The following is a 103,521-nucleotide window of genomic DNA, read 5'->3' as shown; positions in this document are numbered from 1 at the left end:
GGAAATGCAGATTCTGGGGCCCAGACCTGCTGACCCAGAAACTCAAGTGCAGGGCCCAGGAAGCCCCCCACCGCTCCGAGAGCAGTCTGAGAACCGCTGCCCTACTGGCCTTGAGCCATCCGGGGCAGAATGCAGCCTTGAACCTAGACACGCCCATTCCCTTAAGCCTGGTCTTCCTTCCCAACGCTCTGATAATTGGCACTGATAATTGGGCGTCTGAAATTCCTGCTAGCGGTTCACAGGGATCATTCCGGAACCAGCAGGAATTCCCAAGCGCTCTGCCAATGGCCAACTTCCCCTTCCCCATGCAGACAGCTATTAACCTTAAAAATAAAGGTTATTTTACCACCAAAAGATGGGTTTATTTGGGAACAGTAGAGAATTGCACATTGGGACAAGCAAGCTGTGGCAAAAACATACGCAAGTCATTTTACGGAGAAGTTGGAGGAAGTTGGGACGTTTGGGGTTTTTTCAATGTTCATTTCTTTACTTTAAGTTTATTTGGAGACAGAGAAAGGGAGAGCGCAGAGGAGGAGCAGAGAGGGGGAGAGAGAGAATCTGAAGCAGACTCTGCTGCTGTCGGCGCCGAGCCCAACGTGGGGCTTGAATCATGAACCGTGAGATCATGACCTGAGCTGAGATCGAGTGCTGATGCTCAACCCACTGAGACATCCACGCGCCCGGGGAGGAGTTGTTTTGACGCAAGACTGTTGGAAAAGAGCAGGCATTGGGGTGATGGCAGTTTCTCCTTGGCTGAGCTGCAGGGGCGGGGCTTTCCAGTAGGAGATGCGGTGCACACGTGTCTCCCCGCTAGGCGCCCTCCCCCAACTGATGGCTCGGTCCTCTGGGGAGTCTTCCGCTGGGTCTGTGATTGATGACTCTTCCTGTCACTGACCCGGAGTGATGGCCCCCCCTCCTAACCTCCCCAGCTAGCAGCCAAGTCCGCTTTCGTGAGTTTCCCTTTATTCATTTTCGCCGGACCCACACCAACTTCCTCCTTGTCCTCCTGGAGCCCTCTCTGGAGCTGGGCTCACCTGATTTCTCCAGGATAGAAATGGGTGGAAAGTGGAGGCTGAGGTCAAGCAGGCTCCAGAGTGGCCCTCTGTAGATGGAGAGTGACATATCCTTTTGGAAGGGGCTGGCCACCTATCTCCATTCTCCTTAGCTCAGCTCAGAGTCCCAGACAACAAGCTCCCCAAAACTGTGATTAGGAAGGGTCGCCCCCACTCCATCCAAAGACCCAGAACCCACCCCAGCTCCAAGTCCTGGGGTCGGGCAAGCCTAGATGGAAACAAATTCAGTGTGGCTCACCCCGAGAAGGGGAGGAGGCCCCACAATACAACTCTCTGGCTGAAGTCCCCTTGTTCTGCAGGGTCCATTGCTGGGTCCCGGCAGCGCCATCCAGGGTGGCCTGCTGGGAGACGCATACTGTCCCCATAATTAGCGAGGAACGTTTGTGCAGCCACTCATCACCTCTGGGCCTCAGTGCCTTTCTCACTAGGAGGAAGAGTGACACCCTTTCCTGATGGGCTGTGAGCGGGATGGAGGAGGGAATGTGCCATCCGCACACGGAAAAGCGAGAGCAGCCAGGCAGAGACACAAGACTTCACTGCGAGGAGGGATGTGACTTTTTCAAACCACAGGAGGCTCTCCCCAGCCCCCCTTGTTGAGGAATAAAATCAGAAAGCGCCATGGGCGAAAGCGAAAACCAAGTGGAAGCAGCCAACGCCAGGGCCAGGGCCAGGCGAAGGTGCGTGGCGTGTCTGGTGTGCCAAATTTAAGGAGCCGCTCGCGCGCTCGCTCTCAGTGGTGCAAGCGGCTACTTACACTGGCGCCCGGACGCTCCAGGAGCCTCCCTCTCATGACTCCAGTGACTCCTGGTCTGAGATGTTGGTACCTCGCTGTTTCTAATTGGCTCCTTATATGAACTTCCCTGAAGAGCCCAGGGGCTTGTTAGGGGTGAAATTCGGAAATAATAAAATAATAACTCATGTGCACCGTGGAAGTATGTGCTACGTGTCAGCCTGTGAGAATAAGTCACCTTCACAACCATCCTACGAGAGGAGTACGGTTATCACTCCCATGTGACACATGAGAAGACAGAGACCAAGGAATTGGGCCGCCGTTGGGTCCCCTAACTAGGAAGCAGCCAGGAAGTGGGAGAGCTAAGATCACAGTCTAAGGTTTCACTCCCTGTGCTCTAGAATCTTCCCCCACCATCCTAAAATCAACAAGATCCAGCTCCTGTCCTCCAGAAGCTCACAGCCTTCCCCCTGAATTGCTGACGATTCCTTCTCTACCAAAGAAACACTGATTACATTCTCTGAAGTAAGTGTCAAACCCTGAGCCTTTGAGAATTCGCCTTCAGGATCAGAACCTTACTCAGACGTCCCTAAACGCGGCCGGCAATTCTGGTGGCCTGTCCTTCCCCCTAGGCTCCCGGAGACATTCTCCTGCCCTGCCAAGTCCCAACTGTGATGTTCTCTGTCTATGCAGCTGCCCCTGGGAGCTCCTTTCAAGCCTGGGTCGCCCTCAGCTCCTGGGGCTCCCACCATGGCACAGCTGGCCCTGCCCTCTTACTATTGTCTCCTGTGCCCCAAAATAACCTGGCAAAAACACAGCATCCACAAGGAAGCACAGTAGTAGGCAAACAGTCACACTGACCCCACCCCCTGCTGCCAGCACAGCCCAGGGTGCCCAGCGAGCTCCGGATCCCTCTGGTCCTTGTCCAGCCCTCTCTCCAGCTGCCAGCCTGGCCCCGGGCCTGCGGAGGAGAGCTGGTGCTCATGGAAAGCCGTGACGGGCAAGCTTCCACGCCATCACCCCCTACCTCCAATCCAGTGCGTGTCCTCGACTCCCTGCGGGGAGCGGACAGCACCCTGCTTCAGTGCTGCGGGGTCGCCCACCGCAGGGGTGGGGTGGGTGGGGTAGTCCCAACTGCTCAGCTTGGTGTGCCAGACCTGGCCTCACCTGGCTCAGCCCCACCCCCACTGCTTCTTGTAACACCTTGCTCACTACACAGAACTCCTGCGGCTCAGGGGTGCTCCTCCTCCTACCCCTGCACACTGGGCTGCTTTCCAGGTCACAGCCTCCGGCCATCCTTCCCCAGACCCGGTGGACTTGCTTCCCGGGCGCCCCCCTGTTCCCTCCCACCCGCACCCACCCACCTAGCATAGTGTCAGCACACTGCCTTGACCTCTGTGAACGCCCATTTCTGCCCCCAGGTTGTCCACAGGGCAGCTCCGGGCCCGAAGTGTTGCTGTTGTCCTTGGGACCTAGCAGAGTTCGTGGCACATAGCATTTCAACGGATGTTTCTAGAATGAACTAATAAACGAATGAATGGTGAGTCTGAGAACCGGCTCTGATCTTGCAGACCCGGTCCTCAGACGACCTCTGGCGAATTACCCTGAGCATCTCCTCCCTGATCTTCCGTTTCCCAGTCAACTCAGGTTCGGTTTCAGTTTCTTTTCCCCTTCTTGGTTCCCAGAAAAGGAAGTGAAGAGGGAGACTCTAAGATTCTAGGAACTAGAAAGAGAGAGACAGAGAGAGAGGCGGGGGTGGGCGGTGCCGGAGGCGGAGGGGCGGTGCCTGGGGGGCGGAGCTGGAGTCGCGGTGCCGGAGGCGAAGGGGCGGAGTCTGAGGCGGAGGGGCGGTGCCGGAGGCGGAGGGGCGGTGCCAGGGGAGGAAAGCAGGGACCAGGAGGGAGCGGAAACCCAGGCGGTGAGGGCGGTGAGGGAGGCGGAGGGAACCGAGCCGGAGGCGGGGCGGACGGGCGGACGGGCGGACGGGCGGACGGGGTGGGACCGGTGGAGGCTCTGCGGCTGGGATGCCTCGGGGTGCCTCTCGAAGGCCCAGCGCAGCCTGGACACGGTTCTGGCGGTGCCGGGGGAGGGAGATGGGGAGGGGACGGTGACGGAGAGGAGGTTGGGGTTGGGGCGGCGCACGTGAGGCGGCCCCCGAACCGCAGAGGTCGCTGCGCCCACCTCTGACGCCGTCCTTGCCCGGGGGCAGAGCAGTGCGCTCCCGAGCGGCGTCCCTTCTGTGCGGCCCCGGAGCGCAGAGTCCAGGGTACGTTGTCCCTGGCCCCGTTTTTGTTTTCTCCTCCATCGACCCTTGCCATGGATCGGTGCTTCTCAAAGGAGGGCCCAGCAACACTGGTTTCACCTGGAAGCTTGTCAGACCTGCAGGGTCGAGGGCCACCTCAAGATCACTGAATCCATCTGAGTTTCAAGAGGGTTCTCCAGATGATTCGTTTGCAGTTAAAGCGTGAGAACCCGGAGCCTGCAAGGTTGCTATTTATTTGGTCCTTAAGGCCAGGGTCCGATTTTGCCTTCTCCGCGGCCCTCTGCGAGCCAGAGGAGATAGAAACTGAAAAGTCTGGCGAAGCTGAGCTGGTTGGTGGCCCTGGGCCCCGGCTTGGTGTCGTGCGGCCCACCCAGCCTGCAGCCACGGGAAGGCTGGTGGCCTAGCCTTTTCCTGGGATACGGCCAGCTGTCTTCTCTGGCATTCGCCTGGTGATCAGCGCTCTGTGAAAGCTTATCTTTCAGATAAAGGAGGAAACAGCGCCGTGACCTGCCCTCCCAGGACCTTTCCCAGGGAGCTTATGGGAATTGGCACAACCGCTGGAGAATTCCCCCTAATTCTCAAATTCCACCCCAGGCCGCCTCCTTCCTCCTCTGCCTGCAACCAGGCTCAGTGTTTCATAATCTAGAAAGTGGGGTGCTTGCTTCGGCGGCCCGTATATGGTGTAGGAAGTGGAGAGACCCCCAACACAATACCTCTGTTAAAAATGCCACCTTGTGGCTGTGGAGCATTCCCCGGATATTGACCTCCCGCCCCGTAAGATAGCGAGCCAATTTCTTTACACACATGGTCTATAGAAAAAAATCAGTCAGCTAGGAAATGGGGGCTCAGAGAGGTGGGCTCTTGGCCCAAATCACACAGCTAGTGAGAAATGGAAATCCCTTTCCACGCTTTCATGAGCCCTCCTGTTCTTTCTGTTGTCACTGCAGTCACCCGCCAGCCATCACTCATTGCCTCAAAACAGCATCCGCCGCGTGCCAGGTGCCCCAGGTGCCATGATGGAAACAGGCGCGTGCACTGAAGAGTCGTTGCCACACTACCTGTCTTCACACTCACTTGGGCAACCTTAAAAAAAAAGCCATTCAATTCTATTTACAAAATGCCATCCTGATCCTGATAATCCTATAGACCTTCCATGTGGGTTGCCCTGTTGTGGTAAAGTCCCAGCAGGCGACGCGGCAAAGAACTGATGTCTTTGGCCAAAGGCCACCCAGGGCCTGAGGCCTGTCCACAGACAGGAGAGTGAGCTTGGAGCCCGTATCAGTTTCCTGCAGTTGCTATAACAAATTGCCACAAACACAGTGGCTTACAACAACAGAAACTCTCTTACAATTCTGAGGCCACAAGTCCAAGGCCAGTTTCACGGGGCTAAGGTCATGGTGTTGACGGGGTCATGCTCCCTCAAGAGACTCTGGACAGAATCCTTCTGCTCGCCTTGTCCAGCTTCGAGAGCTGCGTTCCTTGCTCTCTTTAGCTCGTGGCCCCTTCCTCCACCTCCAGAGCTGGCAGGGTGGTCCCTTCCGATCTGCTCCTTCTTTGCTTTGCCTCCCTCTCTTGAGGACACCTGTGATGGCGTCTGGGGCCCACGGGGACAACCCAGGGTCACCTTCCAGTCTCAGTCTGTAGTGTCCCCAGACCTACAAAGACCCCTTTCTCCATTTAAAGAACCTGACACCAGAGGAAGGAGGGTGACACTAAGAGAAAACAAGAGCCTTATCTGGGGTCTCAGAATGACACCTGCGAGAGCACCGATCCCAGAGTGACCAGAAAAAGTGTCCCGCTTGGGTAGGGAAAGCAAGGGGGGTTTTGTGAGAAAGAAGAAGAATCACCTATTTAGATAAACCAGAGAAGAGAGAAAACCTGTTAATTCCGTGCTAACCAGCTGAGCAGTTTTCAATCACCGTCTAATCGATTCTTCTCTGCCTGCAACCAGGCTCGGTGTTTCATAGTCTAGAAAGTGGGGTGCTGTCAACACAAACTGTTCCTGGTCTGCATTAGTTAACTCTTTGCTCTTCCTAAAGTTCTATCAGCAGTTTTGTGGTCGAAGGCCAGTCGTTCTACAGGATATGATGAACGGCTGCTTGTGAAACAATTACAGATGCTGGCCTGGTTTGAGAGCTCATTGGTTAGAAAGTGAAAGGGAGCCTCATCATGGAGCCTCTCGTGGGCAGAGATTTTGTACGGGCCCACGTCGCTTTCGCCGGCACCAGGGATTAGAGCCTGGCTATTTGGGGGGCCGTTATGCAGCCCACCATAGAAGCTGGACCAACTCTGTGAGACCTCCCTTCATCCCCCCCCCCCACACACACACACACACGCACAGCCAGAGGCACCTGCCAGGGCCCATGTGAATTCCTGACCCGAAGAAACCGAGAGAGGAAATTTCGGTGGTAAAACTTGGGATAATTTGTTAGGTAACAATAGATAACCCACACACCATGTCACTGAGCATGACCAAAGGGGCATTGGAGGCCCTCCCCCCAACCAGGGGTAGAAACAAGATGGGGAATCCGGATTTGTTTATCCCACCGGGTTGATACCTTTTCATGAATACCCTTCGGCCTCATCACTGCGGCGCTGATGGAAGGGAACACCACCCCCCTCACTGCCGCCCCTGTGAGGAGCATCAGGGGGGGTGTAAAGACGGGGTTGTGGATCCGTGCACCGTCAGCCCAGACTGGGGTTACAGCACGTGTCACCTGCCGGGGCTGTCCTGCAGCACCAGGGCCAGAGAAGGGAAAAGTCTGAGAGATGGACTATACTCACACGGCGGCCAGACCATCCTTCAAAACAGAGCTCTTGCAACAATCTGTTCTCTGCCGTAACCGGCCCCGGGGGCCAGCCTGCTGGAAGTCAGACTTGCGGAAGGCAGACTGTTTCCTACCCACGATCTCGAAAGTGAAGCAATAACCTCTACAGCGACTCGCCCCCAGGTGACCAGGGTTTGCTGAATAACTGACAGCTTCTCTCAAATTGTGTCCCTATTTCTGATTTAGGACCCACCAGAGAAAGCCGAATATATACGCCTAACCGGCCACAGGGGACGTCTGCTTCTAGCTCGCTGCCCTCAGCCCCCACCCAGGGCTCACACGGAGCCTTCTCCCTGCCCGTGAGGCTTTGCCCAAACCCCCCGAGCGACGAGCGACGGTGGCTGACCTCCTCCTCCTCCTCGTCGTCATCAGCTCTCGCTAAATACCTTTGCTCCTTCCCCCTTGGGTGGTCTTCCTCTATATCCGCACTTGTTAGGAACAAAACGCCAGCCCACAGGCGCATTGCAGGAGGAAACGTACGTGTGTGCATATGTGTGCCTGTGTGTGTGAGTGAGTGAGTGACCCCGGGATAAGAAGGAAGAGCAGAGAACATGCCTGTTCCTTTACTCCCGTGTTTTGTGCAACGATGGTTCCCCACGGATGTAGGGGCGGGTGTGGCAACAGGCAAAGCCGGTCTCCGCTGGCTTCTGTCGGCTCAGCTGGACCACATTTCCCAGTCTGCCTTGCAGTCCGGCGAGGCCCTTAGGCCTGAGGCCTGCCTCTGGAATGTGGGAGGAAGCGAGGCACACAGCTCCCGAGCCTGGCTCCTGGAAACTTCCAGAAATCCTCTACACTCTCCCGTTCCTCACCTGCTGGTCAGATGCAGAGGGTCTGGTGGAGACTCGAAGGAGCCGGCGACGGTGGGGCCATGACGTAGAAGGATGCCGGTGGCCCAGGGACAGTGTGGCTCAGAACCCTGCCAGTCGGCCTAGGACATCCCTGATGTGAGCGAGGGGCACGGCCGGGTCGTGGTAAGCTGCGGAGGTCTTGAGGTGCTTGTGGTAGCCGTGAGCTTATTCCGATGGGAACGTGGGCCCCGCACTCAGCCCCACGCTCCGACCTGCTGGGAAGCCAGGTGTGGTGGGCTACCTCTTCAGAAGCCACGTTCAAGGGCTAACCCCCAGAGCCTCTACGGACCTAGAGAGTGCAGAAGAGAGGTGTTTGATGAGCGGGAAGAGTCGCTGGATTTGGGGGACAGGTAGCTCGTAGAAATGGCTTCACTTAATGTTCCTAAAATCCCCCTGAAATTAACTATTGCTTAGCGTGACGAAGAAAATAAAATTAGCCGTAATCCTCCAATCTAGAGATGACCACTGGTAGGAAGCTCGACATTTTTTTAAAACGTGTATTTTTCTGCGCGCCTGGGGGGCTCAGACGGTTGAACGTCCGACTTGGGCTCAGGTCACGATCTCGCGGTTCGTGGGTTCGAGCCCCCGCGTCGGGCTCTGTGCTGACAGCTCAGAGCCTGGAGCCTGCTTCGGAGTCCGTGTCTCCCTCTCTCTCTGCCCCTCCCCTGCTCACCCTCTGTCTCTCTCAAAAGTAAGTAAACATTAAAAAAAATATTTTTTTCCTTATAAAACTTCTCTTCAGGGCTTCACATAGCAATGGGAGCTCATCGCGGCCAGAGAAACAGGACAGATGACAATCAGTATCACGCCAGCTCGTTTCTCCTGGGGGTTGTAAACACGACCGTGGTCAACAGTGGGGAGCAGGTGGCACAGCCAGATTCCTCTGAGAGTGACCAGCTCAGGGACACCGTCTCCAACGACCAAAGTCTGGAGCTAAGCCATAGCAGCTGGTCACCCTCATCATGCATTTGTTCAATAAGATGTCATTCATTGGGGCGCCTGGGTGGCGCAGTCGGTTAAGCGTCCAACTTCAGCCAGGTCACGATCTCGCGGTCCGGGAGTTCGAGCCCCGCGTCGGGCTCTGGGCTGACGGCTCGGAGCCTGGAGCCTGTTTCCGATTCTGTGTCTCCCTCTCTCTCTGCCCCTCCCCCGTTCCTGCTCTGTCTCTCTCTGTCCCAAAAATAAATAAACGTTGAAAAAAAAAAATTAAAAAAAAAAAAAAAGATGTCATTCATTAAGCAGCTACTAGGTAACGAGTGCCGTGTAAGATCCCGGAAATACCAAAGAAGAATATGATACGGACCTCCCCGCTCTGGGGTCTTATAATCTGATGGTGGGGAAGATGAATTAACAAAGAAAGAGAGCAGTATTTGAGAACCCCGTAACTGGGGGGCTGTGGGGCCCAAGGCCCGGAGAGCCATCTCTCCCGACAGAGGGGACCGCCCCGGGCGTGTGTGCCTGTCAGACCCAAACTCTGGTGCTGCGTGCAATCCAGCGAAGGTGGACACGGAAGGCGACAGAGTGCGGCCCCAGATGCGGAGCCACTTCGTGGGCCATCTCACGGTGAATGCACGGCGGGAAACACCCCGAAGCATTGCTGCCCTTTTGTGCATCTGCCCCCTTTAACTGGATGATTTCCAGAGAGCCTGAGCCGGTCAGTTTTCTCCTTAAGGAATCTCCTCTCGGTGGAGGCGTCGCTGGGTTCCTGAAGCAGCCGGGAATAGTGGTCTGTCTCCTGTAGTATCTGCATCGTGGCTTTCTGTAAGGGAGTGCCCGTTCGCTGCAGCATGAAATATTGAATTACGAATGGGATCTGCTTGGCCAGACGTTTGCTGGTTTCCTGGAAGAGGGAGGAAGAAGGGTCAGCCGGAGGGGTCTCGGCCTGTGCTTGCAGGGAAGCCTCGGGATTCTCGGATGAGTGGATGGTTGCCTCGAGAGGTCCCGGTGGTCCCGTCCACCCCACTCCAGTGGTCAGCATCCAACCACGGCAAGGCGCTCTCTGTGCTGCCCCGAACTCTAGGATCAGGCATTCCCTCTGGCACTAAGAACCCACCCTGTAAGCTGGCAAACCCATAGCACGTTCTGGACATCCCAGCCTTCACAGGAGCTCCTCCCCCTCCTCCACCCCCACACCGGCTCCACCTCCCAGAGAGACCTCTGGGCCCCTGGATCCCCTGGCCCCTCCTGGGAGCTGGTCAGGATGTGCTTCAAGGCTCGCCTCGTTCCCTCTCTTCACAGGGATGCCCAGTTTGCCTGGCAGCTGGGCCCCACATCTGGATAACTGCTTTCTATTCTGATGAAGAAAAGGCTTCCAGAGTTGGGCTTCTTTGCGGGTTAAAAGCCACCTTCCGTTCTCTGCACCCCGCGCGGGCGGAGGGTTGGAAACCTTGGAGGTGACTGGGCTACGGGACCTAGGGAAAGGGTTTTTCCTTCCTGTCTTGTGGACTCAGTGAGTTCGAGGCTGCTCCAGACCTGAGTGCCTTCTGAACCTCAAGGAAAACCAAATTATAACGAGTCAAGTTAGTGCTGGTTGTATTTTGCTGAATTCCAATAATAGTGGCTTGGTAATAGATGCATAGCATGAAATATAAAGAACTCTGCGGTTGGAACTGGTTTTGAGTACATGCTTTGCCGCATCAAAAACCTGATTCCGGGGCACCTGGGGGGGCTCAGTCAGTTAAGCTTCAGACTTCAGCTCAGGCCATGATCTCACAGTTCGTGAGTTCAAGCCCCTGTGTGGGGCTCTGTGCTGACCGCTCAGAGCCTGCTTGCGAATCTCTCTCCCTTTCCCTCTCTCTCTGCCCCTCCCCTGCTCTCTCTCATTCTCGCTCTCTCTCTCAAATATAAATAAACTTAAAAAAATTTTTAATAAAGAAAATAAAAACCTGATTCCCGAATTAATTAAAAGTCCCTTGACAGGGTTACCGGTAAACTATAACTGAGATAATATGTGAGTATTTATCACTGCAGAAGGGACTTGATACACAGTAGTGGCCCCTCCCACCTTCTCTCAGTGACACAACTGTCAATCAGAGTGCCCGGCATCTGCTGGGCAAATACCCGTGGCACTGACCTACACTCTTACCAAGAAATACGCACTCGAGCACAACTCGATCTCAGTGATGGGCGAAGTCAAAGACCGATCATTTGAGAAAGACCGTTTCTACTCAAGGTCCCGCACAGGATTGCCCACTGGGTTAAAAACCTCTTCCCGGACTCTGTTCAGAACCACGAGGTAAATCTGGTCTTGACAAAACCAGCTGTTCCATATTCCAAACTGAAGTCGGACTCGATTTTCTGCTGCCTCTGCTTGTTTCGTTTTCATGTCTTCAACTTTGTCCTGGTTGGATAAGAAAAAAAAAACATGTTCCTTCTTTTCTCACCCTTGTTTAAACATCGTAGGAGGCACTATTGTGTTGAGATGGAATTAAACACAATTTAAGTCAGAGAAGGCCTGGGATTTTACATGGTGACTTTAAGAAGGCCCTCGGCAGCCCGTGCTGCTGTCCTCATCCGTCGTGTCCTCTGTCCCTTGCAGGTCCTGCCCTCTCCACGGCCGTGGGGCCTCCTCTCCAGCCTGGAGAAATGATGATCCAGGACCAGGCCTGTCCCCCCACCCCTGGTGAGGCACCCGGGGGCTCAGACACAGCCCCTAGGAACGGTGGAGCGGTCATAAGTCAGGTATCATTTTTACCAACTGGCCAAAGAGGTAAAAGACAGTCAGTTGTTGTGGGAAAATGGCAGAAATCCTTTTTCCTGCTCACCTGAGTTGTGGAATGAGATTCAGACCCACCGACCCAGGCCTGGGCAGAAGAGGGTTTTTATCTAGAGCGCAGAAGGAAGCTGGACATCCCTGGCACCCCATTACTGAGAGGGGGATCAGAGTTGTTGAAGGGGGAACCCACACGGCTGTGGCAGTATAAGTCCAACTTATAAAGATTTTGGAATAGGACTAGTGGACAATTCTGTCTTTGTAGTAAAGATTCAAAGAACGGGTCAGACAGCAGGCACAGTCATGTATTCAGAGGATCAGCACCAAGCCTACGTCATCCTGTGCTGCAGAAGATAATGCAGAAATGACAACTCGGCCGGGTGCTTCCTTCCATCTCTCCCGGGGAGCACGAACTAAGTCCTGAGCAGGTGCAAAACGGCAGGTGCTCCTGGAGCGGCCGGCCCAGCAAGCCCGCAGCTATAACCTTGGCCTCAAGTTTAAAACAATGTTTTTTTAATATTTATTTATTTTTGAGAGATAGAGATACAGAGTGTGAGCAGGTAAGGGGCAGAGAGAGAGACATACACACAGCCTCTGAAGCAGGCTCCAGGCCCCGAGCTGTCAGCCCAGAGCCTGATGCGGGGCTCGAACTCACGAACCGGGAGATCATGACCTGAGCCGAAGTCGGACGCTCAACTGACTGAGCCACCCAGGCGCCCCCGTGGATGATATTTCTAACTGCAATACCAAACAAACCACCGTGGTGAATTCTATAAATTCCCCAGACATTTTAAAGATAGGAACTTTTTTAAATTTAAGTCTGGCTTACCCACTGTACCCTAAGGCAATGTTTCTAAATGGAGATTTTTTTCTTTTCTTTCTTTAAAAAAATTTTTAATGTTTATTTATTTTTGAGAGAGAGAGAGAGAGAGAGCATGAGCAGGGGAGGGACAGAGAGAGAGGGAGACACAGAATCCAAAGCAGGCTCCAGGCTCTGAGCTGTCAACACACGGGGCTCGAACCCACAAACCATGAGATCATGACCTGAGCTGAAGTCGGACACTTAACGGACTGAGCCACCCAGGTGCCCCGAACGGAGGTTTTTTTCATAATGAGAAAAAATTTATGATCTGATAATGCTAATTTAAAGAAAACTGACTTTTTTTTTTTTTTTAATTTTCAAGTAGATTGCGTGCCCAGCGTGGAGCCCGATGTGGGGCTTGAACTCACGACCCTGAGATCAAGACCTGAGCTGAGATCAAGAGTTGGATGCCTAACTGACCGAGCCACCCAGACGCCCCGAGGAAAACTGACGTTTAGGAAACCAAATTGTTATTCTATGAAAATACATCTCAGTTGAGGGTATTCACCCTGAGAGAGAAGCTGAGTGTTTGTAACTCGTAGAAAGCACTGGATTCGTTCAATGGAAACAGAAACCTATTATTACAGCACTTGCAGATCTCCCGAGAACACATCCAGACACGAAGAGTGCTGGTTTTATTACGTGCTAAAACAAAGATACAATGCACGCGTGTGCGCGCGCGCACACACACACACACACACACACACACACACGAACACCCTCCTGGCATCAGGGCTATAGCAGAATGAAAGTTGGAACTTCCCCAGGCAAAGCAAGGACACTCTTATCAAACCACTGACCCGTGTGCTCGCTTCGGCAGCACACACGAAACCACTGACCTCTTTGGTCGGTCGTGCACTAGGGGTGAAGACAAGAAGGGAAGAGAAGTCAGTCGAACTGTCCAGCCTCAAAACGAAGAAGCCGGAGAAAGTTGGAGGCGGTGGAATTGTCTCCTGGTGCGGGCGGGGCTCCACGTTGGTGGCTGGGAAGCAGTCGGAGTCTCTTGCGTGGGCATGTTCATCTGTCTGCACGCTTCGTACGTGCCAGAAGTAAACATGACACCGTGTTTAGGCGGAGCCTCGTCCTAGGACTTGCCGTTTGGGGTACTGGCTGTAAGTGTGAGAACCCAGTTTTTAAACTCCTCCCTGATTTTGTTGTCTAAGCAGGTCTCGTTCTGCCTTATGACTTCTTCTCCTAACTTTCCGAGGTCCTGATTAAACACCTTACTTTTCCGAAAATGAGAGAGAGTCATCGATCTGAGTGTAACCGCATTAAAGAGCTGGGACCCGCCTGGGGCAGCAGCGTGTGGTGTTGGGCTGGGGGCCGCGAGAGGATCCCATCGGCCACCCAACCGTCCCATCTCTCAGGCAAGACAAATGGAGGGGAGCTCCTGCGTAACGGGGCGGCCAGCACGCCACAGGCAGGGACGCGAGGAGGGCCATCTCAGGATGCGCTGGGCCACCAGGAAGGATGCGGCCGTCTAAAGGGAGCGGGTGACAGAGAAGCCAGTTTCTGTGCCTGTCACCTGGAGTCCCCGGGAATCCTCATGGATCAGAAAGAACACTTTATCCGCTTCATTGCTGGGGATGCCGCCTCCACACAGGTGCGGCCTCTCTGTCGCCCTCCGGTGGCTCTCCCTTATTTGCTTTTCTAACGACGGGAGTGATTTCTGAACAAAACAATAGCGAACGATGACACTCCGCAGCTTGATGGAATTGGCCGACAGATTTCTTCGATACGTGGGCCGAATCCCCTGTGACAGCATTCGAGGGGGTCCGGAATTTCCATTTTTGTGCGAAGTTCGCTAAGACGGGCCCCTGTTGTGGCGCCTGGGTGGCTCAGCTGGTTAAGTGTCCAATGCTTGACATGGGCTCAGGTTATGATCTCGCGGATTCGTGAGATCGAGCCCCGTGTTGGCCTCTGCACTGACAGTGTGGAGCCTGCTTGGGATTCTCTTTCTCCCTCTCTCTCTCTCTCTCCCTCGTCTCCACCTTCTCTCTGTCTCAAAATAAACATTTGTTTGGGGCGCCTGGGTGGCGCAGTCGGTTAAGCGTCCGACTTCAGCCAGGTCACGATCTCGCGGTCCGTGAGTTTGAGCCCCGCGTCGGGCTCTGGGCTGACGGCTCGGAGCCCGGAGCCTGTTTCCGATTCTGTGCCTCCCTCTCTCTCTCTGCCCCTCCCCCGTTCATGCTCTGTCTCTCTCTGTCCCAAAAATAAATAAAAAATGTTGAAAGAAAAATTAAAAAAAAAAAGTAAACATTTGTAAAAAATGTTTAAGTTTAAGATGGACACCTGTTAAAGAGCCCAAGGATGGCTTTGCATGCAATACAGCTCGAATGACCCTGTGTGCAGTTTTGTTATGTCACTGGAGTGGGGAAGTGCCAAGAAGCGGCCGGGCTTGGGTTTGGCTTCGCGCTTTGTATTTAGAGAACAAGTACACTTGAAAATAACGTAAGCTTTCTTTACGAAAATGCTCTGTCAGTGATAATTTGAGTGTTATAAACTGATAAATGGCGCTTTGGTAGGAGACGTGACCTGGATATTGGTGGCAGGCGGGGTACAGTCCTAACCAATCAACGATGGCGATGATAATGAAGGGGAGGAGAAGGAAGGACACAGAGAGGCACCACAGAGGGTTGTCTTTGGGCCAAGCACCCTCCACATCTCAGTTAAGCGCCCCCCCCCTCCAACTGCAGGACAAAGTACATGGCTTGGTTGCTTCTCTGTTTTACAAGAGAGGAATCTAAGGCTCAGAGAGGCTAATTGCCAGATACCGTCACGGAGCGAGTCAGTGGTGGAGGGTCCCAGGGCACACCCAGCTCACCGCCTCCGCAGCCCGTGCAGGTAGACACGGATGCCTGAGTGCCCAGCGGGCCCAGCCTCTGCCTCGGCGAATGAGGTCCCCGAGCCAGGCGGGAGGAGTGTGTTGGGGTCTAGAGGCAGTTTGTGGATTAGCGTACGGAGGCCTCGTAAAATGCGGACGACGTTGGATGACACCGGGAAGTCATAAGGTCTCACAGGTGCTTTGGGGGGGGAGGGGCAGTTTGAATCTGTAGTCGGAAATGTATGAGATTGTTTCCTGATCCTTCAAATCATCATTATCATAATCGTTATGAATTTTTAAAAATTAACTTAAAATATCACAAATGTAAAATGAAAGTTTGAACGTAGACGATTTAAATATTGAGAAATGTACTATCAAAAACGGCTATCAAAATGCAACGTCTTTTTGCAAAACACCAAGGTTTTTGTCAGTTCGACAAGGTTGTGTCTTTTAGACAGGGATACGTCTTTCGAAGCCCTCTTCTGTGAACTGAGGGGCATCCCACTAGAGTTGGGGTTCCTCAAGGTATGTTCCCTGAATCACCTGGGAAGTTAGAAGGGCAAACTCATTGCCCCCTCATCCCCCCGATTTATTGACCCAGAAACTTGGATTGGGACCCAGGAATCTGAATTTAAATAAACTTTCCAGGTGATTCTTTTTTTTTAATTTTTTCAGTGTTTACTAATTTTTGAGTGACAGAGACAGAGCATGAGCAGGGGAGGAGCAGAGAGAGAGGGAGACACAGAATCCGAAACAGGCTCCAGGCTCCGAGCCGTCAGCACAGAGCCTGACGCGGGGCTCGAACTCAGATCAACTGGTGCTTAACTGACTGAGCCGCCCAGTCACCCCCAGGTGATTCTTGTGCACATTGCAGTTGGAGAACCACTGGCTTCTTTCTTCCAACTCAATGTTCTTGGGAGTACATGTTTCCTGGCTCAGAAGAATTCGTTGCTTTTGTCTGACAGGCTGGGAAAATAACTGGCTGTTTCACTGTCAAGGTCGACAAAGTGTGAACCTGTTGCAAAAGGATACATTTGCTGAGTCAGTGTTCATTCCTTTTGCCCTCCTAAATGGTTTATAGTTTTCTTCCTTCCCTTCTTGATTCCCAGATTGATCGGCTCTTCGTTTCGACATTAGGCAGTTGTTACTTCCAGTTTCGGAAGCTCCCCTGTGAGCCCCTGGCCACGAGCGATTTGGTTTTCAGAACGTGCTTGTTTCTTGGCTTGTGTGGGCAGCTCAGTGGGGTGTCTCAACCACCTCAGGACGGAGTGCCTTGGGTAGGCTGTAACTTTTGTAACTTGCAGCTCAACCCGTTGAAACTCAACCCGTTGACTCACACTGACAAGGCAACGTGAGCCCATGGGTAAGTCTTCCTGCCAGACGGGGCACCGTGGCCTTTCCTTCCTCCCAGGAGAGCTCGGAAACAAGAAACAAGACGGAGCACAAGGGCATTCACGAGGGACCCTGGTGTTAATGCTCAGGGAAACCTTGCTGCAAGGGAGTCGGGAAGCCAGAAGGGGGAGCTCTCCCGCCATACCACTGTCCAAGAAGTGTCCCTTACAGACCCGGCAGAAGACTCCTCAACAGGAATCATCAACTGTAGGCCCCAACAGGAAGAGACGTGCACGGCATCCCCTACAAGCGACCAACCACCCCTGCAGCTCAGCCAGGGAAAAGCCGTCAGCACCCTGAACGCGTGCTTTTCTCCAATGGACTGAGTTCAAAACAACCCAACTTTCTCCTTCTTCTGTATAAAATAAAATTCTTCTGCTTTGTTCGTGGGACTTGCCTATGGTTTTGCCATGGCTTTTTACCTCCCAAATTGCAATTCTCTGTCATTCCCAAATAAATCCATTTTTGCTGAGAAATAACTATTTTATTTCTAAGGCCAACAACCTATATGAGTGATCATTTTGCCAATTCTGGGCTTTATAAGGGGGTCGGTAAGCTCACCTCCCCAGGATGACACATGCCTTCAGAAAAGCCAGGTAGTGCATTAGGGCGACAGTTGCTAATTACAGAGTGGGCCCAAACAATGGATCAGAACAGTGAGCCCAGAAATAAACCCACACACGTGCAGTTAGCTGGTTTTTGATGGCGGGGCGGGGGCGGGGGGGGGTGTCCAAGAATACACCACGGGGAAAGGACAGTCTCTTCACCAAATGATGATGGAAAACTGGAGATCTACATGCAAAAGAATGCAACTTACACTATACACAAAAGTCAGCTGAAAATTGATCAAAGGCTTGAATGTAAGACCTGAGATGGTAAAACTCCTACAAGAAAACATAGGCCGAAATCTTCACGATATTGGTCTTAGAAATTATTTCATGAATATGATACCAAAAGCACTGGCCACCAAAGCAAAAACAGATAAGCTGGACTACAGCTTAGTGGAAGTGGAAAAGCTTCTCCACAGCACTGGAGACAACGAACAAAGGCAAAAGCAACCTACGGAATGGGAGAAGATATGTGCAAACCATATAACTGATAAGGGGCTAGTTTCCAAAATACTTAAAGAGCTCCCACAATTTAACAACGATGACAACAATAGAATCCCAAAAACCCAATCAAAACTGGGCCCAATACTTGAATAGAGATTTCTTCAAAGAAGACATACGAATGGCCGATGGGCCATGATCTCGTGGTTCGTGGGATCGAGCCCTACGCTGGGGTCTGTGCTGACGGTGTGGAGCCAGCCTGGGATTCTCCCTCGCCCCTGACCCTCTCTCAAAAATAAATAAATAACAACATTTAAAACAAACCACACAAGTGTGAGCAAGGACGTGGGAAAATCAGAACCCTCGTACACCGTTGGTGGCAATGCAAAATAACGCAGCTACCGTGGAAAGCCGTAGAGATGTTCCTCAAAAAATTGAAATATGGAGCTACCATAGGACCCAGCGATCCCACTTCTGGGTATTTATCCAAAGTAGTTTAAATCAGGATCCCAACGAGATATTAGCACTCCTTTGAGGACGCTGGCCCCATCACAAGATGTGGAAACAACCTAAGTGCCCATAGGTGGATGAATGGATAAAGAAAATACACACAAAGGAATAGGATTTGGCTTTTACAAAGAAGGAGATTCTGCAGCATGTGACAGCATAGATGGACCTTGAGGACGTCGGGCTGAGTGAAATAAGCCAGCTACAGAAGGACGAAGACTGGACGATCCCACTTCCGCGAGCCATTTAAACAAGCCAGACTCAGCGAACCAGGGGGTAGAATGAGGGTTGCCAGATGTTGGGGGAGGGGAAACAGGCAGTTGCTAATCAACAGGTGTGACGTTTCAGTTATGCAAGATGAATAGGTCTAGACGTTGCCATACACCATCGTGCCCGTAGTTAACAAGACTGTATTGCGCACTTAAAAATTTGTTAAGGGGCGCCTGGGTGGCCCAGTCGGTTAAGCGTCTGACTTCAGCCCGGGTCACGATCCTGCGCTTTGTGGGTTCGAGCCCCGCGTCAGGCTCTGTGACTGCCTCAGATTCTGTATCTCTGTCTCTCTCTGCCCCTTCCCTGCTTGCACTCTGTCTCCCCAAAATAAATAAATATTAAACAACTTTTGTTAAGAGGGTAGACCCCATGTTAAGTGTTCTTACCCCAATAAAATTAAATTTTAAAAAATGTACATGCTGTTTTCTAAGTGACGGGCACGATTCTAAGGGCTTTACAAATGTGAATGTATTTCATCAGAAAACGACTGATGGTAAAGGCCCAGAGAGGTTACGTGGCTCGCCCAGGGCCACACACCAGGCAGTCTGGCTGCAGAGTATTTGTTATTTACGCGAACTCAGGGAGGACCGCTGGGGCTCATTTTTCCGACACCGCTCTGAATGCTTCTCACGTCAGCAGTGAGTCCCCAGCACCTGGGCCCTCAGGATTTACACCTGGACGCACGATGATCGACCACTTCAATGCATTTGCTCATCCAAGACTTGACTTTCCCAAAGACCTTGAGTGGTGGTTTTCAAAGTGTGGTCCCTGCACCAGTAACATTGGCCTCATCTGGGAACTTGATAGAAACATAAATTCTTGGGCCCCACCCCAGACCTGGCGTGACTATAAAACTTGTATAATTTTATGTCTATCACTTGGTAACCTTACCTTGGCCGGTTCCGGAAGGCAGGGCTGGCTCCCACGGAGTTCTGTTCTAGGACCGTCCTGAAGAATGTCACCTGAAATACCGATGTGTCTGGAAGAACATTTCTTCCTTCGTTGCCTCTGCCAACGTCAGCTTGTTCGTGATCTGATCTCCTGCCGGCTCCGCACGTCGCTATCCTGTAACCCTTCTCGAGACGGGACGTGATATTTCGCACCACACTCACGACAACTTTTTCGGTGCCTTGCCCGCTACATCTGCTTTGGTCGGGATTCCTGTGAGATGGTTAGCGAAAGGCAGTGGAATGTTCCGTTTTCTCCTCAAATATACTTGAAGGCTGCGAGGCTCTGGGATCCTTCTTTGGCCAGGACCAGCGAAGCCTTCTGTTGCGATGGCCCTGTGCCTGACACCCTCTCGGTGCGTTCCATCGCCACCCCTCTTATCTGCGTGTTTATTTGTTCTTTTGCTATGCAATTCATTAATTGCCTTGTGGGATTTATCGAACAAATGTTCCCGGGCGCCTGCTGGGTTCCAGACACCAGGCAGCGCGCATCATCATTACCGACCGACGCCCACCGGATTGCCCGCAAGGGCTCAGTCCCTGCTGTGCAGAAGGTCGGTGCCCCTCTCAGGTGTCTCCTGTGACAGACTCACGCTGCCCTCCTCCTGTGGGTGCCTCCGTTGACATTGTCCTCCCGGCCTCCCTGTCTCCCCGCTGCCCCCACATACCCTCCCACTTGGGTTGGATAGAAAGCTTTGAATTCTGAGTATTTCTTTCGATTCCTGGGGCATCAAATGGCCACTGCATGTTTCTGTTTGTTTGTTTGTTTATGTTGGGAACCGAACGTCATCTTCTGCTATTTTCGTCCTTGTTTTTAATTTGTGGTTAAGTCTGGCCATCTGGCCTATCATTTCCTGAAACCTTCCTGGCCTCCAAGCAGCTGAATGTCTGTCTCTCTGTTTTACCTTCCTATTGGCAGAAGTTGTCCTTCCTGTTACTAACAGAGCCGACACATCTCTGAATGTACGCCCGCACTTCCCAAAGGAAAGGAGAGGACCCTCCAGTGGGAGAGGAGGCAGAAAACCTGGGCAAGCCCCTCCTGGGAGCCAGCAATCATTCAGGAATGCCTACATCCCTGTCCTTTATCCTGAGAAAAAGTGGGAAGATAATAAAGAGTGAGACTTGCTATCAGAATTCACGCTAGGGGGTGCCTGGGTGGCTCGGTTGGTGGCTCAGGTCAGGATCTCACCCTTTGGGAGTTCGAGCCCTGCAGTGGGCTCTAAGCATCATCTAATATCCCAACTATTGCACCACAGAGAAGGGAACGGTCACCTGTTTTTAGATGCTTTAGGGTTTTTTTTTCTCTTTTTAAATTAACTCCTTCCTGCATACCTTGGAACCATATGCACATTCATATGGAATTGAAAGATGCTTATTAAGCACGCTACTTTAGTTGAGGAAGTGGCAGTGAACCAGACTGCAGAGTCCCTGTTGTGTGACTACCCCGTCACCTTCCAGCGGGTAAAAGCCAGATACGTTAGTCTCGTGATTTGCGAGAAATAAAGAAACGTACCTTGATAGTAACACTATTGAGAAGCGTTACGCAGAGAAGTGACATCCGGTCATGTGCCAGCAAATAAGTGCAGGTGGGGGTGGGGGGTGCGGTGCTGGGCTGAGTGGACAGAAGGCCTCTGGGAGGGTAGCGTTCGGGCTGAGATCTGCACACCCAGCCCTGTGAGGAAGGAGAAAGAACATCCCAGGCCCTCCGGCTCACAGCTACACTGAAGGGTGGTGGGAAAGGCAGAGTGGAAGGGAACCATGCGCACAGAGGCGGATGGAGCCAGGTCACAGGAGGGTTTGTCGTCCAGGAAAGGAGCCCAGGGTTCGTGTACGTGGCGTGGACGCATTAGGGTAGAAGCAGAGGAAGGGCGTGACTTCATTTACCTGTTCAAAGGTCAGTGGAGGGTGTACTTAGGGCAAGGTGAGAGCCAGGAGGCCAGCAGGAGGATGCTTGAGTAGTCCAGGCAAGAGAGGAAGGGGGCCTGGCCTACGTGGTGATGGAGCGTGGTGGACAGATGTGGTCTTGGTTTTGGGGACAGAGTCATCTGGACTCTAGGTGAATTAGAAATGGAAGCAGGGGAAGGAGGAATCAAGTGTGACTTTTAGATTTAGTTCTAGAACTGGGCAGGCAGATGTGGTGCTGGGAATAGGGGGAGAAGCCTTGGGAGGGAGGAGGACTGAGGCAGGGTGGGGTATCAGGAGCTATGTTTTGGTCGCACTAGATTGGAGACCTTTGACAGACATCCAACTGGAAATGTCAAGTCTAGGGAAAGGGAAGGGTCACAAATTTAGATCTGGGAGTTGCCGGCTGATAGAGAGGAGCTCACCTGATAAGCTTGCCTAAAGAGCGAGTGTTGACGGAGGGAGGATCTCAGAGCCAAGTTTTGGCTTTCCGACTTTAGGGATCAGAGAACTGAAGAAGCAACCAGACCAGGAGACTAAGAATGTGACCTCCAGTGGCCAGTGAAGGAGGAGACCGAGGGAGAATGGTGAGCTGGAAACCAGCAGGCTGTGTGTTACAGCAAAGGAAGGAAAGATTTCAGGAAGGAGGGAATACGGTCAGCCATGTTGGCTGAGGTCGAGAAAGATGGGGACAGAGAAGTGACCACATGTTTGTCAGCATGGAGGGCACTGGTGACCCTAACAAGTGCCATCGCTGTGCCGTGGTGGCGACAGGAGTCGAGCTGGAGCTGGCTGTGTAGACAGTGTGCAGTTAGCAATGGACAGGTGGGGAACCAGTCTGGTGGAGAGTTTGCAAATATACTGACTCACAGCTCTTTTTGTAACTTGGCATTATATAAACCACCACTCTATTAGTCACCAAATTTGTTCGTTTTCACCCTTTTGGAAGTACTGTATAGATAATCCATTTAGCTTCCTATTAAAAAAATTGTGGTAAAACAGGCATCACATACACGTTACCGCCGTAGCCACTTTAAATTGTACTCTCATTGCTGTGTGACCATCCCACCAGAATTTTTTTCATCTTGCAGACCTAAAACCCTGTACTCGTCCATTAAGTCCCAAGTGCCCCACCCCACCCCGCTTCTACAAAGATTTTGATATCCAGATAGATCTCCCTCCCAGACCGATGATACTACCTACTGTGGCCATCAGTAAAACACCCTTCACGACTTAGGATTGAGAGGGGAGAAAGAAGGTTGACCTACGATGACTGATGACCCAAAGCCTGAGTGTTCTCTCTGGCTCAGTGCGTTTGCGATGCTTGGAGAAGTCAACAGCTAACAGGGCGCAAGCGTGGTCCAGCGCGTGGTGAAACGTTATACTTGAGGGGTTTGCCCCTACTGTTTATTTCTGTCCTTACTGGAAAACCAGGCATCTATGTGGGAAGAAACGGGAAAGGCGGTTATATGACGAGTGTGCGTTCAGTCAAGGGAAATGACCTGCAAAGTTCCAGGCAGGTCAACTCGACGGGTAGGTGGGATGGTTGGTGGAGAAGGGATGTTGAATGGTAATATTGCAAATTAAAAAACATAGCAGCAACCGTTTGTTGAGAAAATACTATGTGCACAGACCTAAGTACCATCGTGTACAGTATTTCTTCATGGAATCCTTCCAACAAGCCAGCACATAGGTACTTACTGTGAGTACCATTTCATGGATGAGGAGACCGAGGCCAGGAGAGGGTCAATATATTACCCAAGGATATGTAGCCAGAAAGCGGTAGAACAAGGCCTCAAACGAGACTGTGTGCTCTTAAACCAAGTTCCCTGCAATGCCTTCCAAGGCCACTATTTTTTTTTCTTTTAAGAAATTTAGGAGACCCCAGCTGCCTACGAATTCTGCTTGAATATACATTCTGCAGACCCTCATATTCCAACATCGGCCCAGTAGAATGTTCGCTGAGACCTTATAAAGGTGCTTTCCATGCACCAATGGGTCCCAAGAACTTTACCTGTAGCAAGGCAGATCTGAAGGGCCAGTCACTTTCTCCTTTCCAGACCATTGTGGGATAGCAGATAAGGTAGTTCTCGCCCCCACCCCATCCAGGATGGTTTGTGAATGCAAATGAGGGGCAGAGGAAGAAGGGTGAGGAACCCCCAAATTCTGGCCACACCTCTAACCCTGTGAGCGGAAATACCCATCCACAGGGTGTGAATGCGTCCTGAGCCCATGGAGCTTCTCCTGGGAAGAGCTCTTGTCTCTAACGGTGCTGCATTAAGGGACCTTCTAAATATATAAGAAGTCTCCCCCCTTCTTTCCCGTCTTCTGGAAGTTAGGTTCTTTCTTCTTACCTCTGGCCCTGTCTCCATCAGGGTCCACCTCCCGAGCCACACTCACTGCCTCTGTGCTGGCAACGTCCACATTACAGGGGACCACCACCAAGTTGATGGTCTGTTGCCCCTGGATGTATGAGTGACTTGATCTGATGACCAAAAAAAAAAAGAAAAAAGGCACACAAAGGAAGAGTACATCTCTGGGCATCCAACAATACGGCCAGACAGGTGTGATGGTGGAAAACTGGTAACTGAGACCATGACCTGGTTTTCACGCTCCTGGACGTTGGCTTGGCCAATCCCTTCCACAGGAAGGCCTGCCCATCTGCCTTTACTATGTTCTCTGTTGATTTCCTACTTTTCTTCAAAACCCACCACTGGTAGGGTACCTGGTGACTCAGTCGGTCAAGCCTCTGACTCTTGATTTCGGCTCAGGTCATGATCTCACGGTTCTTGAGTTTGAGCATCGGGAAGTCCCTGCACCGAAACTGCTTTAGATTCTCTGTCTCCCTCTTTCTGGCTCGCTCTCTCTCTCTCTCTCTCTCTCTCTCAAAAATAAATAAATGTTAAACTTTTTTTTTTTAACCCACCACTGGTATTTCTTCTTTCCTGAGGACTCTGCCTCCTGTAGCCAGACGAGACCTCTCCTTTTCTAAATCTCTCCTGTGATGCTTCTGAGATTATGCCTTCTAGGACAGTGTTTGTGTACGTGTTGTATTTGCCCCAAAAGCCCAGGGGTGCCTTTGTGACATGTCACATGCCATCTGTGTCCCCATGCAGTCCCGCAGAGGTCCCCAAGCCACAGGTGCTCTGTGCCTGCTGTGATAGGATCTGATGCCAATAAATGTCTCTACATGTGCTCATTCCTAATATTAAATACTTTTTCTGGAGTCTGTTCTTGGAAGGGGTCACTCAAATTAGAGAAATCCAATAAAATTTCTTAGAATCTGCAGAGAGAGAGAGATATGAGCAGATAAGCCTTACACACCAAATTTCAATAATGTTTTTGCCCACAGACAATACAAACAAACAAGGAAAGGCTGACATCTAGGGACATATTTTTAAAAATAGTTTGCTATAGGGGTGCCCGGGGGGGTCTCAGTCAGTGAAGCGTCTGACTTCGGCTCAGGTCATGATCTCACGGCTCATGAGTTCGAGCCCCGCGTTGGTCTCTGTGCTGACAGCTCGGAGCCTGGAGCCTGCTTCTGATTCTGTGTCTCCCTCTCTCTCTGGCCCTCCCCCACTTGTGCTCTCTCTTTCTCAAATAAAAATAAACATTAAAAAATTAAAAAAAAATAATGAAATAAAATAGTTGCTCCAATTGACATGTGCTTTAGCTCTCATAATGTCCCATAAAATTATGTTAAGCTGCACACAGAAGATAATACCGCATAGCCACAAGTAGGAAATTTGCATCACATAAGCACAAGCTAGCATCATATAAGTAATTAAGTGCCGGGGTCAGATTAAGACGACAAATATAAACAGGCCAAATTAAGTCCTAACCATGGGAAAACTTCACCGAGGAAAGTTATAGTCGACTTCGGGAAGTGAGTTTTAACGCGAACCGTCCTTCAGTTAAAAGGCATCTTCTCGTTGGTCTTTATTCCCCCTGCTATCCCCATGCGTAGCACGCGGTCTGATGTCTGTGAGTGAACAGACCATCCAGTGTTCTCCACCTCAGCACCATGGACAATTTGGGATGGATGGTTCTTTGTGGCAGGGGCCCTCGGGTGCATTATAGAAAATCTAGCTCCATTTCTGGTCTCCACCCACAGGATGCCAGTAGCAAACCTTCTTTCCCAGGTTGTAACGACCATAAATGTCTCAGACGTTGCCATTGCCGACGTCCCTGGGGGTGAAGTAGGCTTGGGGTAGAGACCACTGTGTGAAACACATATCTTCCCGTGCATTTTGACAGGGTCTTGGGGAGTGGTAACTGCTCCCCAGAATGTCCGCCGGCAGAGAGAGACCCCATAAAGATCACCTTCTAGTCATGCATCAGTTACGGGCACTCATGGGCATTAGGTCCATTCCAGGGTCTGGAGATTCACTATTACGCACACAGGCACTATCCCTCAGGGGTTTGTGCCCCAGGAGGTAATGTAGACAACAGACACAAGGACCAGGTCCAGGGTATCGGGCATCCCGGAGAAGGTGGCATTTGTCAGAACTTCGAGGGAAATAGAGAACGTGCCACGTCAAAGCTGGGCAGGGAGAACGTTTCAGAGAGAGGGAAGAGAAGGTACAAGGACCTTCTGGTAGGTTCGAGGACCACTGAGGATTCAGGTGTGGCTGGAGTGGATGAGGGGTGGGGCACAGTGATGGGTGTGGCCAATGAGCGAGTGGGGCCAGAGCACATCAGACGCTGGATGCTTTTATTTGTAAGTTAATTTCTTTATTTTGAGGAGGAGAGCACAAGTGGGGGAGGGGCAGAGAGAAAGAGGGAGAGAGAGAATCTCAAGCAGGCTCTTGCTGTCAGCGCAGAGCCCGACACAGGGCTTGAACTCACCAACCGCAAGATCATGACCTGAGCCAAAATCAAGAGTCAGACGCTTAACTGACTGAGCCACCCAGGCGTCCTGGCCATTGGAAGCTTTAATGATGATGGGCATGGAACCACACTGGAGAGTGTTGGGGAGTGATAGCCTCTAACCTGTGCCCTGATAGCTCTGCCCCGTGCCCTGGGCACTGCTACCCCAGTCTCCTCCCCAACCACTCAGTGCAAGGGCAGGGGAGGCACACCAGAAGCCCTGCTGCTGCCCGCAGAGACCTAGAAGTCTCCCAAACTTCAGCTTGGCCCATTCCCAAGTTCTAGAAAGACTTGCCTGCAGTCCGATGTCCTGGGGCTGGTTTCCCACGGCCACGCTGGTGATGCTGGGAAGATCAATGAGGGTCAGATCCAGAACCTCAGGGAGGTGATCTCCAGCCTGATGAGCTCATGGCTGATGCTAACTCCAAGGCCAGCTATGGTGTTCTGGGCTGTGGAGGCCCAGAGACGGGAAAGCCAGCCTTCAGATTAATGACCCATCCGAGGAAAAGCAGTGGTAGGAGGCTCCAAATGTCTCTGGTGCTTAGAAAACACTTCACAGAAGCCTGGGGAGTGGTCTCTGAGGCCACTAGTGTGGCCATCAAACACAGAGGTAGCATAGACATTCACCTTCCGAAAGCCTGGAGGAAAACATACCGATACGTTCATGGTGGGGTCACAGAGGGATTCTGTTCTCTTTCTTTACCCTTCTTGATATTTGCCAGTGACCGTGGCAGTGGCTTAAAATACACCCACAAATTCTTCCACACTCTTCCCTCCGAAAGGTGAAACGTTGAGCACGAACCGGACATAGGGACTTCTGCCTAAAGATAGATATGGTGGAAGTGACCGTGTGGGACGAGCAGTAAATGTGTCATGACTGCCTCTTGCCTTCTCTTGCATGGCTCGCTCTGGGGGAGGCTGGCAGTGCCGTCCTGAGGACACCAGGGACCGACGGAGATGTCCACAAAGTAAGGCACTGAGGCCTTCCGCTCACGGCCACGTGAAGAGCGGCTCGCCAGCCACAGTCGAGCCTTCAGCCGATGCAGACCCAGCCAATACCTCAACCATGGCTCCCCAGGGACCCTGAGCCACAGCCCCCCAGCCGAGACCCTGCAGTTGCTGACTCTCACACTGTGGGAGAGAACAAATTCTGTCTTTGAAGTCACCAGGTTCGGGATAATTTGTTATGCAGCAAACAGATAACGCACACAGGTATATACTACTTTTATGAGAAGATAAACACAGACACGCACACGCTAACACGTACACAAAAGCGCGTACCAACACACACACATAAACGCACACTACGAACACACACAGTCAATTGTGTGTTTAGCACAGCGTGTTTCTGGGCGGCGTAGACACCCCTCTACTTCCCGATACTTAAGAAAAAGCCCATCTGTCTGCTTCCTGTCTGTTGGAAAGGGGGGGCCGATCGGAAGGCCGGTGGTCAGTCTGGAGCTAGGCAGACCCCTGAGAAGAGGGGACCTCCCAGGGTCAACCGCCGGCCACCCCAGGGTCTGCCGGAGGGAGGGCAGAGGAACTCAGGGAGCAGGACCCCTCGGCCGAACAAGATCACGTAAGCAGACACACCATGTCCGTAGTACCCGTGTCCCTGTTTAACACCACCTGCCACTTCTCTTAGGTCCTGGAATGTTTTGCAGGAATCCCCCTGCGCTGTCTCTTGGGGGGTAAGAGGTATGGAAGGAAGGGATGGAGAAAAGGAAGCAGAAGGAAAGCAAGATTATTTCTTCCCTTACGTTCATTTTTGCAAGTAGATTATTTCTGTAGAGTCTTCACTGGGGGTTCAAAGGACGTTTTGAGAACGGTATCTAATTTAGGGGATACCGAATATGTATCCCAGCCTACACGTAAATCATATACAGTGATGGGCATCTGAGCGGCTCAGTTGGTTAGGTGGCCCAGTCTTGATTTCAGCTCAGGTCATGATCCCGTGGTTTGTGGGTTCGAGCCCTGCGTCAAGCTCTGTGCTGACAGCCCGAAGCCCTCCCTCTCCTCAGCTCTCTCCCAAAACAGGCAAATAAACTTAAAAAATACTCAGTGATTCCATCCTGTGTCTCAGATTCCTCCTTACTGTGGAACCAATGGCGACCTTTAACCTGCGTGGGCAGGAAAGTCTACTTGTGTCCGGGTTCTATAAGCCGCCCATTGTCCTAAAAGTTTTAAAAAACAGCTATGTCATAGATAGGACAGAAACAATCTATAATAGTGCTCAAAAACTGAAAAAAAAATTTATCCTTGAGCTGGACTTGAGCCTTGTCCGTGGGCAGGACAGTTCCTGTTCTAGAGGATGGCCAAAGGACAGGGTCCCTGGGCCACAAGTCCGACGGCGTGCACACTTGGTAACAGAGACCCAAGTGTCAATAAAGTTGGCCCCTCAGTGCCGTCGGCAGGGACCTCCCGTCACATCTGCAAGCCAAGTCTCGGTGCAGGGGCGAAGGACAGACGTGGTAGTGGAGAAGTGACATGCAGATTTGGGCCCCGGGGTTCTCCACGAGAGCTTTGCAAAGCAAATCTCAAGGCCGGAGGGAGGAGACATAGACAGAGCTGAGAAAGTCCCCCCACCCGCCTCACTTCTGTCACCCCCTCCCAGCTGCCCGGCTCTGCACGCGCTTGGCTCGGCTGCTACTCACAGTGATGTCCAAGTGGCCTCAGGCCCAAGGGGGCACCAGACATGCCATGACGTGCTCTTGGGAGCAAGCCCCATAGGTGAGCTGGAAAAAACGGGAGTCTTCCCCCGGGTTGTTTTTCAAAACCAGAAAAGGGACCAACGAGGATATTTTGTGCGCGCACACTCAGAACCAGGACTAATCCCGTGGAGCCCCGTGTTCGGAAGGGTCCCCTCCCGGTTTGCTGTCTGCTGTCACTATCTTGAGAGTCTAAGTCGTTTCGAACGAGGGGTCTTGCTGTTTTATTTTGCTCTGAGCCCCTAAGTCGTGTAGCTGGCTCTGCTCTGAGCCTGGTTTCTCAAACTCTGAGCACACACGACCCATTTTGGAGCTCGGTTCAAGTCCAGATTCTGACTCAGCAGGTCTGGGGTGTTTTTTCCCAGCCATTTCTGCAAGTCTCCAGCAGAGGAGGTCACACTGAGGGGCCAGGGGCTAGGGGACACTCTTGAAACGAGATGATGTCCAGGATGGTCTAGGTGAGGGGAGGGCATCGATGGCAGAAATCAGATACGTGGGGACAAGACAAGGACAGAGGTCATTGGTTACCAGCTCAGGCGTGGAGACATAAGGACGATGCTCCCCAGTCACCTCGTCTCGTCCCCGTGGGTGTCCTCAGTCCTCAACACCTCCCGGCGTCCCTCTTCCTTCTCCTCTTGGAATTAGCCGCCGATCCGCCCAGGAACAGGAAGTGAGTCCTGGGAAATCTGGCCGGGAAGATCCTTCTCTGCCCAGCAGCCTTGTGGGGTGGTCATCCGTATTTGGGGGTGACCAAAGGACTGGGGGCAGGACTTCTCCATTCCGGAGGGGGTCTCTCTGCTGAGCCGTTCGAGGCCTGCAGACACGGATTCTCAGGGAGCTGAGCGCGGGAAGCCACGGAAAGGCCTGGACCCCAGACGCTGTGTTACCGGTCACGTGGAGCCCCGCGTCCCACAGGGCCTGCTTTCATCATCTCCAGAGCAGTGCCCCAGGACAGCGGTGACCAGGACAGCCGGGAGTCCCGCGGGGGCCTTTCTCAGAGGAGGACCAGCACATGGAAAAGCCTGGAAGGAAGAGGCAGCGGGCTCCCCGGTGGGGACCAAGCAGCAGAGGAGGAGCCAGGACAGTGAGGGAGCGGCCATCAGAGCCTCACCTGCAGAAACCCCGTGCCTCCCACCTTCAAGGATCTCCTTCCTACCTGGGAGGGGTCCTGAGGACGGACTGTCCTGAGGACCGGCCTGAGGAAGCCGAGTCTCTCAGCACCAGGTCACAGGTCCTGAGCAGTGTTCCAAACACTCCAAGGTCACAGGTGCCTTGTCCTCTCACCCCCCAAGGGAGCTGCCCCAGTGTCCCCAGAGTCCTGGACTAAAATTTCTGTCCCTGTCCAGGGCTGGGAGGTGATGGGGGCCTCCTGGACTGGGCGGGCACAAAGGAGCACAGGCCCGGGGACAGAGGCATCGGCAGGGGAGTGTCTCCAGGCCGACCGTGGCCACGTCCCCACGGTGCTGCTCTGTCCGCCACACGAGCCGGAGTCGCAGCTCAGTGTCTGAAGGCCCCCAGGACTCCCGGGCTGGAGTCAGGCCTCGGGCTTTGGCCACAGGACCTGCATTTGTCCAGGTGGCGGTTGAAGAAAGGGGACAGATGGAAATGTGGGGAGCAGGGGGATCCGTGCGTCTCCAAGCCCCTCACAGTTGCAGACGGTGGGTGCGGGGAGAAGGCAGCAAGAGCCAGGGCAAGAGTCTGGACGTCCGAAGGAGGGGGTTCAAGGGAATTCTCAGTGGGCAGTTTGCACAGCCGGAGCTCAGAAAGGCTGGAACCGCCCTGGGCTTCTTGGGGCCGGGCGTTCCTGTCGCCGAGTCCTGAGCACTGATGTATCCTTTGTATTGCTGGCCCTATAGGGGCGTTTATCATCTCCTCCAGCCTGGGGACATGCCAGGGGTCACATGCCTGCCACCGGCATCCAGACCCTCCATCATGTTGCCCCTCTCCCCAAAATGCCGACCCCGCGGCAGAGCAGAGGGACGACTGCCCCGGATCCTTCCTCTCTGGTGCATCAGGTGTTCCGCCGGGCTGACCGGGATCTCACAGGACCCCCTGGGATCAAGGACTGGGCTGCCAGTGACCTGGAGGGAGCCCAGGCCGGGGCATCTGGCGAGGCAGCTGCTGTTGGGGGCTGTGCAGGATCTGGGCAGCCCACTGGGGTCCCCACACCCTCCTCTGTGCCCAGGGCAGGGGACGGGCCGGGCAGGACGGCGTCGGTGGTGCCCAAACCCTGGGTTCTGGTGGGGTCTGGCCTCTGACAGCACTGGCAGGAGATGGGACCAAGGGAAGGGACCAGGACGGAGCCTCCCCCAACCCACGAGGAGGCTACTATCTCTTTCCTCCCTTTTTTCTTTTATTTATTAAATCGTAGACATACAAAATCACTTTTTTTTTTTTTTAAGGAAAACATCGTGTCTTATCACGCTATGACCCTGGCTAATCGCTTTTTCCAAACACTGAGAAAATTCTTCGGAACGACTTCACACGGCACCTGAGACTTACAAGCTCGGTGTCATCAAAGACATGCCTGCCACAGACCACTGGACAAGGTCTGGAGTCAGGAGTGGGCCATCAGGTTCCGGGCCCCGACGGAAACCGGCCGAGCGATGGCTAAGGATGCGAAAGGGGGTCAGAGACCTGGGGGCAGCCCAGGCCATGCCCGTAGACCCAAGCCTCCCGGGGCCAATGTCTGAAACGCCTGGTACCCCCGGGATGCTTCGTGGCCCGCGGGGAGAGCAGAGCTGGCCCAACTCTGCCTACCACTGCCTCTGGGGAGGGCGACCCCGACAGAGTGTCCAGCAGGAGCTCCTGCCCCAGCTCTGGTCCCCGATGACAGCGATGGTGGCCGGGGCCAGGTCCCGCTCCACACCCAGGGTCCGCAGGGAGCCGATGAGGTCAGGGCAGGGGCTCACCTTCTGCTCGTACTGGCTGTATAGGCCGCTCTCGGGCCCCGGAAGAGGCAGACCGGACTTCACGGCCTTGGCCTGTGATCAGAGTCCCATCATCATCCTTGGGAATTTGGGGCAGAATTTGTGCCTCTCCTGATGCTGGGCTGCAGACGGGAGGTGCATGTGTCTCTGGGAGGTCCCTGTGTTCTTGTCCCGCACAGGCTTTGCTTCTGCTGATGTGGGATGTCTGGCGGGGGAGGAGGCGTCTCACTGAGCAGGGAGAACGTACCCAGGGTGGGAGCTCCTGGCCAGAGGGAGGACAGGAGCCAGGCCCTGGGCTGCTGAGCAGGGGTGGGGTGGGGGGTGGGGTGGGGAGTGGGGTGGGTCAGCAACGGTCACAGTGATAATAGTTGCGGGGAGAGCTCCCAGGAGGGAGACCCCAGCACCTGGAAAAGAAGCCCCCATACTTGCTGCCCCAGAGACCGGGCACCCCTGCTGCATGTCAGAGGTGCCTGGGGGACTGTGGGGCACCAGCCGTACTGTTGGGGTTAGACCACGCTTGCAGGTTTATGGCCGCGGTTGGGGTGCTCGCCTCTGGCCGGCGCCTGGAACGCACCCTTCCTGAAGGTCCCTCTACGTGACTTACCTTTGCCTTCCGTTGGCCCCTGCTTCCTCCTGGCTGCTGAAGGTTCAGTGTCGGCAAGTTGAACTTCTTGGTGAGCTAAACTGGGTCCTGCCATCCCACCTGCCAGTCTGGGGGATACATCATGTGCCCTGCTGCTGTGCCGGATGGCGGTGGCTGTCGCTGGACGAGATTCATTTCTTTTTTTGCACATCGTCAGGAAAAGAAAAAAAAGGAAACAGACTGCGCCTCGGGCACGGCCAAGAACCGTGGGCCTTAGGCATTAGCTGTCATTCAGTCCGAGCTGGGGGGTGGGTTCCCCGCTGCTCAGCACCTCCCGCCTCCTTCACGAGCTCTGCAAAGACACAAGTTGGCAGAGTGGCCCATTGTCCCCAGGCGGTCCCCTCCCAGGCTGGACCTTTGCCAGCCCCCCCTCGCCGGAGCCCACACAACCCACACACAGGGGAGACTGGCAGCCCAGCAAGGCCCCAGTCCGCAGGAGAGGCCGCCGCAGTAAACAGGTGCAGCTCACAGCTGGGGTCTCCGCGGCCCCCGGGGCGTGGGGACAGGGGCAGAGAACTTCCTGTCATGTATTGGTTTATCATGCTTTTAAATCCACCTGTTTACGAGTTACGGGAAGCTGTTTAGATCTAAGGGTGCGTTTACTTACATAGAGGAAGCTGTGTTAGGACGTCATCCTTGACATCTGTTGTCACTAAGCAGTCGCTCAGCAGCTGGCGGGCGCCACTGGGGACTTACGGATATAAGAATATATGGACAGGTGTGCAGAACGCAGCGGACATTGAAACTTCAAATGGCGAGAGTTTGTGAGGACCCACTGAGAGTGTTCCGTCTGGGCAAGGCTACCCTTTGCTGAGCTCGAAAGCTCTCTGCAGACCTGGGGGCACTGGCTTCTGGAGCAGCAAGGCCCCTCTTTGCTGGCAGGGGTGAAGGCCGTGCAGTGGCCCCTCCAAGGGAGCCGTCTTGCCCGCCCCCCCCCCCCCCCCCCCCGCAGCTCTGCTCCCCAGCGCCATGCTCTGGAATCAGGGGACTTCTGCTCTGTGCCGGTGGCCGGACATCAGCTCCTGGTGGGCTAACCGAATCGACTCTTCTAAGAACCAACTTGTAGAAAGCAACCTCAACTAAATTTGGACTTTGTTTCTGTCCCCTTTGCTTGGACCGGTAGGGTAATCAATCTATCACTGGTTTGGAGTATGTCATTTCTTCATTGGCCTATTAAGAGATACCGTCCTGGGGCTCCTGGGTGGCTCCGTCGGTTAAGCAGCCAGCTTCGGCTCAGGCCATGATCTCATGGTTCGTGGGTTCGAGCCCCGCGTCGGGCTCTGTGCTGACAGCTCGGAGCCTGGAGCCCGCTTCGGATTCTGTGTCTCCCTCTCTTTCTTCCCCTCCCCTGCTCACGCTCTGTTTCTCTCTCTCTCAAAAATAAATAATAAACATTACAAATTTTTAAAAAAGAGAGAGAGATTGTCCTGTATACTGTAGGCTCGTCCCCTGCAAAATATTTCTATAAATTGTAAGTCCTGAGTTACTGGCAAAGACAATGTGAGCCTCTGGGCATAACTCCGCATTTCCACAGAGGGGGTCGAACGTTCCTCTAGAGAGAGGTGGGCTCCGTGTCACTTGTGGCTGAGGACCAGACAGGAGACCATCAGGCAGGAAGAGATGGGAGGTGGTATCTCTCAGGCCCTCTGGAAGCTAATCTCTGCCCGGCCCTCACTGGTTCTCGCCCAGACTCGTCTGGGAGAGGTGGGTGTTTGGTCTCTCGCCCTTGAACGTCCATGGCCGATGATCACGTAAAGTCAGCACTGTTAGAAATAGTCTGACTGCCGGCCTCCCCAATGCTGCTCCCAGGCTCTTGTCTCCCTTGTACAGCAGCCTTGTGTGCTAGGTCCCTGTTGCACCTTCCAGGCCAAGAAATTAAGTGCAGGGGCCCCTGGCTGGCCCAGTCAATAGAGCGCTTGACTTTTGATCTTGGGATCGTGAGTTCAAGCCCCACTTTGGGCAGAGAGCTTACTGAAAGAAAAAAAAAAGAAGAAAACAGATTGAAGTGCGGGGGGGGGTCAGCTACTGGTCTAAGTCAGGACTCAGACCCACCCCGGGCCACTCCCCGTCACAAACCCTTCCCCGCTATGACCTACACAGCCCATCCTTCCGGGAACAAAGTGGCTGCAGTAGGTTGAGCGGTGTCCTTGGAAGAGCGAACGTGACCTTATTTGGAGAAAGAGTATTTGTAAGACCTGGACGTGGGCCTGAACCCAGCCGCAGGTCAGAGGAGGCAGAGGGAGATTGGAGACACAGATCCGGGGAGAAGGGAGAGACCAGTGTAGACGGAGGTGGGTCTAGACTGATGTGGCCCCAAGCCGAGCATGCCAAGGACCTCAAGGAGCCATCAGGAGCCGGGAGAGGCCTAGGTCCCTCCTCAGAATGTCCAGAGGCACCAGCCCCACCGATGCCTCTATCTGGACCTTCCGGCCTCCAGGCTGTGAGAGGGCACATCTCGGTGGTTTTAAGCTGCTGAATGTGGGTAATTTGCGAAGACAGACTGAGGAAGGTCACAGAGTGGGGACGGCCTGGGGTCTCCAGGCGAACCGGCTGGGCTTTGGGAAGTCCGCTCACGTGCCTCGCCCAGCTGGACTCCTTCCGCTCAGCCCAGCCCCTCCGTCCTCGAGACACTGGGCACAAGTGTGTTTATTTACCTCACCTGCCTTCTTCCTAAACCCCCGGCCTCGTCCCATCTGTCTGTGGGGTGACCTGATGGATGTTTACACAGGCAGGGAGAGCAGGCGGCGTGGACAGAAGGAAGGACATGAGGAGGCACGGTCGTCCGTCAAAGCCAGAGTCCCAGGTTCGGGACTGACGGCCACCAGGCCCGGGACCCAGAACCCTCTCACTTCCGGCGTTCCGTCTGGTCTGCGTGCCCTGCAGGCTAAGGCACGGATTTTCACCGCCACCCTGTGCCTGCGGGGTTCGTGATTCACAGACCAGGATGCAGAACTGCAGGGAAGTGAGGTGCTCAACCAGAGGCCACCAGCTGCTAAGTGGTGGGGTTCAAACCCAGGCAAAACCAGGAGTTGGAGGATGGCACCCAGTCCCAGGTAGGAAGACACGGGTGCGAGCGGAAGACACGGGAGCCGCGTCCCACCACCTGCGCTGCCTGGGCTTAGCTCGCCCTCCAGCCGCATGAGGGGTCTCTCTGAAGCTGCAGCGGGGCCTCCAGCCTGCACCCGCCCGCACCCACCCTGCTCCCAGGTATGCACCTGCCTGCACCCACCTGCACCTGTCCTGCTCCACAACCTGGGGGGGGGGGGGAAGCACAGAGTTAAGCCCCTTGAGGCAACCTGTGACGCGTGCCGGCTGTGACAACTTTGCTCTTCTCTCACCTCTCCGATGTGCACGTTCTTGCCCAGCTCCCTAGGGAGCCCAGTGGCCCACGTGGGGTTGGCTGCACCCACCCAGACCCTACACCTGCTCCCTGGGAACCCCTCCCTGCAAATCTCCGCACAAGGTCCTGTCTTAGGCTCTACTTCCGGGAGGCGGCGACTGAGTCAAAGCAAGGAGAATCAGAGAAAAGCAAGCGGCAGTGCTCTCTCTTGAAGATGAACTTCATGGTCAGATTTCGGGATACATCATTAGAAACCAGGATTAGTTCTGGTGTCGCTCAGCATGGAGGAGGCGTCCGGCACCGGGACCTGGGGGCCGGACTAGCTGTGTGGGTGAGCTGGCCACATCCCTTCATCGTGACACCCCGTGAGGGTGTTAGAGGGCTGAGGGTTTATGCAAAGGCGCAGCACCGGGCCAGGCGCAACGTGACTCCAAGAGTGAAAGCCGGTGCCGGCCTTGTCATTCTCTCCTTCTTGCCACCCCCTTCCGGGGCGCCAGACCCCAGGGCGGGAAGGGCTGCTCCGGCCGAGGAGAAGGCCCTGGGCTCAGTGCCGGCAGACAGAGGGTTCTCCCCACACTTCCTTCCCAGCTGCCAGGGACCCCCGGGGAGGAGGCCCCCCCCCCGTTTCTGTCTTGCTTTCTGTTCTTTTTCATTTTTGTTTTAAACTTCAGAGTTCAGAGAAGCAAGGTGTGACGGGAGGCTCGGGCCAGGCTTTCTCTGTCTCTGAAGCTCCCCCCTCCCCCTTTCTCATGGAGGGGGTGCTCAGAAAGCCAAGCCTGGGGGCAGCTCCTTTAGGGGGCGAGGGGGGCCTGGCCCCCGGGTGCACCTACTGAACTTGGGCCGGAAAGAGGCAGGGAAGGCCCTCCTATGAGGGGTCGGTCAGTCCCACTGACCTGGAGACCTCACGTGAGGAGGGATCCCCAGGGAGGGGCACCTACAAAGTCGCTCTCTCTCTGTTTACTTGTCACCCGTCACCTCATGACAGCAGGTACTGTGCCTTCTGCACTGCTGAGTCCCCCGCCCCAGGCTGGCACCGGGCACATGGCAGGTGCCCCCTAGACTTTGGCTGCACGAACGAATGGGCGGGGGGACCGATACTCCCCTGCGGGGGCTGCGAAGGCCGTTGTTCTAGGGGAGGATTTAGGGGTTCCTCATCCCCTCTCAGAAATAAAACTGGTATCACGCTCCTCCCCGCCCACCTTCCCATCCCGGTTCAGGCCACTTCCGACCTTCCCGCAGCCCTGGCCAAACGCCTCCCCAGCCGCTCTGCCCATCAGCCCCACAGCCCCCTCTCGGCAAACACGTGGACTCTGCCTTCGACACGTCCAGCATCTGACCTCTCACCACCTTGACCCAAGCCACTGTGGATCACATGATCAAGCCATCTCAATCACATGCTGACCTGGCCACCCAGCCTGGTGGCTTTTTACCAGACACGAACCTGCCTGCACCCCACAATCCCGGAAGGGACCCCGCTCCCGGGGGCCCCCGTGAGTGCAAAGCCCCCGCCTCAGCCGTGCTCCCCCGCCCCCCGGCCATTCCTCCCCACCAAGCCTACTCGCAGTGTACTCCTGAGGCCTCACGGACGCCTGCTAACTCACAGAGCCGTGCCCCACCCCCCGGTGGCCCGCTGCCTGTCACAGCCTGTCCCCTGAGCCCCAGCCAAGCCGTGCCCTCCGCCTATAGGCAAAGGCAGAAGCAGCAGAAGTGACGAGAGTCTCCCCACCTGGAGCTCAGTAGCTTCTGTGCACCGTGCGGTCCTGCCAGCCTCGTGCTTTCCTGTTTGCTTTGCATCCCACGCGGCTCGCAGCCTGCCCACCTCCCTTCCCCCCTACAGAGGAAAGGCACCCGTGAGGTTGTTCAGCAGGGACTCAGGTACTCATCACGCCCAGGTCCCTTCCCACGGCCGGTGCGTCCTGGGCTGGAAACCCCTGGCCGTGCACCTGTCAGAGGAGTCGCTGTCATCCCATGTCCATCTGACACCAGCTCCGGGCGGGTTCCCGGACCCAGTCGCAGCATGGGGGTCCCCACACAGGACCAAGCAGTTCTCGGGCACCAGCAGGGGTTCAGCTCTGACACCGGCTGGGAGGAGACAGCAGGGGACCGCCCCGGGCTGTCCTCTGTCCTTGTGACAACCAGGCTGCAGACTGGAGGCTCCAACGGCCTCCTCCTCGGAGGCTTCTACATCACCAGTGCTGCGAAAGGAACTCTGGGAAACCCTCACTGTTTCCGGTTTAGTAAAGGATGTGATAAGGGGCACCTGGGTGGCTCAGTCATTCAGCGTCTGACTCTTGATTTCAGCTCAGGTCGTGATCTCACCACGCTGAGCATGAAGCCTGCTTGAGATTCTCTCTCCCTCTCTCTCCCTCCCCCCTCCCCCCCACTCTCTGTCTCTCAAAGAAAAAAAAAAGGGATGTGATAAATGATATGAATGAACAGCCAGATGAAAGATGTGAAGGGTGAGGTCCCCGGAGAGGGCCTGGAGCTTCCCCGCCCCCCCCAACCCAGACACCACTCAGCCGCCCCTCCACCTGTTCACTAGCCCAGATGCTCCCTATTCAGTCCTCTCGGGGGTTTTATGGAGTCTTCATTACTCAGGCATGACTGACTGAGTCCTCGGCTATTGGTTGACCCAACCTCCAGCCCTCCTCCCCTCCCCGGAAGTGGGGGTGGGGTGGGGGTGGGACCGGAAGTGCCAACCCTCTCCCCTCTGGGCCTCCCTACACCAGCACCTGCCCCAGGGTGGGGTCCAGAGGTCACCTCCATCAATAAATAGAAGATACCTTTATCACTAGGTAGAAGATACCTTCCTCAATGCTTAGGAAATTCCAATGGCTTTTGGAGCCGTGAGCCATGAACTGTGGACAAAGACCAAATATATATGAAAAATACATTCCGGTCATCAGAATGGCCAAATATATGTTTCTTATGAATCATAATATCATACACCTAAAAGATCAAGAATCAGACACCCAACCGACTGAGCCACCTAGGCACCCCTGCTTTTTTTTTGTTTAAGTAAAACTCCCATCAAGAACAAATCCATCGACTTATTTAACCTCCTTAAATAAGGAAATCATGTAAGGTATATTAACCTCTATGAGACAAAAATACAGTAAATTACTTTGCAGAGGGCCAGACTGGAGACGTTCTCCCTCCCGGTGAATCGAGTGCCCCCTTACTCCAGAGAGCAGGGCACACCCATCTGTGCAGCCTGGCCCTTGACGGCAAGGAGGCTCACAAGCAAATCACCGGCGGTCGTAGGGTCGTGGGCCTTGCCGTGCTCCGTGGCTTTGTCCCCAGAGTCTTACCAGGTTTCATTCTTGTTTTATGGTTTTGCGAGCAGGAGTTAGGGGTCCCCAGGAAAAGAAAGATGAGACGTCGCTTTCTTGACATAAGAAAAGTCGTTTTGGGCCCCGGACATCCTGCGATCCTGACCGGCGCTATTTGCCCAAAGCACATTTTTGCAGAGCCTCCTGGGATATGTTGGAACTCCAGAACAGTCCCCAGCAGGTAACCATTTCCAGGGAAGAAAAGAAGGCAAGACCGAGCAGCCACCATCAGGCCAGGAGGTTGCCTTAATGGCATCAGGGACGATCCATCAGCCCCCGCGCTGGTTCCAACGTGCAGACTGGCCCCACACGTTCTTGAGTTATCAGTGCAGGATCTAAACCCCTGTGAGTCTCACTAACACTCCCTGCTTTATGCCTAATCTGTTCCCCACAAAGGCCACTCTTTGCCGGGAAGTCTTGGCATCAGGGTGTAAGTAACACTGTGAAGGCGCCACGCCGCACTACGTGCCATGATACAGAGTAGCAAATGCTAGAAGGCAGGTGCCCTCTCCTCTCGGGGGGGCCAGTTTCCCAGCACCCCACTCAGGTGGCCCTGCGCCACCAGGGTCACAAGCAAGCAGGCACCTGAAGTCCCAACACCAGGCTTTGGGGCTCGAAGTCTGACACCAATTCCAATACATGAGTTTTTTTTACTGTTTATTTATTTTTGAGAGAGAGAGAAACAGAGCATGAGTGGAGGAGGTCAGGGGGAGGGACTGGAAGTTCTAACACTAATCACAGGCCAGCCCCACCCTTAGATGCTTTCCAAAGTGACCTTATTAGCATAACAAAAGACCACACTATCTCCTTGTTGGAAATTCCCAGGGTTTTAGGAGCTCTGTGCCAGGAAGGAAGACTAAATCTTGTGTGTGTGTGTGTGTGTGTGTGTGTGTGTGTTTTCCTAGGGGCATGTGGGTGGCTCAGATGGTTGAGCATCTGACTCTTGATTTCTGCTCAAATTATGATCCAAGGGTAGTTGGATGGATCCCTGTGTCGATTCCCCCCCCCCTGCAGTGTGGAGCCTGCTTAAGATTCTCCCTCTGTCCCTCTCCCTGGTTCATGCTTTCTCTCTCTCTCTCTCTCTCTCTCTTGCAAATTAATTATTTTTTTCTGATATTTGTATATATGGCAAAATGATCACTGCAATAAATGTAGTTACATCTGTCTCCATACATAGCTTCGTTTTTCTTACCATGAGGACTTTTAAGATCTACTCCCTAAGCAACTTGCAAAGACGCAATGCAGTGTTATTAGCCACCCTATTACAAACTCTGGGGAGGTAATATATAGCAGCGTGACTAGTGTTAATATACCTTATAATCACAATATCACAGGGGCACAAGCTCCCGCCCCACCTCCAGACGCGTGTCCACCATCGACGCCGAGCAAAGCGTCCCAGAAGCCACCCCTTTGTGGCCACGGGGCTTTTGGTCAGATTCAGGGTGGGGGACTGCCCTGGGCCCCCAGGCCAGCCACCTCTTCTCTAGAACGCACTCTCTCTGCATCGGCGGGCACCAGCACAGGCCTTTCCAAATCTCACGTGGGGCAGCCTGGGAAACTTGCCTTTTTGTCCCCTGCCTGCCAGCACAAGCCACCGTTCCTGGGAAGTCCTTTGAAAAGGCCAATTGCTGCATGAGGATGTCGTGAATTCCTCCCCCCCCCCCCCCCCCCCCCGCCCCAACCCCACGACCCACGACCCAGCCCTGCTGTCACCTGTGTGCCTTCAGGACAGAGACCAGGTGAGTCACCCGCCCTTCTTCCCTTCGCTCCCACGTGGCGTGTGGACCCCTCCTCCTGAGCGGCAGTGAGAGAAATGACCGGACACCAGGCCCCAGAAATGAGACTGTAGAAACAGCACCCTCCCCGGTGGCTCAGGCGGAGGCCCTCAGCCTCCAGCTGCACATCGGGGTCTCCCGCAGGGCTTGGGGACACAGGATCTGCTGCCCAGGGGAGTCGGATGCCTGAGAATCTGCATGGCTGATGAGTTCTCAGGGGAGGCTGGTGTCGGGCCACAGTCAGGGACCCAGCGACTTAGAGCAGCCGTGTCCTACAGGACATCCCGCGACGGTGGGAACGTTCTGTTCTTTGCTCTCTGATACAGACGGGCGCCACTCCGGCTGCTGAGCCTGAGGACCTGAGCGTCTTACTCTGTTTCATTCTAATTCACTTAAAGAGCCACTGAGCGTGTGGCTCCCATCCTGGACCGTGCCCGGCAGGCCTCTGATCTAAAAGTTCTGAGCTGCCCCGTGGCAGCACGCCTGAGCCACCCAGACAGTTGTCACCCTCTCCCCGTGTTAAGGGCTGCAAACCCAAAGAAGGGAAGTGCATAACCCATTCGTGCAACAACCCATCTGCGCAGTGCACACTCTAGAACCCCTGGCGGGTCGCCCGCTTGGAGAGCTCTCCGCGGGGACGGGAAGACAGCCGGGTCCAGACTAAAGGCGGCTGCCGCCCAGGAGCTCAGCTTTGAGCCGAGCCGGTTGACCTTCTGGTCCTAGGTTGTGTCACCTGCAAAAGCGCAGGCGTGTGCCCCAGCGGTCCTGAAGGCTCCCCGTTCTGTGACGGAGTGGAAGTGAGTGGGGACTTCCCATCCCTAGAGCACGGCTGTCAGGGAACCCCAGGAGCCCTCGGGATGCCGGCGCTGTGCAAGAAACGGGGTGCAGGCCTCAGTCTCTGATCCTCCCCCCAAAATGAAACATTAGAAACCACGGGGGAAAAAAATCCCAAGCACTTCTTGGTTCGTTCATTTTACTTACTGCCTCTGTGGGCAAGTTTTCCTTTAAAGAAGGAATTTAAAGGCTTAACAAATGTTTTCAGCACGCTGGCACTGGGAGCCTTCGAGATCTGTATGCCGTAGGCTCCGAGGCTGAGCTAACTCCAGAGCCCCCCGGGGGAGGGGGGGACCGGGCCGCCGATTCGCAGCGGGTGCTTTCCTGTTTCCCCGCTGACGCCTTGTAGACAGCTGGGGGCGCGTCTGCAGCTCCAGGAAAGGCACAATGAGGGCACCGCTCGGAGAAGCTGGACAGAGCGACTCCAGCTTCTGCAGGGGCAGCGGGGAACCCCTGTCGGCGTCCAAAGAGAACCCCCTCCTGCCGGCTCCTAATCCCAGTGGCCGCTCCAAGAGGACGCAGGGGCGCCCGAGTGTTCAAAGTGCCGGGCGGGGGTCCTTGCAGCCGGTGGATGGGGACGTGCCCAGCTCACGGGGGGTGACAATGGAGCCCCCACCCCAGGGTGGGCGGGCGCGAGGAGTGGAGGGTCCACAAGCAAGCAGGCTGGGCACATGGGACAGCCTGTCGGCCCTCACGCAGGGTGCCGTCCGTGGTGGACTGGCCCGGGCCGGCAGTGGCAATGTGTGGGCCAGATGCGACAAAGGTCCACTAAGCGGCTGGTGCATCCCAGCTGGAGACGCCCTTTTCTCCAGGAAAGGCTTGTTCGGGAGTAAGCTCCCTTCTCAGTTTTGTGGTGTTCGGATCAGACGCATCTTTTTTACAAAATTTCTTTATGTTTACTTTTGAGAGAGCGAGAGACAGAGAGCACGACCGGGGGAGGGGCAGAGAGAGGGAGACACAGAATCGGAAGCAGGCTCCAGGCTCTGAGCCGTCAGCACAGAGCCCGACGCGGGGCTCGAACCCCCGGACCGCGAGATCGTGACCTGAGCGGAAGTCAGATGCCTAACTGACTGAGCACCCAGGCACCCCAAAGTCCAAGGCATCTTGAAAATGGAGATGCTGAGGTTGGTGGGGGTAGGGGGGCAGAGGCTTGAGGCCCTGGTAGCCTCTCTGGAAGGGGCAGCTGCTTCCAGACTCCCCTGCTGCTGGGCTTGAGCCTGCCATAGGGAAGGGCAGGGTCTGCGCTCCTCCGGGGAGGGTTCACCCCTGCTCTGCCCCGGAGAGGGGTGCTTCGACCTACCCCGGCATGCCCATCTCTGGCTGGCTGGCACGTTTTTCTTTTCTTTTTTTTTTTTAATCGACTATTTTTAAAGCAGTTACAGGCTCAAAGCAAAAGGGACAGGAAGGCGCAGTTTTCGCCCACCTCCCGGCGCCCCCACTGTGGACATCCCCACCAGAGTGGGGCCGTGGTCCCGGTGGAGGAACCCGCCCCGACACAGCGCCACCCGGAGTCCACGGTTTGCATCAAGCTCGCTCTCGGTGGTGGGCCTTCTGTGGCTTTGACGTTGACAGGTCGTCTGAGCCCCGCCCGGCCACCCCACCCCCACCCCGAGGCCTGCCCGCGGCCCCCACTCTGCCACCCCCTCAGTGACCACCTCACTGTCTCCAGCTACCTCTGGTCCAGAGCCCCTGACTCCTCCTGCAGAGGGGGCCAAAGGGGCTTCCGGGAGGTGGTTGGTGAGGACACTGGGCTCTGCGGGGAGGAAGCACTCAGGGGACACCGTCAGCACAGCCGTCCCACGGCTGACACTGTTCCTGGGCCGTGAGCCGCCCCGTGCAGACAGGGAACAGATGCTTTCAGGAAAGTTCCGCGAGACCTGCCGGAAGAAAACCCTGTGGCGGGGGCCTAGCCCGCAGCAGTGCCCCAGGCCTAAAGTGTCACACGCGCTAATGTGGAGCCATCGCACCGGCCATGTTATGTAACGGAATACAATGAAAGCTCAGGTAGAAAACATAAACCTGATGAGGAGGACATTTTCAGGAAGCTTTGTGTTTGGCCGGCAGTCAGCTTGGCCAGCGAGCGTCAGCAGGTGGCACGGTGAGAAGGGACATGGGGACCTCCCCAGCGCTGGCGCCCGGGGGGGCCATGACCACGTCCACACTCAGTGCCCTTGTAAGCAGGAGACAGGACAGGGACGGTTCAGGGTCCTGTGCCCCTGGTGGGGACGCGCCAGTGAAGGCCACCGCAGGTGCCCGAAGAGACCGAGGGGCCCCAGTGCTGTGTCAGGGTGGGGGTGTCACGGGAGCCTCGCATCCCGGGGCAGGACTGTGGGATGTGCTAGGCCAGGAGGCCCCGAGGCCTCATCAAGTTCACGGTGCTATGCAAATGTAGTGATCCCCGTCAGAATAAAATATGCTCCCTCCTCGCCTTTAGTACAGAAAGGTCTATGGGCACGAGAGTTTAGAACCACAAGGCAACTGTATCCGTGTCCCTCGGGCCGCATACAGCCTGGGTGACTCAAACAGCAGACGCTGACTCTCAGTCTGGAGGCCAGAAGTCCGAGGGGTTGCCCTGACCCCGTGCCCTCCACGGGCTCCCGGGGAGCGTCTGCTCCAGGCCTCGCCCCAGGCTTCTAGGGGTTTGCTGGTGTCTTCGGGGTTCCTTGGCTGGTGGAGGCATCACCCAGATCTCTGCGTCCATCCTTACAGGGCACTCTCCCTGTGTGCGCGTCCGCGTCCACATTCCCCCTTTCCACAGGGACACAGTCACGCTGGCTCACGGCCCACCCCACTCCATCTAACCCACTGCATCTGCAATGACCTGATTTCCAAAAAGGGTCACGTTCGGAGGCACCAGGGGTTAGGATTTCAACGTATGAATTTTGCGTGTGACTTCCTTACCCCCAAGCCCCGTATCTCATGATACGTCCTCCGGTAAGTGGGGGGTATACAGTTGTCCTCCTGACAGCAGACCCTGCTCACCCTGCCCGGGCTCCTCCCTCCAATCCCCGCCCGCAGAGAGACACCCCCACGTTCACGGGAGAGACTGGGTCTCCCTCACTTCCATGATGCTGGTGCCAGAAGGCAGGTGAGGCCAGATTGCTGGGGCGAATGAGTAAGTTCACGGACCCCCAGGAAGAGTTTAAGGGCTTAGCTGGAGTGGACCAAGGCAGCTCTGGTAAGCCCTCTGTGCGCAGTCTCCTGGGAGAGCCAGGTCCGAAACGAGGGTGTGCCTGGTGCTAACACAATAAAGGTTTTGTCTATGCAGGGCAGTCTACGTGAAGCTCGCTTCCCCCAGAAGCTCCTTGCCAGGCCAGACCCTCCCTCCCCTCACAATTCCTACCCATGTCAGCCTTCCTGCTCATTAGTGCCCTCACTAGATAAATCCCGGCGTAAAAACACCGTGTGCCAAGGTTGTATCCAGCTAGCAAATACTGCTCGGTTGAAGACAGACTCCAAATACTCATCAGATATCGACCGTTGGTTAAGATGCTCGGGTCATTCCACACGGTGTTGGTCTATACATAACCTATTTATTAAGGTCGCGCAACGTTAGCTTGTTTTTTTCGGTATGCAGCCTTCTATCTGTACCTCTGCAGGCCAGCCAGAGTATCTGTTCCTTGCACTGTCAGAGTGGTTGATCTGTGTAAAAAAAGAAAAAGAATTTTCTGTATCCACCAATCTAATTAACAAATATTTAATGTGTCAGCGATGAGCAAAGTCATAAAAACAGAATCACTTCCTAAAATGGGATTCGCTCCAAACTACTCTGGGTACTTGATTTTTTTTTTTCCCAACATGTTTCTTAATAATAATGGAGAAAAAATAATAATATTGGAGCCAGGGGGGCGCCTGGGTGGCTCAGTTGGTTAAGCGTCCAACTTTGGCTCAGGTCATGATCTCGCGGTCTGTGAGTTTGAGCCTGCTTCGGATTCCGTGTCTCCCTTTCTCTCTCTGTTCCTCCCCTGCTCGCGCTCCCTGTCTCTCTCAAAAACAAACAGACATTAAAAAAAGTCTGTTTAATAATATTGGAACTAGGTGTTAATGCAGCTCTAGAACTTTCTTCAATGATGTAGATATCTAACCAGGAGTCTATGCTATCCCGTAGAGTCACATTTGGGTTAGTGAGTACTGAAAATGTGGCTACTATGACTAAGGAACTCATTTTTTTTTTTTTACTTTTTCAAAAATGTTTATTTGGGGAGAGAAAGAGAGAGTACGCACATGTGTGTGCGAGTGGGGGAGGGGCAGAGAAACACAAGGAGAGAGAGAGGAGCCCAAGCAGGCTCTGGGCCATCAGTGCAGAGCCCGGTGTGGGGCTCGACCTCGTGAACCGCGAGAAATCAAGAGTCCAATGCTTAACACGCTGAGCCACCCGGGCACCCCTAAACTCTATTTAATTTAAATAAATTTAAATGTAAATGCAAATTTGGCCAGGAGCTGCCTTATTGGACCGCATAGCTCGAACACCTACTTTCCAATTCTCTGGGAGTAGGACTGTATGTTTTTCAGGGAAACTGTACAGTCCCTTGCTCAGCAAATGTGTGCTCATCCTGACTGGGCTTTAGTTTTTCACGTCTTTGATCCTTTCACAGATAACGGAACGCCTTAATCTAAAGCACAGGAGGGATCACACGCATCGTTATGGGACTGTAGTTTCCGTAACTTGCCAGGAGTTTCATTCCGGTTTTACATTCCTTTTTTTATAGAACAGATTTACTAAGATAAAATTCACATTGAAAGTGTAGAATCAGGGGCGCCCGGGTGGCTCCGTCGGTTAAGCGTCCGACTTTGGCTCAGGTCATGATCTCACAGCTTGTGAGTTCGAGCCCCGCGTCGGGCTCTGTGCTGACGGCTCGGAGCCTGGGGCCTGCTTCGGATTCTGTGTCTCCCTCCCTCTCTGCCCCTCCCCTACTCATGCTCTATCTCTCTCTGTCTCTCAAAAATCAATACACATTAAAAAAATTTTTTTCATAAGAAAAAATAAAGTATAGAATCAGGGGTCATTCCTAGCCATTCAGTGGCCCGAGCAGGAGAAGCTGTGGACCAGTCCTCAGCGACAGGCTGACTGCTCAGTCTCCAGTGGTAAAGTGCCAAACAGGCAGAGAGGGCACCTGCCCGCCTCAGGCCAGCGTGACCTCAGGAGCCGGAGCAGCCCGTTCACCCGGAAATTCCTCTTTGGTCCCAGCCTCTCCAGGAGCAACCTGTTCTTCCCTTACAATGTCTTCAGGCCTCCGTAGAAGCGGAAATCAGTTCCCACAGCCACCCACGCGCAGAACCTTCCAGGCCGGCGTCCCCCCGAGTGAGCTCCCTTGGCGTTGCACGGGATGGTGACCGGTCCACGCAGCGCAGAGGAGAGTTGGGGCCGCACAGAGCGACGGGAAGCAGGTTAACATGAGACGCCTCCCTGGGAGGCTGGTGGTCAGTCCTGGGGTCCGCAACCGCCACCCGTAACCGCCTGGATCTGCTTCCGGAGGGTTCCAGGAGCGAAGCGGCCAGCTGCAGCCCAGCTCGCTGGCCAGGGATTCCTGGGTGAGAGGGACACTGGCATCAGCTGGGTTTTCGATGGCCACAGTGGCACGAGCTGCCGGCAGAAGCTTCTCCCGGTTCTCCTCAGGTTCATGACGTAGACGCCACCACTCCTCCTTCTGTGGAGGTGCTGTTCCACCTGGAAGTCAAGGTTGGTGCCGCCTAGGTGGGTTCCCGCTGCAAGGAATTCAAGGACATCCTCCTCCTCTGCCTGCAGGACGTCAAGGTCCCGGACGCCGCGAGTCTCCCCGTAAGATACCACAGGCACGCGGAACGATGACGGACGGATCCCTCCCTGGGTAGCTCGGAAGAAAGCAAGCGTCTTACGTTTTAAGATTCAGTCTGGTGTGTAGAGGGCTGGTGGAGGCTTCCGAACGCGAGGATGACCCACGGGCTGTGTCCTGGAAACAGCAGGGGGCTGGATGCGACAGTGGCTGGGGGCCACCCAGGGCTCCGGAGGCCCATCCCACACAGCCAGACGTCACCCTCGGGGAAGTCCACGCAGCAAGTCCGCATATCCAAATCAGGAAGACATGTGAATCCCCCGACAGTACCCGACTCGAGCTCTGGGTGAGATGAGGCCCCCAGCTCGGGCCTCACCGGCATCTGAGCAAACCCCCTTGAGTGTCCCCAAGCCGCGGCTCTAACAGCCCTCACGAGACCCGCTCACGGGTTCAGGTCTCATCCGGATACTCTTGTAGCCCCTGCAGCAAAAATCTTCAACCCTCCCATGCAGGGAAGACACGCGTTTTCCCAAAATTCCCTTCGAGCCCCCCCTCCCACCCCCTGCCCCCCACCCACCGTTTCAAAACACATGGGTTCTCTGAACTCAGGACCGCGTTTGGAAACCCACTCTTTCCTTGATTCCTCCTCTTCCAGAAACTTTTTCTCGCAGAGAAGCCTGGAGAGCAAGGGCCACTGCTACTTTGCAATTCAAATGAGGTTTTATTTTAAGTGTCTTAGCTGAACATTAGTAGGGAACCTGTTTGTTGAGATGTTAACGTTGAGTTAGAAGGGATTCAAGCCTCACGCCTGGCTTTTCTGATACTGAGGACCCACTCAGGCACCAGAGGGCGGGGTGGTGAGGGCAGTGCGCCCCTAGGCGGCCCGGCTTGGGCTCTGGCTGGGGTCCCTGACCTGAGGCAGGTGGCGTGGGGGTGGAGCCAGGCACCCAGACAGGGTGAGGGAGCTGGTGGAGAAGGGTGGGGTGGGGCGGGCAGATAGGGAGGACACAGGGTAAGAGAGCTGGGGCAAGGGCCTCCACCCCGCTGTGCAAATCAGGGCAACGGGTCCAACCCTTCCTGTGCGTCAGAATCACCAGCCAGCTCCCACCCTGAGACTCCAGTCCGGCTGGCCTGCATACGGCCTGGGCATCAGTGTTTTACAGAGACTCAGGTTGGGGACGGCAGGTTGGGGGTGGACGAGTGCGACGTGGCGGGGCAGGGGAAGCTCCGGGAAGTTGCTCTCTGCTCATCGTTCCCACTCAATCCCCAGGGACCCTTATGTGGCTGCGCCTGGCCCCTGGCTCAGCTCACCTCGCGGAGCAGAGTGGGTCCAGGCGGCCCTGGCCCAGACAAGCGCTACCACGCGGAGCCCAGGGAACGCCCTTCTCATTAGGACAGGTCGCTGAGGTCCCTGCTGGGCACTGGGTGTCCGGACCCAGTCATTAGTAACAAGAAGTCTACGCTAGGGCGCCGGGTAAACACTCCTAACGTGTTGTGCGAGGCTGGCTTCCTGTCGGTAAAAGAACCTGAGAGTTACAAGGGGAAACGTGCTTTTTTAGAGGCGTGCTAAAATAACCCCGGCTGCCCAGCCTCCAGAGTGCTACGGCGGAGGGCATCAGAGAAGCCGAGGGCCTTCCCTTGGGAGCTGGTCGCGACGTTACCTGGTTGTGCGGCCACACTGAAGCCCCACCTCTCCCAGCCCCCGTCTCCAGCCAGGGTGGTCCTTCGAACGAGGAGAGACCCCCCCCCTGCTGTCTCTGCACGTCTCCCTTCCCAGACGCGTCACCACACCAGAGGGCGCCAGGAGGGCACCTGGCCTGAAGTCGGAAGCAGCCTCTTACAACGGCCTCCAGACGCCCACTGCCTCCTTGCGAGTCTCCGGCTCCTCGAAAGGAGGCGCCTCTCCTGCGCAGGAGCAGCTGGGGCCCTCACTCCGATGCCGCTAACCCCTCCTGTCCAGGAGCTGTCGTGTGTCCCAGCGAGCGGCGACTCTGCAAGGGGCTGTGTGACGGTCCCCAGGGGCGCCCGCTTGTGACCCCCAGGACAGGTGCCGATGCTCCGTTGGAAGTTTCACAGGCGACCGACTTCCTGCATTAGAAACCTTACTCTCTCGGTCTTTGCTCTCCCTCCACGAAGAGGACACGGTGGCGGGGACTCGATGACGCGTGGACTTCTGGCAACAACACCGATGAAGGCTGCATTCATCCCGCGTGTGTCTGGCACCCGCTGCCTTAAGCGCATCACGTGCACAGGCCGGGTGAGTCCCCAAACCGGCGCGGCTACGGGCCTCACGGCCAAGGGGAAGGACAGAGAGGCTTGTCCCGGACTGCGGAGTCTCAAGCGTCCTCGGCTTTTAAACAGGCTTGGGCAGTGTGAACTTGAGTCGAGCGCCTTTTCACGGTGTAACGTGAAAAGGGTTACCCACACCGTGCGATGGGCTCTTTCACCTAGAAGGGCATCTCGAACACCTCCCCGTGATTCTTCCCGGACTTGGGAATGCAGAGGCCCAGGCCACGAGCCCACGCGGCCGGCCTGGCGCAGGAATGTCTCGGAGGTAGGCGGCCGTACCCAACCCACAGCCTTTCAAATCACAGAGCGCGCTCTACGGACCGTTTGTGGGAAAGGACCTTTGAAAAACACTTACACTTTCTCTCTGAATTTCTTCGGGAAGTTGAAGGCCTTTGGCTGTGACAAATACCCAGCTCGACCTGAACTGTATGTTCCTGATGTGTTTACTTCCAAGTCCTTCTATGACCTTCTTGGCGTCCTCCTTCAACCTGGGGGGAGAAGGGAGGGCGTGTGAAGGTCGCATGTGGAGACACCAGAGGGTCACCCCTCTTTGTCCTGGGAAAGGGGCTTCTAAAGCAATCTACCTCCTCCTGGCGTAAACAGTGGGAGGATATCGGATTTCTAAACACGTGACAACATCAGGGACCCCTTAAGACCAGTGTGGGACGCACAGTTTTAACTCTCGATTCTCAAAAGCCCTGTGTCTTGGGGTGCAGTCACGTCCTCGCATCCAGCCAACGTAACCACTGGGCTCTGCTGTCCCTCCTGTTTCCTGACCACAAAATAAGCAGACAGAAGTTGCTGAAAGATGACAGCAAAGGTCAGAACGGTCCCTTTCATTTTCACAAAGGTCAGTATCAAAAAAGAAAACAAAAAATGGAAAACAAGGCCAACCATCGTAAAAGCGTGCAATTTCGAGTAAGCAGAGGAAGGAAGGCAGCAAGGAAAGGAAAAAAACAAAAACAAAACAATGAGCTCAGAGTTTCCCCCGAGGGAGCGAAGTCGGAATTTTTCCAAGTGTGCACCAGATAGCTTCAGTCTGGTAAGATCCTCTATTAAAAACAAGGGCTGGGGTCACATAAAGCTGGGAATGCTGGGTTCGGGAACCACCTTGGAAACGCAGTGCACAGAAGCACTTGGAGGTCCTTGGAAGTCTGGCAGCGAAGGTGCACGCGTTTACCCAGAATTGCGAGAAACGCGGAGCCAGATGGACCTCTCCCTACGGAAAGTACTGTGCGTGTGTGGGCGTGTCTTTTTCATTCTATTGGTGCTCCTGCAGAGAATTTTCTCAACTCCCTTTCCTATTTCTGTAAGTCCAGCCCTGGGTTTAAGCTTTTTTGGGCCAAGGGTTAGCCTTCCTGCGCTAGTTGTGGTCAGTGATGGCTCCGTCTTGCTACCTGGAAAGATTCTTTAGCTTCTAGTACTGACTTACCCCTGGCTACTCATGGGTTTTTTAGGAACACAGGCTGCTTTGTCAGAGGCTCCCATTCTTTCTCCTTAAGAAAGCATCCTGCCCTTTGGATTTGTGTTCTTTCCTACAGGATGCTCTTGAGGGGCCCTGTTGCTGGCCTGGCGCTCTCTGCCAGCTGGCCTCCCCCCCGCCGCTGCGACAAATCTGTACACGCTCACCTGCTGGCGCCGTCATCGTGGGTCACCATGAAAAGCAACGACTTTGACGGTGCGCTCTGAATAAAGTTTATCATCTGTCCGGAGTTATCTGTTGGGTCAAGGCAAATCAATCAGTTTTAGGGTCTTCCCAGTCCACTGGGAAGCTGAGCCTCCTCTGCTCTTAGCTGCTGTGTTTGCTCGGAATCTTCCAGTTCCTGGAGCTCCTCCCACGACCACGTGAATGGTACTCCTGGTCCACGAGTGAGTGGGCCGCTGGGCTCCACGGAGCAACCAGCAGAGGGGTGAGGGGCACGGGCGGCTCCTTAAGATTCTATGACTCGACCTTGAGACCGCAGCACACGTGGCCCGTTCTCTGCAATGACTAATGAAGCCCTGACCCGAGAGGAACCATCTGACAGCAGAGTGGCCCCAGGACACTCATGTGCAGAATGGGGGTGAGAAATCAGACGTGCTGACCAGACCGAGCATGGTAGGTCTTGTGGAAAGAACAGGAAGGGCTAATCTCAAGCCCCCATGGTTTTACCACGGGGGCTTGTCATTTACAGTGACGCTTCTGTTACTTACAGAGTAAAAATGCGTAGTGCCCAACAGGCGCATCCAGCCATCTCTTAATTTCTCTGTTGTCCTTATAAAGACTTGTTTTTTTTTTTAAAAAAATTTTTTTTCAACGTTTATTTATTTTTGGGACAGAGAGAGACAGAGCATGAACGGGGGAGGGGCAGAGAGAGAGGGAGACACAGAATCGGAAACAGGCTCCAGGCTCCGAGCCGTCAGCCCAGAGCCCGACGCGGGGCTCGAACTCACGGACCGTGAGATGGTGACCTGAGCCAAAGTCAGACGCTTAACCGACTGAGCCACCCAGGCGCCCCTATCTGTGTTTTCTTTTTAATCTTAATGTTTAGAATTCATTTTAATTTTCATAGGAAAAGAGTTTTCTTACCTCCTTCAAACATATCAAAATACTGTGTTGCCGTCACTTTCCCAGTCATATCTAAAAATAAAAAGAAATAGTTTTTAAAAGAAAGTTCACTGGACCCCGGGATGCATTTGTGGCACCACGGTGCTCAAAACGACACATTCCTCTTTCCAGGAAGCGTGGCTGCTGTGGGCAGGTCAGGTCATGGCTGAACAGCTGTTCTAGAACTTTCCTCCTGTCTGCTTTCAGTTAGGTGGACCCTACCCTTTCCTGCCACACCCACCTCTCCCACAGAAACACTGGGGTGCCCACCTCAGCCCTCTCCGCTTCATGTTTTAATTTCCCAGCCGGATTCCCAGAGCAGGAACATTTTCTCTGGTTCCCACAGCCCCGCGATCAGGGGACCACGTGCTCAGCCTGCTGTCAGGCACAGGACACACACAAAACCCATTCCCCGGGGCGCCTGGGTGGCACAGTCGGTTAAGCGTCCGACTTCAGCCAGGTCACGATCTCGCGGTCCGTGAGTTCGAGCCCCGCGTCGGGCTCTGGGCTGATGGCTCCGAGCCTGGAGCCTGTTTCTGATTCTGTGTCTCCCTCTCTCTCTGCCCCTCCCCCGTTCATGCTCTGTCTCTCTCTGTCCCAAAAATAAATAAACGTTGAAAAACCCATTCCCCAAGCCTGCAACAGTTCTCACGGTCATGGGCCCCCGGTGGCAATCGTGACAGGATGTCTTTCCCAGGTCTACGAGGATGCCAAGCTTGGCTTCCCCTGAGGCCCAAGTGGCATTTTCTCACAGAGGTGGGGACTGGCTGCTGGTGCCACCCTCTGCAGGGCTCGTAGGAATCCAAGAGCAATGCCAGACCAGTCTGTGCCCCCATAGCATGCTTAGCTGGTTTTAACCCTGCCTTCTGTGGGCCCTTTTTATTTTTGGGGGGTTTTTAAAAGCCTATTTATATTTGGCTTTTTAAAAAAGTTTATTTATTTTTAGCAAACTCTACACCCAACATGGAGCTCGAACTCACGACCCTGAGGTCAAGAGTTGCACACTCCTCTGACTGACCCAGCTAGGAGCCCCCCACCCCATTTTTTTTGTAGAAACCACAAATAATCTGGACAGTGAGGCATTATAAAAATAACCCAAAAATTTAAAAACACATTCAGATACAAGCCTAGACTAGATCGTGTGCAAAAATAATAAAAAACCCAAGGTATCTTTGAAAACCCAATCATGGGAGCTTTTAGAGAAGTTTGAAAGAAAACATTTAATAACTCACAGTTGACAATGGCAATATTTATTCCTCTTCCAACATTTCCAGTCTTTTCTCCTATAAGCCTGAAATATAAATAAGGGTCAGTCAAAGAGTCCGTTTCTTATTAAGCAATGAGTAGCCCTCCCCATTCCATAAAATCTTCTCTCGACAGAGACACTGCCATTGGTGCTTACCATCCCGTCACAGGTCCGCACCGGCCTTGGCCCAGCGCCCTTGAAAGTCACCCCCATACTTGCTCCGCACATACCCAAATGGCCAGGAAAAGGAAAATCAAGTATTTGTGTAGCGCAGGCTCTTGACAAATATTGTTTCACTGAATCCTCGACCATCTCACCACCATTCATTTTTCCAACTTACAGCTATGAAGTCCTCAGAGGTGGGTCAGTTGGAAATAGACCTAACTCAAGGCTGGTACCCACATATACACCCTCTGTCCTCGTACTGACGGAGGCTTTGCTTGACTCTTGATGATCCTTTTATCCAGCCACAAAGCGGAACCCAGCTTACCTCCTCAAAGAAATGCCTTATATCATGTCACTTAATTTTCACTTTTAAATTGGAGAATAGGAAATGTCAACTTCAAACGAATTGTGCCCTAAAACCAGTAAGAAGACTGACCTTCCGGAAGATGGTATCTATTACTGAAGATCCTGGAAGTGTGTGTGTGTGTGTGTGTGTGTGTGTGTGTGTGCATGTACCCTCTGTCAAGTTTTATAATCAGCGATACAGTCACAACAAGAAGCTGGAAGTTTCCCTCCTTTTCCCATGCTTGGGAGCAGTGAATATGGCACTATATAATATGTTGCTCTTGACATGTTTACCAAAATTCTCCTGGGGGCTTTCCAGGCTAAGTCCTTTTTGGAGGCATAGCTTTTTGACAATTTTTGAGAATATTCTATAGTATCTTGAAAAAGAAAAAGAAACTTACATTTGTGATCATGGCAAGTGGGGTCACCTGAACCTAACGTCTCAGAGAGAAAAATTTAAAAACGGGACTTGAAGAGTGTATCTACTTGACTGTACTGGAGACCTAACAAGGAAGTGAAGAGTTCCAAAGCCAGGATGTGGGAGAACACTAAGTTTCAAGCAGGTGAGCTCAGCATGTAAATCTACTTTGCCTCAGGAGCATTTGCTAATTCCAGAAAAAGTGTCAAAAAAGAAGAGTAGCACTTTTGACAACCATGTGAGGCTAGTGGGACAGAAGTTGGAAGCTGGGCCCACCAAACGGAAGGCCACGTCAAATCCTCCAATCTCTTTGGGTTGGGATCAAAAACAGATGAATCTTAAAAACAAGAATGAACCAGAAATAGATCAGAACTTGAATAGCTGCCTCCAAATTTTAAGTCAACTGGATGACCCCCGCCCCCGCCAAATCTCAATCCTTAGCATTTATTCAGATCGTTCTATTCTGCTAATGGTTCCAAGTCCTTGGTATAAGCAAACAAAAATCCCCAGAAGAATATATCATCTAATGCCTTAAGAAAAAATCACCACAACTTCTCAAACGCATGGTCTGTCACACTATCAAATGTCACCTGGCACATAAGGAGAGATGCCAACGTAAACAAGTGTCGATGAGACAGGAGAAAATAATAGAGAATAGTGACGATGTGTGAGGGTTCCAAATAGATTGCCCAACAGACTTTACGATAAAGAAGATAATAAATGAAACAATATAGATATTATAGATAATATAGATATAATATAGATATAGATAATACGATATAGATGTAATATAGACAATAAATGAAAATTTTTGAACTGGAAACTACAAAAACTGACATGAAGATTAGAAGAAGAGTAAAATGAAGCTCTAAAACTAAAATCGTTTAACAATCGGTAGTTAACAGAGGGGTTTAACAGCAGATTAGGCACAGAAGAACCGGTGAACTGAACGACAGTTCAGAGGAAAAGAGCTCTGTCTACAAGGAAAACCAGAGAGATACAAGGATGGAAAATACAAAATAGAATGAAGGCTATAGAGAATATAATAAATAATAAGATCTGACATATGTTTCGTTAGGAGTCTCATAGGAACAGAAGGTTAATGGAGAAGAAGATGCAACGTCAGAGAATTTGTTAGATGTATGAAAGCCTTCAATTCACACATATTTAAGAAGTACAATGAGGGGCTCCTTGGTGGCTCAGTCGGTTGACCATCCAACTTCGGCTCAGGTCATGATCTCGCAGTCTGAGTTCCAGCCCACGCCGGGCTCTGTACTGATGGCTCAGAGCCTGGAGCCTGTTTCAGATTCTGTGTCTCCCTCTCTCTCTGCCCCTTCCCCGCTCATGCGCTGTCTCTCTCTGTCTCAAAAATAAATAAACGTTAAAAAAAATTTTTTTTAAAAGAAGCACAATGAACACCAAAGAGAATACAGCAATAACAACAGACACAGCAGGGTATAAGTGCTGAAAACCAAAGACAAGGAAAAATCATACAGATAATAGGAGAGGGAAAAGAAGGCTGTTACTTTCACAGGATTAGCAATTCAGTTGTTAGCTGACTCTCATGAGAAACAATGGAAGCCAGAAGACAATGAAATGGTATCTGGATGGGTTGAAACACAACCTTGGAACAAACATCTTTCAACAATGAAGATGAAATAAAGATACTTCAACATACACTGAGACAGTTCCCCACCACCAGACAACACAGAAGCTTTTGTTCTGTATCTTTTGTTGTAATAAACCTTATCTATAAGTATTAGCTGTTACTGAGTCTTACCAGTCCCCCTAGAATATCACTGAAGTTGAGGGTAGCTGTGCGACCCCCCAAAACAATATCCAACTGAAGTATATGCACATGTCCACAAGGAGATGTGTAATTATACTACACATTTGATGTCCAAGTGGACCTATTTCAGCCTGTTTTCAATTCTAGAATTTCTTTTGTTTTTCTTTGGATTGTATTTCATTTTTGAATATGCAATACATTTATGCGGTTCAAAAATCACCCTTATGTGCACAAAATAAAATTATACCCAAAGAAATCTTCCCTATATCCTCCATTTGTTCTCCTCATCCCCTGTTCTCATTTCCATTAATTTTTCTTAGTTTCTGATTTACTCCTCCAGTGTGTGTTTTTATGTCAAAAATAAGCAAATTGCATGTGTATGATTAATATATGTTTACGCCTGTGTTTTACATATAGGTATATATACATGTGTGAGTACACTTATGTGTGAGTGTATCTACGTAGATGTGTGTATTCCTTATCATATTCTTTTATAACCAACTAGTAAATGTGTTGCTCTGAGTTCTGTGAGCCGTTCTAGCAAATAACGAAACCCAAGGAGGAGGTCATGGGAACTCGGATTTATAGCCAGTCAGAAGCATAGGAACAATCTGGGACTTGTGATTGCATCTGAAGTGTGGGGGGAGAGAGTCTTGTGAGACTAAGCCCTTAACCTGTGGAGTCTGAGGCCATCTTCAAGTAGGGTCAGAATCGAGTTGAATTATAGACCACCCAGCTGGTGTGGCAGATAATTGCTTGATGTTGGGAAAAACCTACCACACACTGGGTACGATGCACTCAGAGTATCGTGTGTAGTGTAAGGAAAACAATGGGGTTTTTCTTTATGCACCCAAAATAATGGGGCTCACTTGAGAAGAAACAGATAACTTGAGTAGCTCTGTATTTATTAAAGAAATTGAAGTGTGCAGTTAGAAATCTTCTCACAAAGAACACTCCAGGCCAGAAGGCTTCACTGGGGAACTGCACCAAATCCTTAAAGAAATAATACCAATTTTGTACAAACTCTCTCAGAATATTGAAAAGGAGAGAATACTCACCAATATACTCCACCCTGATACCAAAACCAGAAAAAAAAAATAAGAAGAAAACCATAGACCAATATCTCTCATGAATGCACATACAAAAATTTTTAACAGAATTTTAGCCAATTGAACCCAACAATATAGAAAAAGGATGATATATCACAAGCAAGTGGGACTTACCTCAGAAATGCAAGGTTGGCTTAATATTCAAAAATGTAATTTGCCATATTAGCAGACTAAAAAAGACAAACTATATAATCACTTCAAGAGATGCATAAGGGACACTGGCTGGCTCAGTCGGCTGAGCGTCCAACTTCGGCTCAGGTCATGGTCTCACAGTCTGTGGGTTCAAGCCCTGCATCGGGCTCTGTGCTGACAGCTCAGAGCCTGGAGCCTGCTTTGTATTGTGTCTCCCTCTCCCTCTGCCCCTCCCCTGCTCATGCTCTGTCTCTCTCTGTCTCAGAAATAAACATTAAAAAAATTAAAAAATTAATTAAAATTAATTTAATTAAAAAATTAAACATTAAAAAATAGAGGTGCCTGGGTGGCTCCGTCGGTTAAGCGTCCAACTTCAGCTTAGGTCATGATCTCGCGGTCTGTGAGTTCGAGCCCCATGTCAGGCTCTGTGCTGACCGCTAGGAGCCTGGAGCCTGCTTTGGATTCTGTGTCTCCCTCTCTCTGCTCCTCCCCCACTCGTGCTTGGTCTCTCTCTCTCTCTCTCTCTCTCAAAAATAAACATTAAAAAAAGAGAGATGCAGAAAAAAAACATGTGACAAAATCTAGTATCCATCACTGATTAAAAACTCTCAGAAATCTTGAGGTAGAAGGAATTTCCTCAACTGATAAAGGGTTTCTATGAAAAATCCCTAATTAACATCATATTTAATGATGAACGATGGAATGCGTTTCCTCTACGACAAGGAAAAAGGCAATGATGTCTACTCTCAGCATTTCTATCCAGCATTGTAGTGGAGGTTTTATCCAGTGTAATCAGGCAAGAAAAAGAAAGCAAAGGCATGCAGATTAAAAAAGAAATGGTAAGGGTCACCTGGGTGGCTCAGTTGATTTTGGCTTAGGTCACGATCCCAGTGTCGTGGGCTTCATGCCGTGTTGGGCTTCATGCTGAGCATGGTGCCTGTTTGAGATTCTCCTTCTCTCTCTGTCTCTCCCTCTGCCCCTCCCCTCCCTAAAAAAAATATTCTTTTTTTGTTTTTAATGTTTATCTTTATTTTTGAGACAGACAGAGCACGGGTGGGGGAGGGGCACAGAGAGAGGGAGACCCAGAATCGGAAGCAGGCTCCAGGCTCTGAGCTGTCAGCACAGAGCCTGATGCGGGGCTGGAATTCATCAACTGCGAGATCATGACCTGAGCTGAAGTCGAACGCTCAACCGACTGAGCCACCCAGGTGCCCCAAAAACTATTCTTAAAAAAAAGAAAAGAAGTGGTAAAACTCTCTTTTATTGGGGGTGGGTAGATGGCATTATCATCTACATAGACTATCCAATGTAAAAACAAAACTACTAGAACTAATAAGTGAGTTTAGCAAGGTTGTGGGATATAAGCTCATTATCCAAAAATCAATCGTATCTCTATATGCTAGTAATAAACAACTGGAAATTTAAAAAAAAATTTAAATATACTATAGCATCAAAAATGAAATACTTACAGATAAATATAGTAAAAGAGCTACAAGATGTGTATATTGAATACAGTAAAAACATTACTCAGACAAGTTGAAGAAAATTTTAATAAATGGAGAGCTAACTATGTTTCTTGAGTAAAAGACTCAACATTGCTAAAATGCCATTTCTCCCCAAATTGATCTAGAGACCCAATGCAATCCCAATCAAAAGCCAATAGTTTTGTGTAGCAATGTGTAAGCTGATTCTAAAATTCATATGTATATGGAAAGGATCTAAAATAGTCAAAATAATTTTGAAAAAGAAAAACAAAACTGAAGAAATTATGTTACTGAACTTCAAGAATTACTGTAAAGCTACATTTATCAGGGCAGTTTATATAATGAAAGACAGACAAGTGGAAGGGAATGGAGAGTCCAGAATTAGATATGTTCCCTTGATTTTGGCCAATGGTACAAATTCAGTAGACAAAGACGGTATTTTGAATAAATGTGCTAGAACAATTGGATACCCACATTTAAAAGTGATTTCAGTCCAGACTTCACATCATATGCAAAAATTAACCCCAAAGGGGTATCTCACAGTATACGTATTGAAAAATCTAAAATTATCAAATTTCTAGAAGAAAAATACAAGAAAATTTCTGTGACTTTGGGTTGGGCAGACAGGATCTTAGATAGGACACAAAAAATATGATCCTAAAATTAAAAACTGGTAAATTGGACTTCAATAAAATTAAGAATTTCTGCTCTTTGATAAACACAGTTAAGAGAAGAAAAAAGACAAGCCACAAACTGGGAGAAAATATTTGCAAATCATGTACTTGATGAAGGACTTGGATACAGAATATATAAAGAAATCTGAAAGTCAATAATAAGAAAACAACCCAGGGGCACCTGGGTGGCTCAGTCAGTTAAGCATCCAACTTCAGCTCAGGTTCATGGTTCATGAATTCAAGCTGCGCATCAGGGTCTCTGCTGCTGGCAGCACAGAGCCCGCTTCAGATCCTCTGCTCCCTTGTCTTTGTGCTCCTCCCCCACGTGTACGCTCTCTCACTGTCTCTCTCGAAAATAAACATTAAAAAAAATTTTTTTTAATATTATTTTTGAGAGACAGAGGGAGAGAATCAGAGCGTGAGCAGGAGAGAAGCAGAGAGGGAGACACAGAATCGGAAGCAGGCTCCAGGCTCTGAGCTGTCAGCACAGAGCCTGATGCGGGGCTCAAACCCATGAACTGTGAGATCGTGACCCGAGCCGAAGTCAGGAGCTCAACCGACTGAGCCACCCAGGCGCCTCTTAAATATTTCTTTTAAAAAGAAAACAACCCAGTTAAAAAATGGACAACTGACTTAAATAGACACTTCATCAAATAAGATATACGTATAGCAAATACATACACGGAAAGAGGTGCGACATCAGTAGTTATTAGGAAAATGCAGATTAGAAACTTAGATACCACTGCACACCTGTTAGGATGTCCTAGATTGGAAGGACTGAGCATACGAGTGTTAGTGCAGCATGATGGTGGATCAACTCTCATACACTGATGGGAATGTAACACAGGACAACACATTGCTTTCAATACTTAAAATGTTTCACCCCATTTTCTTCTTGTTTGCCTGGTTTCCGAAAAAAAGCCCAATATAATTCTTCGCCTTGTTGCTTTATAGGTAAGGTGCTTTTGGTTTTTTTTTACTTTGTTTTATTTGCCTCTGGTTTCTCATACGATTTTTCTCCTTGTCTTTGATCCTCTGTAGTTTGACATACTTAGGTGTAGATATTTTAGTATTTATCTTACTTGGTTCCATTAAGCTCCCTGGATCTGTGGTTTGGGGCCTGTCAATAATTTTGGAAAACTTCCAGCAACACTGCTTCAAATATTTCTGTTCCTTTCTCTTTCCCTTCTTCTGGTACTCCTGTTACACATTATACCTTTTTACTTGTCCCACAGTTCTTGGATATTCTGTTGTGTTTTTTCCCTTTCTTCAGTCGTTTTTTCCCTTCTCTTCCTCTTTCAGTTTGGGAATTTCTATTGACATATCCTCCAGCTCCCCAACTCTTTCCTTTCTTGTATCTGGTCTACTGATGAACCCATCAAAGGTGTTTCTCATTTCTGTTACAGTAATTAATTTCCTTTGATTCTTTCTTAGGGTTTTCATCTCTCTGCTGACATTGCTCGTCTGTACTTGTATTTTGTCCACTTTTTCAATTGGAACCTTGAGCATATTAATCATAGTTGTTTCAAATTCCTGGTCTGCTAATTGCAAAATCTCTGCTATGCTTGAGTCAAGTTCTGATGCTTGCCCCGTCTCTTCAAACTGTGCTGTTTACCTTTAGTGTGCTTGTTACTTGTTTTTGAAAGCTAGGCATAGTATGCCAGTTAAAAGGAACAGAGGTACCCTGATGAACCTGGATGCAAAAGTCCTCAATAAGATACTAGCCAACCAGAGCCAACGATACATTAAAAGAATTATTCATCATGATCAAGAGGATTTATACCCAGGATGCAGGGCTGGTTCGATATCCACAAAATAATCAATGTAATACATCACATCAATAAAAGAAAGGACAAGAACCAGATGAGTCTCTCAATAGGTGCAGAGAAAGCACTTGACAAAATACAGCATCCTTTCTTGAGAAAAACCCTCAGAAAGTAGGGATAGAAGGATCATACCTCAAGATCTTAAAAGCCACATGTGAAAGACCCACCGCTAATATCATCCTCAATGGGGAAAAACTGAGAGCTTTCCCCCTGAGGTCAGGAACACAACAGGGCTGTCCACTCTTGCCACTGTTATTCAACATAGTTTTGAAGTCCTAGCCTCCGCAATCAGACAACACAATGGAATAAAAGGCATCCAAACTGGCAATCAGGAAGTCAACCTTTCACTCTTTACAGATGACATGATAGTCTATATGGAAAACCTAAAAGATTCCACCAAAAAATTGCTAGAACTGATCCATGAATTCAGCAAAGTGGCAGACTATAAAAATCAATGCACAGAAATCGGTTGCATTTCTATACACCAATAATGAAGCAACACAAAGAGAAATCAAGGAATCGATCCCATTTGCAATTGCACCAAAAAGCATAAAATACCTAGGAATAAATTGAACCAAAGAGGTGAAAAATCTATACACTGAAAACTATAGAAAGCTCATGAAAGAAATTGAAGAAGACACACACAAAAAATGGAAAAATATTCCATGCACCTGGATTGGAAGAACAAATATTGTTAAAATGTCAATACTACCCAAAGCAATCTACATGTTCAGTGCAATCCCTATCAAAATAACACCAGCATTCTTCACAGAGCTAGAACAAACAATCCTGAAGTTTGCATGGAATCAGAAAAGACCCCAAATAGCCAAAGCAATCTTGAAAAAGAAAACCAAAGCTGGAGGCATCACAATTCCGGACTTCAAGATGGAGACATCACAATTCCAGACTTCAAGATGGATTACAAAGCTGTAATCAAGACAGTATGGTACTGGCACAAGAACAGACACTCAGATCAATGGAACTGAATAGGGAACCCAGAAATGGACCCACAAGCATATGGCCAGCTAATCTTTGACAAAGCAGGAACGAATATCCAATGGAATGAGGACAGTCTCTTCAACAAGTGGTGCTGGGAAAACTGGACAGCGACATGCAGAACAATGAACCTGGACCACTTTCTTACACCATACACAAAAATAAACTCAAAATGGATGAAAGACCTAAATGTAAGGCAGGAAGCCATCAGAATCCTCAAGGAGAAAATAGGCAAAAACCTATTTGATCTTGGCCACAGCAACTTCTTCCTCAAAACATCTCCGGAGGAAAGGGAAACAAAAGCAAAAAATGAACTACCGGGACCTCGTCAAAATAAAAAGCTTCTGTACAGTGAAGGAAACAATCCGCAAAACTAAAAGGCAACCGACAGAATGGGAGAAGATATTTGCAAATGACATATCAGATAAAGGGTTATTTTCCAAAATGTAAAGAACTTATCAAACTCAACACCCCAAAACCAAATAATCCAGTGAAGAAATCAGGAAAAGACATGAATACACGCTTCTCCCAAGAAGACATCCGGATGGCCAACTGACACATGAAAAAATGCGCAGTATCACTCATCATCAGGGAAATAGAAATCAAAACCACAATGAGATACCACCTCACACCTGTCAGAGTGGTTAACATTAACAACTCAGGCAACAACAGATGTTGGCGAGGATGCGGAGAAAGAGGATCTCTTTTGCACTGCTGGTGGGAATGCAAGCTGGTGCAGCCACTCCGGAAAACAGTATGGAGGTTTCTCAAAAAACTAAAAACAGAACTACCCTACGACCCAGCAATTGCACTACTAGGTATTTATCCAAGGGATACAGATGTGCTGTTTTTTTTAAATTTTTTAATGTTTATTTATTTTTGAGAGAGAGAGATAGAGAATGCAAGCCATGGAGGGGCAGAGAGAGAGGGAGAAAGAATCTGAAGCAGGCTCCAGGCTCTGAGCTGTCAGCACAGAGCCTGATGCAGGGCTTGAACCCACCAACCGTGACATCATGACCTGAGCCAAAGTCGGACACTCAACCGACAGAGCCACCCAGGTGCCCCCAGGTGAGCTGTTTTGAAGGGACACATGCACCCCCGTGTTTATAGCAGCACTATTGACAATAGCCAAAGTATGGAAAGAGCCCAAATGTCCATCGATGGATGAATGGATAAAGAAGATGTGGTATATAGATACAATGGCGTATTACTCGGCAATCAAAAAGAATGAAATCTTGCCATTTGCAACTACGTGGATGGAACTGGAGGTTATTATGCTAAGTGAAATTAGTCACTCAGAGAAAGACAAAAATCATATGACTTCTCTCATATGTGGAATTTAAGATGCAAAACAGATGAACATAAGGGAAGGGAAGGAAAAATAATACGAAAACAAGGAGGGGGACAAAACATAAGAGCCTGTTAAATACAGGGAACAGACTGAGGGTTGCTGGAGGGTTATGGGTGATGGACATTAACGCAGACACTTGTTGGGATGAGCACTGGGCATATACATAGGGGATGAATCATTGGAATCTACTCCTGAAATCATTATTGCACTATATGCTAACTAACTTGCATGGAAATGAAAAAATAAGTGAATAATTTTTTTTGAAAAAAAGGAACAGAGGTAAATAGAACTTTAGTATGAGTGTTTATGTTCACCTGACTAGGAGTGATCTGTGTTTGTTAGTTGCTGTGGGCTGTAGGTGCCAAAGGCTAAAATTTCTCTCCTATGTCTAGGATATGCCTAGAGACTCTTTTTAAAATTGGGTTTAGCCTTGTGGTTCTTTTACGCTGTAACCCTCTGTTTTGTTTTGTTTTGTTTTGTTTTTTTGAATGTTTATTTATTCATTTGGAGGGACAGAGAGAGAGAGAACAGGAAGGGGAGAGAGAGTGGGAGAAGAGAGAATTCCAAGCAGGCTCAATGCTAACAGCAGGAGGTCACGGGGCTCAATCCCACGAACCATGAGATCGTGACCTGAGCAAAAATCAAGAGTCAGATGCTCAACCAACTGCAAACCCCTGTTATGTCAAAGGAGCTTCTTTTGTGTGACGTTAAGATGTGGGGGAAGGAGAAATGTTGTACAGTCCCAAGACTGAGTCTCGATCTTCTGGGGAGCCTGTGCTACTTGGGCGGTGGGCTTCACAAGAGGCCATATTGTTTCTTTGACCCCTTAGGTGAGACAGGAAGGTTAGAGGGGGCTGGTTTAGAGGGGGCCCCTCTGGTGTGGGGTATTTCCTCCCACAGGTCAGTTAGTATCAGGGAAAACCCACATTGGTTAGACTCTGGCAAAAAGTTTCTCTTGAAGGCAGGCCATCGTGAAGGAGAACAGAGCCCTGGGGGCATATTTCAGACCGCTGTTTTCCCTCCCCCCTGACAAAAGCAGGAGGGGATTTTTTTCTTTGATCTTTACTCTGAGAGCCTGGTGGGGTTCCTGGCAGAAAAACGCAGGAAAGTGTAGGGATTCCTCCAAGGTTTGGCCTGCAGGAGTTTTAATCTCTCAAAATGGTCCAAAACCCCCGTCAGCAGCAACTGACCAATTGCCCCTGAAGGATTCCTGCCTGATGCTGGCTCCAAGCTGACGTGGGATTCTGGGGATCTGCCCGTCTCTCCCATTTTCAGGCCGGTGGTTTGCCCTGTGACCTCAATTCTCGGGTATGTGTATGCTTTTATGTATAGCATAAAAATTGGAGGTTTATGTGCCGTGATCCAATCTAAGAGTTGTTTTCCCTTAACTGGCAGCTTTCGGACCACCTGCTATTGTGTGAGACCTACTAGTTATTCGTCATACCATCATACTTGGGTTGTTTTCTGGTTTTGTTGCTTTTTAAAATTTTAAAATTTTGCTTTCACTATACAGGTTTTTTTCTTTTGTTTTTTTTTTTTTGTTTGTTTGTTTTTTTTTCAACGTTTATTTATTTTTGGGACAGAGAGAGACAGAGCATGAACGGGGGAGGGGCAGAGAGAGAGGGAGACACAGAATCGGAAACAGGCTCCAGGCTCTGAGCCATCAGCCCAGAGCCTGACGCGGGGCTCGAACTCACGGACGGCGAGATCGTGACCTGGCTGAAGTCGGACGCTCAACCGACTGTGCCACCCAGGCGCCCCTTTTTTTTTTTTTTTAACGTTTACTTATTTTTGAGAGAGAGAGAGAGACAGAGCACAAACACGGGTGGGGCAGAGAGAGAGAGGGAGACACAGAATCCGAAGCAGGCTCTAGGGTCTGAGCTATTAACACAGAACCTGATACGGGGCTCAAATCCACGAACCAGGAGGTCATGACCTGAGCCGAAGTTGGACGCTCAACCGACTGAGCCACCCAGGCACCCCATACAGTGTTTTTGGCTTTGTTAAAGGTCATATATTTTAAAAATAGCATTTTAATAAGTGAACAGATAAAATACGGAGAAGATTTTTTACAAACACACAAAAAAGACTACTTTAATAGGTAAAGAATCTTGTAAACCAATAAAAAGGCCAGTGACAGAGGTGAAAATGGGCAAGAGATACGAACAGACAGTTTACAGAAAACCAACACAAAGGCTCTTAGCTTAAAAGATCCTCAATTCACTCACGGCAAAAGCAATGAAAGTAAAAATCTCATCTGAGACTTCAATGTCTATCTCTCAGAGTGGCAGAGATCAAAGTCTCTGTCAACATGCTGGGCTGGACAGACTATGGGGGAACGGTCATTCTCGCTGTGCTAATCTGAATCCTCTGAGAAGCGGCTATCCGAACAGGATAAAATGCACAAGAATTTGTATCAGGGGAACTGCCTACAAGAGGAGAGGGGGAAGGGGCTGAGTTAAGGGGGGAGAGCCATCAGACTGCAATACAAGTCTGACCCTAAGCCAAAGACAGGGGGACGGAGCCTTGCAGTCTCTGGAGGGTTCAGCAAGGCCACCGGGGCATCTGGAACCCAAGCCAGCCATCGGCAGAGCCTGACTCCCAGGAGTGGGTTTGCCTGGTGCCCCTCTGCTCACACGGATTTTCTCCTTCACCAAACTCTCCCCTGAGCTCCTTTTTTAACTAGGCCTGACTTCGAACGTTGTGCCCATGTCTGCATTGTCCAATTTTAGAAGAACTCTGCTAAGTCAGTTTATCGGGGTCCCCCTCCCTTTGATAGCTGATCACCCTCCATATCTGGTTGGGTTTGCTAGCCAGGTGGTGTCTGATCGCCCAGCCCGCCTTCTGCAAAACACAGGAGGGGACCAGGAAAGTGGAAGGCGCCATCTCTTAGAAAAAGGGGTTAAGATTCCAGAGAGGGAGACAAGGCCGTCCCAGGATGACGGTGGATAGGGGTGCCAGACGGCAGCTGTACGGTGACCCGAGAGCAACCTGGCTGACCCGAGTGGGTCGGAAGGCTCCAGAAGAGGAACTTGGTGGATATCTGATGGGACGTTAGATTTGTTTTTTAACTAGAAGAACATTTTGGGATTAAACTGATGTAGGTAACAGAAAACCAAGCAAGCTGACAACCAACAAAAAGACAAGGAGACACGATGGTTGTACACGATGTGATTCAGCCATGAAGAACCTTCACTTACCCGTGTTTAAAAAAAACAAACAGGGAGTCCTGGGTGGCTCAGTCGGTTGAGCATCTGACCGGCTCAGGTCATGATCTCACCGTTCGTGAGTTCAAGCCCCATGTCAGGCTCTCTGCCATCAGCACAGAGCCCGCTTCAGATCCTCTGTCTCCCTCTCTCTCTGCCCCTCCTCTACTTATGCTCTCTCTCAAAAATAAATAAATATTAAAAAAAAAAAAAGCAAACAAAACTGGAGGCCACCATTTGAATATATCCCTAGACCAACCATCACAGTCACGTAACCAAAACTTGACACGGAGACACTGACTCTGACCTTAAAATGTGACCTTTCCCCACATCCGGGTGACTTTTCAGCTGCGAACAAGTAAGGTCATGCCTCCGGAAGGCATGGCCGTCTCCAGTGACAAGTGACCCTGGACAACGATGCACTAACTCACGCCTGCCTCGTAAATGCCACTGCGACTACTGAGGCCTGGGCTTTCCAACCACGGTCGGTTGGGAGGTCTCCTGTTCTCCAACCGTTTCCCACTCAGTAACACGCTCATATCAAGGAAAAGTCCTTTGGATTTTCTCTTGACGGTCTTACTCATGCAAATGCTGGGGTTTGATCACGCTAAAAGGCGTGGGTCAGGACCACGGTGTGGAGGAAGACAGCAGTGGGCGGTGTGGGGGGACCGCTCACCTACTGAGTGGCCGGCCCACAGATGATGCCTAACCTGGGAAAGCCAACAAGGGCCAGCCCGAGGCTGCCATTAGAGATGGGAAGTAAGGAAAGAGGCTGCTGAGAGATGGAAACTGCTGTCCCTGGGGCCGGCACGGCTGCGGTGCCCATTGAGGGCTGGTGGCACTAAGGAAACGAGCAGCAGAGAACCGCCTTGTCTTTCTACATAAATTGTATTTTTTCTTCATATGATGATCACCACAACCCAGCACTCTTGCTCCGTGAGTCGACTACAAAAAAACCACAACGCTATGCCCGGCAAGTGACGCTCCGTAGGCCTCTGCCTGGGTTTACTCCCCTGTCCCTTTTAACCTGCTGTTATCTGAGTCTGTCCTGCTTTGCACCACGCCGTGTTCTGAAAACCATCTGGAATACTGTTTGAAAGCAGGCGAGCTACATTTGGGTCCCGCCTATTCATATCGTGAGTTGTTCCGTTAGACTACTGGACTCAAGACAGTCTACCCAGCACACCCTGGACTCCAGGGCAGAATCCTGGCTCTGCCATGAGCTCTGAGTGACGAGGGGCAGGCTGCTGAATCTGTGAGTCGGTCCCCTTGACTGTGCCATGGGGATGACAGACAGGACACCTCACAGGAAGTCGCCTGAAGTTAACACATACGTGCATTAGTGTGTCCTAGGTTGGCATGAAGCTGTTGTTTTGGGACCATGGTCAGGGGAAGGCTTCAGGCAGTGTGGACCAGTGGGAACCCGGTGCTCTGGGTCTAATTTGGAACAATTCCCTTCTGGTGATGTGATTCTGGGTGAGCATCCCTGTCCCACTGTCCCTACCCCTCCCAGGTCTCCCTCTTCTTTTTTTTTTTTTTTTAAGTTTATTCCTTTAGTTTTGAGAGAAAGAGAGTACAGGGAAGGGGTGGAGAGAGAGGGAGACAGAGAATCCCAGGCAGGCTCCACGCTGTCAGCGCAGAGCCTGACGTGGGGCTCGAACTCACGAGCCGTGAGATCATGACCTGAGCTGAAGTCAAGAGCTGGACGCTCAATGGACCGAGCCCCCCCAGGTGCCTCTCCTCTCTTCTCTACCACAGTCTCCTGCTCAGTTTTCAAGCCGAATCCCCACCTTGTCTCCTCCATGGACCTCTCTGGCAATCCCATTCAATGCTACATTTGCTTCTGGAATATTCCACAACCACCCACAAAATCACCATATCGCCTTCACCACGGAAGACTGAAAAATCTGTTCTCTCCCAAGTATAACAGTTCTTGGTGGGGAAGGAGGGGCTTGGCCCCCAGGAGACATGCGGCCGTGTATAGAGACACGTATGGCTGTCACAGCTGGACGGGGTAGCCTATGGTATCCACCAGCTGGACGTCTGGGATGCTACTGAACCCACGCCACAGACAAGGTCATTGGTCCACAGGGTCAGCGGTGTTGAGGTGGAGAACCCTGAACTGTGACATCAGCTCCTTGAGCACAAGAGCCATGTTTACTGTCACTATTCTGCCACCGAGTGCCCCACCCGGGGGGTTTGTGTGAAGGAATGTTTATCGATAAGCCCCCCGGGGCTGAGTAAAGCGGGCCTTGGGTGAGTGAGGGACCCCCAAAGGGCAGTGTGCTTTCCATCCAGTCCCCGTACGGAATGGGGAATGTGCTGAGACCAGGCGGGGGGGGGGGGGTGCCAAGTCTACGGCTCGTGCCCTGGCGTGCTACGCTCCTTGGGAGGATGAGCTAAGTGCAGAGACGACGAATTAAAAGTTGGAGAGAGGGACGTGCATCTCTCGCAATGAGTCAGCCAGCAACGAGAAAGGAAGGCGAGCCCAGTTTTGGGAAAAGGGTGGATGATTGGGAAAGACTTCCTCCTCCGTGTTGGGGAAAGCCCACGCTCTCTCTCCTTTGTAGTAACTATTCATGGCCTAAGCATCCTTAAGCTAGGTGTTACGGATTGCACTGTGGCCTCTCAAAATCCACATGCTGATGTCCTAGCTCGCGGTACCCCAGAACGTGACCTTCTTTGGAGGAAGGGCCTTCCAAGAGGTGACTAAGTTAACATGAGGCCATTAGGGTGGTCCTACTTCATATAACTGGTGTCCTTTTGAAAGGGGGGAATCAGGACACAGACACACACACACACACACACACACACAGAAGACAGCTCTTTGCAAGCCCAGGAGAGAGGTTGGGACAGACTCCCCCTCACAGAGGGAACCAGCCCTGCCCACACCTTGACCTTGGGCGACCAGCCTCCAGGACTGTGAGAGAATGAATAAATGGCTGTTGTTTAAGCATCCGGTCCGCGGTGCTTTGGTAGGGCCACCGGGGCAGAAGCAAACACTAGGCCAGGGCAGTTCTAAGCGCCGAGATTTATTTAAGCTATCGTGGGTCAGGCCGTCAGGAAGGAGGAGGTGTGGGCTGCCAGGAGAAATGATATCTGCTTTAATCCACGAGGGTGAGGACCATAAAAATAAAAGGGAAGCAAGGGGCACCTGGGTGGCTCAGTCGGTTGACTTCAACTCAGGTCATGATCTCACAGTCTGTGAGCTCGAGCCCCGCGTCGGGCTCTGTGCTGACAGCTAGGAGCCTGGAGCCTGCTTCGGATTCTGCGTCTCCCTCTCTCTCTGCCCCTCCCCCGCTCACGCTCTGTCTCTCTCAAAAATAAATAAACAGTAAAAAAAAATTTTTTTAAAGAAGGAAAGCAAGACGGCATCTGCTGAATTCTGGCATGTCTATGACTTTGGAGGGCTGTGCCACGTGTTCGGAGCAGGGCACAACATGGAAGCTCGGCGCTGTCCCACCCGCAGGCAAATGAGAGCTCAAGGTGGGGACACCCCCCCACCACAGGACACAGCAGCTGTCGCCCGCATTCCCGCTTGGACTCCCAGCCTTTGCCTTTCCCTCTGAGGGCACGCATGCCGCGGGGCTGGCCCCGGGGAAGGGAAGGCATCACGTGGGTGTCCTCATCACGGGTACTCACAGCTCGTCTTCAAAGCAGATTTTGGCATATTTGTCCCTGCCGCCCCTGCTGAGCAAGCGGTAGGCGTAGGTGTCCGAGGGGCACGGGGTCCAGTGGTCACATTTCTGCCTTTTAGGGGCTGGGGCTGCAACAAACAGGAACATAACGGTTAGCATCTTGCAGGTACTTGTCAAATGGACCCACTACCCGACCGTGAGCAGTGGCCCTTCGATCCCAAGACTCCACCCTGGGGTGGGGGAAGGGAGTGGGGAAGGGAGTCACCAACTTTGCATTGGCAGCGTCCGAAATCCCCCTAGAGCTACAGCTGGTTTAACCTGCATGTGTCTTTTTTTTAATGTTTATTTATTTTTGAGAGACAGAGAGACGGAGCACAAGTTGGGGAGGGGCAGAGAGAGAAGGAGACACAGAATCGGAAGCGGGCTCCAGGCTCCGAGCTGTCTGCACAGAGCCCGACGCGGGACTTGAACTCACAAGCCGTGAGATCGTGACCTGAGCCGAAATCGAAGCTTGACCGACTGAGCCACCCAGGCGCCCCTGATCTGTGTTTGTCTTAAAATAACAAATCTGCACAAGGGAGAGGATGCTGGGTGGGCATAACAATTTCAGAAGGTGAGGGAGCCCCTGCTCAGGGCCGGTTCCCTCACTGACATTCTTGGCACACAATATGGAAAGAAAGCTCCCTTGGGTCGAAGGGGGCTGGTGAGCAAAGCAACAGCCATCTATGGAGCATCTATCCAGCTTCTGCATTTACACACCCTGACACACACACACACACACACACACACACACACACACACACACCTGCTCTGGCCACGTGACCCCTTTCCTTCCATATGAGCCTGAGACACTGAGTTTTTCCGCCAGGGGGCGACGAGGTCGGCGCTGGCAGGCCATAGAGATGTCTCCCCAGCACCCCTACCTCACAGGGGCAGCACCTGAGGAGCCCAGCTGGCCTTGGGACAGCCCCGCGCCCCTCCCTCTGCTGGGTGCCATGTGGCCGTCCCTCCCACGTGCCCTTCTCTGTCTGCCGTCGTCCACAGAACCCGCCGTGCTGTGCCCAGTTCAGATTTAAAATCCCAAGTCCCCCTCTCGCTTGTCCAGTTTGACCAGAGGTGTGATCCGTGCCTCTCTGACTGAGGACGCACGGCTGTGACAGCCAGGCAGGTGGTGAGGCCCTGGGAGGCCCTGCTGGCGGGAATCCGGGTGCAGACACGCACGGGGAAGGTCCGGAGCCGGACGGGCAGAACTTCTCGGGGAGCACAGGGAAGCAGGCGCCCCGGCTGGGGATGGGGGCACACGGAGCTCTCCAGGGAGCGCGTGCCCCATCCACATCTTCCCCTCCCTCCTCGCCTGCCCCGCCCCTGAGACCTCCGGCTGCCCAGCTCTCTGTTCTCTTTTCTTTCTCTTGGCCCTCAGCTTATCCCCCAGTCCCCTTCCCCCAGGAGACGGTGTCTGTCTCCTCTCCGCCCTGCTCCCAGCCCCCGGGTGGGATGTGGTAAACGCAGCGGCTCTACTCTTAGTTGACCGACTGAGTGGGCATCTGCACCCCCCGGGTGGGGGAGAAACCTCCTGACTTCAGAGACGCCGAACTCTGTCCCCACCCCGCACCCCATGTGAAAGCCGCGAGGGACCGTAAGGCTTTCTGGACACGTGTGGCTACAGGCCCCAGTCCACCTTCACCAACCTTCCTTCCTATCGAGTCTATCTTTTAACACAAGAAAGGACCGTGGGGTTTTTTACCTTTCCTTGTTTAATTTCTGCCGGAGAAAAGTAAAGTGAAAGAAAAGGAAAACAGTCCACATGTTTTCACTCTAAACAATCTTGAGATTCTTTTTGGCGTATCTTCCTCCAGACTTTTCTATGCATGCAGAGGGCATCTGCAAAGTTGGTATACATAGGTTGTATATATTCAAGCAGCACGTTACTTCCATAAGTGTTCACGTAATGTACTTAATACATTTTTTCCCCATCTCTAAATTTAAAGCGAGGGGTCCAACCATGAATGTGAAAAAGTGCCAAAAATACAGCATCTTCTCTGTGTCTCTGGATTTGGGGCACTACAGTATTTATTTTAGCTCTTTTTTTTTTTCCAATTTAATAAGAATACCCATTACTTCAAAGTTAGAGGTAATTTCCCTAAAAACACACCGGGCATAGTATTTGAAAACGTTAACATACTGTTTAAAAGGAGATGTGTCCGGCGGGGGTCTGGGTAGCTCAGTCAGTTCAGCATCTGACTCTTGGTTTTGGCTCAGGTCACGATCTCATGGTTCGTGGGATCGAGCCCCGCACCAGGCTCTGCACTGATGGTGCACAGTCTGCTTGGGATTCCTTCTCTCCCTCTCTCTCTCTGCCCCTCCCATGTGTGCGTGCTCGCACACGCTCTCTCTCTCTCTTTCTCAGAATAAATAAATAAACAAACATTTAAAAAATAAAATAAAAGCAGGTGTGCCCTGTCTCCTGGCGTGCAGACATCCTGTGTATACAGCCCACCCGGAGAGAATATTCTTGAAGGGGGATCCACATACATCCTACCGGGTACCTGCCTTGCCTCAACGTTGGTGTCCCTGTCCCCTTAACAAGCACACAGACTCGCTCCCTCGTGCGCGGACCCTGCTGTTCCCCACACAACTGGAACGAGAGTCACCGAAGCAGCCCTCTGCTCTTGGAGAAGGACACTGCTTCCGGGCCTTGCCATCACCCCAGGCTGTAGGAGGGCCCTGGCCATGTGGTCCTCTCAACCTAGAGCTGAGAAGGACCTACGTGTGTCCTGAACGCACTGAGCACGCTGACAGGAGTGCCATGTTGACTGACGGAGGTGGCCAGTGTCCCGTGTGCCCAACGGCCACACTGTGCCCCCTGGGAATGTGGAGACAGAACGACAGCAGATTAGCACAGTGATGGCAAGGGTTAGAGGAAAAGGGATTTTGGATTGTTCTAGAGCCAGGGGCCGGGACTCCACCTGGGAGAGAGACCTGGTGAAGGTCAGGAGGAAACAAAGGGCTGGGTGGGGCAGTGCGGGCTGGGTCCCAACCTGAGCTGTTCCTGTTCTCCTGTTGCTGTCCCCTCTGCCCCGCCTGGCTGGGGCTCGGGACACGGGGACACGGACAAGATGACTGGCGCAGCAGGGCAAGCACAGTACAGACTTGACCCGCCCATCCCTCCCGCCCTCTCACCCCAGGCCTGACGCTGGAGTTTCCCAGCCGGGCCGTCCTTGGGAGATGGGGAGATGGGGAGGAGGGCTCCCATAAGGATGTTCTCCCGTGGCCTCCTCCTCCCCTGGGGTCAGCAGCATGACCCGACTTGCTGTCTGCACGGCGGCCAGCTCCCCTGGGGGCCGGGTGGGCTGGGAGCAGGGCCCCACGCTTTGCTGGGAGTGCCACGGGCCGGTCTTCCAAACCTGTGGCCCCGCCACTCACAGGCCCTTGCAAAATGCAGGTGCTGCTCGTGTAGATGTGTGTGGGTGCGTTTTCTAGAAGGGAGGCGTTGGTTTTCATAGGATTCTCCAAGGAGAATGCGGTTCTTATGACCAAAGTGACGTGGAGATGCTGTTTTCTCACAGGGCCTGGGGACGGTTGTGTGGCATTTTAAAAAGGTTTTCTGGGGACTCCTGGGGGGCTCAGTCGGTTGAACGTCCGACTTCGGCTCAGGTCATGATCTCGCGGTTCATGAGTTCGGGCCCCGCATAGGGCTCTGTGCTGATGGCTCAGAGCCTGGAGCCTGCTTCGGATTCTGTGTGTGTGTTTCTCTCTCTGCCCCTCCCTCGCTCTGTCTCTCTCTCTCCCTCAAAAATAAATAAACACGAAGAAAAAAATTTTTAAGGTTTTCTTAACCTTCTACCCATTCCCTAGAAGCACAAAATACCATTACGTGCACAAAGATCATATTCGTTATTTGGAGTGGGGGTGTGGAAAGACAGATACATCGTCTCAGAAGACAGAGCTCTGTCCCAACCCTGCCTCTTCCCCACCGTGCTCCCCAACCAGGTTCACTCCTTGACAAATTCGCAGAGTCTGACCTCACAGATAGGTATTCAAAAAATACCTGTTAAATACCCGACACCGTGTTACATCTAGGTCCTGGGCCCTTTTCCTGAAACTCATTCCCCAAAGACCGAACAGGAAAGCCCTCGTGAGCACCCAGAAGCTGACGCCCAGCCAGCACAAACAGCCAGCCTGCTGGTCAGTCTCCTGCTTATGGGTCTCCCAAAAAACCCGCTTGTTGTTCTAAGTGAGACCCGATGTCCTGATGGGCGGTGTGGTTCCCACACAGCTGGCCTCCTGCTGGGAATTTCAGTCCAGAAATCATTCTCTTGCTGAGGGAAGCCTACCTTAGTTCTTATCCGTACATTAACTAAAGCAAATATAGGTTCTTAGGCTCCACCCTGAACCCAGATTTTTAATTTCCTGGAGCAGGGTCCAGGAACCTGTCTTCCTGAAGTACTTCCTGATTTGGGAACCATGGCTACATTCACCCCTTTAAATGAGGAAGGTGATTCCAGAAATGCGATCCTGCCGTGTGCTCCAGGCAGAGAGGAAGGGTGCTCCCGGGCATGCGCTGAAGGCATTTCAGCCACGTCAACTCGTCTCATTGTTCTATAGGAGATGAAAGTCCGGTCCACAAAAAGCAAAACCCGGAAGGCACCCAAAGAGGGCTGGTGTCTCTCATAATCAGTGATAATGATTTCTCAGATGCCCCAGGGGCGGTGACAGGTGCCAGACGCTTGGCACACCCACCGGTTCACCTGGCTCAGTGATGCCAATGCACAAAGATGCTGCACCCCCCGGGGAGACCGTGGGCACACCGCCGTGTCACCTCCACCAGCTTCTGTCCCCATGTCCCCCCAAAGGGAGTGGCATTGCACCTTCACTGAGGGGGCATGGGATTAGAAAGCAGGAAACACAGCTGATCCCGGAGGACACAGCACCCTGGAAGGCAGGGTTGATTTTGGAACTGGAAAGAGCCTCAGACGTAGACCGCATTTACAACGTCCCCTCAGCGACAGAGGAGGGATCTCGAAGACACTGACAACTAGTTAAGAGCAGAATCAGAAGTGGCTTTTTGGGGTACCTGGGCGGCTCAGTCAGTTGAGCGTCTGACTTCGGCTCAGGTCATGATCTCTCAGTTTGTGAGTTCGAGCCCTGCGTCAGGCTCTCTGCTGCCCACACAGAGCCTGCTTCGGATCTTCTGTCCCCCTCTCTCTCTCTGTTGTCCCCTCTCTTCCCCACCCCCGTTTATGCTCGCTCTCACTCTCTCTCTCTCTCAAAAATAAATAAAGGTTAAAAAAAAAAGTAGCTTTTTCAGGGGCACCTGGGTGGCTCAGTCAGTTGACTGTCTGGCTCTTGATTTCAGCTCGGGTTATGATCTCACGGTTCGTGGGTTCGGGCCCCGCATCGGGCTCTGGGCTGACAGTGTGGAGCCTGCTTGGGATTCTCTCTCTCCCTCTCCCTCTACCCCTCCTCCGCCCCTTCAAAAAAAATAAATAAATAAACATTTCTTAAAAAGTACTTTTTCGGGGCACCTGGGTGGCTCAGTCGGTTAAGCATCCGACTTTGGCTCAGGTCTTGATCTCATGGTCCATGAGTTCAAGCCCCACGTCAGGCTCTGTGCTCACAGCTCAGAGCCTGGAACCTGCTTCAGATTCTGTGTCTCCCTCTCTCTCTCTGACCCTCCCCTGTTCATGCTCTGTCTCTCTGTCTCAAAAATAAATAAAATTAAAAAATTTAAAAAAAAAGTACTTTTTCTGGCTTTTTTGTGCAATGGTAGCCATTTAGCGGTCATCAGCTCCTCTCACCTCGGCTGAGAATCTAGGAAGGCAGCTCACCACGGCTGATTTGCCTGACTTGGTCCCCTCTCGCAAGAGTGCCTAAGAAAATGATTCGACGACCTCGTATCTGGAGTATACGAGAGAAAACTCCAACAGGATCCTCCTTCCACTTGCTGTCTCCTGAAACTGACCTTCGCGGCCTGGGGTTGCAAGCTGTGTGTGGGGCACGCGGGGCCTCCCGCCAGATGCACCCCTCCAGTGACGTACAAATTCTTCCACAGACACTTACTAAAATACATGTTAGACATCAGGTACCAGACCCAACCTGACGGGACCGCAGTCGACGCAGGAGCTTTCACACACGCAAACGCGGGAGACGGAAGGTAAGCTAGGACGGATCATGGTACATTGTGACATGTGCCGTGGGGTGGGGGAGGGGGGTGATCAGGCATCAGTAGCTTCACACGTACCCAAAACTCCCTGCAAATCAACAAGAAGAAAGAGAAGCACCGCAGAGAAACGGGCAAGGCACACGCGCGCAGTATACGGAGGAGGGGACAGGGCACAGGGACGAAGGCCTGGCGTTCCCAGTCGCCGCCTGCCACGGAACCACAGGCCCCGGGCCAAGGGGTCAGCACCTTCTGATGCCAAGATACACTCATCGGCAGGACAGGACAGTTCTGTCTGCGATTAGGTATCCAAACAGAGAGATGCTGTCACCAAGAGATGCTGGTTGGGAGAATGGACTGGAGCGGAAAATGGGGCGAAGGGGCAGGAAAAGTCAAACCAGGGCCGCCTTTGCCCAGGTAGGTGATAACCCGGCATGTTAACTCCCTCACCCGGGCAGAGGGTCAAAGACGTGAGGAGGAAGGGCGGTGGGGGGAGACTGAGGCCTGAGAGGAGAGAAGGAGCCGGAAGGCGCTCTGTCCTCCGGGGCGAGCACGGCATCCTTCACAAAGGAGCCAGGCCGATGCAGTCAGTCCTCTCACCAAACATGAGGAACAGGGTGGCACAGGGCAGCCGGAGCACGGATTCCCAACGGCCGGGTCGCGGAAACCACCAGATTCAGGGGTACTTGGGGTGAGCTCAGATTTACCGTCTCGTAAAGACGGCGGGGAGGCAACATCCAACGTGAGGACGGTATGAGCCCAGCAGAGCACGGACTCGCGGGTGAGAATTAACTTCAAAAACCCAAAGCCACCCTCCCCGGGCTGGGCGGCTGTGCCGGGAGGTGGGTCATTTTCAGAGAATAGTTTATGAAGTGGAAAAGCAAACCACGGATTAGGGGGAAAGCCCGAGGTGGAGGGACGTCAGGGCCAAGTGAGGGGGGCTCAGCCCGCGTGGCCTCGGGCACGGAGGTGACTACTCTGTGGGTGCCTCCGGCTCCTGGGCCCCCGTCCGTCCGTGCCCAGCACCGATCTCACAGGCCAACACTCTCCTTCCTCTGCTTCAGATCTGATCAGACATGGGGGGTCACTGAGGACATGAGAACAAACACTCCCAGGAGGGTGTTCCCGTCATTCTGCTGAGCCAAGAGTAACAGAGGTCCCTGTGCTGATGGCAGGAGCTGCGCTCACCTTGAACCCTGTCCAAAGCCAAGGATGACTAGGTCCCTGTGTGCTCAACAGGCACGGAGGAGTGCAGGTGTCCAGAGGGACCCAGGGGTTCGCTGAGGGCTCTACAGGCAGTGCCTGGCCAAAGGGTACCTGTGTTTGCACGGAGGCCACTCCCTGGGGGCTTGACAATGGCACGAAATGAGCCCCACAGCAAAGCCCGCAGAGCCCCAAGGACGACGCGGTCCCTGTTAATGTCTTATCCACGCGAGCCCTGAACCACCAATCGATCACTAGGCTCAACCCCCAAACTCTGAGCCCACAGGACGCCCAGGAAGTCATGTGTCCCTCCAAAGTGGAGCCGACTGCCAGCAGGAGCCAGGACGCAGCCCTCACACCAGCCATGGTCACCCGCTCTCCCGCCACCTCTGGGTTTCCAGGAACCAGATAGTGCTTCAGTTGCAGGGGAAGGTGACAGGGCCTCCCCCGGCCTGCGCTGGGGGGGGGGAGGGGGGGGCTTGGAAACCACACGAAGGAGCCCCACTCAAAAGGCAGGCCTCAGAGGCAGCTCCTAGAGGCAAGCCCACATCCAGGACAGCCGGCACATTTTGTATAACAATGGGGACGATGAGAAAGCCCTTTGAGGGTGTCTCCCATGTTCTCTATGTGTGTGGGCCCCACCTGGCACTGGGCCTCATCCGCAGTCTGGATGCTGTAGGCGTATCCAATTGAATGCACATTCACTATGGAAACTTCATTTAAAATAAAAACAGTCAGGGGTGCCTGGGTGGTTCAGTCAGTTAAGCGTCCGACTTCGGCTCAGGTCATGATCTCACGGTCCGTGAGTTCCAGCCCCGCGTCGGGCTCTGTGCTGACAGCTCGGAGCCTGGAGCCTGTTTCCGATTCTGTGTCTCCCTCTCTCTCTGCCCCTCCCCTGTTCATGCTCTGTCTCTCTCTGTCTCAAAAATAAATAAACGTTAAAAAAAAATTTTAAATAAATAAAGTAAAAACAGTCATAATCACTTCCTAGAAAGTTATGGGTTTTTAAAATTTTTTTTTATGGGGGTGGTCATAAAAGGTAATTAATCCAAGGGCGCCTGGGTGGCTCGTCGGGTAAGCCTCCGACTCCTGATTTCTGCTCAGGTCCTGATATCGTGGTTTGTGGGATCGAGCCCCACATGGCACTGACATCAAGGAAGCTTCTTGGGATTCTCTCTCCCTCCTTCTATCTCTGCCTCTACTCTGCCCACTCTCCCCCATAAATAAATAAATAAATAAATAAATAAATAAATAAATAAATAAATAAATAGCTTTTCAGAAATGCGATTAATCTGAAAAGGAAGAGATTTACAAGTTTTTTTTTAAAGATTTTATTTGGGGAGGGGGGCCTCCTGGGTGGTTCAGCCAGTTAAGTGTCCGACTTTGGCTCAGGTCATGATCTCACGGTTCGTGGGTTCGAGCCCTGCATCGGGCTCTGTGCTGACAACTCAGAGCCCAGAGCCTGATTTGGATTCTGTGTCCCCCTCTCTCTGCTCCTTCCCCATTCACTCTCTGTCTCAAAAATAAGAACCATTGGAAAAAAAGATCTCTTTTTAAGTAGGCTCCACACCCAACATGGGGCTCAATCAAACTCATGACCCTGAGATCAAGAGTCACATCCTCTACCGATTGAGCCAGCCAGGCACCCCCCTTGCTTTCACAACTTCTTAAAAATCATTACCCAGTTCTTTATATTTGCGCAAATTAATTTTGTAGGACCCATTTCTGCATTGAAAACGTGCCAGCTTACCTACTTAGAATGAGATTTTGAAAAAGGGTACAAATTACTACCTGAGTGCCCCACGCCTTTTCCTATGGAGACTGTAATGGAGATTCTGTGGTTTCACTTAATTCCCAGTTTGCGTTGTATTCCAAATGCTTATTTTTATCTGACACCTCCTGGACATGAAGTTTCTTTGTTTTCCTAACATCATAGTTTGTCGTGGGGTCTCATATGGGGATGAGCAGGGGTATCCTACTTTGGAAAGGTGTGGGAGCCCAAGGGGCGAGTATTACTCCCCCCTTCTCCCCCTCCTCCTCCTCCTCCTCATCATCACCATCACCATCATCATCATGATCAACTTCATCAACATCAAATGGCCAGCTTGGGCACAGCTGAGGCCAGACGCCCCCTCACCACCACGGCTGGGTTTCAGAACCGTGAGTCGACACATCTCGTGGAACTCACCCTTGAGGATGGGCCTCTCACCAATGTTCCGGATGCTATAAGCAGCACTGGACAGGGATACCTCCGGAATGAGCTCTGCGAGCAGGTACCCAGAATACCAGGCGCATATGGACGCGAAGAGGAAGAACACAGCCTTCAGAGTGCCTGGGGACAGACAAGACACAGTGGTGGATGCCCGGGGAACAGGTGCCATCCTAGCCCCCTTCCTGCACCACGTCTGCAGGGCGCTCCGAGGAGAAATTACTCCTGGGTAAGCGGGAGCCGGGTCAGGCCCATGGCTGCCTCGATGAAACCATGATGGCTTCGCTGGCGCTGCTAAGACTAAGCATTTGTCGCCATAGCAGCGAAAGATGCAAACAAGTTAGGGATGTTTTCTATGCCCATTTTTTAGATTTGCGGTCGGTCTGGGTCTCAGCTTCCTCAAATGCTAACATCAACGATTCATTCGTGGCCTGCAGACTGAAAATCCCAGAGGGCGGGGACTTTGTTTGGTTTATGCTGAGAACAGCACCTGGAGTCCCTGTAACACTGGGAACAGCCACCAAGCCTGTCATTATCATCACAGACAAGTTGGCGGCGAAACCTAGGTCTGGCAGAAGCAGAAAGTCCCTGGAGGGAGTCTTTCTGGTTGACTGGCTCTGGTACCTCCCTCCCACTTTTTTCTAATGTTTTATTATTTATTCTTGAGAGAGACAGAGTGCGAGCAGGGGCGGGGCAGAGGGAGAGGGAGACACAGGCTCCAGGCTCTGAGCCGTCAGCACAGAGCCCGACGCGGGGCTCAAACCTGCCAACGGTGAGATCGTGACTTGAACCGAAGTCAGCCGCTCAACCAACTGAGCCACCCAGGCGCCCCAATTAAAAAAAAAAAAAAGGCATCACCCACTCCTAGGTCAGGGGAAGCCTAGGGGGTCAACTCCTCGTCCCTTCACAGACAACCTGCCACCAATCCTTTCTGATTTCAGCCCCCAAATATCTCAGAGATCAGGACTCAGTTCAGGATCACCCACAGCGCCAAGATGCAGGCCCAGCATACAAAGGCAGCACGAATTTCCCGATCAGCGTTTAACCGTGTGTTAATGGGTCCAGTCCTAAGAATTAAGAAAAAGCAGGACAGGGGGGAGGGAGGAGAGGAGAAAGAAAAGAAGGTGGAAAAAGAAAAGGGGAAGGGAAGAGACCCTCCCCCCCCCCCCCCCACCGCTTGGCCCCACCATGTTCTGGCTGCCTCACATCTGCACCCACTCAGGCCAAGCACCTAGAAATAACTGTCCCCTCCCACAGGTGGCTCAGGGCGGCTGTGCTGGTCGAGGCCTCCCAGGTCCTCCACGCTGCCAGCGCCCTGCCCCTGGACGGCAGACTCCCCTGCGCATGGCCTCCCCGGACGACCCTCCCGCTCCTGACAGGGCTCCCACTTTGTGGGCATGGCTGGCCTTCTCTGCCGGCTCTCCCTCCCAGGGCGCAGCCCGGGCCTCTCCTCAGGACCCCAGGGCCTGAGTTCCTCTGAGTTCACGATCCTCTGAGTTCCTGGCAGGGGCGCCCCACCGCGGACCTGCGGTCAGCACCCTGGGATGTCTAGGCTGCACATTTGGCACGTTCCGGAAAACCCTTCCTCCTCCCTGCCCCCCAGGTCTGCTCCTGACCCGCGTGCGGCCCATCCCAGTGCATGGACGGGGTCGGGTGCCAGGCAGCTGGGACCCTTCCTTCGTGGCACGCTTCCCCACCCAGCCCTGATGGAATCCATCGGCCAGTCTCCATGGGTTCACCTCCACCATTAATCTCACCTCCCCGACTTCTCTGCCTCTCTCTAGCCTCCCCCTCCCCAGGCCACGACCATCCTCAATCTTCCCTCCCGCTGACAGGGACAGAAAAGCCCACACCCGCCTGGGCTTCCAGATGACGTGTCCATTTATCACAGGGGATACGATAAAGATTTTGGTCTTTGTCCCTGTCCCTGGCAAGAGATCCTAAAACCCTTGCTATCTCTTGTCTCTTGCGAGTGTCTGCGGTGTTCATAAAGGAGCCCCTTTCAACCACACCTGAGCCCGTGCTAAGGAGGTGACAAGGGGGGAGGGGAGGTCCTTAGGTAGCTTTTAGGGAGGGGCTGGCCCAGCATGCGCCCGGAAGGCTGGCGCTCCCAGTCCTGCCCCCGACCTCCAGGAGAGGAAAGGGAAGGGAGTCCCGCCTGGGTCACGTGGTCATGTAACCGAGGCATAATAAGATCCAAGAACTCTGGACTCCCGAACCTTGAAGGTGGGTCCCTTCCTGTAGCAAACATTCGGGTGTGTGAGGACGGTAATGTGCCATCAGCCCACGGGGCAAAGGCCCAGAACTCCGAGGCCGGGGCCCTGCCAGCCTACCCCCCAGAAGCCTCCTCGTTCGGTTGGTCCTCCCGATCCACGGGTTGTCCACTGGGGATGTTAACTCGAGCCGGTGTGTGTTTGTGCGTGGGGGCGGCTCCTGAGCGCAGGGGGTCGTGCTGATGGGACAGGATGGGAGGCTTCGGTTTGACCGTGATGAGTCGGTCTTTTTCAAGTGTGACTTTCGACATCAACGCCCTCCTTCCATTCTGCAAACCCCGCGGTCCCGAAGGTTGCTAGAAGGTTCTGCGGGGATGGCTTCTGTTGTGAAGCACCTGGGGCAGTTGTGACCACCGCCATTTGCAGGACTGAAGGGACCCCTCAAAGCTGGAAAAACCAGCCACAGGTGTGGCCGACCCTGTTCCTGCAACTCCTGGGTTTGCTCTGTACCGGGTCACACGATTCACGGGAGCCCAGGCCCTCTCCTGTCTCACACGTTTGTATGAGTTTGTCCCTCCGACTACAGGGTGCTCTCCTCCATGACGCCCAGCCTTCTCTCTCTCTCCCTTCAAGGCTCCCCCGACCTCAGTGCGGCCTGCCACACACCCTCACACCAGCCGTTCACATGCCCTGCCAGCATTGCACACCAAGGTCCTCCAGGAGAGTGCACGGGCCATGGGCCACGTATGTTCCAGAATATTCCGTTGGATGCACACCGAGTGAACAGTGCGGTAGGACTGCTGGAAATATGGAGTCAGCGTTAACGGTGTCGGGTTCAAAGCAACAATAGTCCACTGTGTCGTGTGTGTGTGTGTGTGTGTGTGTGTGTGTGTGTGTGTGATCACGGCCGGGCTATTTTATCCAAGTGTCACATTTAAAGAAGAAAACTGGCAACGAGAGATTCTTCTCAGGATCTTCCAGGCGCCACGTCCCGTGTGAGATCTCGGAGCAGAGGTGCCGTTTAGCTTGGAGAATTCTGGAACGGAACATGATGCTACCTTCCAAACGTGGAAAGGACAGCGACGGGGGAGGGAGACGTGATTTCGTCCCCAGCCGAACAAGGACAAATGAATGGAAGTGACGGGGAAGAAAATAAGGAACGAATAAGGAGCCCGTGCATCCTCGTAAGCAAGAGTATAAACCGTGGCCGGCCTGCCTTGCAAGGCAATGAGCTCCCGACCCTGGACATTTTCCAGGGCTCCTCGGAAGGCTATGGAGTGTGTGTGCTTCAGGTGAGGGGCGAGCCAGTGACCTTGCGGCTTTCTGGGGTTGGCTGAGAGAAGCCGAGAGCTGGAGCCAGAACCGCCTGACGGCAGGAGGGGAGACCGGGCAGCACAGGCCGGGGCCAGTCCACCGTGAGACCTAGGCGGCAGGTGCCGGGATGAGCTAGACCATCAGCCAGTGCACAGGCCGGTCACAGTCACAGAAGCATCCCGGCTGGCAGGGGAAAGCAGGCCCGGGAGCCTGGACAATGTCCAGACAAGCTGAGGCACTTGCATCAGGAGCTCAGTCCCTGGGGCGAGTGGAGAGCAGATGGGACACGGGGCAGTTTGTGGCGATAGCCTCAGACCCTGGGCAGCAGAGAAGAATCCAGAGCCCCAGCAGGGCACAGGTGAGGACTCATCTTGGGAAAGGTGGGAGCCAGACCTCAGCTAAGACGGCTCCCTGGACCTGCGTGGGAGGGTGTCCAGCAGCTTCCGAGGAGGTGGGGGGGACGGGGAGGAAGTATGCAGAGTTCAGGAACCTTCTGTGACCCTGTAACCAGGATCCGGCCTCTTCTTGTGACGTAATGAAGTCCTCGGTGGCTGACAGATACGTATCCTATGTGCTTCCGTGTGGCAGGCATCACATGTGAGGGCTAGAGCGAAGGTCAGTTCTAAGCACAGATAGGGAGTCAGTGAAACTCCTCTCCAGACACTCTCGATCACTGTGTACTCCTGCCTGTGTGTGTGTGTCCTGCCCTCATCGGCGCCCGCAGATTCTCGGGGTCTCAGGCCGGCCCCGGCCCCTTCACTTACGCTGCAGAAGACGGCAGTCCCAGAGTTCACGCTAAGCCAGGCTGGAGGCAGGTGGCTCTCAGGGCTCCCCCTACCCCTCCAACCCGGGGGGGGGGGCCCGAAGAAGGCAATTCTGAGCCCGTAAGAACACACCTTCTTTGGTGGGACTTCTTCAACGTGAAGTAGGACGAGGAAGCTGTCTCGCCGACACGAACCCAAACCCCCGTCACCCTGGAGGTGGCCCCACCTGCCCCTCTTGTCCCCGGTGGGGGCCGAGCAGGCTGGCGTGGCTGAGCCCTATTCATCCTACTCGGGACTTGGCCGCTGTGTGGCTCCAGGCTCAACCGGCCTCAGCGTCCACAGTTGTCACTGTCCTGTTGACTGGGGCTTGGGGGCAGAGAGACTGGCAGATATGCCACCCGAACACCACAGTAGGTTTGGAAGGTAACCTGCCTTGTAAGGTTCGCACACCAACGCCCTACTTCTGCGGAGTTAGGACAACCACCACCCAGCAGCTGCCCCACGGGCGAAGGGCGGTGCTGGCTTAACTCACTTCACCCATTCGATCTGAAAATGTCCTTCCTGTGAACTTTCTGCCTGGGACAGACCCAGGGCTGGACTGAAGTAGCCAGGAAAATGTCACTTCCAAGAACGTTGCCAAATCCTTAGCTCACAAAGTCCAGAGCAACACGGTTCTGAGTTACCGCAGGTGACCTTCTCTCATAACCACACACATCCATATAAATACAAATCTGATGCCGTGTCAGAGCCTTGTGTGAAAGGACCACATGATTCGTGCAATGACTCATAGGGCTATGTGTGAAAAAGGTGTAGGGAGGGGAAAGCAATCTGAGAGTATTCAGCATTTTCCATCAAGTAACCGGCAAAATATGGTAAGAATACAATACAGAAATAATGGGGGAAAAAATCTTCCCAAATAGCTATCATGAAGGCCAGTGTCCTGGGGGAGATGTTTTCTCCCCCCACAAAAAGAGACATGTATTTCCACCCATGTATCCTACCATCCACACGAGTTACCGAAAGCCATGTTGTTCATAAACAACCAGTTTTGTACAGAACATGACTATTCCACACGGTAAAGAAAAATCTTCAAATCTGTCTTTCCAAACTTTGGGTCCGGAGCTGTGAAGGTGGCCTTTAGAACTCTCTGGAGTGGTGACCACACAGCTGGAAACCTAGTGCCAGAAGGAAAGAGGGTCCTTGACCCCCTCCCGGCAGACAAGCTGTCCCCCAGGGAGGGGAGGGGGCTGCTACAGAGGCCAAGAGATCTTTCCACTTCTGAACTTCCCCTTTTTGGGCAAGGTCTGCAGACCGGCTCCAGGAGGAATCCGGATCCCTCAGATTATAGGAAGGAAACAGCAAAACCAATCAGAAAGGAGGCAGGTGGGGCGGGTTAACGCAGGAACCCAGGGCGCCCCGTAAAGCCAGGCAGCCAGGCAAGTGACTGTGGACAGAGGCCACGGTCAGGAAGGCCGGCTTTGGGAGACCAAATGACTGGTGGGATGACCGTTTTGCTTTTCTTTCCCTTTTCCTATTTCTCCCAGGCTTTCTGCGGTCTCAAGTATTTTGGTATTTGGAGAAACTAACAAGGGCCTTATGGAGAGATGCTACCAGAACTGTTACAGTCAGTGACACGGGTCACTCCCTGTTAGTCCCTCCCCATGTCCCGCCCACCCACATCCCCCAGGGACTTAAAAAGGCTGCCTCCCGGTGGCGCCTAGGTGGCTCAGTCCATTAAGCGTCTGGCTTCAGCTCACGTCATGATCATGATCTTGCGGTTTGGGAGTGAGTTCGAGCCCTGCGTCAGGCTCTGTGCTGACAGCCCAGAGCCTTCAGCCTGCTTTGGATTCTAGTGTCTCTCTCTCTCTCTCTCTCTCTCTCTCTCTCTCTTTCTCCCTCTGCCCCTCCCCTGGAAGCTGCTTCAGACTCAGTGTCTGCCCCTCCCCTGCTCTCCCTCTGTCTTTGCCTCTCAAAAATAAATATTAAATTTTTTTTTTTTTTTTTTTTTTACGGCTGCCTCACTGTCCTCTCCACTTTCCATAATTTGCTGGGCTGGTCAGTTTGACCTGTGGCTAATGACCCCTGATTCCAGCCAGAGGACCACCAGGTGGAGCCCACAAGTGCCTCTAGCCGGCAGCTGCCCGCCCCCCTTGCTGGCGCCTGAGGTCCTGGACATCCCGGCCGCACACGCCCTTCCCCGGGACCGAGCCCCGTCCTCCTGGAGCTCGTTGGGTCCGGCTGTGCCTGCGCTCACCTGAGACCTACTTTCCAGGCAAAGCGTCAGACTCCCGGAGCCGGGAAACGGTGTAGGTCTTACCTGCGCCTGGAACCCCGGCCAACTGGCCCCTGTTGGATTCGCTTTCCGCATTTCAGATCCCGGAGCTACGAGGAGACCCGGCCCCAGGGCCGGCCCCGCCCTCGGACTCGGCCGCGGCAGGCACCGGGAGGGGTCCCGGGGAGGGGAGGGGGCGGGTCTCCCCGGCCAAGGTCCCCTCTTCCTCCTGCGGTGGACGCAGCACTCACCGGTCGTCCCTGGGCGCATCTTCCAGGTGCGGCTCCCTGGGGACCCGAGGGACCTCGCTGGGACCGTGTGGCGAGGAAGGCACCGAGACGCGCCCTCGAAGCGCACAGCGGCGGGGAAGGAGAGCAAAGGGCGGGCGGAGGGGCCGAGACGGAAGTGCGGGCCGGGTGCGGGCCCGGCAGGTGCCTGCAGATCCGGCAGGTGCGGGCGGCAGGTGCGCGGGGCGGGGCGGCGCCCGCGAGCTCCGGCCGGCAGCCCAGGCGGGATGCTCCCTCCGCCCCGCCGACAGGGGGCCGGGAGTAACGAGCAGGGTTTGCTCCTGAGGCAGGACACTGGGTCCCTGAACGGTTCGCGGCCTCAGCCCCCAGTATAATGTCTCACAAGAGGAAACAGCTACAGAGACAAGCGTGTCCTGAGCCTTTGAATCGTCAAAGCCGAGTGCTAGCAGGGTCCAGGCTAGCGGTCAACAGCCCCTGGGCCAAAGTCATGAGGCTCCTTGCTTCATCCAGAACGTTCCCGCCGCCCACCACAGTCCTCCACCTCGTGTCCTTTTTTAACCTCAGGGCCTGATTTGGGGAAATGTGGCAGGGACAGTGCCCCCGGGCGCCATCGGTCAGGGTCACGGGTTTGCAAGCCCTTTTGTTCACATGGAGGCCCGGCAGGTGTTCGAAGAAAGCTTCCCAGAAGACGCCCCAGCTCCTAATAGGAAGAGTCTCTCTCTGTGTAGACTCACATACATTCCAGACACCCATCAGGTTTTTACAGCTCTTTGGAACACACCGTAGTCATCGTGGCCTCAGACTGCCAAGGGCAAGTTAAGGCTCCGAGGGCAGTTGGTCACCTTCGCAGAGCAAGAGTGTTCCAGGTGGACAGGTCTTTGCAAAAAACCCACTCCCACCCCCCGAGTCCGTGGCCCCCACAGTTCTGCTGGTCCCTGTTTCTCTTCTCCGGAAAAGCCCAGAGGCCTCAACGGTGCAACACAAAGTCCCCTCACCTAGTCCCAGGATACGCATCAACCTGTGGGCTGTCAAAAGGGACTTGACCGTGACCCTTCTCCATCGTGGTCTTTGCCTCCCGAGGAGCTGCTGCGTGGCCCCATCCAGGGAGCCTGGGGACACATGTCCTGTGGACAGTTTGGCTTGAGTCCTCCAGGTCACCCCCTCCCCCAATGGTTCCCCACATCAGGGCGATCAGAAGACGGGGTCTCCCAGCTCCAGGGCTTGAGCACTGTACCATAGCTTCAGCATGGCACATTTCCCTTGGGATGCCGCTTCGGGGCTGCTCTCCAGCTGCTCCTAAGTTCCATTGAGCAAGCGCATCGATTCATTAAAGTGGACGTTGGGGGGCGCCGGGACGGCTCAGCCAGTTGAGCATCTGACTCCTGATATCGGCTCAGGTCATGATCTCAGGGTCGTGCTGCCAAGCCCCCCGTCTGGCTCCACGCTGAGCATGGAGACTGCTCGAGATTCTCTCTCTCTGCTCCTCCTGCCCTGTTCATGCGTGCACACACACAGGCTTGCTCTCTCTCTCTCTAAATAAAAAAGTAAAAATAAAATAAAAATAAAATATAGAAATAAAAATAAATAAAAGTAAATAAAAATAAAAATAAAATAAAATAATTTAAAAAAATTTTAATAAAGTGGATATTGGTTTCATTGACCAAGAGTCTCAGCTTTTTGCCTTTGGCTCACCTGATTTCGGAGATTGAGCGTTTATGTCCTGTTGTTTTCTTCTTCTTTTTTTTTTAATGTGGTAAAAAAATACATAATATAAAACCTACTATCTTTTACCACATTTAAAATTTTACATTTTAAGCGTACAGCTCAGTAGTGTTCAGTATATTCACATTGTCGTGCAACAGATCTCAGGACATTTTTGTCTTGCAAAACTGAGACTCTGTCTCCATTAATATCAGCTCCCCTCCCCCCACCCCCCCGCTCTTGGCAACCGCCATTCTACTCTTTTTCTATGAAGTCATCTCCTTTAGATACTTCACAGAAGTGGAGCCTCCACCATTTGTCTTTTTATGACTAGCTTATTTCACTTAGTATGACGTCCTCAAGGGGCATCCGTGTTGTGGCACGTGACAGGATTTCATGCTTTCTTAAGGCTGAATAATACTCCGTCGTGCATACGTTCCACATTTTGTTCATCCATTTATTTGTTGATGAACACTTGGGTTATGTCCGCTTTGTGACTACTGTGAGTAATGCTGCTATGAACATAGCAGATGGATGCACATCTCTTCGAGACCCTGCTTTCAATTATTTTTGGGTACGCACCCTGAAATGAGATTGCTGGGTCATATGGCAATTGTATTTATAAGTTTTTAAGGAACCACCGTGCAGTTCCCCTCAGTGGCTGCACCATTTTATGTTCCTAATATAAAGTATTGGTGTGCACGTATTCCAATTTGTCCACATCCTCACCAACACATGTTTTGTTTTGCTTTTAAATTTTTTAAATAGTAGCCATCCTAAGGGCTATGGGTTGGTATCTCACTGTGGTTTGATTTGCATGAGTCTCTAATGATGAGTGATACGGAGCATCTTTTCGTATGCTTTTTGGCCATCTGCATATCATCCTTGGAGAAATGTCTGTTCAAGTTCTTCGCACATTTTGTAGTCTGATTTTGTTGTTGTTGCTGCTGAGCTGTAGGGGTTCTTGAAATATTCTGGATATTAATTCCTTATCCGATGTACTGTTTGCAAATATATTCCCTGATTTGGCAGGTTTCTTTTCTGCTGTGTTGATTGTGTCCTACGATGCACAGTTGATAAGTTTGATACAGTCTCCTCTATTTTTGTTGTTCTTGCCTGTGCTTTCAGTGTCACGTCCGAGAAATCATTACCAAAGCCAGTGTTGTGAAGTTTTTCTCCTGTGTTTCTTCTAGGGGTTTTACTGTTTTAGGACCTACATTAATGGTCCCTGATCCATTTTGAGTTAGTTTTCATATGTGGTGTTAGGGAAGGGCCTCATGACATTTTTTTGATGTGGATGTCCACTTTTCCCAATACCATTTGTTGAAGAGACTGTCTTTTCCCTATTGAATGGTCTTGGCATCCTTGTCCAAGATCATATGACCATATATGCAAGGGTCTTTTTTTGGGCTCTCTGGTACATTCCATTGATATATACAGAATCTTTCTTTATGCCAGTACCACGTTTTTGATTACTGTAGCTTTATAATAAGTTTTGAAATCAGGAAGTGTGAGCCTTCCAACTTTTTCTTTTTCAAGATTGTTTTGGATATTCAGAGCCCCCTCGGATTCCACTGGAATTTTTGGTTGGATTTTTCTATTTCTGTAAAAAAAAAAAAAACATCATTGCGATTTTGATAGGGCTTTCATTGAATCTGTAGACTGTTTTGGGTGGTATTGATAGCTTAATGATAATAAACCTTCCAATCTGTGGACACCAGGTGTCTTTTCATTTTTTGGTGACTTCCTTCCTTTCTTTCAGCTACGTTTTCTAGTTTTCAGTGTATAAGCTTTTCTGCTTCCTTGGTTAAGTTAGGGTTTGTTTTCATTTTGCTCTAATCACCTGCATTAGACCCTGTTCCCCATTCTCAGCTGGTCTGTAACAAACATGTCTAATCAATTCTCCCTAGCAGCTCCCATTATTTGAGAAAAAAAAATGATATAATTTCCATTTCTGCTGATCTATACTAAGGATTTTTTTTCTTTTATAAAAAGTAAACGCTATGTATACGAACAGTGAAAAATGTAAAAAAAAAAATCTATGAGGCTAATAAAAGGCGGGATGACTATTTAAATAAATTACTATTACCCACTTGGAACTCAACTCAGGAACTTAAAATGATTGGTATCAAGATTATACATTACTTGTAATATACATGGAAAATATACATGAAATTTAAGTGAAAAAGCAGGAACAAAAGCAGACATTTATGCCTATAAGAAGACTAGACGGAAACACATAAAAGCAAAAAACCTGTGGTATTTGCCTGTGCGTACTATAAAGCCACATTACCTAAAAAAATTTTAAATAAATAAGTACTACAAGACATGGAAGCAACCTAAGCGTCCATCAATAGAGAGATGGGTAAAGAAGATGTGCTGTAGATATATAATGGGATATTACTCAGCTATAAAAAAGAATGAAACCTTGCCATTTGTGACAACATGGATACACTTGGAGAGTATAACGCTAAGTGAAGCAAGTCAGACAAAGACAAATACGACATAATCTCACTTCTATGTGGAATCGAAAAAACCTACCAACCAACCAACCAACAAAAACCAGAAACAGACTCATGAATACAGAGAACTGGTGGGTGCCAGAGGAGAGGGGGCTGGGGGGATGGGTGAAACAGGTGACGGGGACGAAGAGGCACAAACTTCTGCTTGTAAAATAAATAAGTCCCAGGGCTGAAAGGTACAGTATAATATTGGAATGCCTTTGTATGGGGACAGACGGTAACTAGCTGGCAGTGAGCGCTGTGTAGCAGTAAGGCACAGAATGCTGACTCATTGTGTTTTACACCTGAAATGAACACAACACACAGTTCCCCCTCAATTCCTCATGCGTCTGTGGGCCACCTGGGCCACAGGCTCATCCGCACAGCCCTTCCCCCTCAACAGGCCCCTTCCCTCCGCTAGGTCCAGGGTTCCCTCCCCAGAGTCCCCAGAGACAGCTACTGTCCCTAGCATTCCCCGTGGTCCTCAGAGCCTGTCTCCACATACGCAAGCCTGCGTATATCTCCCTCAGCCTTTTTACACAAAAGATATATTGTACGTGGTGTTTCACAACTTACCTTTTTATGTTAGAATATCTTAGAAAGCTTTGTACATAAACACACCCGGGCTTTGCTTATTCTTCCTGAGTGCTGTGTTCGATTCCATGGTTGGGTGAAGCACGTCTCTGTCACTTTTTTTTTTTCAAAACTTTATTTAAATTCTAGTTAGTTAACATGTAGTGTATTTTGGTTCCAGGAGTAGAATTCAGTGATTCATCACTTACACACAACACCCAGGGCGCATCACAACCAGTACGCCCATCACCCATTTAGCCTATCCCCCCCCCACCTCCCCTCCATCAACACTCAGTTTGTTAAGAGTCTCTTGTGGTTTGTTTATCTCTCTCTTCTTCCCCCCACGCTCCCCACCACGGTAAATCATATCTTTAAGCCACACCCTTTATTTTGGGATGAACATATTCTTTAAATAGGTGTAGAAGGGCAGTTTGGGTTATTTTTAGTCTTTTGCACTATTAACAATGCTGCAATGAATAAGCTTCATGTATCCACGTTGGCATAAATATTGAGAAACGTTAAAAACAGATTTTCTAGAAAGTGACTGCTCGGACTTCAAGCTATACTACAAAGCTGTAACCATCAAGACAGTGTGGTAGTGGCACAAAAAAAGACACTCAGATCAATGGAAGAGAATAGGGAACCCAGAAATGGACCCACAGACGTGTGGCCAACTCATCTTTGACCAAACAGGAAAGAATATCCAATGGAATAAAGACAGTCTCTTCAGCAAGTGGTGCTGGGAAAACTGGACAGCGACATGCAGAACAATGAACCTGGACCACTTTCTTACACCAGACACAAAAATTAACTCAAAATGGATATAAGACCTAAACGTAAGACAGGAAGCCATCAAAATCCTCGAGGAGAAAGCAGGCAAAACCTTTTTGATCTTGGCCGCAGCAACTTCTTACTCAACACGTCTCCGGAGGCAAGGGAAACAAAAGCAAAAATGAACTATTGGGACCTCAACAAAATAAAAAGCTTCTGCACAGAGAAGGAAACAATCAGCAAAACTAAAAGGCAACCACCAGAATGGGAGAAGATATGTGCAAATGACATATCAGATAAAGGGTTAGTATCCAAAATCTATAAAGAACTTCTCAAACTCAACACCCAAAAACCAAATAATCCAGTGAAGCAATCGGGAAAAGACATGAATACACGCTTCTCCAAAGAAGACATCCAGATGGCCAACCGACACATGAATAAGTGCTCAATATCACTCATCATCAGGGAAATAGAAATCAAAACCACACTGAGATACCACCTCACAACTGTCAGAATAGCTAACATGAACAACTCGGGCAACAACAGATGTTGGCGAGGATGCGGAGAAAGAGGATCTCTTTTGCACTGCTGGTGGGAATGCAAGCTGGTGCAGCCACTCTGGGAAACAGTATGGAGGTTCCTCAGGAAACTAAAAATAGAACCACCCTACGACCCAGCAATTGCACTACTAGGCATTTATCCAAGGGATACAGGTGTGCTGTTTCAAAGGGATACATGCACCCCAATGTTTATAGCAGCGCTATCGACAATAGCCAATGTATGGAGAGAGCCCAAATGTCCATTGATGGATGAATGGATAAAGAAGATGTGGTGTATCTATCTATCTATCTTTCTATCTATCTATAGATAGATATATGTATCTATATACGTATCTATATATATATATATATCTATATATGTATCTATAGATATACACACACGCACACACAATGGAGTATTACTCGGCAATCAAAAAGAATGAAATCTTGCCATTTGCAACTACGTGGATGGAACTGGAGGGTATTATGCTAAGTGAAATTAGTCAGTCAGGGAAAGACAAATGTCATATGACTTCACTCATATGAGGACTTTAAGACACAGAACAGATGAACACAAGGGAGGGGAAGCAAAAATAATATAAAAACAGGGAGGGGGACCAAACAGAAGAGACTCTTATTAAATATGGAGAAAAAACAAGAGTGTTGCTAGAGGGACTGTGGGAGGGGGGATGGGCTAAATGGTAAGGGGCATTAAGGAATCTACTGAAATCATTGATGCACTATATGCTAACTAACTTGGATGTAAATTAAAAAAAAAAGTGATTGCTCTGGTATACTTTCGTAGGCTTAAAAGCCATTTGTGATTTGTATTTCTTTTTCAGGAACCATCTAGTCATATCAATTGCCCAGTCTTCTATGAAGCTGTTAGCCTTTTTCTTTTTGAGTTGTGGTAGCTGTGAGAAATACTTTGTTGACTAGACAATACATTTATATAGTCCAATTTTTTTTAAGTGTCTTAAAAGATATATGGTGATAAATCACCTCCCTACTCACGTGTCCTCTTTACCTAGTAGAAACCCGGAGTTATTAATTTCTTGTATGTCCTTCCAGAATTTCTTTTGACATACCCAACCAAACCCCACCGCGCACACACACACACACACACACACGTGAACAAACTGTCACATACTCTGCCCCTGCCCCCACCTCTTGCTTGTCAAGATATCTTGGAGAGTTTTCACTTGTGTCTACAGAACTCTCCCTCGTTCTTTCAACAGCTACAAAGCATCTGACAGCATGGCTGGACCATAATTTATCTAGCAAGCTCCTCACTAGAGACATTCTTTTCCACTTCTCATTAGGACTAACACTGTAACAAGAATCTTGCACGTAGAACGTTTCACTTACGTGAAATGAATAAAACAACAATAACAAAACTATCTTGAATGTTGGGGCGCCCAGCTGGCTCAGTTGGTAGAGAAGGGCAGTCTTGGTCTGGGGGTCATGAGATGGAGCCCCATGCTGGGCATAGAACCTACTTTAAAAAAAAAATCCTAGAAGCGGAACTGCCGAGCTTCTGCTATTTGTAATTTTGATAAAAGTTTGCCAAAACGGACCTGGATGGCTGTTGCACTCATTGACAACCATGCTGATGCACGTGTGTTTCGTCATAAAGTCTTCTCCAGGATAATTTTTCCTACTCTTGATTTTCACTTTACTTGCTTACTTGGGAAAGCACTGCCATTTAAAATGGGTCTCCCCTTATTAAAAATTAAAAAAAAGGGGGGGGGCGGGTGCCTGGGTGGCTCAGTTGGTTGAGCGTCTGCCTCTTGGTTTCGGCTCAGGTCATGATCTCATGGTTCCGTGGGTTCAAGCCCCGCGTCGGGCTCCGTGCTGGCATCACGGAGCCTGCTTAAGTTTCTCTCCCTCTTCCTCTCTCTTCCCTTCCGCTACTCATGCTGTCTCTGTCTCTCTCAAAATAAATAAGTAAACATTTTAAAAAATTTAAAAAATGAAACAATTGTCTGATTTTTTGTTTTTACAGCTTTGGAGTTTTGCCTTACTTAGAAAGGCATTTCTCCCCTTCCCCACAGTTTCTTATTTTTTGATTAAAATATTTGATCCCTCCATATTAACTCTGATGGAGATTTTATTTTCTTCCCCTCTGGCTGGCCGGTTGCTTGCTATTTGTTGAATGATCATTTCCTAATATTGACTGAATTGCCCCGTCACCATATTAAGGCTCAAGTGTACTTGTTTTGATGTCTGGACTTTATATTCTGTTTTCTCCGCCTCGTCTCCCTCTGCTCAGGTATTAGTGATCCTTGTGTGTTCACCTTACCCATGAATTTTGGATTCAGATGTCACTGCTCATGTTGGCTGTCCCACTCCAGCCACAGAGCCCCCAGCATGGGCCACACTCTGATCTGGAGGCTGGACCGAGAGATCTTTTTCAGCCCTCACAACAGCCTAAAGGGAAGTTATCTTAACCCCTTTACAAGTGGTAAAGTGAGAGGCGCCTGGGCGGCTCAGTCAGTGAAGCGTCCGATTTCGGCTCAGGTCATGAGCTCGTGGTTTGTGAGTTCGAGCCCCACATCAGACTCTGTGCTGATGGCTTGGAGCCTGGAGCCTGCTTCGGGTTCTGTGTCTCCCTCTCTCTCTGCCCCTCCCCTGTTCATGCTCTGTCCCTCTCTGTCCCAAAAATAAATAAACGTTGGAAAAAAAAAAAAGAATTAGATTTAGCCTCTTAACAACTAAGCCAGTTGTTTTTCTTACTGATCCCATAGCTGGAGACTCCACGTGTTGAAATGTCTGGAAATTTCTGGAAACGAACTTCCCTTCTTCTCCTGGGGCAGGTGTCAGACGTCATCACTGTGTCTCCACATCACTCACCCTTTATTCTGCACCCTTTGGTTTCTCTACGCTGCACTATGTTTATTTAGCTTTTTGTGACTTTCCGGTCACTAATTACATAGCTCTATCTAATCTGCTGTTAAACGTGGTCATTTGAGTTTGTTGTTATTGTACAGACTTTTATTTCTAGGAATTCGATTTGGTTCTTTTTCAAAGCTACTTATAATAGAACTTTATATTATATAATTTTCTGTTTCCTGAAGGTATCTTAAAGCCTGATTTGACTTTAATCATAATTAGTGTAGCCAGGTTAACAGTCTAGAGCTATAACCTAGAGATTATTACAGTCTATACTCTGATTATAATTTGTTTGAAATCTTTGCAAGCTGTTTTCCTGGTTTGTAGCTCATGGAGATTTTTGCCTGACTGGCTGTGCATTGGGCATTGTATTTGAAAAAAAAAAAAATGTGTGAAAAAACGTCTTCAGGCCAGTGAAAGTAATTTGCTCCTGAAAATATTTGTGTTTGTTTTTGCTGGGATCTGAGTCATGACCACTCTGGGACCATCTATAAAAATATACATATAGGGGTACCTGCATGTCTCAGTTGGTTAAGCATCCGACTTTGGCTCAGGTCATGATCTCAAGGTTCACGAATCTGAGCCCTGCCTTGGGCTCTCTGCTGTTAACACAGAATCTGCTTCAGATCTTCTGTCCCCCCTCTCTCTGCCCCTCTCCCTCTGGCCCATGTGCTCTCTCACTCAAAAATGAATAAACATTAATATATATATATAAACACTTATTTATATATATATATATATACATATATATGTATATACATATATATACATATATATACATACATATACATATATATACGTATATATATACATATATACATATATATGAGTTTCAAGGCTTGAAAACTCATGAATGACCTAGTTGATTCAAAACTGGCTATAATTCAACATAAGCTGTTCATCTGAGGTTAATGTCTACCCTGATGGAGCTGGGCTCCCCGCCCCCCCACCCCCGGCTTTTTTTTTTTACATGGAAGGTCTGCTCTCATACTCCTTCGTGCTAATTTGGGGGATTAACAGTGCCCTTGGACAGAATGCGGCTTCCTGGCATGCTGTCCCCAGAGGTGGGGGTGCATCTTTGGGGAGCATAGGGAGGTGGTGAGCTCAGTCTGGAGTAGGGGGCACAAGGTGACTGGGATGCTAGAGAAACATCACGGTAAACAAGGAGGAACGCATTGTCAACAGGGATGCCGTAAACTGTAAGGGACAATGAGCAGGAGACATAAGAGATAAGGGCAAGATCAGTCTACCCCCGTGACTGGTGGCCGAGGATAATGAGGACTCCTACATGACATTGACACATGCCCACAAAGGGGTCTCTGCAGAGAAGCCTTCCCTGCGCACCCAAAAGCATAAGCCCAGAGCCCCACTCCTCTCGCCCTATCACTCTTCTTCAGCGCACTTAGCACCAGCCAAGTTCTTTGCCTTGTTTGGGGAGCCGCTCAATGTCTGCCTCCTTCATCAGCACATAGGCTCCACCAAGGCGAGGCCACATCCCGCGCACTGCCGGCCCCCCGGTGCCCAGCACAGAGCCTGGCACAGAAGCGTTTCTCAACAGATCTCTGGTGAACACGCGAGTACGTGAACTAACGAGTGAACCAAGGATTCCACTGAATGAGACACAGGTCAGGAGGGTGGCAGACTGAAAGGGGAAAGGAGTTAGGACTCTGATTTAGGTACTGAGCGAGCAGGTCAAAGGCTGCCCAAAGGCAGAGTCCATAAACAGGAGGATTTACAGGAATCTGGAAAGAAGGAAGGTCACAAACAGGAAAGGAGTCATCCAACTAAAGGTAATAAAGACCCACCTGAGTTTTCTTCTGACCACGCGAGGGGCCACAAATGGAGGACACGGACAGCAGACCATATCTGTGGCCACACCGCACTGTCTTAGAGGCAAAATATATACCAGATGTCTTTTTTTTTTTTAACAATTTTTTTAGAGCAGTTTTAGGTTCATAGCAAAATTGAACGAAAATAGAGGTTTCCCATAGTCCCCCCTCCCCCACCCCGTCAACATTCCCCACGGGAGGGTACATTTGTTACAAACTGATCAATCTACACAGACATGTCATAATCACTCAGAGTCCACCGTCTACACTAGGATTTGCTCATGGTGTTGTAAATTCTGTAGGTGTGGACAAATGCATAGCGACAGGTTTCCAGCGTCATAGTATCACGCGGAGTAGCTTCGTTGCCCTAAAGATCCTCTGTGCTCTGCCTGTCATCTCTCCCTGCCCCCCAGCCCCTGGCAACCACTGATCGTTTTACTGTCTCCACAGTTGTAGCAAGAATGTCCTACAGTTGTAATAGTACATAGCCTCTTCCGACGGGCTCCTCTCACTTAGCGATCTGTGTTTAACTTTCCTCCCCATGTCTTTTTACGACCCGACAGATCATTTCTTTTAGCACTGATTAACCCATGGTTGTTTTGGATGCACCCGCTGATCTCTTCACCGACTGAAGGACATCCTGGTTCCTTCCAAGCTTTGGCAATTATCAGTAAAGTCCCGAAAAACAACGGTGTGTGGGTTTTGGCGTGCACGTAAGCTTTCAAGTCCTTGGGGTAAAGATCAAGGAGCGTGACTGCTGGGTCATTCGGGAAGAATACGTTTAGTTTTGTAAGAAACCCCCCAAATCGTCCAAAGTTGGCTCTACTGTTTTGCATTCGTGATCCATATCCTCACTAGCATTTGGGGTTGTCAGTGCTCTGGGTTTTGCGTATTTTAAACAGGTGCTTAGCGGTGTCTGTGTCTTAATTTGCACTTCCCTCAGGACATATGATGTGGATTATCTTTCCATTCACTTATCTGACATTTGTATATCTTTGGTGAGGTGTCTGTTAAATCCTTTGGTCCATTTTAAATTTAGTTGTCGGTTTTCTTATGGTTGAGTTTTTAGAGCTCTTTGTATATTTTGGGTGACAGTGCCTTGTCAGATGTGTCCTTTGCAAATATTTTCTCCTGGACTGTGGCTTGTCTTTTCATTCTCTTGACACTATCTTTTGGAGAGCAGACATGCTGAACTTCAATGAAGTCCAGCTTATCAATGATTTCTTTCAGGATCGCGCCTTTTGTGTTGTATCTAAAAGGTCATCACCATACCCAAGGTCATGTAGGTGTTCTCCTAGTTTACCTTCTGGGAGTTTTATAGTTTTGCATTTCACAGTTCTGTCTGGGATCAGTTTTTCTTTTTTTAATGTTTATTATTTATTTTGAGAGGGAATGAGATTGCGTGAGTGGGGGAGGGGCAGAGAGAGAGGGAGAGAGAGAGAATCCCAGTCAGGCTCTGAGCTGTCAGTGCAGAGCCCGATGCAGTGCTCAATCCCACAAACTGTGAGGTCATGACCTGAGCCAAAATCAAGAGTTGCAATCTTGACTGAGCCACCCAGGAGCCCCCGGGATCAATTTTGAGTTAATTTTTGTAAAAGGTGTAAGGTCTGTTTCTAGATTTGGGTTTTGGACGGGAGGGGTTTGGGTCTTTTTTTTTTTTTTTTTTTTGCACGTGGATGTCCCATTGTTCCAAGATCATTTGTTGAAAAGACTATCTTTGCTCCCTTGTCGTTGCTTCTTTGTCAAAGATCAGCTAACTATATGTGGGTCTATTACTAAGCTCTCTAGTCTGTTCCATTGATCTACTTGTCTATTCTGTCACCAACACCACAGTATCTTAATCGCTGTAGCTTTATAGTAAGTCTTGAAGTTGGGTAATGTCAGTCCTGAGACTTTGTTTTTCTCCTTCAATACTGTGTTGGCCATTCTGAGTGGTTTCCTTCTCCATATAAACTTTAGAATCAACTTGTCAATATCCACAAAATAACTCTCTGGGATTTTGATTGGGATTGCAGTGAATCTACAGATCAAGTTGGAAAGAACTGACATCTTCCAAGTATTGAGTCTTCCTATCCATGAACATGGAATATCTCTCTCATTTACCTTTTCTTTGATTTTGTTCATTAGTGTTTTGTAGTTTTCCTCATATAGATCTTGTACATATTTTTTTTAGATTTATACCTAAGTATTTCATTTTGGGGGGTGATAATTAAATGGTGTTATAGCACTTTTAGAACTGCTGAGATTAAATGAACTGATATATGGAATGTGCTGGCACAGACAGCCCGAAGCTAGCAGGCACTGAGACATGTTATTGTTTATGCACACTGCACTAGGTCCTATAAGGCACTGAGGGTTGCCAGAGAGTCTGCTGAGTTGGGAGTGAGGTTGTTCAGAGTCCAGGCCAGCTGACCAACCACAAGGAAAGTAAAGGCTCTCCATGTCCTGGGAGGTCTCCTAGGAAAGCCATAGGACAATGGAAGAGCTGACCCTTCCAAGTTCTTCCAACCTTGGAAGAGGAAATGTTCATTTTTTTTTTTTTAACATTTATTTATTATTGAGAGACAGAGAGAGACAGAGCATGAGCAGGGAGAGGGACAGAGAGAGAGGGAGACACAGAATTCGAAGCAGGCTCCAGGGTCTGAGCTGTCAGTACAGAGCCCGACACGGGGCTCGAACCCACACACCGCGAGATGCGAAGTGCCTGTGATCTGTTTCCTCACACCTCCCCGGGGAATGGGAGGTTTGTGAGAAACAAAACCAAAAAAACAAACACCCAAACTCATTTCCTTTGCTGCTGGTTTTCACTTTTTATGAAACAATTTTTGCTGGCTACAGTGACTGAAATTTGGAGGATGAAGAGCATGGAAATCGGATCAGACTGACCCTGATCTCCTAGCTCCATCTCTCAGCAGCTGGGTGGTCTGGAGTGGGAGCTACTTTGGAGGTGGGGAGCAGATGTCCACAACACCCACCCCAGAGGTGAGAGAATACAGAGAAGGTACCAGAACGATGCTGGATGTAAGACAGGAACCCATAAATGGTCACTATTATTATTTTTAAGAGATTTTAGGAGTTATTTTATTTCTCATTGTCACAAGCAATCAAGATGAAAAATTAGCTGAATTTCAGCTTTGATCTAGAAAAAAGTTGGGGCGCCTGGGTGGCTCAGTCACTTAAGCATCTGACTCTTGGTTTCGGCTCAGGTCATGATCTCATGCTTCCTGACACGGAGGCCCCCATCAGGCTCTGCTCTGACAGTGCAGGGCCTGCTGGGGATTCTCTCTCTCCGTCCCTCTCTGCCCCTCCCCGGCTATCTCTCAAAATAAATTTTAAAAATAAATAAATAAATAAACAGAAAAAGTTAAGTAAGAGACTACCACAAACACACCGTGGGACACCTGTCCTAGAATATTCCGACGAGAAAAGATGTTTCCTAAAGGTAAGTCCTTTGGCAAAGAACACAAACCATGTCAACAGCGCGCGTAATGGTCCCAAAATGCTAAAAGGAGGAAAACACAGGATTTCTGAAACTCGGTGACTGGGAAGCGGGACCAGCTGCCATACGTTGGCGGTTGGGAACCTGGGGAGGACTCCCCTCGTCCTCCACCGCACCCCCAAGCCGTCACCCATCACTGCCGGGCCCCCACGCGGAACCCGCAGCCCCACTTTCTCTTCCACCCTCCTGTGAGGCACCCGAGAGACGGCGGCCCCCTTCCCAGCCCCCCAGACAGCTGCCCCCCCCCCACCTGGGGCGGGATCGGAGCCTGTCTCGGGATGAGTGACGCCTCACTTGGGACACGACGTCCTTTCGGGAGGGGGGGATCCTTGGAGAACTGAAAGCATCAGCAGCGAAAGGAAGGACAAAGCGTCGCACAACTCACCGCAGTCCCGCACCAACACGGGGGTCCCCCGCGGCCCCACTGCCCCGCCCGTCCCGCGCCACGCGGTTCTGGTGACGTCACCCGACCGCCCCCCCCCCACCCCAGCCCCGCTGGATGACCCGGATGGCACACGACAGGGGCCCCCCTTCGCCGCCTCCCCTCCTTTCCGGATGCCCCCCGACGTGTCTCGTCCGCCCCGCTTTCAAGGAGAAGCACGGGTCTCGGGCCCCAACCCCACGCGCGACCCCGGCCGCCCACGTGGGGTCAAGCCCGGAGGCCCTGGGTCGGGGCCGGGTGTCCCCGGCGGCCGAGAAGAAGGGGCCTGAGTCCTCCGACCCTCGCGCCGCATCCCCGACGTGAAGGGCGGCTCCCTTCCAACCCCGGGGTCCCGCCCCTGCCCCGCCTCGCCTCGCCCCGCCTCACCCCGCCTCGCCCGCGCGCTCTCACCCTGCCGCCGCCCTTCTCCGTGGGCCGGAGACGGTGTGCGCCGCCTCGCCATCCCCGCCGCTGGGGGCGCCTCTCCCCCCTCCCCCTTCCCCCCTCCCCGCCGCCTCCCCACCGCGCAGGCCCCGCGGCGCCGAAAGGGGGCCCCACCGCCTCTCCTGCGCCCCCCCCCCCCCGTCCCGTGGGCGCCACCCCCGCCTCTCCTGCTGGGCGGGCCCCGGGGAGCCACAGGCGGACCACCGAGGCCTTCCCTCCGCCGCCCCGCCGTCGGACCCCCTCAAACTGCCTTGAGCTTTTCTGCCGTTGGGGTCGCTGAAACTGCTCAGCCAAAGGTCCCTGCAGGAGGGTCCCACAGCCAGAAGAGTGTGCCCCACAGCGGCGGGGCCTGCGAAGGGCCCCCTGCGGGGTAGTGTGAGAGCTCTGGGCCCGGAAGCCCCGTCACTGCTCCTGCTACCCGCAGGCACACACCGGCCCGGGCTGCTCCAAGCCGGGCGTGGCTTCCTCCCTGCCCTTTATAATCACCACTCATTGTTGGAAGGTAACAGGAGACTCCCTGGAAGGACTTTAGAATTAAAGTGCTTCTGAGAAAATGCTCCATTAGCGGCCTGAATCCTGCCCGCTCAGTACTTCCGCGTATAAAGTGGGATCGGGGACTTCTTTGGTAGACACCCCCCGCAGGCCCGTGGAAGGCAGGGCCTGTGTTTTCTCTGGGTCCTTCTCTGGGTCCCCAGTCCGCCGCCCTGGGTGGGGCACTCGGGGAGCGCTGGGCCACCACACGTGTGCTGAATGAATGCCTCTTGAAATGCAAAGCTGGCCCAAAGTCCAGGCTTCGCCTAACTCCACTCCTTCTGAGCAACTGTACCAGTCAGCTCGGGCTAGAACAGAACACCTCATACTGGGCAGCGAAAACAGTACAGGTTCATTTGCTTCCAGTTCTGGAGGCTTCAAAGGGTAGGACCAAGGTGCATGAAGATTAGGTTCTTGGGGAAGTCTCTCTTCCAGGGTCACGGATAGCTGCTGCTCTGCTGTGTGCTGTGATAGAGAGGGAGAGAGAGAGAGAGCACTCTGGTGTCTCTTCCTCTTCTTAGAAGGGCACTAATCCTATCAAGACCCTCATGACCTCATCTAGGCCTGATTATCTACCATTGCACGGGGGGTTAGCACTTTAACATACGCATTTTGAGGGGACACAAGCCTCCGGTCCGTAACAGCGTGATATCCAAACCCAGCGCCCTGCAGCCTTCCAGGAGGAAGTTATGGGGAGTTCCCCCCCACCCCCCCCCACCCCTGCCCCTCAATGCTTTCTGTTGCAGATGAGGACATTGGGAACCCAGTTAAGTGACTTGACTGTGGGGTAT

General features: G+C 51.6%; 2 protein-coding genes across 3 annotated transcripts; both read right to left on the bottom strand.

Moving 5' to 3' along the window:
• Nucleotides 1-17,530: 17,530 nt before the first annotated feature.
• LOC115522974 (interferon-induced GTP-binding protein Mx2-like) lies at nt 17,531-32,438 on the bottom strand. The gene is given in 11 exon segments (XM_030328511.1): nt 17,531-17,561; nt 19,321-19,409; nt 19,411-19,493; nt 19,496-19,519; nt 23,562-23,686; nt 26,287-26,296; nt 26,368-26,460; nt 26,463-26,525; nt 31,312-31,394; nt 31,545-31,768; nt 32,418-32,438. Coding segments are annotated over 11 exon segments (846 nt in total).
• Nucleotides 32,439-45,151: 12,713 nt separating this feature from the next.
• Nucleotides 45,152-87,150, bottom strand: FAM3B (FAM3 metabolism regulating signaling molecule B). 2 transcript variants are annotated; one of them, XM_030329799.1, is made up of 8 exons: nt 87,033-87,150; nt 80,198-80,341; nt 70,651-70,774; nt 53,500-53,558; nt 52,250-52,300; nt 51,310-51,397; nt 50,036-50,168; nt 45,152-45,280 (listed from the first exon to the last, which is right to left on the bottom strand). In XM_030329799.1, the coding sequence occupies exons 1-8, from the start codon at nt 87,049-87,051 to the stop codon at nt 45,191-45,193; spliced, it is 708 nt and encodes a 235-aa protein (XP_030185659.1). In that variant the 5' UTR covers nt 87,052-87,150; the 3' UTR covers nt 45,152-45,190. The 2 variants fall into 2 exon arrangements, with proteins under 2 accessions (XP_030185659.1, XP_030185660.1); XM_030329800.1 differs by lacking the exon at nt 80,198-80,341 and having other exon boundaries at nt 87,033-87,149.
• Nucleotides 87,151-103,521: the final 16,371 nt, after the last annotated feature.

This window comes from Lynx canadensis, chromosome C2 (assembly GCF_007474595.2).
Source record: "Lynx canadensis isolate LIC74 chromosome C2, mLynCan4.pri.v2, whole genome shotgun sequence".
Classification (NCBI taxonomy): Eukaryota; Metazoa; Chordata; class Mammalia; order Carnivora; family Felidae; genus Lynx; species Lynx canadensis.
This window is presented reverse-complemented; position numbering and strand designations above follow the sequence as displayed.

Bases quoted from the DNA above. Each gene is read 5' to 3' on its own strand.
- FAM3B (XM_030329799.1), bottom strand. The intron at 50,169-51,309 runs GTGAGCGTGTAC...TTCTCCCCCCAG, and splicing joins CACGATGACGGCGCCAGCAG to GTTGAAGGAGGACGCCAAGA. The intron at 45,281-50,035 runs GTAAGTGTTTTT...TTTTTTACACAG, and splicing joins AAGAAATTCAGAGAGAAAGT to ATCAACCACTCTGACAGTGC.